This window comes from Chenopodium album, chromosome 18 (genome assembly GCF_948465745.1).
Source record: "Chenopodium album chromosome 18, dcCheAlbu1.1, whole genome shotgun sequence".
NCBI lineage: Eukaryota > Viridiplantae > Streptophyta > Magnoliopsida > Caryophyllales > Amaranthaceae > Chenopodium > Chenopodium album.
The window spans coordinates 18,282,385-18,426,563 of NC_137851.1; the positions used below are offsets into that span (position 1 = coordinate 18,282,385).

A 144,179-nucleotide genomic window follows, 5' to 3' on the forward strand; every position below is an offset into this window, starting at 1 on the left:
AAGCCCTTGACGCAGAAGGGCTTTTGCCACACTTTTCTTTTCATTTTTCATGCTAGGGGTTGGAGGATACCCCGAGATCATAGCGGCTTGCCTAGGGTTGATTTGAACTACAATGTTCCTGCCATGAGTGTTGATGAAGCCGTGGGGGCTATTTGGCTGCAACCCTTTAAGGAAAAAGGATCGAGAGAGAAGCATCCAACCATGTGGATTATGAAGGATAGGCATTTCAAGAAGGAGCGGTTTTTGAGTGTCGTGGGCCTGAGCCATGCTTATGATAGAGGTAGGATTTGTTTTTATTTATTTAAGTTTCAAACTCCTTATGTGTTTCTCCCCGAGCTTGGTCACTGACATGTTTGTATGAATATTTGCTTGCAGGTATTGCATATAGCCAACTGAAAGGCAAGCTTCAACGCAAGATGTCAGGAGTAAACTTCCGAGCTGGGAAGGTCAGATCCTCTTTGAATAGAGTAGACATGAGCATTCCACGTCCTCCCCTAGTATATCCATTTTCCTAGAGCTGGTTCCTTTAAGTGATTGTTTTTCTTGCTAACTTATTCAACTTGTGTTCTGCCTTTTCAGAATCCGAAGTCAATGAAGAAGCTAGCTGAGAGGGGTGAAGAATCTTCCCGAGCGACGACAATGGAGTTGGATGATCAGGGGTCTCACCATGCTTCTCCAGTGGTCTCTCAGCATATTGAGCTTTTGGAAGCTGAAGCCTATGGGCAGCAGGGAAAACGTCCTCGCATTGAGGAAGAGAGTAAAGATGAGAGTGATGAGGATCGGACTGTGAGGCCGAGGACCCCAAGCCACCCTTGTTCTACGAGCCTTTCTTGACTTTTACTAAGCCGGGGCGCAAATCTATGGTGAAGGATCTCATGCCCCGCTTCTCTTCGTAGGGAGACTTTCAGGCGGTGAGGAAAAACCCATTCAAGTTCTTTTACTCTGCTTTTGACAATATCTTGAATGTATATATTCTTACATTTTGCAATGGTTTTCTCTATCCTGGGGGTTAAACTAACCATCTGTTCTCCTTTTTGATTTAGGTCAGCGTGACAATGAGCGTGTTGGCCGAGGAGTACAGGAGGTGTGGCGTGCAGGACATAGAAGGACTGCGGACAAAGTTATTAGAGGCTCGGACTCAGATTCACGATCTGAAACTGGAGCTTAGCTCGGCCAAGGATGCATTAGAAAAAACCAAGCAGGACCTTACTGACGCCAAGGAGGCTGGGAAGACTAGCACGCAGGCCCTTGAGACTAAAGCCGCAGAGGTCAAGGAGGAGAAGAAAAAGCTGACCGAGATGCTTAAGAAGAAGAAAGATGAACTAACGGACTTGAAGGAGGAGTTGACTCGGGCTTGTGAGAGAGTGAAACAGTCCCAGGAGGAGGTGATTGCTAACTTGAAGAAGTCTCCAGCCTTTGCTGATTTTTAGTCTGAGTTGGGATATGAGGCCTTCAAGGCGGGGATTGCAGATGCTCAAGTCCACATGGAAACAACCTTTGCCGCCTTTGGACTATAGGAATCTTATCCCAAGGTGCGGAATAAGGTTAAGGCTCTCATTGCTGCTACCGAGGAGGAGTAACGGAGGAAGATACTAGTTGAGCAGGGTCAGTAGAATGAGACCCATGAGTAGTTATTTTAGCTCGACTTTTGTATTTGAATTGCTTAAGTTGTTTTCCTTGGTTGTACTTAAACTCGTAGCACTTGGTTTCTGATTCAATGAACTTTTAACTTGTCTTTTGATGTACTGAAATTGCATATTCTCCTTTGACTTGGTTTTATTGATGTAATGGGAGTTGTATGTCTCCTTTTGACTTCCTCTTGCCGAGTTTTCACACTTTGTTTGATTCCCTATGGATTATTGAAACATAGGGGCCAAAAATCCCCTAGTACTTGATAAGTAACCCTAGCATGCTATTCTTGCTTTTCCGGGTTAGGCGAGGGCTAAATGAGCCCCATGTTATTGATGCATGAGAACGGGTGTTGTTTTTTAGTTTTTGCATTTTTATTGAACGTCGAGGGCCTAAACGAGCCCTTAGTTATAAATATTAGATTGATAATAAAAATAGGCTAGGGGCTAAAACGAGCCCCAAGTTGGGAGTTGTATGAGAGCTGGGCTATTCCAACTTTTTGGAGTGGGCTGAGGGATAAACGAGCCCTAAGTTATTGAGAGTCTGAGAGTTGAGCTTGTCCCTCTTTTAGGGCAGGCTAGGGGCTTAACGAGCCCTAACTTATGAATAATGACTTGGCCAAGACTCTATCTCAAATGTTTGAGCATAGTTTAGCATCTTGCCCCTAACATTGGAATAAACTTGACATTGCTAACTCAACGAACCGGAATGCCCCAAGGCGGGCATGTAGTGTTGTTTAAACATTTGTTGGCTATGCTAATAAGCGATATAAAAGACAAGAAATTTAAAGTAAGAAAATAACAAAAAATGCAAAACATAGGGGCAAACATCCCTACTGAGGGGGGTTTTTTCATTATATTAACATAAAGCAAAAAAATATTACAATGATGCACTATACAAAATTGATCTCCTCGTATCAGCTCTTATTGCCCCTAGGGCATAATTGTAAGAGAATGATATGTTTACACATAGAACCTTCGTAGGTCGTCCGCATTCCATGGCCGGGGCAGATCCTTGCCATTAGGAGTCTGCAAGCAAAAGGTCCCCAGGCGAATGAATTCCTTGATCTTGTAAGGCCCTTCCCAATTTGGGCTCAGCTTTCCCAATGTGGGGGGCTTGCCAGCAGCTTCACATTTCCTGAGCACCCAATCTCCCTCAGGTAGGGGTTTAGCCTTGACTCCATTGTTGTAATAACGAGTTATCCTTTGCTTGTACGCTATGGAGCAAAGCAAGACATCTCCTCTTATCTCTGGGAGCAGGTTTAAGGCCAAGGGTTTCAATTCATCATTTTGGGCATAGTCATAGAAGGTGACTCGGGGAGATGGAATTCCGACTTCTACCGAGAGCATAGCAACGCTTCCATATACTAAGGCTGTAATACCCCTCATGATTGCTTTAAAAGGATTTGATATACTACTCATATCAACAAGATGCATCTTCCTTTTAGGGAGTTCATATCCTAAAATACTCTATAGTTAAGCGTGCTTGGCTGGGAGTAGTCTTAGGATGGCTGGGAGTAGCGGGGGAGAATTCTGGGGCTATATGGTCGTAGCCAGATGATATGTCTATTTTATATAGTATTTTACCCCCGTCCCTTGGTCATAATTAGTAGTGTTTTTGGCTCTTTAGAGCCACTTTTATTACTAATATGTGTTTTCTAGTGTTTTCGTAGTTTTGGTTGAGTTTTGTAGGGAATTGCACCTTTGGAGCATTTTCCCAGGATTTTATGGAGCAACTACGAGCATTGGAGGAGCACGACCATCTTTCATAGCCCAAGATCGGTTAGAGTAATCAAGCCGGTGAATAAGGGCTCGACTTGTGTGAAGACGAGGCATTTGGACCGAATGATTTAAGCCCCAAAGAGGATATTTGGTTTGGGCCAAGTTACGAGCCCAAACGAGGAGTCCAAGCGGCCCAAAGGTGTCCGCCCGATGGTCCTCCCGATGATCCGCCCGATGGTCCGCCCGATGATCCGCCCGATGATCCGCCCGATAGCGCGCCCGATCGGGCAAAGAAGACTTATATCGCAGCGGCCCTTTTTGCCCGATCGGGCGCGTGTTTCTGGAGGACGTTTTAAGCGTCGTTTAATTTGTTTTAACTTAGGATTTTCTAGCTTAGTATAAATACGCTTTTGTTAAGCGAATTTAGGGGGGAATTCTTTTCTCCCTTCCCTTACTCTCTCTTTTCTCTCTCTAACTTTTTTCTTTCTCTCTTCTCTTAAACTCTTAGTATTATTTTCTCTCTCTACAACTCTTGTTCCTTTTAACTTTGGTAACGATTTCTTCTCTTTTAATCTCAGTTATTTATTTTATTTCTTTACTCTATCATGACTACTTTTATTGCTTCGTTTAGTTTAGATTTAATTATGTCCGAGTAGTTTAATTCTAGGGTTTATGGGGATCCATAATTAATATGAAGGGATAATTTGTTATTGTTGATTATTGATATTGCATGATAATTTCTTATTGAATTGTTTTAATTCTTTACAATTAGATTATGAATCGAGCAGATGTAATTTGATTGTAAAAGTATAGTAATATTGAATTGATGAATCGAGCAGATGTTAATTTGATATTAAAGGCTATTTTCAATAGGAACTTAGATCTAGTAAATTGCGAGAGCCTGTTAGATCTATGTTGATTAATAAATTGCGAGAGCCTGTTAATCATGTTATTTGTGCAATGTTGATTATTGATTGTTATGTTTTATCTCGGAATATTAATTATTGGTGACCCTAGGCCTTCTTATTATTGTTTTTCTCCCTGAACTTGATCTCCGTAGTTTAATTCCTTTTTACAATAACAAAATTGGTTACCTTAATAATTTAGATTATATTAATTAATTAGGAATAGAAAGACCAGTTTCCCTGTGGATTCGACCCTACTTCCCTATCTACTGTAGTTAGAGGACTTAAGTATTACTTTTGATTAGGGGATACGACTTTACCCTGTCACCAGACTGGATGTAACACTTTGGCTACCCAGTTTCCATCATGCGTAATACTGGAGTCCCTAGCTTTCCAGGCACAATGAGGGCGTTGTCGTTTTCAAGTGGAGGTGTATGTAATACCCCTCATGATTACTTTAAAAGGATTTGATATGCTACTCATATCAACAAGATGCATCTTCCTTTTAGGGAGTTCATATGCTAAGATACTCTATAGTTAAGCGTGCTTGGCTGGGAGTAGTCTTGGGATGGGTGACCTCTTGGGAAGTTTTCTCGGGGTGCGCATGAGTGAGAACAAAATGCGCCAGAAGGACTTGTGTTGGTTTGTGGGGACAATTGTTGGCCCTTGATGCGCATTTCATGACAATAGGCCCCTCCCTAATTTGTTTGGGGCCGGAGAGAAACAAAGTAGCAGCAGCAGAGGTCAAAAGTCAAAAGGAGTTTGCCCCGTAGCCTCTTTGGTTGTGGTACGAATGGACCATAAAATTCTAGGTAAGTCATCGACCTAAGAGCCTTTCATACCTTACAGCATTGTTTTTAGCCCTTTCAAGATTGTTTTGTTTGCCGCCTCAGCTTGCCTATTTGTTTGGGGTCTGCATACAGCCGAGAACCTTGTTTGAATTCCAAAACGCCTACAACATCCTCTAGTTGGCCCGCTGTTGAACTAACGGCCATTGTCTGAGATCAGGATGCGGGGTACATCCTGGTCATGGATCTAGATGATTGTTTATGATTGAAAACGAGGAAATAACGCCCCTATTTATAGAGAAAATATTTGGAACGATTAGAAAAGAGTCAGAATTTGACTCGAACTAAAACAGGCCCTATCGCGATGCGATAGAGCTATCGCCACACGACGTACCTTATCGCGATGCGATAGGCTCTTCGCAGCGCGATAGCGCGATTATGATAAAAATCCTGTACGGAGTCCTTTTCCCAATATGATTAGGTGATTAGACTCCGTAATTATCTTAATTAAAATCAGCTTTATCTTTTAAAACACTTGTTTTATTTTAAATTCTTTATCTTTTCTAAATAAAAGTATAATTATTAATCCTAATTCCATTAGAATTTAAAATGACCTTCTAGATTATTCTAGAAGATTAAAGTCAATCCTAATAACTTTAGGAATGATAATTAATGGGCCCTCCACTTGATCCTTGGGCCATATAAAATCATTTTGGGCCCAATTTAGTATTTTGGCCATAACTTCCTCATTCTTCATCGGAATTGGGCTTATAGTATATCGTTGGAAAGCTCTTTTCGAGCCCTATCCAACTACACTATTATTGAACCCATATTATGGACCAAACTAAATTGTACTGGATATTTTCCATAAATATGGTGTGAAAGGAAATATTTTCGAAAACAGAAAGAAATATTTTTATTGAAATGAGCGCATCACCAGACCCTTTCACATTTCACCTTGTCGATAATCAATTATGTGAAAGATATTCATCACTGGGTTTGGTTTTTTGGAGAGACACAATCAGGTGTCTATAGGGGTATTCATCAAGTGTTCTTTTAATTGCTAGAAGGCTTTCTCATCTTCTTAATCCCACATGAACTTAGGCCGCTTGAGGGCCTTGAAAAAGAATAAGCTCTTGTTAGCTGATCGAGATAAAAATCGTCTAAGCGCAGCTAAGCAACCTGTAAGGCGTTGTAATTCTTTCACATTCCTGGGGGATTCCAGTTGAGGATTGCTTGAATTTTGTCCGGGTTGGCATTAATGCCACGCTGATCCACCATAAAGCCGAGGCACTTTCCCCCTACACCTGAAGACACACTTGCTTGGATTGAGCTTTATTTTATATTTTTTAAGGGTGGTGAATGTTTCCCTTAGGTCTGCTATGTGGTCTGAGCTCTCTTTGCTTTTAACCATCATGTCATCAATATGGGCCTCAATGTTTCGGCCCAACTACCCTTCAAAGATTTTGTTCATCAAGCGTTGGCATGTAGCCCCGACATTCTTCAAGCCAAAATGCATAACATTATAACAGTATACCCTTTGGCTGGTGATGAAGGATGTGTGGGCTTGTTCTTTTTCCGACATGGGTATTTGATGGTACGCAGGATTGGCATCCATGAAGCTTAGGAGGGCGTGACCAGCGGTCAAATCCACCAACCTATCAATTTTCGGCAAAGGGTGATCATCCTTTTGGCAGGCTTTGTTCAAATTTGTAAAGTCCACACACATACGCCAAGAGCCATTTGGCTTTCTAACAAGCACAACATTAGATAGCCACTCAATGTATTGGCATTCTTGAATAGAACTAGCTTCGAGGAGCTTTTTAACCTCAGCTGCTGCTGCTTTGTTTCTCTCCGGCCCGGCATGCTTGAGTTTCTGCTTGATAGGCTTGTAGCCTTCCCGGATATTTAGCTCGTGCGTCATGACATCGGTATCTATGCCCGGCATTTCATGTGCTGTAAAAACGAAGATGTCTTTGAATTATCTAAGTACTTGGATGATTTTTTCCTTGAGCTAGGAGTCTAAGTTCTTTCCCACTCTCACAGTCCGAGCAGGGTCATCTCCTAGAGGTATGCTTTCATCCTCCTCAATTGGCTTAGGCCTACCATATTGATTGGGATTCTCGGCCATGTATAAGTTCATAATAGGGAGTTGGGGTTCATCTACGTCCATTGCTTTCCGCTTGACAACCTTATCCTCCTCTTGATTGATCGATGCCTCGAGTTGTTTCAAGCTATCTACATAGCATTTCCTCCCCTCGAACTGATCTCCATATAACTTCCCCACGAAGCCATCATCAGTCCCGAACTGAAGGAGTAGATGGTAAGTTGAGATTGCGGCTATGACCTTGTTGAGTAAGGGCCGACCAATGATCATGTTGTATGGCAGAGGGGTGTCCATAACTAAGAATGTGAATACCAAGCTTCTCCCCTTCTTCTTCTCCCCCAGCCGGATTGGTAGCTTGATCGTTCCCATGGGGTAAACATGTTGCCCTCCGAAGCCGACTAATGGCTTGTCTAAGGGTGTGATGTCTCCTTTGCCGCAATGCATCTGCTTAAGGCATTTCCAAGTAATTATGTCAGCTGAACTCCCACTATCCACCAAGATCTTTTTTATATTGGCATTAGCCACCTTCATGTGGATCACTAGAGGGTCATCATGGGGCCTTTGAATTTTCTTTGCAGCATCATCACTGAAGACCATGAGAGGGTCCTTCGAGGTGGATAAAGGAGTGCCAATATCGTAGATAGGCTCCTTAAGCGACTACAAATGACTTTTGCGTGCTCTATTAGTCAAGCCCTCAGAGGCATATCCTCCGGCTATGACATTGATGCTCATGTTGGTGTCAGCTGAGCTATGAGCTTCTTGCACAACTCTAGAAGCCTTGCTCCTTTGTTTGTCTTTCGGGGAGGCTTTGAGGTATCGGTTAAGCTTGCCTTCTTCTGCTAGCTTATCAAGTGCTCTCTTGAGTTCCCGGCAATTCCAGGTGGTATGGCCACTATAGGCGTCGCTCGAAGTGCGCCTACGTTAGCATGTTGTGAATATGCTTGGCGCTCATAGGAAGTGGGAATTGACGTATACGACTAGGGACAAATAAAGTAGGGAGCCGCCAACAAGTTTTTAAGGAACTTGTAAACCCTTCACGGATCATAAAAGGCAACCACGATTAAGGGACAACTAAAGGCAACAACGATTGACCCATGAAGGTTACACCCCATTCATAATCCATGAGATTACTAACTCCATATGGTTTAGAACCACGAAAGGAGGATCGGGGATGATGGTACGAAGTGAGTCATGAAGTCACATTCACCCGTATTGGCCTCTACTCAATTCTTATAGTGAAAAGTGATTCCTGCGATCTCAAAGGCATGCAAACAAAGATTCAACTCGCTCCAAACTATTATTATGCTAAATTGGTTGAATATTAATGCAACATATAATTCTAAAATATTCGTGATCAGTTTATTTAATAACAAGATTAAAAAGGAACCAAAACTGGTTGTCCAAATTATCTTATTAGGCGTGATTTTCAATTAGATATTCCCTTTAAACATGCAATACGGTGATCATAAAAAATATAATAGAATTAACATTAATATTGGAAGCAATTTAACAATAATAACGTCAAATCAAATAATAACAAACCCTAATCATGATACTAGCAATATAAAAATAAGTAATTAAATTAATTAATTACTCACATTACGCGCGTTCCTTAAAATTGCTACATCATGAATAAATTGTTAGTAACTTCAATAAAATATAAATCAAATTGAAATTAAATTAAATTAAATAAATGTAAAGTTGATTTGATCCAAACCCTTTGTTAATTATACCTTTCACGCCTTGATTTAAGGACGGAACCTCGGGTTAAGTATGGAATCCTTGGAGTTCTTAAGGAAGGAATAATGTAAATAGGAATATAGGTTTAAGGTTTAGAACATGAGAGAGAAGAGAATAATTTTTGGTGTAGGAGAGAGGAAGAGAGAATGATTTTGTGTCCTGAATTGTAGAAAGAAGAGGGGTTTTATAGAGAAAATGAGCTGAGGGAACATACGGAACCCTAAAAAGATAAAAACCCTAAAAAAGGTTGTCGCGACACGGCAAAATATGCCGTGACACGGTATAATTTGGTGTGACGCAGGAAATTAGCAGCCCTAAAAAGATAAAGCACGTCCAGGTGTACGCGGAGAAAACACGGGAAATTCCCATGAAACGGAACATGTACCGTGACACGGCATAGGCACCGCGATGCGGCATTGTCCACCGTGGCACGGTACAATACACCGTGTCACAGTAAAAAAAGCGCGTGAGAAAAATGCGAAAATGACACGGAAAAGAACTGTGTCACGGTATGTGTACCGCGACACGGTACAGATTGCCATGACACGGTACTAGCTGCCGTGCCACGTCAGATATTGCCGCGACGCGGCAATTTTGCTGTTGCGCAGCAATTCCAGTTTTTTACGCGTTTTTAAAACTACGATAACTTTTGATCCATAACTCAGAATAAGGCATATAATATATCATTGGAAATCTTATCAAGTATACTTTCCAACCCAATTAGAATCAGGTAAAAATCATTTTTAGATTTTAAGATATGGCCGTTTTAGTGAAAGGGTGTCGGTTTTGGGTCGAGTTTAGTATTTTGCTCATATCTTCTTCGTTTTAAATCGGAATCAGGCTTATGATATATTGTTGGAAAGATTATTTCAAGGCCTATCCAACCAAATAATAATTGGATTTATAGGTTCACAAAATCAGTTTCTCTCGGTTTTGTGATGTGGACATGAAAAGATGAAAACAAGTTATGGTGTAGGGAAATGAGCTAGGAAATGGATTGGTTTATGAAATGTATTGAATGGAAACACGGATTTAAGCACTCCAAAGATTAAATACTCAACCCGACCAATAATGGCGATGAAAGGTTGTTCATCATCGGGTTTGGTTTTCGGGAGACATTTTTAGGTGTTTACAGCCACACTCTCGATGGTACTCACACCAGAGTTTCTTGTTTCTTTGCTTTACCGGCGTGTTCATTGGATTCGGCTTGGGAATCATAGCCTTGTTCTTTATGTCCAAATAGATCTCATGCCTATTAGCATTGTATTTAAGTCCTTCATCATCACTCTCAGCTTTCCTCGGCTTTCTGTTTCTGTTCTCATGTTAGTTGTCTTCGTGCTTTCTTTTCCCCTTGTCCTTAGCCAAGGGTTCCTTACACACCTCTCTTGCTTCAATGATTCTTTCATCTCTTCCATGGCTTCAGAAAAGGTAGTGACTATCATGCACAAGCTCAAATTTCAGCTTGTTAGACTTGAGCTCGAAAAGAAGGGCTGTGAAAGAAACATTATCTTGGAGGTCAGGGATGAGTTAAGACTCGGTGTTGAACCTCTTGATATAGTATTTAAGACTTTCATTCTCTCCTTGCTTCACAGTCATCAAGTGAACGCTAGTCTTTGTTTGCCTACTCCCAGCGATGAAATGCTTTTTGAATTGGTTGGCTAGCATGTCAAATGTTCTGATGCTTCCTGGGGTAAGGTTGTTGAACCATGTTTGGGCTATGCCCTTGAGTGTGGTGGGGAAGAATCTGCACCAAGAGGCTTCACACCCGGTTTGGACTCCCATTTTTGCCTTGTAAGCGTTCAAATGGTCCGTTGGGTCCGTCTTTCCATCATGTGGATCTAATGTAGGGATTTTGACCTTCGGGGGAATGGGTGTGTTCATTATCTCCTTGTTGAAGGGGGTGGTATTCTTGACAATCCCAAGCCTCCTCGACCCGAGAGAGGGAGGACACTCAGGGCTTCTACTTGCTGAGTGAGCGAGCTGAGGAGAGATCCTTCTTCTTTGTCTTAAAGTAGCTGAGTTAACCAAGCTATCCCGGTATCTTGTTGATCTATGCTGAGAGTGAACTCTAGTTCGACCTCTGTAGGGTGGATCATTTTCTTCCTTTGAGTTCTCCCGCCTAGAGTTGTTTATCTGACGGGCATCCAAAGTTCCTTCCCTCAGCCTTCGGTCATTGATTATCTATCTAGCATCTCTTGGTCGGCTTGACTACCTTGACTCCCGCTGTGAGTTGGGAGATTGATGTGGTTGTGAACGAAGGGACTCCGGGCGCTGAGGGCGGGAGGAGGCTTGATGAAGCTGGGACAAGTGAGGCTGAGGGTTGAGTTGTGGAGCGTTCCCTAACCTACCTTGACCCCGCCCTGATTGACAATTTCCCTTAGGATTTCCTCAAGATTTTTGTTGATTTGGGCTGCCAGCTGATCTAAATCCTGACGGGTGACCACCTGAGGGTTATTCACCTCTTCCGCGGGGTCGCTTCGAGCATTGGGTACTATTTCCTCGACTATATGGGGATGCCTAGCTGAGAGAATCAGAGCCTCTCTAACGGTGTCTTGATATGTGCTATGGGGACGCTTAATGTTCACCATGACTTTTTGTTTGGTATCCCCACAAACAGCGCCACCTGTTTCTGGAAACAGAATTCTCCTCGAGGTATTAGGGTAATAATATCGAAATGTCTTAGAGACTAAGTCCAATGAATGTCCAAATGTCCTTCGGCTCTACCTAGCAAGGGTACATCCGAGGGCTCTACCTTGATGTTCGAGAGCTCGGCCTGCAAAAAAGAGAAGGTTAGCTGCCCCGGGGGTGTAACCCGGGAAAGCCCTCCGATGCTTAAGTCAGCAAACGCACTTTCTAGAGAGAGAAAGTAGAGAGTTTGTACTTTAGAGAGAGAAAGTAGAGAGAGAATTAGGAAAAAGTTACCAACATTAATAATTGGAGAGCTATTTATAGTTGTACTTTCAGGTGGCAGAAGTTGTACTTAATTGGACAGATTAAAGGTAAATATGTACTTTGTAATGATTAATGATGGGCTGGATCATGGAGGGGTATTTTCGTAATTTTAGGTCACTGGGCTTAGGACAATGGACTTGGCCCAAACAAGTAGTATATTAATAAACTAACATAAAGATTTATTCCTACGGCCAAAAAAATAGAGAAAATATAAGTTGATATCCTATATTAACAAAACTTGTTAATATCAATGCTAATTTTGTAAATTTAGCAGCCACTCTAAGGGTAATTTTGTAAATTTAGCAACCACACCCCCTTTCTCTTCCCTCTATCACCACCGTACAGCCTGCTGTACCACCTGCCACTTCACCAACCGACTACCGACGACCTTTAGCTTCACTAGTCAACCCCAGTAGATCACCGCACGACCTCCCTTTACCTTCACCAATCGACCACCGCATATTCTCTAACACCGCCAGCCAACCGAGCACCACCATTCGACCCTCGCAACACCACGAGTATGAACGAATCCCTTTCCCTAAGGGGTTTGTATGGGCCCAATTTTCATAATTTGCTACTAGGGTGTCTATTGTTTGTCTGGCCGGCCGCTTTTGATCCACAAAGGTGGTCGATCTTGGGCATAGCCATGGGAATGGAGGAGAGAAAAGAAAGTAGTGGCCATGGGAATGGAGGAGAGAGAAGGAAATTGGCCATGTGAGGCAAGGAGAGAGAAATACTGATGATTTAACATGTTTTTGTTAATATAGTATATTAACCTGGTTTTCCTAAAAAAAATATATGAAAGCTTGAACAATCAAAATTAAATTGTAATCCTTCATTGAATCATTGTTCAAAATGTCAAATGATATACATCTTTATTCTTATACTTCTTTTGTGCTTAAATTTTGAGACAACTTTACATAGTACAATAGCTACAATAATTTTGTAGTCACTAATCTCATTATGATATTTGATCAAAAGCATTTAATTTTGGTGTTAAATTAAATTACACCATCCATTTAATTAATTAGAATATTTATAATTAATTAATTATATATACTATTTTTATTTTTTTCGAAGGTAATTAATAAATATATATATATATATATGACTTCCTTCTACGATGTGCAATTTGTACATAATTACTCCAACCTTCTTCCTTTATCGATCTTCCAAATGCTTAATCTCATTATCTCATACACATACAAGTCATACATGAAAGCTAGATAGGAGAGTGCGTTCATCACTTAACCGAATGCAAGAAGCTACTAGAGGATGAAGGATGTCTAGTGAAAGCAATGCATGTCTATCGAGAAGGTAATCAAGCAGTTGAATTGCTTGCTAACCAAGGAATTTTGCCAAACAACAAATTAAAGTCGAGTTGGTTCAGTTCCTGGGCTTGGAGCTAGGCCGAATTTTGCAAGAAGATAGTGGGTGTGGCCTTCCCTTGGTTTGTCCCACTGTAGGTTTTTTGTTTTCATTTTTAGTTTGTTTTCAATTTCTTTTGTTTGGGGCCTAGCCCATCGTGAGCACCCAAAAAAAAAAAGCTCAATATAATTGCTTAAATATCAAATTGGTATCTTTAATTTGTGTTAATTTGTAATACTCTCTCCTTCCCAAATAATTGTTATGCTTGACTTTTTCACTATTTTTAATTTTATACTAGTTTTGACCATAGTAATTTTGTTTGTATTTAATCAAATTTTATGTATTTTTATGTGAAATATGTTGTTAATACTCCCTTCGTCCCCTTAATGATAGTCTATTATGGTGAAATTTCATGGGAATTAACAAACTTAAATAAGTAGTAGTATAAGTACATTGAAAAGACTGATTTATATAGGGTATGCAAAAAAGTAGAGAGAGAGAGAGAAAGTAATAAAAGTAGATGAGAATGTAAAATTTATATGGGGAGCTAAATTTGCACCAATATTGTTTTAATTGGAGGAATTTTGGTAAAATTTTAATATTAATGTTTGTTGGAAATAGCAAATGAGGAGAACATTTTGGGACTAAAATTTGGCCAAAAGGGACTATCATTAAGGGATGGGGAGTAGATTTTTTTTAATTAAAGCTTCATAATATCAACTTTTAGGTATTTAATATTTATTTGTGTATAATTATATATATGTAAAGGTCAAATTAATTCATTGGCATGTGTGTCAAATTTAATTGTGTTAATTATTCCGACACGAGAGAGTCCACTGTGGAACAATATTGGGTCAACTTACACCACAACTACAACAATTATTTATGATGGATTTAATTGTCAGAATTGCAAAATTTTTTTTTTTTTTTTTTTTTTTTTTTGACAAACACCAGCAGCATAGCATATTATTATTCAATCAAAGATGTCAAATCCTTACAAATAGCCTCATGAATTTTAAGAGGGTATTCTTCCAACCAAATACGACTTACACTAAAATTACAACTTAGGGTAGCTAAACTGTAAGCGGCGCCATTACTCGGCCGCTTAACAAAGGAGAAAGATACAAGCTGGCAGCTTGACAAAATGAGTTGGAGGATATCCTTCACCATATTCCCCAAACTCATTTGGAGGACAATCATCCTTCTTCAAATGATGAAACAATTTTAAATTATCGGTCTCAAGCACAAGCTTGTTGAAACCTGCTTCTCTAGCAATTACCACACTTTGTCTCATCGCCATAGCCTCCCCAACATCGACCTCAAAGGTCCCTACTGTTACCTCACAACATGCTATCACCACATCTCCAACTGCATCCCTTAGCACCCCACATCTCCAACCACACCTCCAACTGCATCCTCACTACACAAGGGGCATATGTTGTCAACATTCATTCCCCTAGGCACCAGATTTATTCTCAATGGCACCCTATTTTTTATGCACCTCCATGCAAACATCTTCACTTTAAGGGGGATGCAAGCATACCATATGTCTTTACTATTGAATGGATAGATTTCTGCTAATGTAGATGCTTTCCCCCTTTCTTCCTCTTCAACCAACAAATTGTAAGCACTACGCACACTATACATACCATCCTTAGAATAGTGCCAAGTCCATCCATCTTCATCATCATACATTGAAATCAGAATGCTACAGATGTCCCTTACTTCCCTCTGCGTGAACAATTCGCACAAAGAGTCAAGCTTTCATTTTTTGTCCTCCCATAATTCACACACCAGCTGTGGTACATTATCCCCAGTCTCCTTACTCGAAAAAATACGGAAGTCAGGGAGTTTTGGCTCCCAAGGATCATCCCACATATTAATAATGCTGCCCCTCCCAACCATCTTTCTTGCTCCTTTTTCAATCACATTGCGCACACTAAGAATTGACCATCAGGTAAAACTCATATTTGAAACCGGCTTCACATCAAAAAAAGTCGAGTGAGGGAAATATTTACCCTTTAGAACACAGGACATTAAGTACTTCTTCATTATCACAATCATCTAAGCTTGTTTAGCTAGCATAGCTTTTTTTAATAGTGCATATTTCGAAAGCCCAAACCACCTTGATTTTTTGCTCGCTACATTTTGCTCCACGCCACCCAACAAGTCTTTCTCTCTTCACTTTTTTGACCCCAAAAGAAATTCTACACATTTTTTCAACCTCATTAAGGATACTAACAGGGATAGAAAAACATTGCATTGCGTAAGTTGGGATAGCTTGGGCCAATGACTTAATGAGAATTTCACGACCCGCTTGTGACAGAAATTTTTCCTTCCAACCCTTGAGCTTCATCCAAATAGGGGTGGAAAAAGTTGACTTGACCCGAACTGAAAATATTGGGTTAGTGTTGAGATTATCGACCCGAAAATTTAAATAGGTCAACATGTACCGGACCTGAAATTAAATAGGTTAGGTTAAGGTTGAAAAATTCAACCCGAAAATATTTTTTTTTAAAAAAAAAAAAGGAAAAAAAACGGAGGAAACTTACTGAAACCAGCCTAAGCCCATATTTAGGTCCTTATAAAAGCTAAAACCCTAAAATCCTCTCTCACTTTTACTCCTCTCAACCGTTAGAAGCTCTTTCTCTTTGATATTTCATTTTTCATCTCAATTTTTTATATTTCAACTTTTAAGAATTCAAACCCTAAAAATCTAAAATCCTTTGCCTCTCCATGCCTTCCTCTCCTTCACGGACATCACATTCAAGTCATTCAACAACTTGCAAGAGTTCAAACTTCATCAATCTCTAATGTAGATCCCACACTGCAGTTAAATTATGGTAGAATAAGCAGTGTTGCAACACTACTGATGATAGCAAGGGTTGGCCGTATACACACCTAGAAATAATGTCTATGGAACTACCTTGTTCTTTACAAAAACCCATTGGTTATATAAGTCAATAAATCTAGATAGATTAAGTCTTTAGTTTTGTACCCATTTATTGCAAGCTAGTATGCATGATGAATCTGATGATGTTTGTTTTTTTCATGTTTTTGTTAAATACCTTCTAATGTATTATTTTTTTATTTTTATTACTCGCTCATTAATCACAAGCACACTTCATTTGGTTATTTTGGTATCAATAGATTATGTTGTTTATTTTGGTTTCAATTGAAGCATTGAGCCTATGAACTTGAGTGTTTGAAATATCAGAAGATTTGATAATATCAAGCTATTTGAAAAAAAAATCAGGTTAGTTTCAAGTCAAAGTCAAGTTAAGTAACCTGATTTAAACCAAACAAAAAAAAAATCAGGTTAAATAAGGTCAATTTCGGGTTTACCTGAACCCGAAAAAATTAGGTTCAGGTTCGGGTTTACAACCCGAAAAGTTAAATGGATCAGGTTTGGGTTGGGGGGTAGCTGACCCGAACACAAACCCGACCCAACCTGATCTGTTTGCCAACCCTACTTCCAGACCCTATCTTGAATACTTTGAAATACCATTTTTTAAAGCCACCCATGTAAGTTGGAAGCCCTAAATATTTTTCATGTCCTTCGACAGCCTTAAAAGATAACTTCATTGAAGCATATTTTTCTTCTTAAGATCAATGTTTCGGCTAAAAGACACCTCTAATTTCTCCATATTCAGTTTTTGGCCCAACTCCACCTCATAGGTCGAAAGAGTTTCCAGAACCCTATCAGTTTCATCTTCATTAGCCCTGACAAAAAGAAAGCTATCATCTGCAAAAAAATAGATGTGAAATTCGGTCAACATGTCTCCCAATTTTATACCATGGATTAGTTTTCTCCTTTCTGCATCCCGAAGAACATCTGATAATCCCTCTACACACATGATAAACAAAAACGGAGATAGAGGATCTCCTTACCGGAGCCCCCTACTTGGCCTAAATTACCGAGAAGGTTGTCCGTTCACCAAAACATCAAAAGAAGCTGATGACACATAATTCATAATGTTATTCACAATAATCTCCAGGAAGCAAATTGGCTTTTTTACACATACATATGTGATGTAGATATATTTTTTAGAGGACAATTGTGAAGGAGATTATGGACAATTGCAAGTGTGGATTTTTGGAATGATATAAACTCATAATATCATTACGAAAATATATCTCACATAATTAAAATTATTATTATGCATTATTGAAGGATCGATATTAATGTTAGATTATGTATTTCATCCATTTCTTTTTACTTGCAACACTTTAACTTACAGTAAGCTTAAACGATTTATATTTAAAGAAAATAAAGTCATGCAAAATCTTGTAAAAAAATCGTTTCAATTTATATTTTTATAAAATCAAATTTTATAATTTATACTTATTAATATTTAAATATGATTATAAAATATATTTCCGGACCTCAAACTTAACTTTAATTTTTTTTTTCTTTTGTTAAAATGGTATTTTAAAGGTATAAGAGTCGGCACGACAAAGGTCACGAGTTCAAATTTAATTCACCGCTCAATTGAAAGTGGAATAATAAGCGTTGGGTATGGTGGAGTCCATGCTCATCTAGTCATCCACAATATATAGCTATATGAGCTCTCATTTTAGGAAATTAGGGTATAATTGTTTTTTATTAATGCGGAGTAAGTCAATGAAAATTAAGAACGAGAAAAGCAATAAAGAAGATAAACAAGAAACACAAGGATTTACGTGGTTCGGTTAAATTAGACCTACATCCACGGATGGGGGAATTGAGAGCTTCTTCACTATAATGGAGAAAGAACGATACAATAATACAAGGAGTCTTAAATCTAATGGCTCAAAAGGTATGATATAATTGATCAACTAAAGGGTCCTTTTATAACACAAGAAAACCCAAATAAAAACCCTAAATTATTTCCCAAATATACTCAAATAAATAGCCGTCACAGAAGAAATATAATTTAGGAAAATTATCCCTAAAATAATAAAGCTAAAACCAGACCAAAAAAACACCCAAGTCGTCCAGGCACGGACGTGCCCCCTTTAGGCACGGACGTGCTATGTCGAGCACTTCGTGAGCATCGTTCCAGCTTCGTCAGGTCTTCGTAAAACAGCCATAACTTTTTCGTTTCTTATTGAAATTGGGCATATGACCTACCGTTGGAAAGATCTTGAGCCAAACTATAACCTCCAACTTGAATCACCTCAAAATCACTAGTAGTTTGAGAGATATCTGCATTCAAAATCAACCCTACTAGATTTCGAGTCACAATTTAACAAATCTGCACCTTGACTTGAAATCGACCAAAACAAGGCAAATCCACCTTGAACCAAGAAATAATGCTCATAAGAAAACATAGAACCTCCACCTGAAACAAAATTCCATAAGCCTACTCAAATTAGGCAATCAACAAACAGTCATCTTCCAAAACTTGTGAACATGTGCGTCTCCGAACACAAAATTCATACACAAAACCATCACATGGCCTAGATTGAGAGTATAATGTCCTGACGCCAAGCATGCTTATCAAAATTAACCAAACTCTCTTCAAACACTTCTTCATCTCAAAACAAAACTAAAATCTTAAGCAATTCTAGAAAATAAAAATTACATCAATAATTTCTAAATTGCAATTGTACTTAATAAATCATTAAAGTACCAAAATTGTGATAAGAAATAGCATAACTAGAACATAATCTAATGCATAACCAAGATTGCTACTTTATTACAAACGAAAATCAAAAGCAATCTATCATAGACTCCATAAACAAAAAATCCACACTTTTTCTTGTTTCACCAAGAGATCTCAAAACGACCCTTATCATGAAGAGATCGTAGAAACCGCAACCCCGAAGCTCGTAACCCTAAAGTGCATAATCATAATCATTGTCCGTGTTAGAAATATTTGCGGATTTGTCCTCATTGGACTTCTCCTCATTCTTCTTCTTTAATTTCCAACACTCGGCTTTGATATGACCCTTCACATGACAATAGTTACAAACTTTTCCTTTACCAAAATTCTTATTACCACCATGAGCAACTAAAGCTTAATTTTGAGCCGGGTTATTAGATTTATTAACCAATTTATTGTCAATTAAATCTCTCTGAGTTAAGGCATCCTTAACATCCTCCAAACTCAAATTGTCTCTAACATACAACAAATTATCTCGAAAGTGCTTATACGGATGCGGTAAAGAACACAACAACCTAATAGCCATATCCTCATCATCAATCTCAACATCGATGTTTTGCAAATCCATAATAATAGAGAAGAATTCATCTAAATAAGACTTAAGCGGTTTACCTTCGTTTAGACGAAGATCATGAAGTCTAGATTTGAGTAGTAGACTGTTGGTCACGCTCTTTGTCATATAAAGTGACTCCAACTTCAACCACAAACCCGTAGAAGTCGTCTCCTAGGCAAATTCTCTCAAAACATCATCAGAAGGACATAATTGATTGCCGAAAGTGATAGGAATGGTGTCCTTCGAACAAGTGTATTATTCCAATAGAGGGTTCGGATTTATTAGAAAGCTAATTATTCGGTGAGGTCAAGTGATCGGAATGCCTAGTTGGAGGCCACTTCCAATCAGTAATATTAATCCATAATTAATATTACAGCTTAATCTTGACTGAAACCTTCGGGTCACACCCAAACAACTAACGATCCGACACTACGAATTAATTCGGAAGGAATAAATGAGTCGCTCGAGTATTAAATATTTAGACGTCGGAAATCGAGCTAGGAGCGTCAAAACTGAGCGTCGGAAGTCGAGTCGAATTAATAAAAGACGAGACGGTAAAATCAAACTAATTAATCGACAATTACCAAAATACCCCTAACATCGGAATGCCCCGAGAAAATCGAGTGCTAAGGGAAAATGGTGCTAGCATGTGCACCGCACCTAGGCAATGGTGCTAGGTGCACATGGCCAGCATGCACCAGCCGCGCACAAAGCAGCAGTAGCTCGCATATGCGTGCGTGGCTTGTTGTGAATGTGCAGGCAAGTGTGTGAGGCCAGCACTGCTGGTGCGCCAGGCACTACGCACCCAACAACAGCCAGCTAGCAAGCGTGGCATGCTGGGCTGCGTGTGCTATCATAAGCGTAGCAACGAGCCTCGGCCAGCAGCCCGCATATATGCGTGGCTTGCTGGGCCGAGGCAGCACGCATCCCCGCACCAAGTAGCCGCCGGCAGGCCCAGCTAAGCCCAAGGCTGCCAGCTGGGTGCGCCTTGGTGCCCAAGGCAGCTGCCATATGGCGCTCAGGGGTGAAGTCGTGTGCTGAGTGTTGGGCGGCTAAAGGGAAGCTTAGGGAGGAAGGAATGGTCCCCCCCCCCCCTTGTGGTCCTCACCTAACCTCTTCTCCTATGATTGCCACTTGTTGATTAATTAGTTGTTTGATATTTTCTTTTATTTTTGATTTAAAAATAAAATGGGAAAATTTATTTTACCAACTCTCCACATTGATGGGATAGTGAAATTCTCTCATGACATTCTCTATAAATACCCACCTTGGGAATTGGAGAAAGTCACTTGAGTAGGAACTCAATAAGGCATCTCCACTTGAGAGAAAACCTTTTATTTCATATAATACTCGAGTAGTGTTTTGGTCCGACTTGGCTAAACTCCAAGTAAAAGATCGGTCAGGGTCGAGTTGCGGGTGGATACCGTAGGAGGTCTCTGCGCTTGCAAGACTTGGCTTTGAAGTAAGAGTTTCGAGTGAGAGCGAAGCACGCAGCAAGGGTAAGATCGTCTTTTCTCTCCTTGTTATTTATGTCATTTAGTTATATTAATTGTGAGAGGGTCTTGGGGTCGGGTTTTGTTCCGTGATGTGTTGGACTTATTGAAACCCAACAGTTGTATCGGAGCCTTGCTCATTTATTTTTGTAACTACTAATTTTCAAGGGTTTAAAAATGGATTTAATTTCTGGTTATGTTGCTAATTAGATTAGTAGCTCGATTTTATTAATTTTAATCTCATTTTATTAAGAACTTTGGCTCTAAAACCCAGATTTTCGCCCAAGACTAGTGAATTTTGGGTGGAATCGATATTCTAGAAACATTCTGATGCTTTAAGGGTTGCGAAAATGCCAAATTCTGCCCACAATTGCCTGTTTCGAGGGATTTTTCGTTTTGACGAAAAATTTTAAATCTTTTAAACCTTGAATCTTAATGGCATATTAATTGTGATTATGCATTTGGTTCTTTCCTTTATGCTTCTGAAATTTTAGACGATTTTTTGAGCATAATTACTTGGTAGTAATTGGTGCTTAATAGTTGGCTCAAATTTTCACATAATTGTAAATAAATTGCTTTAAGTGTGAAAAGTTTGTTTCTTGAGGCTCATAAGTACTAAAGATTCAATCTTTAATTATTTTAAGTGATTGGAACTTTGTGTTACTAAATTCCATGTATGTTAATTGAACTTTTTGATTTAATCATTTATTAAGTTGATTGGAATCATAAAGTTTCAATCTTGTGATCGAATTTTAATTAATCTTCATATTAGAAGATATAATTTTTCAAGGATTCACAAGTTAAAGTTGGAATCTTTATTTGAATATTTTTGTTCATAATTCCAACTCTCTCTTTAATTTTGTAAAATCTAATAATTAATTTATGTTGGTTAAATTAATAGTGAGAAATAGCCCATTCATTTTGTTGCATCAAAAATAACCAATTTTATTAAAGAATAGTTCTTGGAAATAATTTTGGTTTTGTGCACTTCAATGAATTTATTAAGTTGGACTTGTTATATTTTTCATTTTTTCTCATTAAATTAGTTCTAAAATTAATTTAGAATTAATTACATAAGTCACTCAAAAAATTCGGAATTAATCCCGAGAGTATAGCACGCAAACCAAGGCAAAACCACCCTTGGCCAGCCGGGCTGCACAGCAGCCCGCATATGGCTGCCAAGGGCTGGCCGTGCTTGGTGCGTGCGCCACTCAAATGCGTGGCTGATGTTCGCAGGCGCAGCAGCATGCGTGGCTATGCACGCCATGCGTGCTGCATCTATGCGTGTGTGTGCGCGTTGCTTGGTGTGGTTGGGTGGCTGTGTGTGTGCGGTGTAATGTTGGCTTGCAGCATGGTGCACGCGCAGCTAGTGGTGGGCAAAAAATTCGATCCGATTGATCCGATCCCCGATCCGACTGATCCGACCCGAAAATTTGGATACCCGATTCAATTTTTTACATTTCGGATAATTCGGATTGAATATCCGAAAATTTTCAAATCGGATTCGGGTCATGAATTTTAAAAAATCGAATATCCGATCCGATCCAGTTTTGACTTTTTAATATTTTTATATAAATATATATATTAAAAAAATAAAAAATAAATAAAAAAAAAACTTAAAATGTATTACAACCCTTATTGGTCTCCCTCTCGCGCAGCCACAAACTGTCCACTCTAAACCCGCAAAAGGAGAAAATCTCACTAGAGCCACCAACCTCATCGAGCCACAACCGATCTCACTCGTCACTCTGACAACCACAAGGCCACAATGAGGCAATTCATTTTTCGTTTTTTTAAATTTAATTAATAGGGTTTTTGTTAAATTTAATTTTGGTGTTGATTTTTTGATATTACATGAGTTTCATTTTGTAATTGGGATGTGGGTGTTATTCTGTTCTGGATATGGGTGTTCAGGGGATAAGGGTTGTAAGAAAATATTAATTATATTGCTTTTCGTTCTTAATATGTAGCTTTGGACCTTTGGTGAACTTTTTTTCTTTTTCGGCATTGAATTACTTTTTTTTTTAATGATACTATGTGATTTAGTTTAGCTCTGTATTATTTATTCAACATTGAAGAATCAAAAACTGAGTATAGTACTTCGGATTGGATATCCAATAATCTGATCCGAAAATTTCGGATATCCGAAAAATCAGATATCCCGTTTTTTCGGATCGGATTCGGATCAGTTTTTTACCGATCCGAAATTTTCAAATATCCGATATTTCGGATCGGGTATCCGAAATGGCCAGCCCTATGTGCAGCAGCAAGCTCGAGTGTCCTCCGTGGTCACGTGTCGCAAGCACGCCCCGTAGGGAGCATAACGCATATGTGATGCTTTAGGCTTTGGGTGTGACACTTGGCACGGACCACGACTGTGCGCGTGACCCCTCACTAGGCACCCATGCCCCGGTGCCTAGCACACCAAGCCGAAAGCTTGATGTTAGGCACTTTGGGGTTTTAAGGCTATGTTAATTTTGCGTTTTGCCAATTTTAATTATTTTAATTATATTTAAATTATTTTAATTAAATTTTGGAGGCTAGGCCTCGGTTTTGAGCGGCACTTGCAAAATTTTATTTTGGCAAAATTTTGGGTTTACCGGCTTAATTAATTGGATTAATTAAGATGGATGCGGAATTTAGTGGGAGCTTCAATTTTAGTTGCGCTTAATCACATAATTGGTTAAACAACTTTGACTAGTCTTAATTAGGCGCGTTAATCGGATTAACCACCTAAATTAGTTTCTAGTTTACGCGTGTTTGTGCATTATTACTTGTTTACTGTAGTAAAAATGCACGGGTCATTCACATATAGTGAATGGATGAATGGAATGTATATTCTCTCACAGGTTTATAAAATGGCAACTAGTACGGCCCGATTAGGATAGAAAATACGGACTGCATTCCGTCATATATTTTTGTAAACCTAAATACGGTATGCGAACCATTGAGTATTTTTGTACCTTAATATTTAGATTAGTCCTAATCGTAGATGCTAGTATTTGCATTATTTTGGTTATGTCTTGAAGACGGAGGTTCTTGGAAGACGAAGCCATGAAGTTGCAAAAGAAAAGACCCTTGAAGACTCAAGGGGTTATGCTAGTTGCCAAATGCATCATTTACTTATGTTTTCAATATATATTTATGCTTATATATATGAATGATATGTTAGATGCATGTTTAGGATTTCGAATATTGTGATGATTAATTAAATTCACTTAAATCAACCAACATAGAAACCCTAGGTCCCTAAAATATTGAGTAAATTTTGCCATTCCAAAACAACACTTACCGACCTATTGAGAGTAGTGATGGGCTACGCCAAAGCGAGGCATCACTATTACTCCTAGGAAACGTATGGCATACCGGGTATGCATGTTGGTTTTGGTTATACTCAACGATATGAGTGATGGAGTCCTAACATGTCGTAGCAAAGTGGATAAGTTGTTGAGAGACCATTAGATGCGACGATTTATCTAACTAAGAATGGCTTGTAGCCATTAGCAAAGAGTTGCTTACCTTAGAATATTAAGTGTTAAGACAAGCCAAAGCATACTTAACCACTCATTGATTCTTTGGATCATGGAATCGACTTATTCTCACCAAATGGGGACAATTTTAAATGTGTGAATAAGACATTTAAATAAGTTTAATAAATATGCATGAGTTCAATCTTATTTAAGTATTATGAATGGTTTTTCATTTCAAATTCTTTCCATTGTAGAACCATGTCTGCAAATAACTCAAACAACCAATTCAAATGCATCATGTTGGCCACTATGTCTCCCGACCTTCCGACGACTTTCTTTGAGAATGAGACAACTTTTGAGATCATTTCTGAGCTTCAGAACATGTTCCAAGAGCAGGCCCGAACTGAAAGGTTTGAAACCCTCAGGCAGATCCTTGAGAGTAAGCTCAAGAAAGGAGAGACGGTCAGCCCACATGTACTCAAATTGATAGGATTATTTGAGAACATGGAAAGGCTTGACGCAAGGTATTCAACCGAGATGAAAATTAACATCATTCTCCACTCGCTGCACAAAGGCTATGATCAGTTCAAGATGAACTATAACATACACAGCATGGAGAAAACCCTCACCGAGCTTCATGGTATGTTGAAGCAAGCCGAGCAAACGCTGAAGGATGAGAGGAAGCATGATATGCTCATGATAAAAAAGGGCCAGTCGTTCAAGCGCTTAGGCAAGAAGAAGAAAGGCTTCAAGGGGAAGGGTAAGAAGACCTTTCCGCCTAAACCAAAAGCTACCAAAGATAACAAGGACAAGAAGGTAGCATCTTCTAAATCTGATTCTGAATGCTTCTATTGTAAGAAGAAGGGACATTGGAAGAGAGATTGCCTCAAATTCAAGGAAGATAAGAAGAACGGAACCGTTGCTTCTGGATCAGGTATATTCGTTATAGACTTAAACTTCACTAGCTCAGCATCATGGGTATTAGATACCGAATGTGGCTCACACCTTTGTTCCAATTCTCAGGGACTAAGGAACACTAGGAGGCTAGCGAAAGGAGAGGTTGAACTCCGAGTCGGCAATGCAGCCAAAATTGCGGTCGTATCCGTAAGAACTTGAAAACTGTTATTATGTTCCTAACATTACCAAAAACATCATTTCAATTTCGGCGTTGGACGCTAAAGGTTTTGAATTTCGAGTAAAGGACAATGAATGTTCATTTTATCTCGATAATGTTTTATATTGTATTGCACATTCTGAAAATGGTCTTTATGTGCTTTTGTTAGAAAAACAAGTTTATAATGTTAATAATACCACCAAGAAAGCTAAGACCATTGAGTCAAATGAGACATACTTGTGGCATTGTCGTCTTAGCCACATTAACATCAAACGCATCAAGAAACTTGTACAGGATGGTGTTCTTGACTCATTCGATTTACAATCGTTTGAAAATTGCGAATGATGTTTATTAGGCAAGATGATAAAGCAGCCATTCTCCAAGTTGGGAGAAAGGGCAAGTGACTTGTTAAGCCTAATACACACCGATGTATGTGGACCAATGAGAACAACCATAAGGAATGGCCATCGATATTTTATCACCTTCACACACGACTATAGTAGATAAGGATATGTCTACCTTATGTCGCATAAATCTGAATCGTTTGAAAAGTTCAAAGAATTTAAGAGTGAAGTTGAAAATCAGCTTGGCAAGAAAATCAAAGCCCTTTGATCGGATCGAGGTGGTGAATACTTGAGCCAAGAATTCGATGACCATCTGAAAGAAAAGGGTATACTTTCATAATTGACACCTCCAGGAACTCCACAATGGAACAGAGTATTCGAAAGGAGAAATCGAACCTTGCTAGACATGGTACGATCAACAATGGGTCTTAGTGATCTTCCTATCTCTTTCTAGGGACACGCACTTCTAACCGTGGCACTAATACTGAACCGTGCTCCATCAAAAGTTGTAGAAAAGACTCCATACGAACTGTGGACGAAGAAACTTCCAAGGTTGTCTTTTCTCAAGATATGGGGATGCAAAGCATATGTCAAGAAATTAATTTCTGACAAACTTCACCCCAAATATGACAAGGTTTTCTTTGTGGGCTACCCAAAAGAAACCAAAGGGTATTACTTCTACAACAAATCCGAGAACAAAGTGTTTGTTGCTCGCGATGGTGTCTTTTTGGAGAAGGAACACCTTTCCAAAATGACAAGTGGGAGGAAAATCGAACTCGATGAAGTTTGAGAGGACGAGCAACAAAATCAAATTGACAGTCAAAGTGCTCAGACAACATCTGTTAACGCTGGTCAAAATGTGCAAAGTCAAACCGACAATGCAAATGCTCAGTTCGGTACCCTACGTAGGTTGCAGAGGCCAAGGTCTCAACCTGATAGGTATCTTGGTGTCGTATTAACCGAGAATCGGAACATCCTGGTAGTGGATGGAGACGAATCGGCAACCTACATGCAAGCGATGGCGAGCACCGACTCTGCTAAATGGCAAGAGGCCATGAGATCTGAGATGGATTCCATGTTTGAAAATCAAGTATGGGACTTGGTTGACTTACCCGAAGGTTACACACCTATCAGATGTAAGTGGATTTTCAAATTGAAAACCGACAAAGATGGAAATGTATTCATTTACAAAGCTAGACTGGTAGCAAAAGGTTACAGGAAAATTTATGGTATTGATTATTATGAAACCTTTTCTCCGGTCGCAATGCTTAAATCCGTTCGGATCATCTTAGCGATTGTTGCGTATTACAATTATGAAATATGGCAGATGGACGTCAAAACTGCCTTCCTTAATGGAATTTTGGAAGAAACTGTGTACATGACACAGCCTGAAGATTTTGTCGACCAAAACAATGCTAGGAAGGTGTGCAAGCTTAAAAAGTCCATTTATGGGCTAAAGCAAGCAAGCAGAAGTTGGAATCTGCGATTCGATGAAGCCATCAGTAAGTTTGGTTTTATCAATAATCCAGATGAATCTTATGTTTACAAGAAGGTCAGTGGGAGTGACATCACCTTCCTAGTCTTATATGTCGATGACATATTGTTCATTGGAAATAGCATTCCGATGTTAGAGTCTATAAAGGCCTGGCTTTGAAAATATTTTTCAATGAAAGACTTGGGAGAGGCTCAGTACATATTGAGCATCAAGACCTATAGGGATATATCTAAGAAGATTATTGGATTAAGCCAGAGTACTTACATTGATAAGGTATTGGCTCGATTCAACATGCCGGAGGCCAAGAGAGGTCACCTACCCATGTCACATGGCATAACCCTGAGCAAAAAGCAGTGTCCAAAGACACTTGATGAGCGGGAAAGGATGAATCAGATTCCATATGCTTCGCTTATTGGATCGATCATGTATGCCATGATATGTACTAGGCCGGATGTATCATATGCCTTGAGTGCTACGAGCCGATACCAATCAGACCCAGGAGAGGTGCATTGGACTACGACCAAGAATATGCTAAAGTACCTGAAAAGGAACAAGGATAAATTCCTGGTATATGGTGGCTCAAAAGAATTAGTTATTGAAGGTTATACCGACGCAAGCTTCAAAACAGATAGAGACGATTTCAAATCACAGTTTGGATATGTGTTCTCTCTAAATGGAGGAGCGTTTAGTTGGAAGAGTGCCAAGTAGAGCACAGCTGCAGATTCTACAACTGAAGCCGAATACTTGGCAGCTGCTGAAGCGGCTAAGGAGGCAGTTAGGATTCGTAAGTTCGTTGGTGAACTTGATGTTGTACCCTTCATCAAGGGTCCAATAACCCTCTATTGTGACAACAATGGAGTTATTGCTTAGGCCAGAGAGCCAAGAGAACATCAGAAGGTCAAACATGTCAAGTGGCGATTTCACATGATAAAAGAATGGAAGTCAGAGGGTGAAATCAGAATTTGTAAAGTTGGAACAGACGACAATGTTGCTGATCCACTTTCTAAACCTCTACCTCAAGTGAAGCACAACAAGCACATTGAGGCAATGGGAATCAGGCACGTTGGAGATTGGCTTTGATTTTCTGTTTAGTGTTTTAATTAATTTTGAACATTTTAATGTAAGACACTAAGATGAACCATTAAAGTTTTGGAGAAATTTAATTTCATGCAATTTTATCACTCCGTTTCTATTTAATTGTGGTTTAGAATTAAATATTGAGTCCATTCGATTCTGAGAATATTCAAAATAGGGTATCAAGACCAGTCTTGGATAAAGAAACACCTATTAAGTGAACATTGAATATTATAATCGAAAATTATCCCTAATCGAGGTTATTTAAATGATGGACGATTAATGACCGCTTGAGATTAGTGTGTAGTTTGATTTATAGCACCGTTTCTTGTGCTACAAGGACATGATTGTCATAAATCATTTGCACAGGTATTGGTTTAGAACAATACTGGATCGACCTATGAGATTACTTTAAGAGATTTAAAAATCGTCATAAGTATACATCTCATTATGGCTATCGGAACCTCTTTCCTCGACCATGAGTATTGTGAGTTCTCTTGTTTGAGTACTAGTCCGTTTTGATGTTAGTCAAACATTTGTCGTACATGGAGATTATAACGGCAACACTCGGGCGACTAGGTCCTCTTAGTATGAAAAGATGACAGTACAAGACTGGGAATGTCCCCTACTAATAATAGGGAACATGTCTTTGTTGTTTACAAGGCCTCTCGAAGAGCGAGACTGTAAAATGCATGGTCGTGCTCAGATGGATTTTAGAAATCATCTGTTTATTGACAATCAAAATCGGATTTCGAGAAACACTTCTGTACGTAATAAGGATGATGAATAATCTTACCTTACAGTTCATGAAGAGACATTAAGTGACATAGGAAATAGGCTATACACAAAAACCGCAGTTGTCCCGAAGGACAAGTGGGAGATTGATAGGTATGGTGCTCTTCGAACAAGTGTATTATTCCGATAGAGGGTTCGGAATTATTAGAAAGCTAATTATTCAGTGAGGTCAAGTGATCAGAATGCCTAATTGGTGGCCGCTTCCGATCAGTAATATTAATCCATAATTAATATTACAGCTTAATCTTGACTGAACCCTTCGAGTCACACCCAAGCAACTAACGATCCAACACGACGAATTAATTCGAAAGGAATTAATGAGTCGCTCGAGTATTAAATATTTAGACGTCGGAAATCGAGCTAGGAGCGTCGAAACCGAGCGTCGCAAGTCGAGTCGAATTAATAAAAGACGAGACGGTAAAATCAAACTAATTAATCGACAATTACCAAAATACCCCTATCATCGGAATGCCCCGAGTAAACCGAGTGCTAGGGGCAAATGGTGCTAGCATGTGCATCGCACCTAGGCAATGGTGCTAGGTGCACATGGCCAACATGCACCAGTCGCGCACAAAGCAGCAGCAGCCCGCATATGCATGCGTGGCTTGTTGTGCATGTGCGTGCAAGTGTGCGAGGCTAGCACTGCTGGCGCGCCAGGCACTACGCGCCCAGCAGCAACCAGCTAGCAAGTGTGGCGTGCTGGACTGTGTGTGCTAGCATAAGCGCAGCAACGAGCCTCGGCCAGCAGCCCGCATATATGTGTGGCTTGCTAGGCCGAGGTAGCGCACATCCCCGCACCAAGCAGCCACGGGCAGGCCCAGCCAAGGCCCAAGGCCGCCAGCTGGGCGCGCCTTGGTACCCAAGGCAGCTTCCACGTGGCGCGCAGGGGTGAAGCCATGTGGTAAGTGTTGGGCGGCTAAGGGGAATCTTGGGGAGGAAGGAATGGTCCCCTCTCCTTGTGGTCCTCACCTAACCTCTCCTCCTATGATTGCCACTTGTTGATTAATTAGTTGTTTGATATTTCTTTTATTTTTGATTTAAAAATAAAATGGGAAAATTGATTTTACCAACTCTCCCACATTGATGGGAGAGTGGAATTCTCTCATGACATTCTCTATAAATACCCACCTTGGGAATTGGAGAAAGTCACTTAAGTAGGAACTTAATAAGGCATCTCCACTTGAGAGAAATTCTTTAAGTTCATATAATACTCGAGTAGTGTTTTGGTTCGACTTGGCTAAACTCCAAGTAAAACCGGTCGAGGTCGAGTTGCGGGTGGATACCGTAGGAGGTCTCTGCGCTTGCAAGACTTGGCTTTGAAGAGCTCCTAGTGAGAGCGAAGCACGCGGCAAGGATAAGATCGTCTTTTCTCTCCTTCTTGTTATTTATGTCATTTAGTTATATTAATTGTGAGCGGGTCTTGGGGTTGGGTTTTGTTCCGCGATGAGTTGGACTCATCGAAACCCAACTTAAAGAGCCTTCAAATCGATCTCCTCCCACGTATCCTTTGTCATGCCCGAAGACTTTTTGGATACAACTTCAAGAGCCTTGTGACAACCACTTTGAACAAATATGTCTTTCATCTTCAATTGCCATATGCCAAAATTCACTTGCCTATCGAATTTCTCAATGTCGAATTCATTGGCATAATTTAATCAAATTAATCTATAAACACCTAAAACCTAAGACCTTAAAAAACCTTGGCTCTAGATACCACTTGTTAGGAAATTAGGGTGTAATTGTGTTTGGTTAATGCGGAACAAGTCAATGAAAATTAAGAACGAGAAAAGCAATACAGTAGATAAACAAGGAACACAAGGATTTACGTGGTTCGGTTAAATTAGACCTACATCCATGGGTGGGGGAATCGAGAACTTCTTCACTATAATGGAGAAAGAACGAGAGAATAATACAAGGAATCTTAAATCTAATGGCTCAAAAGGTATAATCTAATTGATCAGCTAAAGGGTCCTTTTATAACACAAGGAAACCCAAATAAAAACCCTAAATTGTTCTCCAAGTATACTCAAATAGCCATCATAGAAGAAGTATAATTTTAGGAAAATTATTCCTAAAATTATTAAGCTAAAACCGGACCAAAAAAGACGCCCAACTCGTCCAGGCACGGACGTGCTATGTCGAGCACTTCGTCAGCATCATTCCAGTTTGTCAGGTCTTCGTAAAACGGTCATAACTTTCTCGTTTCTTATTCGAATTGGACATATGACCTACCATTGGAAAGCTCTTGAACCAAGCTATCACCTCGACACCTCCAACTCGAATCACCTCAAAAGCACTTGTAATTTGAGAGATATCTACATTCAAAATCAACCCTACTAGATTTCGAGTCATAATTTAACACTTAATGTGGGGGACATGGCAGAGAGTAAAATATATTCTTGATTTTTAACCATCACCTTTTGGTAGAATCGGTCCTTTAACAAAATATACTAGTTGTGATAGCGCGCGATAGCCCAATTTTATGATTAATATTTATGGAATTTGCGTTAATAATGATTATTTAGTTCGTGATGTTAACTTTGCTAAATACTTGTAATAAATTTACTATGAAAATGTATACATAATGAATAGATATATTTGTTAGTATTATATATACTTGTACCATGTTGCTTACGCTAGATATGTATGCACATATGGATGATACCCTTTGTTGGAGTTTAGAGACTAATGGTTCGTTCGCTATTCGAAGTATGTAGCAATTTTTCTACTCACCTCTCCTTTCCTTCTGTCAAATGGAAGCAAATATGGTGCTTGCAAGTCCCTTACAAGTATGAAATGCTTGTATGGAATGCTGCGCATCATATTCTCCCAGTGGCGACTGTTCTTGCTCATACTATCCCCAACTTTGACCCTTCGTGTACTAGATGCAACTTAGATATGGAAACCCATTTGCACTTATTTAGAGACTGTATCAATTCTAGGGTGTTATGGTCAAGAATCTTTGGAGGAAATAAAATGGATAATAATTTTAATTATCACACCTTTTTAACATGGATTGGGAGGATTGGATTAATTATAATTTGTCTCTTGGTGAGAGTTGGAGAATCGTGTTTTCAGTGGCTATATGGCATCTTTGGAAAGCTCGAAACCTCACGGTTTTCCAGCTTGCCATGTCACACCCCATTTCTATGTTTAATAGGTACGTGGTGGATTTGGTTGCAAACATTAGTACTTTTCAGGGGAAGACGAAAACTCCAGCCGGGTGTCAGGAAGAGGTGAAATGGAGAAGACCTACTGGTAAGACAGTCAAGATCAACACTGACGGAGCTTGGAAGGGTGAAGGTGTTGCCGCGGCTGGGGCTATGATCAGAGACGCGGGAGGCCTTTGGATGATGGGCAAGGCGTGGAAAACCAGAGCTAGAAACCCGGCAGAAGCAGAATTGTTGGCTATGGTTGGAGGAATGCAGATGGCAATAGATGCCAGCTTCAAGGAGGCTATAGTCGAAACTGATGCACAAACTCTAGAGAATACAATAGTTGATGTGGGAAAGCATGGTACCAGCGAACTGGCTGCCATTCATAAAGACATGGGAAGCTTGCTTAACAAGGGCTGCAATTTCGAGTTCAACTACATTCCTAGGGAAGCTAATGGAGTTGCACATTGCCTTGCAAAATTGGTTATGGACAAGAATGGAATTGATGGAATGGGAAAGCTTTATGACTCCCCTCCAGTAAGTGCAAGACTGCTAGGGACATATATGTGAAGGAAGCAAATAAAAGTGCTATGTGAAAAGTCTTGCTGTTCGAACCTCTGGCTTGTTTTCTCAGTTGTGGGTTGTTTTGTAATGCATATTTCGGATGTTGATGCGGCTAGTTTAGTGGTTGTTCATTTGTGTTCTTTTGATCTTGATAGGAGCCTGTATTATCTTTGCTGTGAACATGCTCCTGTCTTAGCTTCGTTCCTTTGCTGTACTTTGACAATTATTTAATTTAATTAAGCTTAAAAAAAAAAAAAAAAAAAAAAAACCGTATGCACATAATCCATTTGGTCAACTCATAAGAGAATTTTCAAATAAAATTATGTACAGAAAGAAATAAATGAGACGATAAGTATTAATTTAAAATTAAATATTTTTATAATAGTGAGAGAACAGAGTGAGGAAAATATTGAAAATTGGAATGGTGGGATCAATAGTGAGAGGACCAATGTATTAAAACGTTTTTAAAACTTTCCAAAATTAGTAATAAATCACTTATTAAAAAAACAAAGGGCATGTTTTTTTTCCTTTTTTTTTCTGAAAGAGATCACTTAGCTTGTATTCGTATTACATACTTAATGATACAATTATGTAGCACTTTAGCACCCTCCGTTTAGACATCAGCTCGGCAGAAAATACTGCTGCCATAGGAGATGAGACACCTCCAGGGCATCCTGACACATTTCAACTCCCTGCAAGGAATTTCTATTTAACTCTAGACGACAAATTAGAAGACACTTCAGCAAATAAGCTGAATAAATACAGCAAGATAGGCCATCAGCTTTATTAGCACATTGTCGAACTATTTGATGATATTTCACACGCAGAGTTTGCATATACTACTGTTCCTTGTAATTAGTAAGATATAAGGCTTCTCACCCACCTCCTAGCATGTAGGCGAGTTGTATGATGGTTGTTCTAAACACAATATCTAGTCATCATCAGTCAAACAGTTTGATGCAATGCGAGTTAATCATATACATTGAGAGAACAAAGTCCTGATACATAGAATTCGGGTATAGCATATACACATTGAACCAAAATAATCATTAACTGGATAAGAAGCTAAATACAACAATTTTGAAGGGTTACAGAGCATATAACTTTCCTATAAATATTAACCTTGACTCCCTATGCATTTAGAAATCCCACAGCTTCACAGCTCAGAGTTCAACTCATTCTACTCATTTACTTCCAAAGTTCTGATGATGATAGAATGAAGATCATATCATAATGGTTCTGGTATTGTAGAATGCTCACCCAATTCCCATTTCAAAATATCATATACGGCTCTGTTCAGTCAATTCTTCCTTTCAATAGTCAGATAACTTACTATCCAAATCTCACATTCGAACTTCCGTCATCAAGCATATCCAGCATAAATAAAGGATAAAATCCAGCAGAAAATGATTCCTTCACCTGTGGACATTCATAGATGGGCTTGAGCATGCTCAGGTTTGTGAGTGTATTCATAATCGAGGTGAACAAAAGCACGTTCAATCTCAGGTAAGAGTTCAAGTTTCTCTTGCAAAGTTTCCCCAATGTCATGCGCTTCTTGCAGAGCCATGCTTGCAGGCAGTACTATGTCAACCTCGACAAAGTAGTGGGATCCAAAAGTGTATGCTCGAACTGTATCAATATGCCGGATTGCCTTGTGGTGGTTCCAACACAGGTATGTTAATTTCTGCAGGAAGTCTGGTGTAGCAGATTTTCCAACCAATGAGTTGACATTTTCCAACACTGTCATTGACCAAGTACGTATTGTGTACAGAGCAAGCTACAAGAAGAGAAATGTCTATGAGCATTCAAGGATTTTCAATAAGAAGTAATGAGTTTAAAGGGAGGAAAATAAGCATGTATTCATTATCAAAATTGGAAAATATACTGAAGAAAGCTCTGAATTAAGAGAGTTGTAAGAACTTCATACCAATACAGAACCTTTTTGACAAAGAATTAACCAGGTAACAATGTAACATGGGCTTGCTGACAGTAATACTAATCATTTATGGTTCGCTCAATAAGAAATAGAAAGTTTGAGTTTGGGTATGTCCAAAGAAACAAAGACCCTAGCCCCAATACCAAGATCAAGTATCTGCTGGAGATTAGTACAGAAAACAGAGTAATTCAAGCAGAGAAGAGAAATAATAGCCAAACAAAGATAGATTGTATTGCAAGTCAGAGAAACCACAATACAACTCCCTTCTTTCGAGAGGAAAGGATGCTCTCCAAGGAATATTTTCCACAATAATTTTCTAGATGATTTTCCCCCATTAAAATTCCCTCCTTAAATACCCAAAACTAACTACCAACTGTGATAACAAACTCAGCACACAAAACAAGGACTAACAAACTTATTTCCCAAAATACCAAAATACCCCTCCCTGTAACTAACTTCCAGCTCACTGTCCAGCTCCTATTTCCCTATCTGGCTTCTGTTTGGGCCTTCTCCGAGCATATGTGAAATGCACTACTGGCCTGGGCTGATCTCTTGCAGTATCATGTGTTTTTTGAACATGTTGACCTCATCCCTGCTACTAGACAGCTACATCATATTCACAATGCCAAGGATATCAAAACTTCAAGAGACCCCTAATACATGTTCAAGGGGTCATGCACACATTCCAATACACAAGAATCCTTAAAAATCTGTTAAACATTGACATGCCAGCTTCTCAAACATTAGCTGGCAAACCACACTACTAAATATGAATAAGATGATAAGAGGATCTTTAACATTTTCCTTTATATAGACCACCATTCCATCCCATCCAAGACCTAACACTAGTTGAAAACAAAGTAATAGATGAAGTATAGCATATGGTTACATAAAAGTTTGAATTCAATATTAGAAAGTGACGAGCAGTTTTATCATATTACGTACTCATTTCACAGTATATTCGAGATTCATAAAGGTTAAGAAGTTGACCCCAACTATCTTAATGTATACATATAATTACACTGCCAAGATATTGTTATTATAATCTGGGAAGAAAAAAAAAAGCGATTTGATACGAGTGTAGTTTATAAACATAGCTAATATATGGCTGTCTTCCCACTTTTTATTCCATTATGTGACCTTATTTGCCTCTTTAGCTCTAAATTGAACATATTGGCCCTTACAAGTTTACATCTTATTGATCCTTGTTTCAACTGACTGACCCCTATCTAAACTATGACCCTTGCGCGGTTATGCCTTATGCAAAATTAATTTTCTTGAAACCTATCTTTTAAGGTGGAATGAATCAAAGAGCAAGGCCATAATGGTGATAAACAATGGTCAAAAGTTTAGCCAACAAGACTGAAAATCCGCTACAACAGTACAATATGGAATTGAGGAATTAATCCAGAAAACTGTTTTGAAGCATTGGAAAGATTAAATGTTCATTTGGTTTGGAGGTACAAAGCTACTTTTCTAAAATGATAGGCACTTTTGGAAAATTACTACTCCGTATTCTTGTGAAGTTTAAAAACACGTTTGGTTTGACGTAGGATATAGAGGCTCTAGTAGTTATGAGAACAACTACATATGTAGGGAGAGTAAGTCAACAACTTGATTTTGAAGGTAGAAAATATACCAAAAGTACTGGCAGACTGTTATGAAACAAACAACTTCATTAGTCCCAACTCCCAATACTAGTTCGTTATAACTTCATAACAAATTTTGATTTTGAAACTTACATGTGATATAATTCAAAAAAAAAATCCAACTTATTAGAATCGTCATGATTTTGAATTCCGACAACAAAAAGTGGAAACCACTTTTTTGGGGCTTGTTTGGCATCGTTTTTTGTTTTTAGTTTTTTTTTTATTTAAAAAAAAAAAAAAAAAAAAAAAAAAAAAAAAAAAAAAAAAAAAACCAACCAACCAACCAAAAATAGGAAATAAGAAAAAGGTGTTTCTACTTTTTTGTTGTCATTTTTCAAAATTATCATGATTTTTAATAAGTTTGACTATTTTTTTATTATTTACATGACAGATCATATGATGCTGAAAAACAAAAAACCTAACCGATGCCAAATGAACCCTTGGTTTCTTATTTTTTGTTTTAAGATTTCAAAAAAACAAAAAAAAAAAGGACAGACAACTAGATGATCCTTAATATCATTCCAACTTTTATTACCAACATCAACACATGATCTAAACTACATCACTAACACAACTCAATGTACTTAAACTAGAATGTAAATAGTAAATAATTTGAGAGTTATGGTTTTCAAGGAAAATATCATAAGACCATAAAAATAAAAAATTATGTTTATCGAATAATTATCAAGTACCCATTACTTTAAAATGATACTCATAATAGTATCTAATCAAAATTGAGTTCTCAATCTGAAAACCCATATTGGTTTATGTATCCAAAATTTTTAATCGAATATTAGATCCAGATTTTCAGTTAATTTCACTTGAAATGGGGGTGTTTGTTGTGAGGCAAGGGGAGTTTGTTTTTTTATTCCCTAGTACTCAACAAAACAATGGGAGTGTTTGTTGTGGGACAAGGGGGGTAACTAATAATAACAGTACATAGTATACAAAGGCACTACTTGAAGTCGCAAATACCTTTTGACCCTTTATAAATACTTTCAGCCCTTCATGAGATTTTCCTATAAGTTTCTACTTAGAAGAGATATAAAAAAGCAAAGCCTAAAAAGGCATTGCTTGAAGTCACCAGAAACCTCCAATCTAACCTGGTTATGGCATTAAATTACAGCTAAAACTACTGTCTTACTGCAAAGCAAAATATGGAAGAAAGAAATTATTGATTGCACTTACAATGATAGCTCCAACAGGATCCATCCAGTCACTAACATAATTAGCCAGGAGAGCAGCAATTAGACCAATTATATTTGTAATAACATCAAAGAAGTGGTCCTGGGCATAAGCTTTGACTATCTCATTAGTGAAAGAGCGGCAGTAAAGGACTAACAGAAGTTTAACAACAGTAACTGACAGCATGATGCCCACAAGCCAGCTTTCTTGTTCCTTATTCAAGCTAAAATCACTTTCCTGAAACAAACAATTAAACAGTACATCATTTGCAAAGCAGATAGAATTGTGAGAATTTAATAGACAAAAGCAATGATGATTCAGATGAATAAAAACCCAACCAGTGCCTACATATCTACATTACGACAAATACTTCTTAAACTATGACTTACATCAGATAAAAGCTGCCGAGTAGACTCCAAGATAATCTGCAATCCTAGCGTAGCCATGACAGAAGCAAAAACAAGAATGCCCTGCCCAAAACATTTCCAATATACTTGATATTAGCAATTCTGTCACAAAAGTTGACATTGAGTAAATTAGAAGAAAACAAAATGAGCCAGTACAGGCAGCTCAAGCTATTACCATAGTTCAGGCACGAATGTAATTACCAGCATCACAATAAAAGAAAATATTAAATTAACAAATAAAATTAATAAAAAGCATGCTATGAAGTCAACATTATTAGTGTTGGATAAGTATACACAGTTATGATATTAGTTAAAGAATGGGAAAAATAAATAAATAAATAAATAATTAAGCTTCTTGCTAAACAAACTTGGGCAAGCAGGGATAATTATGCCCCTTTATTTCCACTATATTTCATATGCATCTCCAGCTAAATTATCTAGAAGTAGATTTCAAAGGCATACATACAATAGAACTGCATGGTGCTCCCCCTGGTCCATTTTATTTGTTACGCATTCCAATTTGGGTATTCCCCTTTGCTAAAATTTGGAATCATTTTAGTTATATCATAAATCTAGTCTTTTCTTTTCCTTCTAAATTTACCTCTATTTTTCCACTAAAATCGGTGTCCCTCTAACAATTTATTCATCAAATCAGCCTTTTTTTTTTACCTTTTGCCTAAGATTCATATTTCAAATCTCCCATATCTACTACTTTTATCCATTACAACCATATCTCTCAATTCATATCCACTCCTTTCCGTGTATTATGATGCTATTAAAAGGAGAAAAAATAAAAACAAGTGTTAATGGCTGGTTGATGAAAATCAGTTGACTACAATTCTTTTTTTATTTAACTATTTGGCTGTAAATGCCAGCTTGTTTCTCATGACAATAAGTATCTAATTGCTAATACCATGAGCAGTAATCAATACGTTAAAATCTTTATATTTCAATAAAAAATTTATAAAAAAAAAAAAAAATCTAACCCCACTTGGTTTTGCCTTATAGTTAGAGATTCATATTGAACATCACTCAACCTAGACTTTAGAGTTTTCTAGCAACAAAAACTAACATGAACTATCCATAGTATATGTAAACAATAAAAAATCATAACAATTACCACACACTAATAATCTAATCAACAAATATTAATGTTTCAAATTATAATATACAATTGTAGGGTTCATAATGTGCATCCAGTTGGTGCAGTATCACAAATTCATGACACACTGAGTCATTTCAATGAGCCAATGAGGTGGTCCATTACAAGAGGGAAGCCTTACTGGAAAGGGAAAAAATATGAGGAAGACTGCTATTGTTATATGGAGTAAACAATATAAGGAACCAGCTTCTATACATGTTCTGCATACAAAGCTAATATTTTTTTTTTTTTTGAAGGGCATACAAGGATAATGGAGAGGATATTACATTATCAATTTATCAGGGCCTGTATTCCTACCTTAACTAATCAACCAAGTGAGACTAAGCATAAATCATATTGTATGATTTGTATCTCATCAATAACAAAACATTATAGGCTGATCAACCACAATTACAGAAAATTGTTTGGAATTAGTAAAGTCCAAAATAGTAATAGAACCAATCTGATGTCCCCACGAGCTCTTGGGTCCATTACAGTTTGTAGTAATAACTTTTAACTTTTAAGACCAAAGTTAATCAAAGACGGAAAAAGTAAGCATCTTTTGGGTGGCCATGAATGAAGTCAAAATTTTAAATATACTACATGCTACTCCCTGGTCTCCCTCTGTCCTTGTTCATTGAAATTTCTTTATTCGTCAACCAATATCATCTTTAATGCATGAAGGAAGATCAAGATTCCTTGTCAAATCTTAAGATATGGAGAAATTGCATTACTCCATTCAACAGTAGAAGATTATACAGACTACATCGATTCTTACCATAGCCTACATGGATTTAGGAAGAAAGTCAAAAGCTTTCCACTCTAAGCACAGCCCTTACTAACCCACTAGGTACAAAGGAGCACAATTTAATGCTTTTGGAATAAACAACTTTAGTTACCTCAACCATCAAAGATACTTTACAATTGAGTTTGTATTCCTATCACTTAAGACCCTATTTAATTAGAAATGTCCAAAATGCCGATATCTATGTTTATCAGCTTCAGATAATGTTTGGCAGCTCATTTCTACAACCTCTATACTCACTTAGTCACTCCATCCTTAAACGTAGATGGATCTAGGGATACTTTGACATGCACAAAATAACACATGGTGCACATAAGATAATTAAGTTAAATCAAGAACTCACCAGTGGCTGCATACGTTTCTTTCCGATGGGGTATTGATATGGATTAGGTGTTGACATAGAAAATGCAGTGAACCACAGTATAAAACCCGATAGAAGATCAAGAAGTGAATCCAACGTGGACGCAATGATTGCTAAAGAACCACTTTTAACAGATGCATAAACCTTTGCAATAAAAAGAATCATATTGGCAATATTTGAAATCCTAATAGCAAACGTTTCGCTTCTAGCCAAGCTTTCCCGTTCTTCCTGCAGTAGGGGAACAGTGACCTTAGACACAAATCTGGAGGACATTTCACTTCAAAAAAGCAGAAACTAGCATAAATCATGCTAAGGTAGAGACAGCCAAACTGTTGGCATACACACCTGTGACATCCCAGGAACAAACCCACGCTCAGCCAAGGCATCCATTTCACTAAAACCCTCCAGCATTTCTACCTGCTGCTGATAGTATTCGGCTATATCATCTTCTGGCCCTTAACATATCAAAATAAATAGATATAAATAAGTATGAGTAAGAAATAAGTAAATACATATTACATAAGAATAATTCACCTAGAGTAGCTCAACAACAATTCAACCTTCAAGGTAAACAATTACCAAAATGCTCACTCGGCATTTACTAAACTTTCAACGCAAAGAAATTTTAAAATACAAGCCAATAAGAGAAGCAAACTGCTAAATTCTAGTATACAAACATTAAACAACCAGAAAACATATGACCAAAGAAGTAGTCCTTACAAAACGATTGCTTCCATCATCAAATCATATAGCTTCAGCTTGACCGCTTTCAGACACACTTCTTTTAACCATAAACTACAAAGCTCTACACAGTAGCCAACTAGAAGCAAGAAGCAACAACACAACTAACAAATAAATTGAAATTACTAATAATCAACCTAACTAACTTACTGTTACCATTCTTCAGAGCTGTATCTAGCCTCTCCATCACAACCTGAGCTGCCCGCGATTGTTATCATACAAGTGAAACTCAAGATAGCTAAACCAAGACTACCAAAAATTTCAACAGGTACCACAAAGCAGTCTTATGCTAAACCTTTTATACTGATTAAACAGCATCTAATACCTCTACATAGGTCTAATAATTAACCTACAAAGGCTATAATGCTATATATTTATCAGAATCAGACATGACCGGAATCGAACCAGAAAAGTCAAATTCCCTGTCGACCACTCGAAATTCCATAATTCAATTACCACTTATATCAATTTACTACATATAAAAGCACACAATATACTCAAAACTATAAACCAAAAGGACACCAAAAGGCATAATCACTAACTATATAAGATAATTTCACATGCTAATAATACACTCAGAATCTATTCCAATGCTAAAATAACATTATTAGAAAATCCAAAAATACAAGAATCTCACCAAAAAAAAATACTCAAAAACAATCAAAATAAAGAATTATAACCAAAATAGTAAACGAATCATTCAAAACATTCAATTCCACCAAAATTCACTCCAATTAACTAAATTCAACCAAAAAAACTTTAAAATCATAACAAAACCAAAAGTAGATTTTCAAATTACCACTAATAATCAAACTTTTTCAAAATATTCAAAAATTATGCAGTGAAATTACCTGAAACTCCAAGACAATCATGAAGTTTACGAGGTGGTTTTTCCTTATGCTCAGTAGACACTTGATAATCATCAAAGTTCAACCGCCATGAACGGTCACCGGTTGCGCCGCCATTGTCGTAGCTAGTGACGCCAGCATCGTTAAGCAAGCGTTCATCAGAAGCGTCATCGTTACGTAAGTCTAGTCTCACCATTTCCCCCATTTTTTCTCTCTCCTGTTTTTCTTCTTCACTGAGAAAGAGGTAGAAAGTGAAAATTTAACCACAATGCAGGGGCATTTTGGGAAATTGGAGGGTATTTTTGGAGGTTGGGCGGAAGTTTGGTGAGTGAAATTGTGAATATCGTGGGAGGCGGAAAGTTTTGAGGAGGAGAGAGAAAGTGGTGGGGAAGAGTTAAAAGAGGGGGTTAGTCACGCGCTTTGTGATTGGTTGAGAGTGTGACGTGGCGAGATGTGGTTGATGGGAATGTGAGAGAGAGAGTGGGGAAGAATTGAGAAGATACGAAGGATTTTGTTTTGTTTTGTTTCTTTATTTGGAGTGTATCAAAAGAGAGTGAAAGGAGTGAAGGTGGAGACATTCACGAAGTGGGAAAAAGGGTACGTGGAAAGAGGTGAGTGGTTGATTAAGATGTGAGGGGTTTGAAGAGTGATTTAGTTTTTGATGCAAATTGTAAGTTTATGTTATTTATGTGTGGAGATGATCAACTAATTTTGCACTAGAATAATAAATTTTTGTGTTGTTGTTTGTTGAATTTTTGATGATAGTGGTAGTGGTGTATGAATGTTTTGGATAATGTGAGATGTGACAAAGATACAGAAGTAAAGAGCAAAACGTATGTTATGGATAAAGAAGTGGGGTATTTTCAATGAGATTAGGTTTTTTTATTATGTTTTTAAAATTTTGTTTTCATTGATAATTACCTTTTTCGATTAACTAGCTTAAGTCTAAAGGTGATCATTGGTCAGATTAGGTCGGGCTGAGGCCAAAAAAATCAGCTCACTTCTCAGGTCGGCCCAAGCTTCGAGCCAGATTTTTTTGTGCCCAAACCCACCCAAATGGTCGGCCCATACAGGCTTTTCAGGCCATTTGTGGGCCAAGGCAAAAAAATCAACTAAAAACGCAAATTTTTAACTGAGGTTGCTACAAAATGACATCGTTTTGCTTTGTGGATAGCCCAGATGTATTTTTTCCTCCTCTAAACGACGCCGTTCTTCTTAGTTCTTAAATTTCACTTTCTTTCGCAATTTTGTTCCCGTAACTGAGTATACATGTTATTTAATTTGTTTCCAATTAAAGCATTTAAATACTTTCCATTTAATTCAGACTTTTTCTCTCTTCTCAATTTTACCATATTTTTTCTTCATTGTTCAAATTCGATTTTCGAGTTTCAATTCTTTTTGAATGAATTCAGATTTTCCCTTTCTTTTCGATTCTACGATAAATCAAGATTTTCGATTCCTTTGGTTGTGCATAACAATGGAGCTTGCTGTTGAGTTTTCATCTAGAATTCTTCCTACCTTAATGAATGAATGTAAGTTTAATTTAATTCTTCTATTTGATTTTTGATTGAATAATTTAGTGCTTTTTTATGGAATAATTTTTTCCTTTTTGATTCAATGAAGTTTATAATGTATTTAATTGATGAATTTGAGTGTCTTATTGTTTCATGCATGATTATATTGTTTAATTTTGTCGATTGATTATTTCATAGTTGAATAGTTGCTTGTTTAATTTTTATTTTTAATTGTATAATTTTAACTTTGATTTTTTTTTTTACTGTATTTTGTATGTTTTTTATTTGATTATACATGTTTTTGGCATTATAATAACATTATAATGTTTTTAATTGAATTTACTATTTTGATTATGAACAATTTTCTAATAATGACTCGGTTTTTTTTTTGTCATTTTCAATTTTTTCTAAAATAAATGAACATTTGATGTGTTTTGATATGAACATTTTTATTAGACACAGTATGAGTTGATTATAATTGAACATTATGTGACTATATTATGTTCATTTCTTTCAGTGAGTAAAGATCCAATAATTGAACAGTATGTGACTATATTATGTTCATTTCTTTCAATGAGTAAAGATCCAATAATTGTTCAAGAGTCAGACAAGTCTGAATTAATGTTGAAGACTTTTAAGGGTGTTGTAGAGGCTTACGATTTATATAATGAGTATGCATTTCAAAAAGGTTTTAGTATTAGGAAGGGATCGTCAAGGAGTAGTAAGAGCACTGGGAAATGGACTATGAGGCAGTTTTATTGCTCAAAAGCTGGGGCTAAAGACAATAAGAAACAAAACACTAGAAAGTATGAAAGATTGGATGAACGTACAAATTGTACATCATTTGTTCAGTTTTCCATTGGGGTTGATGGTGTTTGGAAAGTTGTTAAACATAATATGATACATAATCATGAAATGATACCTCTTGAGAAAAAACATTTACTTAGATCCCAAAGAATAGTTGTTGATTGTAGATACCTGATTGTGTCTCCCTAAAAACCAAACCCGCTGATAAGTACCTTTCACGTCCTTGATTATCAAGTTAGGTGAAGAGTTGAAGAGTATCGTGAATTTCCTTTAGAACTAAATCATTTCTAGCCTTTCCCTATAAAAAATAATTCATTACGTGTCCTTTTTACAAAAGCGTCCAATCTAGTTTATTTTGGTCTATAATTTTGGTACACTAATTGTGTAGTTGGATGGGTCATGAAAAGAGCTTATTATAAGCCCAAATCCGAGTTATAACAAGGAAGTTATGTACAAATTTTTACCTGCACCCCTGGCAGGGAACACTGCCTGCACGGCTGCACACCCCCCCACCCTCCGCGGGTGTCCTGCCCCTTCTTTTTTCATTTATGTCTTTCTGGTAAATTTTTTTCATTTTTGTATTATTTGATGTTCATTTTTTTAACAAGGAGTTTTTTTCAAATAAATATATTTTCTGAATTATTGTATTTTTAGAATTTTCTATATAAAAAAAAGAGCAAATATAAGAAATACTGCATTCAAATCATTTTAATTGGAAGTATTGTATCATCAAACGTTCATTTTTGTTTATTCATGTTTCAACAAATGTTCATTTTTGTATCATCAAATGTTCATTTCAAGAGCTATGTGTAAATAATATAGTAAGATGTATGCAAATACATACATCTAAGAATTCTATTTTTAGTTAAATAAAATGTTGGTAAAAATAATTGTTAACATAAAATAAATTTAATTTAATTACAATAATAATACATTTCTATACTATTACATGTAAATGTTTCATAAACATGAAAGTGAACCATTAAATCTTAAATGTAAATATGTGTCTTGTAAAATGAACATTTTTTGTTACATTTGGTGTCTATAGATATCTTGTTCCACCTCTAATCATGTGATATTTATGTATTTTCCATGAACAATATAATTTGAGCACAATATATTATATTATATTATATATATATTCAACTTCCTGTGGTATCTGATTTTTAGTGGACAAAGATTAGCCTATAAAGGTTCCACTTAAGTGTCTGATAAGACTTATAAACAAAATTTAGAGTTGCCACCTTATTTTTATCCGAATAAGGATGGATTTTAAAACAGTCAATTTTAAGGAATAAAACTAAAAGAAATAAACTGTTAACTCCATAAAAATAAATAAGGCACAGGGTCGGGGTTTAGGTTAAGAGAATCGAAAGTCTGAAACTCGTCTTCCCTTCCATTCTAAAGAACGGGCTCTTACTATTGCATAGTTAAAAATCAAGTTTTAAGACATGTTAATCACAAAAAAATAATATAATAAAAGGTAAGTTTGAGCACCAAAGTTACACAACGTACCGATCATAGTGAGATTTTGAATTCACTCACGGATCAAAACCTTCGTAGTTCGGACTTGATGCCATGTTTTAAGTAACCAATTCCATTGGGTTTTTAATTTGGGTAGTTGACATAAATGTCATTTTTTGTAAGTGGGATTTTTGTGATCTTTGACGGATTCACTCATAAAAGTAGAATGAACCACCTTGGTTGAGGAAAATCACCCCTGTAACACCCCCGATTTACTATTAATAATAAACAATAAATAAAAGAAAAATAGACAACTTTTGAATAAAATTGCGGAAGCATACACCTAAATCAGAGGTATCATCGCCACACTTAACAACTTGTCAAGTGTTAAGGCTTACAAAATCCCAACAATACAACCCAATAAATCTAAGTGAGCTATTTATACAACTTTACAAACTTGTTATAACAGACTAATCATAACACTTGAGCTCCTTTAGCTACGATCACATGATTAACCTGCTTAGAAAATCTTGACTGCTCACCATTAAGGACAAATTTCAAAATAGATCATCGCAGGGCCACCATAAGAAAAAGACATGGCCGCAAACACAAGTAGCACAATAAAACAACACACACGTCGGCAAAAAGCTGAGTAAACACCACATATCAGAATATAGAGTATAATAGGATAATCAACATTACTAGATCAATTAAACAATGTAGTTCGAAACTACATTACACATTGTACTCTGAAAATAACCTTTATCAACTCAACCTCGAATAATAATACAATCCTTCACTCAATTAACTCATAACCAATAAGTGTGTCATGCTCTTGTTTTATACCTAGCCTTGGACATGGGTAATTTGAATAACAAACCAACAAGTATAGAAACTTGAATACTCTCAATAACCAGAAAACACCTTGAACCAGACCACATACGGGCCAATTCCCACTGTAGGGGACCATAGAAAAATAAATAATAAAGATTGTACCTCATTCTTAACTCATGATTGTCATCCGCTTACCAACATGCCAAGTACTAAGGTATATAACGCCGAGCCTCAAACCAAGAACTAAATAATAATGTTCACCCTTTTGATCTCATAGATCAAATAATCATTAACTTGATAATAAATAGTATCTCAATAATGGCACGAGTTCCCAAATTACATGACAATTCGATTCACAATATCTCAACTCTTAAAAAAATACTAATAACCCAAATATAATCAATTCTCAACCCAATATTATATTAGTAACCCTAAACCTCGACAACAATACTCCCTAGAGCAACAACATTAAAACCCTAGCATAGTTGTATAATCAATTATGTACAACAAAAATAATACAATACTCAAATCTAATCAAATCATATAATACCATAATAATTAATCATATATACAAAGAGTACAAATAATAAATCATATCACACATAACAATACGAAAATACAAATATCTCAAAAATATAGTGTGATTACATATAATAAATAATAATTAAACATGAAGTTTGTGTGATTACCTTCCGAAAATAATTAAGCAAATATAAGAACAAGATACTCCACGATTAACAACAACTCACGCAAGGTACTCCAACAATCCACAATTCACAAATCACAAAACTTGTAATTTTGGGGAAAAGTAATGATAATGGGTTTGATCAAGAGTTTTATGAAGATAAATACTTATCATATGAATTCATGGCAATATGGCTGCTGCTAGCTATAACCCACGAGAAAGGAATTTTAATATCAAAACTTACGGCCGCACAAATACTAATAGGGTTAAAATAGTTTATATACGCTTAGAAAAATAAAGAGTCATATTTAAATTAAAATAGGGTTTTAAACCTTTCCAAACTCTAAAATAAAAATATGAGATTAGAAAAGTTATATAATAAATAAAAATAAACTATATTTTTATAAAATATATTATATAAAATCATAAAATATTCGGATATTACAACCCCGATTAGTGATCACTAAAAATGTCTTTTGAACAAGACAATTCAACAAATGCGTCCCAATTGACGACTTTTTAGTGGGTCAAGGTATTTTTTTGGAGTGAACCTGTAAGGGTTCACTGTATAATCTCACTTTGGGTTTAAAAATACTCAAGGGTAATTTTTGTAAGGTTTTAAGGGTTATGTGTTTAGCCTTAATGGAATTGACCAAATAAAACACGACACCTGTCAAGGCCTTACTTCCAAATAAAAGGGAACAATAAACTATTTAATCATATTCGATTGTCAATTAATCCATCGGGTAATTATAATGGGATATAAGCTTATTTTTATGGAGATGGATAATTGTTACAACCTTATACAACTAAATAATTAATCTTAACCTCATGTTTGGAAATTAGGCCAAAACCTTATATTAACTATCATTAATTATTAAAAAAAACAAGCAAAGTTACGATTCATTCTTGTGTCGCGAAAGGGTTTGAAATAAGAAGGTTCACAAAATTATAAAAGATTTTAAAGTTTGTTAAAACTCTTATTTCTGAAGTCGTCTTAAAATAAAATTAAAGTCCTTAAGACATCACTTATTTCAAAAGTTTAAATAATATTAAAGATTTTTTTAAAACAACAACATTTTGAATTAAAGTTGGTTAATAACTCTTATTTCTAAAGTCATCTTTAAAATAAGATTAAAGGTTTTAAAACATTTTTTAGAATTAAAGATGTCATCTCTAGATAAAATTAAAATTACTTAAAACTCTTAATAATTAAAGTTCTACAAATATAAATACATGATATAGTGAAATATAGGTTCCATGACACCATTAGTTTCTTGAAAATAAATTAATACAATTTTTTTAAAAAAAAATTAAGAGAAAAACGTGCATATTTCATCTCTTTGATAGCTTAAACTAAAAAAAATCATAGAAAAATCGAAAAAATTATTGTGAGATACGGTTGGAAAGCTCTTGAAAAGTTTTATCACTTGAGCTAAAGAAATAGAATTGCTTTTGGACGTAAGGGTTGTTTTATAGGCCATCTTTGGGACGTAGTAAGTAACTCTTCACTCTTGAACATCCTTTACATAAACTCTTAATTCCTTAGGTCTTTAAGCTCACTTTAAGAAGGAAATTATTTTTAAAAATATATCTTACACAAACACATGAATGAATTAACCTTTCATGTTTAAAATGCATTAGAAAGAGATGCAATGCAAAATGCAATTAACCCCCATCTTTGTAACCTATCACCTCACCAAATAGGCTTGGCTTTTTAATTTGGAGTAATGAAAGATTTAGGGCTAATTTAGCACCTAATATCGTCATTACCCCTATTGGTATCATCACATGGAAATAAACACATTAGTTAGCATAATAATAATAATTAAGGAAATTAAGAAAGGAATAAAGATAATACCTTGAGCTAGATGTAGCAATTTTTGGATAACCTCTTTTGTTTATCAAGGATGAAAAGGTGATAACTCCTTAATTAAAATGCAATGAAAGAGACTAAGTGATATTTTTTGGAATTTTGAGATATTAAAAGAAATTAGTGCAAAATAAAGCTAATGAACTTTTTTTTTATTTTTTTATTTTTGATTATAGAAAATAAACTTGAAAAATAAAACTAAATCTTAAGAAATAAACTTTTTTTTTGTTTTAATATAGAATAGGAATACTTAAATAATTAACTAAATTTTTAACAAAGATGAAAATAACAACAATACTTGAACTTGAAATATTTTTTTTTTATAGGAATTGAAGATAATAACAATACTTAAATAAAAATAAAAATAACAACTTAATTATATGATGCTTTTTATAAGCTAATAACTTAAAAATAAAGCTAAATTAGAGAGATTTTAACTAAAGCAAAATATTAGAGGAGAATTTTTTAGAGAGAATTTTTAGAGAGAGAATTTGTAGGAAATTTTTGGTGTCCTAAAATGAGAAAATTAGGGGGTTATTTATAGGAAAATAAAGGGGTTAATTTATAAATAAAAAAAGTAAATAAAATATAATTTAAGGATTATTTTGGTAAATATCAAGATTTTGGTAATAATGAGAATCTTGATATTAAATTCTCTCGTTTTATATGTAACAAACTACTTAATCTGTTTTGCAACACTTAAACTGATGAAATAAAGAAAACCAATAAAATCAACTCTAATATTCATATAATAAAAAGGTTCTAAAATGCCATGGTATTACAAAAATGAAAATATATGACCAAGTCATGTCACAACTCAAAAATAATACTCACATGGTATACGATAACAGAATGCCTAAATTTATTTAGTGACTATTATACTCATCAAGGTACTAAAACAACACTTATAAAATAAATGTCAGCTCTGAGATGTCAGGTTTGAAAGTTACACAAATACATTAGGTTACAATACTAGTAGGGTTGGACATAATATTTCAGAGTTTATATAAAAAGTAAAAAAAAAAAAAAAAAAAAAAAAAAAAAAAAAAAAAAAACCCTGCCCTTATTAGACAGTACATATAAATTTACCCAAGAACATCTAACCATACGACAAAACCTTATAAATACGAGCATTACAAATAATACTCTTACTAAAAGTATAAAGTAAGGTAAATCATATAAAATCATAATATTGACATTATCAAAGTGAAAATACACCATGTAAAATCACACAATATTAAGTCATATGACATAAATTTAAGGCAGTCTAGAGTAACATATATTCCCTTAATCGAATGACCTTAAAAAAAGGGTAAACTCTTATCTTACCTCACTCTACTAAAACACAAATTTATATTTATCATAGTCGTAAGGGAAAAAAAAGATAAAAGGTACAAAACTAGATCAAAACAACAGGCAAACGAATAAAACAGAAGACCAAATTCACGTCGGCAACGTAACGGAAAATACTATTTGAATAGTGTCAAATAGTGTTTGAATAGTGTCAAATAGTATTTTGAATAGTGATATGCAATATATGACGTGAATGAAATCTAGCTGTCCCAATTAACGTAAGATAAATATTGATACAATTGATCCAAATTGAAATTTATTGGATACAATATTAACCGCGGGGGATAAAAAAAAGGTAACGTTAATTCACTATTGACGATTGTTTATCAAAATTGACGAAAGAATACACAAACTAGACTGAATAAACAAATCATTAAAAAAAAGATAAAAGATAAAAAAGAAGAAGGAAAAAAAAAGTAATACAAAACAACAAAACGAAATGGCCAAAACAATATGTCAGAAAGCCATGCATTTAATCAGCGAAGAGAAAGAATGAAAAAGCTCGATCCTAAAATAATGCTGAAAATATACTATTCATCTAAAGCTACGCGTAACAAACATACACAATTATACATACGTATCCCTCTTTTACTCTCGTCCATACAACGCCTAGATAAATATCAACGGGTTTGGTCCGAAATTGTATTTATCGGAACAAGTATTAACTGTGGAATAAAAAAACAATGACATTTTAACAAGCGTATATAAAAGGAGGTCCCTTTTAGCACTACAACATGTAGTACCTATTTAGGTGTGGATGTTTGTCATTTCCCTACATTGGTTGGGCATGAGTCTTTAAAGTAGCGGACTTTATAGGTAAACTGGTCATATGATAGGGTATTGCACAAATCGCAAAAATCACTAGATAAAATAATAAAAAAAAATAAAAAATACTCTAACAATCTAAGTGAACATACGAATATACTTATTATACTCTAAAGGAGTAAACAATGCTTGTTTATAAAGAAAATGACATATTCCCCTGGCGAGACAAAAAATATTGTACTTTATACTTATACGATTATTATACATATACATGTATAAAAATACAGTATAAATTGCCTACTTTTTATTATAAAAAGAAAATTACCCTTATCCAAAATCTCCACTCACCACTTAATTCTTATCTTCTTCCATCTCCCTCCTTACCCGAAAAAACCAAACAAAAACCACCATTAATTTTGGCCACCATGTTTCAAGATAATCAAGAAGATCAGCCTGTCTTTACTTTTGAGGAAGACATGAGGATGATACGAGTGTACTTCATGTACATTGTGGGGCTAATGGTCCGCTTAATGGCTGCATTAATTTACTTGCTAATTCACAAGTAAAGCCCGAAAATTATTTCGGTAGAGCAGGGTAAAAATGCATGTGGTGTTAGCTGTACTTCAATATTTTGTAATTTAGTAGCTTAGAAGTACAAATTATAACATGTATTTTGGAAATTATGAATAAAAATCATTATTAGTGCTCGTTTTCTTTGTTTTAAATAATAAAAAAAACGTCATTAAGTTTATAAAAATATTTAGAAAAATAATAATAATTACTTACAAAAACAATAAAGATAATAATAGTAATGATTACAAAAGTAGGATCAAAATTTGGTGTCTACAGGGACCAAACCCTCAGAAATTAACAATCTTTCACGTCTAGGGAGAAGGCAACTTCGAGCTTGATTAGGGGCGTCTAAGACTCGTGAATGCTGTATTTAATTTTGAAAAGTGAAGGCTTAGAAAGAGGGAGAAAGAATAAGCTTCCAGCTTTGAGAGAGAGAAAGAATAGCATTAAATGATTGTTGATGATTGAAAACGGGGAAATAACGCCCCTATTTATAGAGAAAAAGTCAGAATTTAACTCGAAGTAAAACAGCCTCTGTCGCATCACTCTTCGCAGCGCGATGGCGCGATCAAGATAAAAATCCTGTACGGAGTCCTTTTCTCAATATAATTAGGTAACTAGACTCCGTAATTATCTTAATTAAAATTAGCTTTATCTTTTAAAACACTAGTTTTATTTCAAATTAAATTCTTTATCTTTTCTAAATAATATAAAAATATAATTGTTAATCCTAACTCTATTAGAATTTAAAATAACTTTCTAGATTATTCTAGAAAATTAAAGTAATTCCTAATAACTTTAGGAATAATAATTAATGGGCCCTCTACTTGATCATTGGGCCATGTAAAATAATTTTGGGCCCAATTTAGTATTTTGGCCATAACTTCCTCATTATTTATCGGAATTGGGCTTATAATATATCGTTGGAAAGCTCTTTTCAAGCCTTATCCAACTACACTATTATTGGACCTATATCACGGACCAAACTAAATTGGACTGGACATTTTCAATAAATAAGGTGTGAAAAAGGATATTTTTGAAAACAGAAAAAAGTATTTTTTTTTAAAAACAGATGCATCACGAGACTCTTTCACATTTCACCTCGTTCAATAATCAATGATGTGAAAGATATTCATCAAGGGGTTTGGTTTTTGGGGAGACACAATCAGGTGTCTACAGGTACTTTAAATCCTTTCAAAAAAGAGTTAGTTTTTATGACTTAAATAAAATTCCAAGATACTTATTTAATATAAAACATCAATTTTAGACTAGGAAACCATATTTAAATCATTAAAACCTTTTTCCGTTTTATGGGTAATCAAACCCTAACTCAATAATTAAAGAGTAGTGTGTATAATTAAATTCCAGCCTTAAATTGAGGGTTTTTAACTCATTAAAAACATATTTAGACCATGAGTTAATCAATAACAACAACCTAGCATCAATCCCTAACCAATTATACAAAATCCCCAATTTATAGGGATTTGAGGTTTTTGATTAAATAAAAATCTAAAATTTATATTAATAATTTAACAACATTAAATTCCCAAAATCAATACTTAAACATAATAAAAATCATGCCTTTAAAACAATAAATCAATAGAATTAATTTAGGAAGAGAAAGAGTTTTTTTTTTATATTTTTTATTTATGTATATAACAAACCGAAAAGAGGAGAGAAGGAGGAGAGAGGGACGGCCGGCGGTGGTGCGCCGGTGCTGCTGCTGCTGTCGGTGGTGGTGGTGGTGGCGCCGGTGATTGCCGCTGCCGTGAGGGAGGAAGAAGAAGGAGAGAAAAGAGTGGCGTGGGAAGGAGCAAAAAGAAGAAGAAAAATAAGGAGAAAAAGGAGAGAAAAAATAAAGAGAAAACTTTGAAACTTTTTGTGAAATATGACAATTATGAATCTTGAGTGGAAATATTGAGGTTTTAAGGTATTTATACACCCCTTTATAAAACAAAACTCATAATTACAACATTGCCATTTTTAATTCTTACTCCCCTTCAATTTTTCACTTGGGCCAACTTATTAGGCCTTTAAATTCTCAATAAGTTGGTCCACTTATTTAAATACGATTGAATCAATTGAAAATACTTTTGTTGCCTTAATTCATGATTAATTTAATTTATACACACTTACAATTTATTTAAATAATTAATTTCCTTTTTAAAATGAAACAAATCATTTTAATGAATAAAATAAATAAAATAATTAATTTATATATATAAAAATACGGAGTATTACAGAGAGGGTCAGATTGAGGGGATTGCCGGCGCCGGCATGGTGAAGAGGCGATCTAGGCGTCGGTGATGGGGAAGCTGTGTTGGGTGGCGGCTATGGATATGTGGCTGGGCTAAGGTGGCTTGCTGGTAGGGGTTCAGAGGTGGTTTTTGTTTTTTTTTTTAAAAAAAAAAATTTCTTAAGTTTTTTTTTTAAAAAAATAATTAAATTAATTTAAAAGATAACTAATAACATGTTGTCATGTGGCATAATTAACTCTAATGACAAACAAAATTAACTGTCGTTAGTCATTAAGAGCATTTAGTGACATTTTTGTGGAACTCAAGTGCATATGGTGAATTTGAAAATTTTTATGGGTATATGGTGAATTAAAAAATAACTTAGGGACGTTTGGTGAAACATCCGATCTTTCTATCATCTTTTTTCAACTTCTAATAAAACAAACAATCCTATCTTCCCTACCTAATAAAAAGTAGAAGATGATTCTTATTGTGTACGGAATATTATGCCCTTCAAAATGTTTGTTTACATGAGGAGAGAGATAGAGAGAAATGACAACCTAAAAAGGAAAGAAAACATTAGTTGCAAATAATGTGTAGCATCCATTTTTGACAAAAGTTGCAAAAAAAAATGAAACGGAGGTAATATATTTCTTTAAATTTTACTACTGCTACTCCGTGTTTGAAAGTAAAATGACCCAAAATTAAAGGCATAATATTCATATATGTATCAAGGATTGAAGTAGAATTAATAGAGATGTGTTGCTTGATTTTCTGCAATTGGTATTGCATAATGATTTTGATTTGTTATTCTAGCATCTTGATTTTTGTTTAAAATGTTTAACTTGGGACTGTGAGTAGTTATTGGCTTTGTCCTAATTGTCATAGTTTTATCGGATTCAGTTTTTCATTATGCAATAACTATGTATTTATGGGTTAATTTGCTCTGTGATATTTCAGAAATAGTTTAATTAGTTATTACTATATCTTGTATGCTATGGATTGCATTTGACATGGCTGCATTTCACTTATTTCATCTGCTAAAGTACTTGGCTTATGTCCTTGAATTAGATTCAATTTTTGGACTCTTTCAAAAAAAAAAAAAAAAAGGATTCATTCTTTAGACGTATTTTTACTGCTCCTGGGTTTATTGTTTGCAGATTCCCCACTCAAGGCCTACCGACTTACCGAGTAAAAGAGAAGCCGAGTGACTTATCAATTAATTAAAAAAATTAAATGGAGAATGGAATAATTTTGATATTTAATGAGGGTTATGGTATAATTACATGACAACATTAGTCTCTAGACAAGGAAAAGATTATTTCTTTATGTGGGCAATTTTTTTCCCTATATTTTGTGAAGGCCAAAATTCATGACTTACACATAATTGTGATTAAATAACATTTAGACCAATGAAATTAATCTGATAACTGTGCCGGAGTAGATGTTCTACGAAGAAAAGAAACCAAACTGACTACGGTGTAAAGGGGAAGGAAGTAAGAAGGGATTAAAGGGAATTATCGAGGGAGGACAAATCGGTTATTCTATACCGTGCATAGTGACTAGATTTCTTGAAAGGGGTGTTTTTCATAATTAGTGATCTCATTCACACTTTCCATTGTATCGATTTGTTAGAGACAACACCTATCTATAACCCTGCTACTGTAGGTTTGTAGTCATGAAATGGTATACGTATGTTGTTCCAAAGTTAAGAGGAAATATTAGCTTTGATTTTTTAAATAATGGGTGAATTATAATAAATCGTTTTAAAAAAATCATTGTTACACAAAACGTGTTTCTACAATAACATATATATGATGATATAATATGTGTCTATGATCAACTTAATATAAGCGTAATTCAACATCAACTACAAGTTTGTAAACTCTGAACTTCGAATATACAACTTTCCCGTAATGACTAATCATGTCGCGCGCATCCACTTGAGCTCTCCCAGTGAACTAAAAAGTCAAACAAACAAAAACCATTGAAGTATCTTACACTCTTCAAATTCACAACAATCCAGTTGTACAATTATACTCACACATACAGTCACACCAATCATTATCCAAAAAAACATCGGAGTACCAGACACAGAAAAAACCGCCATTAACGATGCTTCTTCCGTCAACCTCCGCCGCCATTTTCTCTCTCCTCCTTACAACCACCACACTACTTTCTCTTTCGTCATCTTCTCCACTTTCCGACGATGTTGACTCTCTCACCTACATTTGGCCATTGCCGGCAAATTTCACTTCCGGCGCCGATACTCTCATCGTCGATCCCGACCTTTCTCTGTCCTTCTCCGGCAATTCTCCGATCATCTCCGCCGCATTTCTTCGCTACAAACGCATCATCTTCTCACATGCAACGACTGTTCCTGCCGGATTTCGATCACTTCGGACGCCGGTTTTTGATATCAGTGTTGTTCAGATCGTTGTTCGTTCTTCTGATGAAGAGGTTTTGAATTTTTTTTTTAGGGTTTTGAGTTTTGATTGGTTGGAATTTTGGTTGATGTTGTTGAATTTTGATGTTGTTAGCTTCAATTTGGAGTGGATGAGAGCTATGTTTTGAGGATTTCTGGGAGAGATAATCACTCAATTGTTGGATTTGCTGAAATCGAGGTAAGTTTTCCTGTGATTTTTACTTCAACGATTGAGGATTTTCGGAGTGATTATTAAGGTAGAAGTAGAAGGGCTGATTGCATTTCTTGCTTGTAGGCCAATACTGTGTATGGTGGATTGCGGGCGTTGGAGGTATGGATTTTTAGTACTTTTGTGGCTATGAATTTGCTTTTAAGTGCTAATGATTAGGCCGTTTTCGCTCCTTCAGTCGTTCGTATGCCAAACTGTAATTGTTATGCCATGACTGTAAAATGTCATGGAATGTCAAACTTCTCTGTGTTTGTGAGCTTAAAAGGTTGCTTGGGAAGTGGAGTTTTTTAAAATGCCAAAGCAATGTTTAATTGGTGTAGTTGTTTCACAGTAAACATTGTAGTATGCTGCAACTATGGATCAATAAGCGCCTGTGAGAGTACGCATTTAGGATTGTAGGCAATGTCATTTTCGACTACTACGTAGTATATTTTTTGCTAGGGTGTGATTGTGCGGGCTGAAATTGATTATTGCATTATGTGAATATGTCTTTTTTGTTGAGCTATGTCATATGCTCAAAACTGCATTTCACATTGCTTGTGTACCATATTATAAAATATTCGTTGATGTTACTGTATGAGTGTATGGTCTGTATCTGTATGTGTGTCTTGGCTAGACCCGTCAATTTGGGTCAACGGTTTGGGTTAGATTTCGGGTCGTTTGGATCGGGTGTAGTCTCGGCTGCTCTCACAAAGGAGAGTTCGACAATTTACAAATTGAAAGTCTAAGTGAGGTTCCATCAAAGCCATTTGTCAACGGGAGTTACTCCTTCATAAGGTGGTAGTTTTATTGCATCTTCTCCAATTTGGAATAACTCACATGCATACTCACATTTTAAGGGCATGCTTGGATTGAGAGTGATGCATTACTAGGGTAATGAAAGTCAAAGTTAAGAAAATGAATGTGAATATAAGGAAAAGGAGAGATTAATGGTGTGATTGTAAGGGGATTATGTAGTGACGGTGTGGTGAGAGGTAAAGAAAAGGGAACTATTGCCCTCATTTTGGTGGTAATAGTTACATTAGGGTATGAGGGTAATGATTCCTTCATCTCTCTCTTTTTCTCATGTCACAACAACTTTATTTCATTTGTACGCTTTATCTCCCACAACGCCACCTCTAGTCATTTATGTTTTTCGTAGTTTGACTTTTATTACCCCTTAATTCATTTTCCCTAATCCAAGCATGACCTAAATGAAGACTTGAGCCACTCAACGAACACAGCTTCCTTTGGTTGACTTGGATTTGATGGCTCTTTTTATGTACTTAGTGTGTTGTCATTGGGTGTTTCACACAATATAAAACAATCTAATGATTAAATGGAAGCGGGATATATTTTTCCTTTTGTTGGTATCTTTTCTACTTAAAATGAGAAAGATGGAACTAGAAAAAGTTTAGGAAGTACTTTTCTCCCATAATTTGATGAAAGTACATCCAGAACACTTTCTTCTTATTTCCTTTACATTAATCAGATTTCATTATTCCCCTCTTTAGTATCATGTTGGTACTTTAAACATCCCTCCCACTCTCTCTCCTTCTATTTAAATTCATGAACCTTCCTTTTAATATTGTCATGCAGACTTTCAGCCAGTTGTGCACATTTCATTATGAATCAAAGACTGTAAAAGTAATGAAGGCTCCTTGGTATGTTCAAGATGAACCGAGGTTTGCATACCGAGGACTTCTTATAGGTAAGCCTAAGCCATATCTAAAGGAATCTGTAAGATTTCAATTGGGTATTTTTGGGCCTTAGATTCAGTTTGCTATCCCAATAATGTCTAATGTTCTTCGAGCTACCACTAATGTAAATTGGAAAAGGAAAGCAATTAAATAAGTAATTGGCTTGGTTGAATCTGTTATCTATCACTATCTCTTTCTTACAGTTGTTGCTTTCTTGCAGATACTTCTCGGCATTATTTACCAATAGATGTTATTAAGCAAATTATTGATTCCATGTCATATGCTAAACTTGTAAGCTTTGCTTCTTGTCAACTTTTCTTTTGTTGTTGGTTCTTTTTTATTTTTCTTTATTTTTTGGTGTATTTGACAAAAGCTGTCTTGTCTTGCTGCTTCATTTGGTTCCTAATGTTTAAAATTTTATTCAGTAGAATGTTCTTCATTGGCATATCGTGGATGAGGAGTCTTTTCCTCTTGAAACTCCTTCATATCCAAATTTGTGGAAGGGTTCATACTCAAGGTGGGAGCGGTACACAGTTGAGGATGCTTATGAAATTGTCAAGTAAGCTCTCACTTCTGCCTTCATTATAAATTGTTAAGTTCAAATAATGACAACCTTTCTTGTTTAGTTTGGAAAACACCGAGGAACTTTAGTCTCTTAATGTTAGTCATTTGCCCTGACAACATTTGTCAAATGTTTTTAAATATATCTTTTCCTACATGTTGTTGAAATTGCATTGGATTTTATGTAAAATCAAGACGTATGTAGTACTCCCTCCGTCCCATAATACTTGGGACATTGGAGTGGACATGTAGTTTAAGAAAACTACAAGTGGGTCTATTTAAAACATTTGTTTATCTTTTGTATTTTTATATTGCAAGAAAACAACAAGTGGGGTGGGAGTGGGGAGAGAAAATGTGGGAAAATATTATTTTATTAGTGGTCACATTCCATACTTAGTAACGTGTCAAGTATTCTAGGACGGATGAAAATGGAAACTGTGTCAAGTATTATGTGATGGAGGGAGTAATATGTAATGGTAAGCAATGCAAGAAACTATTTATTTTCCCATTCCAAAGTAAGACATCTTACAGAAAGGGAGGAGGGTGTTAAGGAAATGAGAGTTATAGAAATCCAATACTTTGGAGTTAAGTATAAAATACCTTTTCCCCTGTCCAATAAATGCCCTATTGCATTAACCTTACACCCATTGGTTACTTTGTCCAATAACCACCCCTTAGCGTAAATATGTGTTCTTCATAATTTTATTTTATTTATTTTATTTTTTTTAAAAATATATGTCATTTTGGCACTAGTGTGAATTGCTTAATTGTGGATTCTATCTCATCATGTTCAACACACATCTATCTCAAAATAAGCATTTGTACCATGTTAATCTCTCTTGACTATTTGTTCAAATAAAAAAAAAAAAAAAAACCTCCTCTTGACTATGATCTTTTAAAATCCCAGCATTCTTATTTCAAAAAAAAAAAAAAAAAAAAAAAAATCCCAGCATTCGGATGAGTATTGTAAAGCCACCATGCCCACCAAACAGAAATCCTAGAAGAATTCTTTGTCCTTTTTAGAGAAAGATTCACACTCTATTTCTAGGGGCTTGCTCTGGATTTGAGCTAGTCAAACTTGAATATGTGCAGAACATCTGGGTCGACATTGCCTTTTTTCCCTAAATATAGATCCCAAATATATGAAGTACTCACTGATTTCTAGCTTTACAACACCTTGATTGGTGTCTTCCATGCCAAATTGCACACCAAATGCTCTGTTTCATTTTTAACTGTGCCTCCTCAAAGCTTCTGTCTGTTACCATAGTTGTGTGCACCGTGCAAACGTACTCTTAGCACATGTTCAAGGCACATCCACCTAAACAAAATATGATCTGCAACAAGGCCAACAACATACATGAGTCTATGACACTTTTTTTTTTGTGTGTAATTTCTTCTTGTTTATAAGACCATAATTGTTACCAAGAGAAAAGAATTTTGTAGATCCTTTTGTATTCTGGTCTTAATCGGAAAATCATTGGACCCTTTTGAACCAATTCTAACATTTGTCCTCATTCCACCGCACATATGTTTAATAATGTTGATATTCCTGTATGTGATACACCCTTATTTGTCAATTCCCACCAAAGTACATCCTTTGGTACCTTCACTACCTTGGCATAAGCCATCTTTTTATCGATAAAAATCATGAGCAGTTTATTATTATTATTTTTTTCTTACGCACCATTGCTACATGAGTTGACTTAAGACTTAGGAGGTAAATAGTATTTTAGGCCTGTGCGCCAAGTCCAGACTGGAAATTGGAATCGATGATTTTATGGGACTGAAGTGGAACAAATTAAACCTACATTTTCAGGTGCGGTTCCAAGTTTAGACCGGATTGGATCGGTAAATGTGCATTTGACATATTCCTGGGATAAACCGGTCCTCTTTTTGGGATCTTGGTAAAGGAAATCCTTCTATAGCTACCAATATACCCTGTAAAACACGTCAATAATGTCATTCATAATTTAATCTGACTAGTATGTTTGGTACAGGATTTATGCATTTGATATATTTCCTGGGATAAACTAGTCCTCTTTTTGGGATCTTGGTAAACGAAATCCAGGAAAACCTACTATATCTTCCAATATACCCTATAAAATACATGTCAGTAATGTCATTCATAAGTTGATCTGAGTAGTATGTATTATATGGTATTGGTTTATCCTTAATTTATGCATTTGATATATTCCTGGGATAAACTGGTCCTCTTTTTGGGATCTTGTTAAACGAAATCCAGGAAAACCTACTATATCTTCCAATATACCCTATAAAATACATGTCAGTAATGTCGTTCATGATTTGATCTGAGTACTATGTATTATATGTTTATCCTTAATTTACAAACTAGATCTGATTACTTTTCCCTAGTAGGTTTGATCTACGGGGCATGCTGTATTGCTGATGTTTTGATTGTCCTTATTCATTTGCTGCTATTGTTCATTGTAATCACCTATCTATTTGGCATCATTATGATCTACCTGTCCGACATTCTTCTTCCCTCCTCACCCCCTCCCTGTTTGGTTATAGACTTTGTGAAAGCTTGATTCTACATTCACTAACTGAAATTTTCTCCTTCAACCTTTGCATCTATGTGATGGCTCACATGCAGCTTTGCAAAAACAAGAGGTATGCTATATCTTTTGCTATATATCTTGTGTTATCCTCGAAGTATCACTTTTCTTTTTCTTTTATGGGCTGCCTTAAAATTGTTTCATTTTGTTCTGAACAATATAATTAGATGCCAGATTTTAGTGTGTGTCTACTTCTTGCATGTGGATGATCTTCTTGGCCCTTGGCTTTTTTTGAAAAAAGCTCCTGTAGCTTGCCTTAGCCTAATTGACAGTGAGGTACCACCCTCGTTATCTTGAGCAATGCTGGGTGCTATGAGGAAAATGGAGCACCCTTCCCTTTATTCTTTATCCCTTCGTTTATTACTTTGATTATTCTCTCTCCCTCCTATTTCTGTTGCTACAACATTTTTAAAGAGTTGCGTACCTTGTCATACCTCGCACCTCTGAATCCTTTTGTTTCCTGTAGCGCCTAGCACCTCTTAAGCAAAGGGCATTTGCATGTGCTGTATGTCTGTATATATGCATATTTTTTAATTTTTTGTATGGCTTTGCCTTATGATACTTGCACTTGTGTCAGGCATCCATGTCATGCCAGAGATAGATGTTCCTGGTCATGCGGAATCATGGTATGTAATCTCCTGTGCGCCCCTTTAATTTCTGTTTATGAAAAAGCTTAAGAATCTGTAGAATCAGCTAGCTCAAAAGGGCGAATCCCTTTTCTGTTAAAGTTATCCAAGATATTAATTTACTCGCAAAAAATTTGTTTTTATTTATAATCTCTATTCTTATGGAAAATTAAATCTTAGCTCTGCCTGTGTTCATCCCATGCTTGGTTTTTAAAATTTTTTGATTGAAAAAATGGCCCCTGGATATTTTTTTCTCTCAATGTGACCATTAGAGAAAGATAGTATTCTGTAGTATATTGTTTATTTGCTCAAAACTGCTTCTATGCACGTCAATTTCTGAATTTCTTGAAGCTGCCCCTTTTGTTTAGTTATTAAAGCTGTAATAAACTGATATGATTATATCTTTTCAAAAAAAAAAAAAAAAGTTGATATGATTAGTATTTGTTCTTCCCTTCTTCCACACCATGTATTATATTGTGATTTGTGAGTAAATGTTTGCTCATGTTTTTCGTCTGACTGTCTGTGGCTCTGTGCTGATAGCTCAAAGTTTTTCATTAGGGACAAGTAATATTTTGCAGTATATTTGCATTTTCTCTAAACTACTTTTGATGCATGTCGATTTCTGATTATCTTGAAGCTGTTCCTTTCGTGAGTTTTGTTTGCTCATGTTTCGTGAATCTTATTATATTTACTTCTACAGGTTAGCTCCAATCTTAATCTCATAGGGATAATTTCTTTATGCAGGGGTGTTGGATATCCTGATCTTTGGCCTTCTTCTTCCTGTAAAGAGCCACTTGATGTCTCCAAAAACTTTACTTTTGATGTGGTTTCTGGTATTTTGACAGGTCAGATCTTCGTATCACAGAATAAACCTTTTTTTTGAAGAGTATCACAGAGTAAACCTTTATCAAAACTAAACTGATCAAATAGACCCTCAAACCTCATTAAAATTTCCCGGTAAAAAAAGAAAAAGAAAATTATTATAATTCCAATAAAAAAAACATTATTACATGTACAATTCACTTTTTTTTTTTTGAAGGAGTACAATTCCCTTCTTTAGTTCCACTGTAATTCTAAAATACTCGTAAGTGGTGAGCCAGCATTTATCCATACTTATAGTTATTATAGATTTAGTGATATAGTAAAAAAAAAAAAAAACGACCTTGTAGAAAGTTTAGAATTACATGTTATTGTTATCTATCTTCCATACTAAAGAAATTGTTGCTACATTAGCCTATAGCTGGTCCCTTTTTTGTTTTTTTTTTTTGTTTTTTGCGATATGTTGAACGACTACTATTTGCAATATGCAGATATGGGAAAAATCTTTCCGTTTGAGCTATTCCACTTGGGAGGCGATGAGGTTAATACAGGTATACTTTTAAAGCATCCTATAATACATTATGCCATAGATAAGAATCCTTGATTGATCAAGTAAAGGATTTTCAAGACAAAATGTACTTCTATTTCTTTTTTAATGTCTTTCAAAAAATAAATTGGAAGGAAAGGTGTCTATCTTCACAAAATTGATTCGGTTAATTTAATTTACTATCACTGTAGCACTAAATCTCTATGCTCGTTTTCGTATCATGCCTTTTCTTTCTCACCAGGTGATGCAAAAATTCACTCATTTTCACTATAATTTTTTAATTTCTTCATGGAAGATGGTGTTTAAATATCTTGTATTTTTGTTATAATTTGAAGCTAAGTTAAGTGGTAGATTGGGATAAAATTACCACTCTTAGTTTCACCAAAAAATTGAAAGGCCAAACGTGGGTAAGATTCTACGAAAATTTGCTGAAATCCATCTTTTGTTATTGAAATCTTGAAAACAACCGGCTTATTTAATTTTATATTCTTTTCGTCTAAAACCACCTTATTATAAAAAAAAATCTTTAACATCACCTTTCAGGATGTCTTAGATTCTGTTCAATTATCCATCAAAAGGGTCCTTTTGTTTTCTTCCATCCATTTTTTTGTCTTTCAATTTCGAAATTATTAAGAAATAATTAAGAAGAAATCCAATCATCATCAAATATTAATCAGATACAACTCGACTTTTAAAAGTTTCAAAGGTGAACGGACTGAGAAGTATTAAAGAAAGAAAAAGTTTTGCCTTAATATTATGTACCCAAGAAAGTAAAAGCCCTAGTACACAAAATTATTAAGTCTCACATGTTGTTAAAAGTTGTTTGTAGTTCAAAGGTCATGAATTCTATGCTCACAATTTTGAACTATATGTTCATAATTTTTGAGCTATTTTACTCTTGGAGATATAGGTAGGGTTTTTTTTTTTTTTTTTTTTTTTTTTTTTTGATTTTTCTGGTTCGTAGTTAATGTATACAAAGGGTGAATTTTAGATGGACGGAGATAACTTTTATATCTGTTACATAACTGCAAGTCTGAGATCTAATACTATTGATCTCTATTATTATGATCCATTAGCAATTATTATTAAAGTAGGACCACAAGAACCACAACAAAACCATGTGGATTTGGCTTTTACGCTAGGGATGTATGCTGCCATATCCTTAACTAGTGTAGATTAGTGGAAATATGATACAAGGAACCAAGAATCTTTATTTACTTAAATAGGATATGAATTTGGATAAGGGTTAAGAGCTACCAAGTGCTTTTTAGAATCAATTTCGCTTTACTGGATATGACTATACTGCTGCCAACCTTCTGATCCATACCTCAGCCTGGCTCAGTCACTATGGATGTAAATTTCTTAATACTAATTTACACTACCCATAAGAGTAAAAAGTCTGCTCTGTTTACAGTGCATTCCCCAACACTAATAGAAAGATAGTGTGTGACTTTTGTGGAGTACAGAAAAGCAGCCAAACTATATGGGGTTTGAGGTGGACTTTTAAAGAGTAGGAAAACAGAGTACATGCCAGCCCTCAGATTTGCGTTTGATGGTGATGAATCTGATGGGGTGGGTAGCCCTTGCTGCTAGTTGTATATGGGATTTGTAAATTGTCTTGTTGAAGCTGCTGGTATCATAGAAAGAACTCAAAGAAGTCGGCCTTGGGGTTCCTAGTGCTATAACATTAAAGGATTTTGTGGAAGCAGTATCTCGCAAGTGTTATGTCACACTTTACTACCATTGTGGCTAAATTCTGAAGTTGAAAAGCTTCAATTCATCATTATAGAATGTAGATCCAAGAGTTCTGGGACATTGTTTAGAGTGTACATGGAGATATGCATTTAAACTTGTCATTCTGAGAGAGACTTTATACCTAAAAGTGATTACATATGACTTTAAGTTAAAACTTTTAAGGTTTTCTTATATGTGAATATGTGATATGTTTGTATTCATATGAATATGACTTTAACAATGGACATAACTGCTGATGGGGTAATAAAATAGTATATAACACATGATATGGATAGCTTTCAACTGAACAAGGCAAGAAATGGAACAACCTTTAAGTAACATAACAACCTTGAGCTTTGTAGTTGGATAAATAGAGAGTTTTGAGAGAAATTAAGAGGAAAGGGAAGATGAGTGCAGAGAGGGACAGGTTCTTAGGTAAATAGCAAGTTTTTATCATTGAGGGATAGCTCAGTAAAATTGTTAAACCGAGTCCTGCAAAACAACGAAAGTCAACTACCTGGGGGGGTGTTCCCGAGAAAGCCCCTCTGACGGTCAAGTCAGTCAACTGTGTTTAGAGAAAGAATTTTTAGAGAAAGAGAGATTGGAGAAAATTAATTACCTTGCTAATCTGTGTAGATTAGTATTTATAGGAGAAGATTAACTAACTTGATTAGGGTGAGGCTTAGGGTTTCTGGCCGTTCTGGGCCGTTTTAGGCCTTGTTGGGCCACATTAGGGTTTCTTGAGATGCGTGCTGTGCATGATTATGGAATTTTTTGTTTAGGGTTTAAGTAAGGGCATTTTGGTAATTTCCGCATTTAATGAACGTGGGCCCACAGGGGTCAAAACATTAGCACCACGACAAAGTCGTAAAGTGCACTCTGCGGTTTGGGAGTTTGTCGGAAAGACATCGATTGAATGAAATCAACCGGCTCGGTGACATGGACTGTGCTCGAGTAGCATCCTCATAACAATAATTTAATAATAATATTTTTTTTTTAGTCGAGCCTGACCCTTGTGTTGGGCGAAGGTGCCTAGCAGGCTGCTGGGCCATGTTGCCAGGCTCCGATGTTGCTGCCCGGCAGGCTGCTGGGCGATGGCTGCTGGGCGATGTTGCAGCGCGCACCAGCACGCACCAGCCTTTGATCCTCGGCCTGGGCGATGGTCTGCTGCGTGCCAGCAAGCACCTAAGCCTGGTGGGCGATGACTTGTGGCGCACCAATGAGCATCTAGGCCTTGGCGATGATTCAATGTGCACCAGACATTTGAGCTAGGCCAACCCATGGTGGGCGATGATCTTGTTGTGCATTGCAGCCCCTTGTCTTCATGGGCGTTTGCACGTCTTTCCGGCATGAAAATAGGGATGTTTTTGGCATTCGTGTGTCTTGTGGGCGATGAAGTGTCTTGGGAACTTTCTATCATTATTAAGAATGCTTAAAAGTGACCCATCTTGTCATTTGCTGAAAGCAATGTTGCCCGTTACTTAGTAAATTTTGACAAAAACTTCGGGAGGTCATAACTTGGTCCTTGGGTGTCCGAATCAAACAAATTTTTTTTTCAACTTGTGTATTTTTCGAGGTCTTCGCAGCTACAAAGTCCGCAGGAGCTTTGGCCCAACGAAATTGCGAAAAAAGGCCTCTAGCATGGTGAAAATGCCATTTTTCTAATTACGGTCTCACTTTGAGGCATGGCTTGGAATGGTGTCGTGCTCGGATCACCCTATAATGAGCCCCTAGGATGGGCGATGATGTAATTGACGCTTTCTAAGAGCCCCTTGGGTGGGCGATGATAAGAGAGATTCTTTTGTATACGATTTCGTATAATTATATGTATTCTTTGTACTCTTCTGCATGAGTAACAAGTGTCTATGACATCCTCCTTCCGCATGAGTGACAAGTGTCTGTGACACCCTTCTTTTGCACGAGTGAAAAGTGTCTTTTAGCTCATTTTGAGGCAAATATTTCTCTTTATATAGCCAAATTCTCATACATTTCTCATCCACATTTACTCAAAAGATTTCTAGTGAGAGAAAGTAGTGAGAGAAAGTAGTGGAGGAAGGCGTTTGTAACGTAAGTCGGTAGAAGGAGGCTTGTACGCTCTTGTTCGGAGGTAGACAAGGCAGTATTCATGGTTCAACATTGGCAGGAGCTCCATTTAGTTAAAAGACGCTTTCTTTTAAGATACGCCCTTGTTCTTTTATACTTTCTTTCTTTAATGGCTTCATCGTCAAGTTCCTCTAGCATTAGACTGCCATGGTGGGTTGAGTAAGGTGAGCCTGTCATGGAAGCAGCAAAAGATTATTCTGCTACCTTCGGCATCCCTTATGCCGATGTGTCGTCGGATTTTCCTAGCGGGTCTCCATACTCATCATATGAGGAGGACTATGGCCCAAGTGAGGTGAATGTGGCCTTCTCAGAGGGAGACAGTTTATTTAATAGGCACCTTGTAAATGGTGTAGTTACAATAATGGAGGCTGTGGAAGACCAAGCAATGAAGATCGCAATCACCAGGGCGACATACAACGATATCAGCTGATTGGGGGAGGCCTGCAGGATTATGGGTTGAGGGCGGTGTTTAGACACCACCTAGACCAATATTCACGGTCAATGGCTGAGAAATATGGTGTAACTGTGGGGTACGCTCCTGTTGATGGGGACACCCCTGTGACTCCACCTCTGTGGTGCACTGCCGTGTATTTGGAATTATTGAAGCAGGGAATGCGCTTTCCCTCCACCTCTTTGTGAGGACTCTGTTACGGGAGTACAACATAGCCATTTGCAATTTAACGCCCAACTCTTGGCTAAAAGTGTACTCCTTTTTGGTGGTGTGTTCCATGATAGGTTGATCTCCGACTTTAAGGCTTTGGAGAAACTTGTTCACGTTGATCCCTTCCAAAGATAATTTTGGTACTGGTTGGTGGACATTTCGCATCCGCAATGGTTTCAAAGTGGTGTGAGATCAAAGGTCAAACGTCAAAAACTGGCGTGGTCAGTTTATGTTTGTTTACTGTCGTAGTTAGGACATCCCATTGGTTCCAAATTTAGGGGAGCCTAACTTGAGTTTGAATTACGACATTCCTCCAATGACGAAGAAGGAGGTTGTAGTTGCGCTTTGTCTAGAAACTAGGGTTTCATGATCATGATCAAAGGCGACCTTGTTCAGTTACCCATGACCTGGAGGCCTTTCTAGAGGATGAGAGGAAGCTTTGTACAGTAGGCCTTGGCTTCCGCTCGCAGGGTATGATGGGAGGGGGTCTTTCGCACGTATTATAATTATAGATGCCTTTGCGTTATTGACTCCTAAATCTCTTCCAACTTTTGTGCAGCTCTCGGATTCATGGATTCAGAGGCGTTGAAGAACCAGAAAGTCCTGGCGTGCAAGCTGCCGCCGCGGTGAGGAAGCAGCTAAAAAAGGGAAATAGGGAGATACCTCCCCCACCTTCGGTAAGTTTTCTTGGTTGACTTTGAATGCATTTGGTGGTTTGAATCTCACTAATCTGCAATTTTTGCAGAGGACTCAGGGAAGAGTTACTTCAGCCGCGGTCGAGGTAATAGGGAAAAGTTCCACTATGGCTCCTGAGAGCCTTCAATAATGCAAGAAGGCAATGATCAGATGGTCCCATCCCCTCAGCGTCCGTCAAGCCCCAAAAGGAAGAGGCGCGATGATGGCAGTAGTTCATCTAGTAGGGCCTCTTTTTAGGACCTCGATAATTCGAGTAAGGAGGCGCATGCCAAGTCAGCCTTAAGTCACCTTTATTCGAGCGTTGACACGGACCACTTTAAGGGCTTGGATCACCAAAGTGAATTTAAGATCATGCAGTAGTCGTGGGACGAGGTTAGTGACCCTTTTTCCTTATTATTTTTTTTTTTGGCGTTGTGACTAACATGCCTTCACTATAGTATTCGGTACGGGCCGCCGCGTTTGCCAAGCATGGGCTTAATGTGGAATGCCTAACCCAAGAGAGGGACCAAGCCATTCAAGAAGTCACCTCGTTGAAGCAGCAAGTTGGCGACCTAGAATCGCAGCTTAAAGAGATGACACACCTTAAGCATCTGGCTCTCTGGAGGGTGACCCGGATCAGAAGAGAGCGAAAGGAGGCTAGAGATAAGTTGAAGACGGCTCTGGCGGATTTGGAGTCGACAAAGGAAAAGTTGGCCAGTGTTGAGGGGTAGTTGAAGACAGCTAGCACTCAGCAAGAGATGGCGAAGGCTTGGCTCTTAACAACAGACGAGCAGGCCCACATTGCAGAGTGTGTTGAAGCCAATGAGTTGGGCAAGAAACGGGCGTTCGTCGTTTTCAGGCTGCCTTTGAACTTGTTCACCCAACTCTCCAGTTTGGGCCTCTCTATGACAAGTACCAAGAAAAGATGATGAAGAATTTCTCGGTTTGTGATGAAGAATAAGGTAGTCAAGTCCAAGAGCACCCACCGACTAGTGACCAATACCAAGTGGACAATGATCAATACCACGTGCTAAAAGCAAACTGTTCTGAGGAGGGTGCCTCCAACTCTTATTCACACCATGACTAGTTTCCTCGTTTTATTGCTTTTCCTTGTGTTCTTGTATTTCTTTATTTCCATGTAGACTTGCATTTGAAGTAATATCAATGAGAAAACAAACTGTGTTATGGCTAACTTATGTTTATTGTTATTCATGGTTGTAAATTGCTTATAGGAATGTTGTGCTTTGAAAACTTTTCCATTTGTGGTGTCTGCTTATTATCAAATAATTTGTGTGTTTTTATCTTTGGCAGAGTGTTGGAATTCTACAGCACACATAAAGCAATGGTATTTTTTCGTTATAGTACTTTTCTTTTCCTTTTTGTCACAATTTCCTGTTCTGTAGTGTAAAACTTTGAATTATACCATTACTTCAGGTTTTTTACTGGTGTCAATATCTAGAATTTTCTGTACATTTTCATGACTAACAATAAAAGATACAAAAATAATACCATAAAGGTACTACCCATATACAAAAAGGATGGCCAGGTTAGTTATACATCACAGAAGCATACGTCATTGTGGTGTGTAATGGATTGTGGTCCAGGTCTTATGAATGTTATACTGTGCTGTATTGGCCTATAATTGCCTGTAGCAGCCATTTAAGCTATCTATGTTGGCACATATTAGCTTTCTAAAACTTTGGATATTCAGGTTTTGCAAGTTAAATATTTGATAAGTACCTGCTGAGGTTCAAAACTATGCCAAGGTCAAAATCATGTTACACTTAATCACGACATAATTAAATAAAAAAATAAATCAAGTGCATAGGGAACCTAAAACTTGACTCGAGCTATACAACCTAGCCCGAAAAAAGGAACTTGAGCTCTTGACGCTTGTAACTTTTTAAGCTCTCACCATCACAATATTGCTGACTTCTTTCTTTCCAAGTGCATAAATTTCTGTCAGTTCATCCTCTACGCTTGATAGTCCAATTTAAGCTTTTGTGGCATTATGATTGGATAGTGGGACCTTAATAGAAGAGATAGTAAATTAAGAACAAAGTTTAATAACTTACGAAGTGTTGATCTTTATTGAAGACAAAATGTGAGAGAGGAGGCTTAGATGCTAGGACTTGTTCAGAGGGGGGAGTAGGATACATTCACATGCTTCAATTAGAAGAATTTAAGGAATTTTAAGTGAAAGAAGTAGACCCAAGAAGATTTGAAAAAGGGGGGTAAAAAAAGCGGCTCTCGCTCAACTTATTAAGGATATGACCCTTGGTTTGAAGTTTTTGTTGCTGATCCCAAGTTAGGTGGAGGGGATCTCCTGCTCTTACATGTAGGGCCCTTGAGCATGACCCTTTCTTCCAAGGGACCTTTTGTTAATTGATGTAAAAATACAATTTTGCGGAAAAATATCAAAAGATTTATGCACATGTTGATTATGAACTTAATGAATAATAACAATATAGTTCTTCCTCTCCAATCCGTTCAATCACAGTGTGAGGGTGTCCACACAACAAATATTGAATCTCCAATGAGTTTGTTCGCATAGATTAAGGTAGAAGTAAGATTTAATATCCCCACTCACACTCGTGACTAGATGTTTAGGATTAGGGCTTTTGCTTTGATAGGAAAATAGAAAACATATGTACTTCCTCCCTTTTTTTTTTTTTAATTTTTTATTATTATTATTATTATTATTATTATTATTATTATTATTATTATTATTATTATTACACCATATAAGATTGGGCGATAGGGGTTAAGCGCTTATTTTGGCATGGGCGAGGCGTTAATCGCGCATCGGAGGCGCACCTGAAGCAAATTTCTGCCAATTTTGTTTAACAGTTTATATATTGCGCCTCACTTCAAAGAGGCTCACTGAGGTGGGCGCACCTAGGTGCTGCATAACCCTTATCGCTTCAGCGTGCCTTTGAGCTTTTTTGTACATTGTTCTAGCCAAACGTTTCCAATCACTGAATATAATTGAATATTTGAATCAACTAATACTCTATGATTGAATTTTTAGACTACTTATCTAGAGAAATGCCTCTTGATTAAATGACACTATTCCAACACTTTTCTCTCCCATCATGTGTATATATAAGTTTTCATGACTTGCTTGCCGTTATATATTATTCTTCCGTAAAGTGTGTTTTCTCTTCTTGTTCAAGTGTTCTCACCCTCACCCTCACCCTCTATTATATTACAATATAGTGTTGTTGGTAGTTGTGGTGGTGTTAATGTATTGTTTTTCTCTATAACGGTCCTGTTGTTTGGAAACATGAGTTACATACTACTATACTACAGAGTGTTTGGAAAAAAGATACATGGACAAAGTTAGTATAGGAATAATTTTTTATTGGATTTTCTAATGTATATGTTGTGGATAAATAAAAATTGGAAAAGTACAACTAATATGAAGGGTTTTTTTTGGTAAAATCTTTGTGAATTCTTAATTTTGATGAGTTGGAACAATATAACAATTATTTTCAGAGGTAAGAAGCCATTGACTACTAAGAAATTCTCTTACTCTTTAGCCATTCTTTCCAGGAGTTGAAACATTCTCTACCCTTTAACAAGTTCTCTGGAATTAGGCTAAGTTAGATATAAGAGTGCAAGCAGATGTACCTTCTAGACTGTATTATTCTCAGGATATTGTGGGGTTGTCCAGAAGTTTGGAAACTGAATGAGAAACTCATCATTGTAACTGTACCCAGATTGACCACCCTTGTTATTTACATTGTACTCGTAAGTTTTGTGGTGAATTCTTGAGACTAATGATATTCATGTAAAGAGTCACAGACCTGTTAATGTTTTGTGAACTTGGAACCCAGTTTGCTTCTTGAAACAGTGTAGGATTGTCTTTCATTATTGTTGAAAATATCTGTACAAAGATTCTGATAGTAGTTGTTGAGAAACCCGGAACTATCTGATGGGTTGATATATTTGAATAATATAAAGGCAAGGCTATGGAAACACTTATACCAGAAGGGCTGTAGTACTTGTAAGCTTGAGGAATAAATTTCCAGGAAAATTAGATCTATGATGAACTTCTTACGTCTTGATCAACATTTCATTCTTGGCTAAAGCTGTCTGGATACCAATACTTTGTCTGTGGTCATTTGTCGAGGGAAATGAAGTTTTAAACTTTATTAAGTCAAGCAGTGCCTTCTTTTTAAACTTTATTAAGTCAAGCAGTGCCTTCTTTCTCTCCCCTTCCCCTCCCTTTATCCCACTCTCTTTCTTTCTCCCTCTTCCTATATTTATTTGTGGAATATATACTTTTCTACCATGGCATTAGACTATTTTTCCCATGGTGATCATAATTTTTACAACTTTTATTTATTTATTTATTTTTTTTAAATGCAGGTTAATAGACCATAACATGACTCATAATGACGCCTACCAATATTTTGTGCTAAGAGCTCAGGAAATAGCTATTTCAAACAATCGGACACCTGTCAACTGGTAAGCCTCTTTGTATGTCTAGTATGTGTATATCTAGTATTTGTATATCTAGTTATTGTGATGGACTCCGATCAGCCTATGCGAGAGTCTACACTAGGAGGGTCAAACACGGGCATTAACACGCAGCAGCAAAGGGGGGCAATTCCAATTAACTAGAAGACAAGTTTAATTAAGAAGAAGAGAGGGAAGGAAAGCAAGCAACTTTTAGTATGTTCTAATATGGTTTTTCCATTTTTGTTAATGTAATCACATGTAAACCTTAAGGTCATCCTTGACCATTAGTATAAGTAATTTAGTATGTGTAATGAGGGTATTCAGAAAATTGTGGGGAAACACTTGGAGAGTAGCAACCTAAAGTTGCTTGGAGATTGGCAGCCTAAAGTTGCTACTTGTATCCGTCCATTATCCTGTTAATGAAGAAGCAGTCCTTCTCTATGCTTGAGTGTGTTAAATTGTGCTTGCATTACATTGAATTAGTTAGTCTATAACAAACTTGGTATCAGAGCGGTGCTCTTGGCCGACCGGTGCCGAAAACCACCACCCCGACACTAATTTAAAAAAAAAAAATGGAGGCTAACACGTCACAGAGGCTGGACACCATGGAAGAGACACTTACCGATTTGAAAACTCAGACGACTATAGCAGAGAAACTACAAACGCCAGACGACAACCTTACCCGGGCTGTAACAGCGGCTGTGAGCCATGGAGGAAGAACGGCGGAAGATAGAGGAAGAGCGAAAGAAAACAAAGGAGGCAGTCGCAGCCAATGTCAACAAATTGGAGGATCGCATCGATCACTTCCGAGTCACCGTGGATACACAAGCCGCAATTGACCGAGGAAAAATCACCAAGCTACAAGAAGAGTTAGAAAAGGCGAAGCAAACTCGTCCTCAACCCATTCCACAACCCATCAACCAACCGATTCCGTTGACGGGGGAAAATAGTCCACGGCCTGAGATGGACAGAATCCGCACACTAATCGGGGACTGGCTGCACGATGAACAAGAATGGCCACCACCTGACCAAGGTGGATAGCGCGGCGGCGGCGGAGGAGGTGGCTGCAGCAGCCTGTGGAAGCACAGGAAATTAGAAATGCCGATCTTTGAAGGAACTGACCCCGACAACTGGACCACGAGAGCTGAGATGTTTTTTGAATTTTACCATTTGTCGGAGAGAGAGAAAATGGAGGCCACGGTGGTCGCAATGGATGGCGCAACCCTTAAGTGGTTCCAGTGGGAGCAGAAACGGCGGCCATTTTATGGGTGGCCGGATATCAAGCAAAGAATCTTGAACGAGTTCCGACCGTCGCACTCAGGGAGCTTGCACGAGCAATGACTGGCGGTGTCTCACGAAGGGGGCTCGGTGGCGGAATTTCGCCGGTGTTACATCGAATTGGCGGCCCCACTAGAAGACATCCCCGAGAGTCTCATGCTTGATCAATTTATCAACGGCTTAAGAAGGGATATTAAAACCGAGTCGAGGTTGCTCAACCCAACAAGCTTGGAGAAGGCCATGGAAATGGCAGGAAGAATTGAGGAAAAGTGTAGAGTGCAGCAGAGTAAGAAGGTTGGGGTGGCTGGAAAGGGGGCTTGAGTTTTGGGCCTTCCAATTCAAGCCCAACTCAAAACACCCAACCCTTCAACGAGGGTGGGTTAGTTAAGACATATGGGTTACCTAGTGGAGGTGGGCCATCCAAACCTTGGCCTAAGGCCCCACAATCACAAGGCTCCATCAATACGGGCCGATCCACTTCGTATCACACCCCTCAAAAGACAGGAAGTGGAACAAGACGTCTCACCGAGAGTGAGTTGCAAGAGAAGAGAGCCTAAGGGCTTTGTTTTCGGTGCGATGAACGGTGGGGGATTGGTCATCGGTGTAAACAGAAGGAATTAAGTGTCTTGTTGGCGGGGGCCGATGATGAGGTGGAGGAGATAGACGTGGGAAATAATGGGGGACTCGAAATTGATGAACCCGAACCACCCGTAGAGGTGTCTCTTTGTTCGGTTGTGGGAATATCAAACCCAAAAACCATGAGATTGAAGGGGGAGATAAAAGGGAGAACCGTAGTGGTAATGATAGACCCGGGAGCCACGCACAATTTTATCTCGACGGCGGTAGTAAAAGCGATTAAGCTTCCCTTAACGGAGGGAGGCGAGTTTGGGGTGTCACTAGGGAATGGAAAAATGGTGCGGGGAAAAGGAGTGTGTCAAGGTGTGAAGGTGAAGTTAGGTGGAGGGATAACAGTCGTGGAGGATTTCTTACCACTTGGGCTAGGGAACACCGATCTTATCCTTGGAGTCCAATGGTTGGAGAAGTTGGGAACCGTATCCACCAATTGGAAGACACACGAAATGAAGTTTACGGTGGCCGGAGTGCCGATCACGTTGACCGGTGATGCGTCCTTGGATATGGCAAAAATATCCCTCAAGGCAATGCTTAGAACCATCAGTAAGCAAAGAGGAGGAGTTTGGGTTGAGATTAATCAAATGGGGCAACAAGAGGTTGGGCCAGAAATGCAATCTGGGCCCAATAAAGAGGATGAGCCACTAGAATTTTTGAAGGGGATATTGGAGGAGTTTGCCACTGTCTTTCATCTACCTCACGGACTGCCACCATCTCGAGGACGCGAGCACACCATCACTTTGAGGGAAGGCAGCGACCCGGTGAGCGTAAGGCCATGCCGCTACCCGCAAATACAAAAAGACGAGATTGAGAAATTAATTAGGGAGATGTTGGAGGCCGGAATTATTAAGCCTTCGATGAGCCCCTTCTTAAGTCTGGTGTTGCTAGTTAAAAAGAAAGATGGTTCATGGCGGTTTTGTGTGGACTATAGGGCTCTCAATAAAGAAACGGTGCCGGATAAATACCCCATTTCGGTGATCGATGAATTATTGGATGAGCTACATGGGTCGGCAATTTTCTCAAAATTGGACTCAAAGTCCAGTTACCACCAAATCCGCGTGAAGGCCGAAGACACTCATAAGACGGCTTTTCGTACTCACGAGGGCCACTATGAGTTTTTGGTGATGCCATTCGTGTTGACCAACGCCCCAGCAACATTTCAATCACTTATGAACGACATTTTTAGGCCATTTCTAAGGAAGTTTGTACTAGTGTTCTTTGGCGACATACTAGTGTATAGCAAGTATGAAGAAGGTCATTGTGATCATGTACGACAAGTCCTCAAGAAATTGGCAGACCATGAAATATATGCCAACTATAAAAAGTGTGAGTTTGGCAAATATGAAGTAGCTATGGACAATGAGAAGGTGAAAGCCATCCTTGACTAGCCAGCCAGGAAATTTGAGGGAGTTAAGAGGCTTCTTAGGCTTAACGGGCTACTACAGAAAATTTGTAGCCCATTATGCCCAAGTTGTTGGGCCATTAACTTCTCAGCTTAAAAAAGATGCGTTCGGGTGGACGAATGAAGCGGCACTTGCGTTCGAGAAATTGAAGGTGGCCATGACTACCGCTCCGGTTTTGGCAATGCCCGACTTCCACAAAATGTTTGTTGTTGAGACCGACGCCTCTAGGTATGGCCTTGGAGCCGTACTAATGCAAGAGAATCGACCCGTTGCATATTATAGCAAGCTCCTCGGGGTCCGAGCCTAAGCTAAGTCAATATATGAGAAAGAACTAATGGCCATATGCTTGGCTATTGTCAAGTGGTGGCATTATCTTTTGGGGAGGCGGTTCATAGTTCGAACCGACCAACAAAGCTTACGTTACATAACTCAACAACGTGAGGTGGGTAATGAATATCAAAAGTGGATGTGCAAGCTTGTGGGTTTCGACTTTGAGGTTCAATATCGGCCGAGAGCTTCGAACCGCGTGGCGGATGCGCTCTCAAGGATGGGTTGTGAGTTAAAATCATGTGTTCCACCCAAGGAATTAAGTGGGACGAATTGGACAGGAGCTGTCAAGAGATGCTTGGTTGGCTGAATTAAGAAGGGCCTTGAGTCCACAAATTCCAGGCCCAATGGATTCTTCTTGGAGGATGGACGGGTATTATAGAAAGGCAGGATTGTGCTGCCTAAGTCTGCCAGTGTTATTCCCAAATTACTTCATGAATACCACGATTCTCCGACCGGTGGGCAGACGGTGAAGTGAAGACGTACCTCCGCGCGGCGGCCGGGTAGTATTGGCCGGGGATGAGGAAAGCGACTGGGGAATATGTGGGTCAATGTGATGTTTGCCAACGCAACAAGGGGTCACAAAAGCAACCGGCCGGCCTCCTGCAACCGCTTCCAGTGCTGGCGGCGATCTGGGAGGAGATCCCGATGGATTTCATCGAGGGCTTACCGCTTTTTCAAGGTACGGACACCATAATGGTGGTGGTGGATAGGTTTTCGAAATATGGGCATTTCATCGGACTTAAACACCCCTTCACCGCCAAGAAAGTGGCCGATCAATTCATAACGGGGATTGTGAGACTGCACGGATTTCCGTCTTCGATCGTCTCCGATCAAGATCGAATTTTCATCTGTAATTTCTGGAAGGAATTGTTCCGAATTCAGGGCACGCAATTGAAGAGAAGTATGGCTTATCATCCCCAAACCGACGGTCAATCGGAGATTGTGAACAAAGGTTTGGAGATTTATTTGCGGTGTTTTGCCTCTACTCAGCCGCGGCGGTGGGCTCAGTGGTTGTCGTGTGCCGAATATGCCTACAATACCTCCACGCATTCAGCCACCAAAACCACCCTTTTTAAGGTGGTCTATGGTCGCGATCCACCTAGGCTATGGCGGGTTAGCCGGGGTCAAACTCCGGTAGGGTCCTTGGAAGAGCATGTGCTGGAGCGTGATTGTATGCTTGACGAGTTGAGGTTGAATTTGCTCAAAGTCCAACAAGTTATGAATGGAAATGCTGATAAAAGCCGACGAGATGAACAATTCACGATAGGAGAGGAGGTATATCTAAAGTTGCAACCGTATCGACAAAAGTCCTTGGCTCGACGGCCATTTGAGAAGCTGGCAGCCCGCTTCTATGGGCCTTTTAAGATCGTCCAACGCATTGGTGAGGTAGCCTACAAGCTCGACTTACCGGCCGAATGTAAGCTGCATCCGACCTTCCATGTGTCCCAATTAAAGAAGGCAGTGGGAGACCGCCACACTAGCCCGACCATCCCAACTCAGATAACAGAGGAATTCGAGTTCGTGGCGGAACCAGAGGCGGTTTTGGATGTTCGCAAGAAACGAGAAGGGAATGTGGTGCTTTTGGAAGTCCTAATTAAGTGGTTTTCGAAGCAACATGGGAGGAATTCTATGCCATGAATGATCGTTTCCCGTCCTTCCACCTTGAGGACAAGGTGAAACTCGTGGCGGGGAGTAATGTGATGGACTCCGGTCAGCCTATGCGAGTCTACACTAGGAGGGTCAAACACGGGCATCAACAGGCAGCAGCAAAGGGGGGCAATTCCAATTAAGAAGAAGAGAAGTTTAATTAAGAAGAGAGGGAAGGAAAGCAAGCAACTTTTAGTATGTTCTAATATGGTTTTTCCATTTTCGTTAATGTAATCACATGTAAACCTTAAGGTCATCCTTGACCATTAGTATAAGTAATTTAGTATGTGTAATGAGGAGGGTATTCAGAAAATTGTGGGGAAACACTTGGAGAGTAGCAACCTAAAGTTGCTTGGGGATTGGCAGCCTAAAGTTGCTACTTGTATCCGTCCATTATCCTGTTAATGAAGAAGCAGTCCTTCTCTAGCTTGAGTGTGTTAAATTGTGCTTGCATTACATTGAATTAGTTAGTCTATAACAGTTATCTACACATAAATGTTTGTCCATGGGTGTCAAACAAAACATCAGCATTCCTATTCACAAGTATATGACACAACCTATGTGGTTACCTCTGATGCCGAGAGGCATATTTAGAAAGATAAGAATGAGGCAGCTTCCCTTTAACAAGTTTAAAAATAATAAAATAAAATAAAATAAAACAAATGTTCTTTAATATGCTTTGTTTGTTGGTTTGGCTGACGAAGTAAAGCTTTTCTTAGTGTGATCATATTCCCTACGTGTGTTGTTTACTATGTCAAACCTTTTGTGTTAGATTCATCCTTTCAAAATGCTTGTCTTTTTATTGAAGAACAAGATCATTGTTTTTTTTTTTTCTTTGTAATTATAAAGTAATGGTCTAAGACCAAACTTCTGTTTTCAACCCCACAGCATGACAAAAGGTGCTGTGAAAAAAGGAAATAAGGTTGCATATGTGTGAAGTGTCATGACATAAGTTAACATCAGTTATTAAGCATGGAAGTTCGTCTTTGTAGTGAAAAACAATATTACACAAGTTGCCGACAAATTCTGTTTCATTTGTGTGCTTCCACAACTTGTTTTTTAGAGTCTTGTGATGAGATTGCATGTGTCACTCTTTGCTTTCATATTGAATGAGAAACACTTGATTTGGATCGATAATATTTTCTTTTCAGGGAAGAAACGTTCAGATCATTCCCCTCGAAGCTGAATCCAAGAACAGTTGTGCATAACTGGTAAGTTGCATCTCAGTTAAATCTTGAGTTTTATGTCTTGTTACTTTATAAGATTCTTTGATTGACTATAATTATGTAACAAGTGCAAATTGGTGGTAGGCTGGTTTCTGGAATCTGTCCCAAGGCTGTGGCTAAAGGGTTTAGATGTATATTTAGCAATCAAGGTGTTTGGTACCTTGATCATTTAGACGTCCCTTGGCAACCTGTTTATGAGGCAGATCCCTTGGAGGGAATTACTAATGTTACTCAGCAAAAGATGATTCTTGGAGGAGAAGTATGCATGTGGGGTGAGACAGCTGATACTTCAGATATTCAGCAAACAATATGGCCACGAGCTGCTGCTGCTGCAGGTACATTTAGTGATCACATCTTTTGAAGAAAAAAAAATTGCTGTGTGTTGATCATACTGACCAGTTTGGAATTCCCCTCTCTTACTCCTTGTGAATTATTTGGCAACAAAGTACTCGGCATTGACCTTTGACGTGATTTGAGTTGATGGCATTTATGCCAATAATAAATTAATAATTGTGATGTGGTGCTGGACAGCCCCCCTACTATCATTAGAGCGTGAGCTAGCTAGTTTTAAACTTGAGGCGCTCTTTGTGATCTGAAGGTCATAGATTAAACTATGGCAAGTCTCCTAGAATTGCCAAAGGTGAAGATGATGGTGATGGTGAACTTGTCTTTCTAAGGACTTAACCCTAAAACCAGACCAAAAGAAAGTAGTTTTGTTAAGTTCCTTTACTACCGTGTAGCTTATAGCGCCTTAAATTAACATGGATTAATATTTTAAATCAAACCAAACCCTGTTACTTGGGTTGGTTGGATCTCAGCCTTCTCAGGTCATCCCACCTGCTAGTCTACTTTTTCACATGTACTGTAACTTTGATATTAACTGTTTTTAATCTGTCTTACTCAAGCTTCAAGATGTCCTACGTCACCATTCAATCTTGCCACACCTGTAGCTAGATATAAATTCTCATCTGTGTTGCTAGCATTGAGGCATCCTACTTCGCAGAAACCCATCTCCAAATATATTGGATCACTTTACATAATTTATGGCTTTATCATGGGATTTTGAAGTTTGAGGGACCACCAATAGATTTTGTACTTGCAGTTGAAAGTAGTTCACTTACAAGCCTGGGTCAATAAATTGTATCATGGCTACTCAAGGATCATTCAAATTATACCCGGTCCTAGTCTCATTTGTTTGTTTCAGTGGTTTTTGTGCAGTAAGTAAATTAACTGTTTTAACTTTGATTTGTTTCTTCTGTTCTTCCAAAAGGTAACGACGTATAGGTTTCTAACTTAGTCTTGTCTCTGTTCATTGCCTTAGCTGTCATAATCTGTGTATAAAGCAATCTGCTTGCTAGATTGCTCATCCATTGTCTCAATATCATAAATTCTGCCCCGCTTGACAGGGTAGTGGCTGCAGTTTGAATTATACGTGTATATGCTTCTGCCTAATTTTCTCCTGATTGTCAACCAACCTTTTTATTTAGAACGCTTATGGAGTATGAGAGAAGCTACAACAGTAGAAAACATTAACAAAACAGCACTACCCCGATTGCATTACTTCAGATGCCTCCTGAACATGCGTGGTGTTCAAGCTGCTCCTCTTACTAACTTCTATGCTCGACGTCCACCTACAGGTCCAGGCTCATGTTATGAGCAATGATGTACTTATGCTTTTATTATTTATCAGATGTGATCTGAACTCATAGAAAGTTCATACATATTCAATTGGTTACAATATGAAATGTATTTTACAGGGAATAAAAAGGTTTGCAATCTGTATGATTTTACACTCTTGACGTTATGCAAGCTGTTTGAAGTCATTTTGTTTGCTTTGTCATGTTTGGCGAATAACAATTGGCCATGGCTATGTAAATCATCTCTAATCTGATTGTATGATGCAATTGTTCATGTAGACTGCCTGGTACTGTGAATCTTGCATCTTAAGCAAAATATTTTATACATGTAAGGGCATTGATCTTTGAACGATCTTTGTTTAGTTTCCTTCGTTACTTTGGAACAGAAAATCGGAAGTGTAGAATTAAGGATGAAGAGAATCTAAGTAAAAGTTGATACCCTGAATTAGGGCCTGTTCTGATACGATTATTTTCAGTTCAGTTCAACTCTTAATTTCCTTCTCCTATAAATATTCAGTTTAGCTCTAATCAGTTCAACTCTAATAAGTTCAGTTTAGTTCAGCTCAGCTCAGCTCAGTTCAGTCAATGAAAACAGGCCCTTAGAAAAAATTGTGAAGAATAATATGACCTTTTATCAATCTTCCAAAAATAAAACACCTTTTGATTATTCCAAACAAAATAAGTACAATAATTTTTTCCTCACAAAATTATAAGGTTTTTTTTAAGACAATATAAATATTGATATTTTAATAAGTATTTATTGGTTTAATTAAGATAATTAGCTCAATCAAAAATAAGTCGAATAAATCAAAACTTGAAAGATGAAATTTATTTTACTACGTAACTAATTCCAAAAAGCACCAAAATATTGATAAAAGTCTTGTAGATACATGGGTTGTATAAATTTTACATTGGAAGTTCAATCATGACCCAACCTATATAATAAGTGGGTCTTGTCGGATCAACCTACATAAATGGGATGAAAACTTTGACCTTAGACCGACCGATAATCTCTTGTGAAGCTTGAGATGTATTTTTGGGTAGTGTCAATTTAACTTCTCTATAGAGCTATCAATTCCATTAGGTTTTTTTTAATAATGACCTAAAATAAATTCCTAAGTATATACCTATTAATCTGATTGTTTCACTCATTTGATGTATATAATTGAATAGCTAGCTACTAATAACTACACATATACAATTGGTTGTTTACTTTGATCTATTACTTATTTTAAACTTTTCAACAAATTGGACCATATTTATTTTTAACCCATAATATAAGATCTTGGTGTTTAAATATTGTTTGAAACTATTGATATAAATTATTTTAATTAATGTGTAATGCACCCATCATGTGCATAGAAAAACTAAATGAATATATGATACTCCCTTCGTCCCCTATTGATAGTCCCTTATGGGTATTGAAAAAGTACATTGAAAAAGTAAATTGACATTAGATATGCAAAAAAGTAAAGAGAAAGTAATAAAATTACATGGGAAAACAAAATTTATATGGGAAAGTTAAATTTACACAAATATTGTTACAAATTGGAGGGAATTTTAGTAAAAATTAATATTAATGGTTGTTGGAAAAATCAAATGGGGTGAACATTTTGGGACTAAAATTTGCCCATAAAGGACTGTCATTTGGGGACGGAGGGAGTATGTGGTTGTATTGTACAACCAATTTAATGATAATTATTGCCCACATTCATTGTCTTTATTACTCCCTCCATTTCTTAAAAATGTCTCACTTTGACATTTTGCAATAATTATATAATCTACTTTCACCAATGTTAGTGATTAATCATACTCATGTGAAAACTTGTTGGAATCATCTCAATGTATAAGGGCCTGTTCTGATTTACTGAGCTGAATTGAACCGAACTAAACTGAACGGAATATTTTATGAGAGGAGGATATTAGGAACTGAGCTGAGCCGAGCTGAATTGAACTGAACTGAACTTAAGCTGAAGAGAACAGGCCCTAAGTTCGAATATAAACTTAAAACTTGTATTCCTTATACCTATTGAGAACTAAAGATATTATTGGTCTTTATTATAAGTAAAAGGGAATAGTTTGTATATTCCCACCAACTATATCTTGACTTATATTTCCACCTTATATTTTTAAATGCATCACTTCTCATTTTCGGCTTTTTATTAAATGCATCATTTATTATTTTGGCCATCTTCTTATTTTTTTTTATTGATTCTCTCTTCAGATGGTCCCCACTTCTACTTTTTTGTAAGAAAAAATATTTCTCTCCTCTCATGTACTTTATAATTTTTAATTAACTATTACACAAAAAACCCCACTTAGCCAATAATTTAATCCACTTAGCCAATAAAACTCTATGATAATTAGAGCGACGCATTCTTAAAAAATATTGTAAACGAAGGTAGTACTCAAAAGTCAGTGCCAAACACACTTTTAAAATACCCCTTGTTCCTAAATTACCGTTTTCTTTTTTAGGTGTTTCAAATTGTTGTTATACTTCATATTTAGACACTATGGAAAGACCTAATTGTCTTCATTTGTTTTATAAACTCAACTGTCTAAAATACACTCACATTTCTAAATATTTGTGCCCTATTCATGTGCTTGTGCATTATTTATTTTTAATGTACTTATTATCTAGGACCCACTCACATCTCTTGTACTTTTCACTTTATTTATTGATATAATACCCGTAATTTTATGTTATTATTTTCTTAAAGGGGGAATTTTCCGATTTAAAATATTATTTTAATTTTCAAAGGGAAAAAAAAAAGTTTGGAGATGAAATTTTTGGTACGATGCAAAATTTCTAATAGAATGACAAACAGTTTTGATAAGGATGAAATGGTTTTAGTATCTTAGTTAAACTGATTTTATTAATATTATACCTTTTATGATTTTATTAATCTTAAAAAAAAAAAAAAAAAATGAAAGAATAATGGAGACGAGAAACTGGATATGTTCACCAGTTCATGTATACCATGGATTAATCAAAACTCCTCATCTTCCCCATCAATGAAATTTCAGTTGTTCATCCTAATTGAATGTGTAATTGTCGTTTTATCATCCCCAACCTTTCATTCTCCCTCCCGGCAAGTATATAAACTCACCATCCACCAATTTTAATTTTTCATGAATCACCGTCTTCTCAAAATTATACACTTATTGGTGAGTTCTGATATATTTTCCTTGCTAGAGTATCTGATTATCTTGTTTCTTATCCTTTAATTACCTTGATCGCCACCATGGTTACCGACGCAAGCAAGGTTGCCATTTCCAATTTATCGTCTAATCATACCGGCTGTTTTCCACACTCTTGCTCTCAAGTTCATTTTTTGTTTTTCCTTGTAATGGTGTTTTAATCTCATGGGATGATGAGATTTCTTGAAAAAAAAAAAAAACTCTGTAGTTCGTGAGAGCTTAACAGAGGAAAAGTATGAGTTTTTTTTTTTTTTTTTTTTTAGAAAGCAAGTGTTTCTTTTCCTCTTTTATGATATTTGGTTGTTTTACAAAAGATTTTCTTTTAGTTTTTTTTTTTAAAAATTAAAATCGGATTGTTGTAATTTTGGTTTTAACTTGATTATTTTTATTTTTATTAATCTTGTCATTCTTAGCTTTGTTAGATACAAGGGTACAGTTTATTTACATGTATGTTATATGTACTAACTTATATATATATATATATATATATATATATATATATATATATATATATATATGTATATATATATATATATATATATATATATATATATGTATGTATGTATGTATATATATATATATATATATATATATATATATATATATATGTATTTTACCCGCTTATTTATAGACAGACGCTATATAGGAGATCTCTCAGGAAATTAGTAGGACGAAATTATTCTTTCGCGCAATCAAAGTAATTTTCAATGTCCATCAAACAACTTAGAACCTCGTTAGGAAACCGTTTTGATGAGACTATACATGTAGTAGACATGTTATAAGAATAAATTATGAGTATGTAGTTTATTCTATAAACTTTATAAACGATTTTTATTAAAGTGAATGATAATACATTTACTACTACTAGTATCTACATATACGATAATATTGATTTATCTTTGGTATTGATACTTTGGATATGTTGTTTCGAATATGATGTTTTGATACGACGATTTTATACAATATACTATGATACTTGATTTCTTTTAAAAAGTGCCTTGGGTACTATCATTTTTATAAGTATAATCTTGGATTATATGTGAATTTTATGACTAAGTGTTTATTTGCAAATAATTTAAAATATAATACTTTTAAGAAGGAAAATGAAACCCCCAAAAGGGTGAAGAACAGGTTGCCCTACTACATGTTGTTCTATTGGTGCACATATGTGGATACCCAATAGGCTTCTAGTAGGTTTGATACTACACTTTCTATCGATTACCTTTCATGAGTCTTCCTTCAAATACTTTGGTGCGCGGTAAATTGCGGTTACCCATTAGATTAGTGAGGGGTGTGCACACTAGGGACATTATGTTGACATATACTTGGCCAACACAGGGTGATGCGCAACCCTTGTAAATAGGTGGTTACTTTGGGATTAGTCCCGGCCTACTAGCGTTCTCTTTCCCTTTCTTAAATATAAGTTATAAGTAAATTTGTCTGGTTATGTCATTTGTTACTTGTGTGAGTGCTTAACTTATATTCATTTATTTTATTATTTCACATATAAAAAATGTTTTCAAAATAAATTATTTATTTTACGGGATGGAGTCGTAATTACTCAGTTTATCTGATTTTGGAGTTTCTCCTTGTGTTTCCTATTTACTTTTGCAGGTTGGTAAGACGGGTTGGTTCGAGTGAGGACGTATCATAGAATAAGACTATTTGTCTTTGTTGTCACTTAATATACTTTTGGTTTAAGTTTTATACTAAGTTTAGGTTGTAATAAGTTATACTTGTTTTAGACCACCTAGCTATGGTATAATAGTTTAATGGTTTGTTTTTATCGAACTTTCCTATGCCTCTTAATAACACTTCCAGGATCTGAATGACGATTTTCAATAAAAATATGATTTTAGTTATTATAAAAAGAGTTCAAATTTTGGGGGTGTTACAATTGATGTAATTTATTCTCCCATTTCTTAATTCCGGTGAAATTTGACAAATAAAAACATTATTTAAGGGCCTGTTCTGATTAATTGAACTGAACTAAATTTAGCTAAACTGAGCTGAGCTGAGCTGAACTGAATTGTTTATGAGAGAAAGAAATTAGGAAATGAACTGAAATTAAGCTGAATATAGAACAGGCCCTAAGAACGGAGGGAGCTTTACTCATCCTAATAAGACAGAAGGATAATATCCCATAAAACTTTATCAGTCCGTCTTGTGTGTGGCCAGCCAAACCATGTGGCCACTTATAAAAAAACAAATAACCCATATAAATCTGACAAAGTAACCCCTATAATACTAACTGAGTAATCCCTATAACACCAACCGAGTAACCCTATAACATTGACGAAGTAACCCCTTTAACATCAACCAAGTAACCCTTATTACATTAACGAAATAACCCCTATCACATGGTGTGGCCAGCTACATATAAGATTTTGTGAAATTTTATTATTTTAAAAATAAAAAACATAGGGACCCTATGAAGCAAGGGTTACTTTCAATTAATAAGTGTTGATTGTTGAACTATGAAGCATCACAAAACTTGCAATTAAATAATAATACAGTCCCCCCTCTTTGAAAAAGACTTGTACTCTCTTCACTTTCGCTGTTGTTCTTCTTCTTCTCTCTCTCCTCTTTCTCTCGTGAACCCAAGTATACTATCACACACTCTGCACTATTCTTCTCCTTTTCATGGATGCTTTCGTTCTTCATCATTGTAAGTTCTAAATCTCTTACTGTACTCGAACTCACTCTCGCTGTTTTTGATTTTTTTGGGAAACCCTAGAAATGTATTTGTTGCTATGATTTGTTGTCTTTTCTTGGTTTTTAATTCGTAGATTTTCTGTTTTAGTGCTTGATTTTTGTGGGTTTGTTTTGTTTTTTCATTTTTGTTAGATGGGTATTTCAATTTTTGTTTTTTTGTTCACTAGAATGAGTGGGTTTTTGCAGGTTCTCAAAGGTATGTACAACTTGTTTGAGCTGATTTGGGTTTGATATTATAATTTTTAGATAATTAGTTGTCAGATTTTCAATTAGGCTTAGGAGAAGTATATAAATATTGGGAATTGTTGAATTTGGGTTAATAAATTGTGGAGGGAAGTGGGCATGGTAGGTAAAGAGGATGAAGCTAGTTCATGGGGTCAGTATCAAGTTTGCAATAATGCCCCCAAAAAATTTTGGAGGTCGGCTTCATGGTCAGCATCTAGAACCGCTGGCCATAACCCCGAAATTAATGATAATGATAATGTAGATCCAAATGGGAACTCTGGGGGTAACGGTATACAAGCACGAAGGTTCCCTGCTCCGTTAACTCCTCGTTCCCAACAAAATTGTAAAGCTAGATCGTGTTTGCCCCCACTGCAGCCACTCGCCATTGCTCGGAGGAGCTTGGATGAGTGGCCAAAGGCTGGCTCAGATGATATAGGAGAGTGGCCTGGACCACCCACTCCCAGTGGTAGGGATGTGAATAAAGGTTCAGAAAGGTTGAAGCTTGATATGTCTGCTATTCAGACGAATTCGGAGAGGAACGGGGGTTATGTTAAGAAAGACAAGATTGCATTCTTTGACAAAGAATGTTCTAAGGTGGCAGATCACATTTATCTTGGAGGCGATGCTGTTGCTAAGGATAGGAATATTTTGAAAGAGAATGAAATTACCCATGTGCTCAACTGTGTGGGTTTTGTTTGCCCTGAGTATTTTAAAGCTGACTTTGTTTATAGAACACTGTGGCTTCAGGATAGTCCTTCAGAAGATATTACTAGCATACTCTATGATGTCTTTGATTATTTTGAAGATGTCCGGGAGCAGAAAGGGAAGGTCTTCGTTCATTGTTGTCAAGGTGTATCTCGATCTACTTCACTAGTGATTGCATATCTTATGTGGAGGGAGGGGCAGAGCTTTGATGATGCATTTCAGTATGTGAAAGAAGCTAGGGGTATTGCTGATCCAAATATGGGGTTTGCTTGCCAACTGCTGCAATGCCAGAAAAGAGTCCATGCTTTTCCTCTCAGTCCAAGTTCATTATTAAGAGTATACAGGATTGCTCCCCATTCTCCATATGACCCTTTACATCTTGTTCCAAAAATGTTAAACAATCTGTCTCCTTCAGCCCTTGATTCCCGAGGTGCCTTTATTGTACAAGTGTCTTCTGCAATTTATGTTTGGCTGGGCAAGAATTGTGAAGTTATAATGGAGAGGGAGGCAAGAGGTGCCGTGACTCAAATTGTGCGGTATGAAAGGGTGCAGGTGCCTGTCCTTGTAATTAAGGAAGGTGAGGAGCCATCCTTTTTTTGGGATATCTTCTCTGATTTTGGGATGGACAAATCTGCTAGTGAAGTAAAGCATGGAGAGGCTAAAATTCAGCCTGGTGAGAGGAAAGTAGCTTCTTATGATGTGGATTTTGAGATCTTTCAAAAGGCAATTAAAGGGGGGTTTGTGCCACCCGTCACGTCATCAGAGACTGAATATGAAACACATCTGCCTGCACGAGAGAATAGCTGGAGTGTGTTGAGACGCAAGTTTGCCTCAGGACATATGAAAGAGTTTGTCTTAGCTCCAAAACTGGTTCTCAATAAACTTCATTCCGATTCTAAGCTCAATAATTATGGTGAAAGCATTGTTTCCAGTAACTCACGTAAGTCTGATGCTACATTGGTGCCCTCGATGTCCTCATCTCCTTCCTCCTTGTCATCACCATCTTTATCATCTTTGTCATCATCACCTTATCTATCTCCAGAATCTATCTCCTCTGATTCAAGTAATAACTCAAAGTGTTCCTCTGAGTCTCCTTTAGAGTCACCCTTATCACTATCATCAGCTATGTCTGCATTTTCTAACATGTCTCTCCTCTCTTCTAAAACTTCTACAAATGTATCTAACCATCCAGGCTATATTGAGGTTAACTTTGGTTCAAATCCTTTAAGGTCCACTAACTTACCTTCCAGAAGGTCACCTCTGTCAATTGCAGAGCGTAGGGGTAGCTTAACCAGGTGCCTGACTTTGCCAAATGTAGTTGGTGATGGAAGGATGCAAGAATCTCCCCAAGAGTTTTTTGCCAACAAACAAGATGATTGCGTAAATGATAATACCTGCATATCATTTGAGCTGGATAAGGGAGGAATGATTGCAGCTAGCAAGAACAAGTCTTTTGAAAAAGATCTTGATTCTGATAAAGTAGCAAGCCAGAGTAGCTCACATGTAAAGGAATTTGCTTTAGCAAGTGTTTGTAATAACATTAGAGAAAACTCTACCCCATGTGCTACTGCAGAAGTTGTGGCGGTGGTTTCCACAAAGTGTGATATCAAGCTGCCTTCTTTTTACCGCTTACCAGATCTAGAGAAAGTATCAGTTTCAGAAATATGTGAACTTGATTCTAGTTCAGCGTTTATTGTCATTGCTCCAGAGAGAGTTTCATGCCCCATCAATGATTTAAATATCTATCTTTGGGTTGGCAAGTCTTCCAAATTTGGTCAAAGTCAAGTTCATGCACATAGGAAAGTAGGTGGTGTAGATTTAACTGACTTGGAGCAAGCTGGTTCTGATGTTCTATCTCGCATGGGTCTCCCCGAAACCACCAACATTAAGGTATGTTTCCCGTGCTCATACTTTCTGTTCTTGGCTATGCAATTTATGGATTCCTAATCAATATAAATATCTAATAGTTGCAAATATCACAGTGACCTAGAGTAGAGTCTACATGTAAATAGCTGATTCTCTGAAATTTAAGATTTCATGCTTTCTTCACTTGAAATCTGTTGTTTGCAATTAGATTGAAGTTAGAAATAAATAGTTGCTTATCGATACAGTTGATCTATAATTTTATTTCTTCTTCTATTAATTTCTGCCATAGAAAAAAAGGATTAGACCAATTCCATGTCTTTACTTTTCTTTTTTTTTTTTTTTTTTTTTTTTTTTTGAGATGTTAGCAGCGGTAGATTAGAAACTAACTGGGATGTTAGCACTCTTAGCAGTGGTGGACTAGAAGCTAACTAGGGATGCAATATAAAAGTTGGCTTATTCTTATATACAATTTAAATTTATTTTGTTGCTTTGTCTATAAAATATTAAAAGCTTACAAGTTATAGGAAACTTCTATGCCTATTAAAAGTTTTAAATTTAGTCCACCTTTTTAATTAATGGTGATGCAACTTAATGTTAGTCAACCTTTTTAACAAATTGAGATCACCTTCGAGGCTTAAAAGGTACTCCACTGCTGTATTGATCCATAGGTCTATGAATATATACTCATGGGAATGATAATGTGCAAAAGCTCTATTTATCCCCGCTATTTATGAGTGCTTTCCTTTATGTATGGCATTACCAATTCCTTTTTGGTAGCATCCACTATTTTGGCCCCGATGCTTTTTTTTTTTTCCCTGCCCTTGATTACCAATGAAGGACAAGTTCTTTTTTTTTTTTTATTATTATTTTTTTACGAAGTATTATTTATTGTATTTCAATGATGATAAGAGCTACTGATTTGTTACCGTGAGATTCACTTAGCTATTATATATTTCTTCCCTTCAATTTCGCACAATGTAATAGGTCAATTGGAGCAGAGGGCAGAGGTCAATTGGTCAAAACTTACTTAATCCTTGATAAATACACAATTCTGTTTTAAATCATGCATATAGAGGGTTTATTAATTATGAAAGCATGCTAAAGAGTTTTATAATGGTACGTATAGTTTATTAAAGGCCAATTCACTACTTACATTGTTTATTAAAATATGTTTAAATTCACTGCTAGTAAAATTTACTTGCTACATGTAGTTAGTTATTTTCTTCGCAAGTACTAAGATAAGATGTGGGAAAGTATATTTTCAATTATAATATTAATAGATAAAAAAAAAAAAAAACATTAGAACTGCCATGGTAAAATGGATTAAATTTCTGTATGTCAATTTAAGTCTCCAATGTGCGACATCAGAGAACTGGTGCTTCTGCGACTTCATGATCATTACTATAATCAGAAGTGTCTAATACACTGTTAGGTTCTCAAACCCGTGCTTCAACTTATTCTATTTCTTAGTTCTGGGATAGTCAACAGTTGACCATGAAAACATGTTTAGTTCTCTTGGTTGGGCTGGCCTTTGTGGAATTTACTGCTGTGTCGTTTCATGTGTTTCACTTGTTATTTCCGTCTTCAAGCTTGGTAATTGCCATATGACTTGCTAGGCATTGCGCTATGTGATTCCCAAAAAATGCGACAGTTTCCGGACAATCCATTTAGCATAGTGTTTACATCAAATTATATACTAAATTCTTTTTGCTTGACTAATAGCTCCTTGGCACACAATTTGAGCAGGAGATTAGAGAGATAAAGACGTGTTATATAAAAATAAAGTAATACCATAAAACTCCAATTTATTTATTAGTGTTATCCATTTATCTTCTCTAATCTCTTTCTCAAATTGCGTCAAGCAAAAAATAATGGAGGATATATCTCTTTATCACCAGAATGTTTTTTTTCTGTAAGTATTTACCATGAGATGGCTGTAAACATGATCACAAATTTTTAGCAGTGCGCTGATTATTATATAACTTAATAGTACTTCCTTTGTTTTTTTCAATTGCACCATTTTCCTTTAAGGAAGTTGCATGTTAGTTGCACCATTTCTATAATGGTTTTACTTTCATACACTTTTTGTTTGTGTTCACACACCAAATACCTATTTTACCCTTATTTACATTTGATATTTACCCTTGTTACCTCACTTTTACTCTCTCTCTCCTTTGTTTGTAGTCACATGGGCATTTATATTATTTCATTCCTTTCTTAAACTTTGTGCCCAACCCAAATGGTGCAATTATGTATTAAAAAAAAAAACAAAAAACGGAGGAAGTATATATTGACCCCTTTGTGCTACTCTTGCTGAGATGATTTCTCATTGTGCACCCCAATGTGGGGGGAAATCTCATCGTGTAGTGTTGGGTTCCCTTTAGCATGTGTGTGAATATAAGATTGAATATAATGAGGTATGATGCAATTTTATGAATTGTTTACCTTGAGATTATTGAAAAACTCATTATCCTTGCTAGAGTTGTTTGATTTGGTTATCGACACATTTGATACATATTTTTGGAAAATAGACTTGTCAAACTACTTTCCCCATCTTTCATGCAATTTTTTGGTTGGGTGGGCGGAGTATAGTAATTGTACTATAACTGGCCGATGTAGAAATTGAATCCAAAGTGAAATGTTTTTTGGATATATCTGAAAATGTTGTCGTCTTTTACATGAGCAAGCAACTAACCAGTGCTATAAGCTCTAATTACTTGATTATAATCTGAAAATATGTAGAAGTGATCAGAACCAAAGGCTCAAAGAAGAACATTTAAGCTTTGTTTGGTTCAATATTAGTAAAGGAAGGTAAAGTTGTGGAATCTATTATTTGGTGTAATGATGAAGGAAGGGAAAATGAATTTTAAGCTTAATATATTTGATTTCTTTCTTTCCTACCAACTTCCTCTCATTTTGGGAGAATTGGAAAGGGAAGATTTTGTTAAGGGAGTTTTGCTTCCATTTCCCTTCATTTGCTATCATATCCCATTAAATTTTAAGAACCAAACAAAGGATTCTGCCTTACTTATCTTTTTCTCCCGGTTCCTCCCAACCAAAAAGTGCCTTAGGCAACCAGTTTTTTATATTAAAATTTATGTCATTTATAACTTATAATTTGTTCTAACATGAATTTGTACATTGATTTTTTTTTTTTCTTTCTAAAGTTTGAATCCATGTGAATGCTAGAGCATGTTTTTGCTGTGGGTTTCACATGTGTCTCGACCTTTCTTGAGCCAATTTTTTCTGTTGAGGGAGGTCCCTTTTGCATCTGTTTTGACAACCTTAGAACACTTACTTTTATGAGGTGATGATGTTGCTTTATTAGTGCCATATTTGTTTTTTCCAGGCTACTCCTTTTGAAAGTGAATACAGAAAAAGTCAAGTTAAAGTTAATAATTTGGAGCTGATAAAACGAGAATGCATCTCTAACACAAAGGCCCGAATAAGGTGGCATAAAAAAATATATTGAAACCCCTGCAAGAGCTCACCAATGGAAATGGTCTTACGCTGTCACTTATCATTCTTGTACCCGCTTCTAATCAGTGTGCACAAACATACAAAGATTATAAGGTAGAATGAATTAAGGGGAAATAGTTCATTGTGCATAAACTACATATTGTAAAATTGCCACACCCAAATGAATCAAAGAGGAAAGTGTAAATATGACAGGATAGATTAATTGCTTTATTTTTACTTGTGTGATATTGATTTTAATTATTTTAATCTATGAAGTTGACATGTTTCAGATTATCAGAGAAGGAGAAGAACCAGCAGGATTCCTTGAAAGTTTGAGTACATTGTAGCAGACTAGCAGTACACTAACTAGGGAAGATTCTTCTTGTCCGTTGTATGGAGTAACTTCGTTAAACAGATTATAATTGAAGAAAGAACTATTGCCTCACAAAGCTTTTGAGGTAATGAAAATTCAGCCTGTCTATTTTATTTTTGAAATCCTAAATTTTTTTACTTGAACATTACTTTTGATGGTTGTGAATGAGAGACCTTTGTGTGAGATAGGGGTCTATTATTTTCCTGTGTCTTTCATTAGTTTTGAAATATGTAGTTATGTGTGACACATAACAGACGTGCTTCTGCTTGTGCAATGTATTTGTTAGTTGTTAGGTGGCTCTGTATCAAAGAAATGTAGAAATGAATGAATACCGTCATTTAGAAAAGTACCAGTACTGTCTTTTGGGTGCACTTTGTGAGTCCCTCCTTAAGCCAAGTGTGGATGAACCAAACTTGGCCAAGAAAGAATCATCTTGTTGGTGTTCTATACACTCTTGAAATGGAAGATCATGTTTATTGTTGGTTCGACATAGACGTGGTTGTTGTTAACTTTGATGGCTTGTGCTATATGCTGTGTTTTAACTGCCTATCGTTAATTGGATACATTTCTGACAGCGTTGGTTTCCTTTGAATCACAGCCTGCAGTGGCCAGTGTGGGTGCATGTACAGACTACAGTCATTTGACGACATTCAAAACTGCCATTAAGAATTTCTTCAGATACCGATGTAATAGAACTACCTTGTATATTCAGAATTACTTAGTAAGGTGCTAAATGCAAAAAGTTATTTATGCCAAAACGTTTCCATCATTTTTTGTCATTGCATTACTCTTTGGTCTTTCATTATGTCTGGCACACATCAGCAAATTTAAAAAATGGCGATTGGGTGTTAAAGTGTAAAAGTTTAAATGTGTAGGAAATCCAATGTTATTACTAGAATTGCAGTGTTTTATAAAAGGGATCCCCAACATCAAGATCTAGCACATAGATTGATATTAATGAATTGCAGTACTTTATACTAAAACAAGCACCAGGATAGACACATGTTAGCCCTTAACTTTATTTTAATTTTATGATTCATGCTAAATCAAATTATGATATATATAGATTGGTCTCAATATGCTTAATAAATATAAGTAGCTAAGTTTTGATGTTCATCAATAATCATAGTTTGACTGTAAATTGATTTTATTTATTTATTTATTTATTTATTTTTGACAAGTACTAATAAGAATAAAACGCACAAAGCTAAAAAGACCAAAAAGAAAACGACGCTGACGAACCTTCACTACCAGCCAGTGAGTAGGGGCAACTCAACGTCGAGGAACCTTTAGAATTTGCCAAGCAGAAAATTAATTGATCATAAGTAAGAAAAATTTGGTGTTAGCTAAAAGTAATCAACCTAGATACTGCTAATTAACCACAAAGTACAACACTTTAAAAGACACTCAACTAGAGGAACAAAGCTAACATCGAAGAAGCTAGCATCCAGATGAGCTCAAACCTATTTCATCCTCATAGATCTTCTTAATGCAGTCTGGAACGACGATGTGATGGGTTATATGCACAACTGTAATTTTGATACCCAAAGTTGCTAACTCATGAGCCGTCACATTATTAGCCCTTCTGATATGCTTGAAATCAACCATAGTAAAATAAATAATTAGCTAAGCTACATTATTGATAACTGAAGCCAACTCGTGATGGATCTTGTTTCCAATCGTATCAAGCATGATCTTAATCGGAAGATCATTAGTTTTGACATCTTCGAGCGAGAAGTTTATCATGCAGCAAGGGGACTTATGTCAGTATATTTTCTTGAAAATCCTATGAGCCAAGAACTATCTTCCATTCTTATAACTCAACCTCTAGCAGCTAATCGATTGTTTTCCACGTTCCATCTGTATTAGTCTTCTCATAGTTAATGTACATCTTGATCATGGTAATAGTTAATCAAATCATTACAATTTAGACTAATCAAAGCTTGAAAATTAAGGAAGTAGGATAACTAGTTTTTTTTTTCTTTCTTTTTTTTGAAAATTTCATTCCACAAGTAAAACAATTATCACTAAAAAGATGCAAAATGGGATTTACTAAATTATAGGCCACATGGAGAACAAATAAGGAAAATGATAGGGATGAAAGTAACTAGTTTATTAGCTATTGGAAGCATGGAATGGATACAATCCCATAGTAACATCTTGAAGTAAGAAGAAGGCATGTTGAATAATAGACCTCCCAATTATCACCACATGTAAGTGTCCCATATTGGTTAAACAATAGAGAGTTAATCACTTTATAAGGCTAAGGGGCTACTTTTCTTATTGCCATTTGATTTTGGGATGGAACTTCCTTTGGACATGTGAATTGAACTTCCTTTGGAAACCAACAACGATTCCTAATTATATTCGAGACAAATCAATGAGCCTTAGAATTAGGAACATCCCCATTAATAAGTAAATATAGAGGAGAGGAACTCACCTTATGATGAACCAAAGGGACGTTGAATTTCTCATTTCATAAATCTACTTTCATTCTGAAAACTAAAAGATTTCTACCAAAAGTTGCTTTGTTTAATTTTTTTATTATTATTATTTTTTAATTAATTATTATTATTGATGATTTTAACCAAGTTAAAGTTTAGTTGGATTGTTCAAGATAGTCCATCCAAGCTTATCTATGAAAGTGAGGTTCCACTCTTTTAGTCTTCTAACTCCCCAAATCACCAATTTTTATAGGCTTCATAACATGCCTCTAACTAACTCTAGCAGAATAATGGGATATTATTCATCTATTCCACAAAAACTTCTAACACTTTGTTAAAGATTATCTAGCACTGATAAAAAATCTAACACTGATAAAAAAGGGTTAGTTCAGTTGGCATATAATTGACTGAATAGGGTTTTAACATATCCCTTATCATAGTACATCTCCCCCAAAAAGATTCAACAACTTTGATTGCCACCCTCTAATTTCAACTCCTAAACATTTCCTAAGTGAGATGGTAAATTGAATTGATCTATCCAAATTATTTCTTCTAATAACATGACACATTTTTGCATGAAAACTCATGTAAGAATTTTGATGTGTATATATTATATAGTATTTTACCCCGTCCTTCGGTCATAATTAAGAGTTTTTTTTTTCTCTTCAGAGCTATTTTTATTATTAATATGCATTTTCAAGTATTTTCATTGATTTGGTATTATTTTATAGAAAATTGTGAATTTTTTGAGGCATTTCCCGGGATTACTTAGCCACTGCGAGCATTGGACATGGAGTGCACACATATGACCGGTGTCCGAAGCCCGTTACCGAGCTAGAAGTTATAAACCCAATGATTAAGGGCTCGGCAAAGAAGGAGAACCCGGGACTTGTGGTCATCTTTACCAAGTCGGGTTAGCTTTAGAAGCATTGGACCAAAATTCGAAGTCCAAGGAAGAGATTTGAGAATGGGCCAAGCAAGGATTACGGGCCATTGAGCAAAGAAGAGAGAAGAAGGTCCAAAATGTGGGCAAAGTCATATGCCCGGTGCACTTGCCCTGTCGGTTTTTATTTGTTTAATCTATTTTACTTTTTGCACAGCTTTTTTTTTTTTTTTTTTTTTGAGGGGAAACGTTAGTAGGATTATTATTCCAAATCAAGCTCCGACAAGGCTAAGATACCTTGTAGGATAGAGTCAATACAAATAAGCTCTGAATAATCACGAGTATCCCCATCTTGCTACAAGGTGGGCTACTGTATTTCATGCTCTACGAATATGAGAAATGTTAAAAACATGAAACTTGCTAGCTAACAACCGAATACCATCATAAATCAGCCACAAAGGAGAAACACCATGTTCAGCCTTGCCAATTTTGCTGGTCACTGACAAAGCATCACTTTTAATCCATACCATCGAGTGACCCATTCTCCTAACCATCTTGCATCCAAACCATACTGCTGCAACCTCCGCCACTTCAACGGGCCAGCTTACAGGGATTTTCTTCGTTGCAGCCCACAAGATCTTACCTGTATCACCCTGGCAACCGCTCCAAGGCCCCCTGCAACACCAACACCAATATGAGCATCAACGTTGGTTTTCACAGTGCCTGGCTGAGGACATTTCCACTAAGACACACAGCTTTGCCTCGCACAAGCAGGGGGTTGATCACTTTCTTGGTATAAGAACAGTATTCATGCACCATTCGAAGAAAACCTGTAGCAACATAACGCACATCGAGCTGTTCCCTCGCATACACTCGCTTATTTCTACAAAACCAGACAGCCTACGCAATGGTTAAGATGCTTCTCAATTCATCCCTCCCTACTCTGGTATTCATCCATAACAACCATTCAGTGAAAGGAGCATGTCGTGGGGAGTCGGCAATAATGTCATTCAAATCAAAAGAGTTCCACACATGTTACACAATTAAGAACTCAAATAACGCATGGGTAATAGACTCCACCTCAATACCACACCCACCACAACAATCATCCAATGCAATGTGACGTTAATGTAGCTCTTTTTTGACCCCCCATACTACCTCTGCAGGCTTTCCACACAAAGTGGCTGAGCTTCGAGGGACCACCAAGACCCCATACCACACTCCAAACCTTCCTCTTATCCTCATTTATTACATGAGCAACCCCTAATTTACCAAGCTAATAAGCAGATTTTACACTAAAATCGCCATTACTCGTTGGCCACCAATAATGCGTATCCTTTGGTAAATTATTAGATAGAGGGATTTGGAGAATAAGCTCACATACCTCGTTCGGAAAATATTGGTGAAGCACAAGTTCATTCCATTCGCCACATTGTAGATCAATAAGCTCAGACATGCGTAGCTCTGGATCGAAAGAACTATCATGCGAAGGGATCACATTTCCAGGCAGCCAAGTATTTAGCCAAACTTTGATGTCTGCACCACACCCAACTCTCCACTTAAGGCCTTCAAGCAGCAAGGACTTCAAATTCCATAAACTTCTCCAAGAGTAACTCGGGTTGTAGCCCCATAAGCCTCCAAAATCGAACTATTTTTAAAATACCTTGCTTTCAAAATAGCAAAGAGTAGAGGGTTTGGATTATTATATAATCTCCACATTTGCTTGGCTAAGAGAGCTTGATTGAATACTCTTAAGTCTCTAAAACCCATGCCCCCCATAGATTTCGGTTTGCACAACGAGTCCCAACTATGCTAATGCATTTTCCTCGTTGTATCCGTCGAGCCCTACCAAAACCGAGCCAAAAGAGCATGAATTTTATCAATCAGACCATGCGGGATCCTAAATATGCTCATCATATAAGTCGTGATCGCTTGAGCCACCGCCTTGATCAAGATTTCTTTTCCAGGTCTAGATAAGAGCTTTTCTTTCCAACCTTGAATTTTCCACCAAATTCTCTCCTTTATACTTGCAAAAATGGCTTTTTTCAATTTTCCAATGATAGTCGGTAACCCCAAATATTTTTCATGTTTTTCCACTTCTCTCATCCCCAAAATATCAACAATTTCTCTTCTTCGATCATCCTCTACTCCCTTGCTAAAAACATCTGTTTTTGTCAAATTGACACTTTGTCCGGATGCTCTTTCATATTTGCTGATGATGTAAGCTATAACCAAGCATTCACTAACAGTAGCTCTAGCAAAGAGAAGGCTATCGTCTGCAAAAAATAAATGAGATACTTTGGGGGCACCCCTGCAATTCCTCGCACCATGAATCAAATTCTCTGAAGCAGCTTTTGATAACAGAGTAGAAAAAGCATCAACAATGATAAGAAAAAGATACGGTAACGTTGGATCTCCCTGTCTTAACCCTCTAGTAGGAAGAACAGAGCCCAAAATTGTCCCATTAATTTTAAAAGTAAAGGAGACACTCAATAAGCAATCCTAAATCCTTCGAACCCAACCATCACAGAAGCCCATTTTATACATAACTCATTCCAGAAAACCCCACTCAACCCTATCATATTCTTTACTCATATCTAAATTCAAAGCAATTGATCCCACATTCCCCTCCCTACCTTTCTTCATAGCATGGAAAGTCTCGAAAGCAACCAAGGCATTGTCCGTAATCAGTTTCTTCGGAATAAACGCACTTTGATTAATAGAGATAATTTTTTCCAGAAAAGGTTTCAGTTTATTTGCTAACATCTTTGAGATGATCTTATACACTACATTACAACAGCTTATGGGTCTAAATTCAAAAACACGTTTCGGGTCTTCACATTTTGGAATAGGAACCACACAAGTTTTATTTATTGCATTAAGATTCACCTAACCTCTCCACCAACACTTCACAAGATCAATAATGCCATTACCAATAATATGCCAAACTTTCTGATAAACGGGAGCATTCATACCATTCGGCCCCGGGACTTTGTTAGGGTGCATTTGAAAGAGAGCTGATTTGATTTCTTTTGATGAAGGCTCCACGCAAAGCTGGCTATTCATGTCATCAGACACCACGGCTTTAATGCCTTCCAACGTAGGGTCAAAATCATTAGGGGAACAAGAGCTAAAAAGTGCCTCAAAATATTTAGCTACTGTCCCCTCAATGTCCACCTTCGACGACCTCCACACATTATTATCATAAAAAAGGCCCATAATGCTATTAATACGGCGTCGGTTTCCAGCTTTTTCATGAAAATATGCTATATTTTTATCACCGTCTTTAAATTCATTCGCCCTTGCTCGTGCATGCTAATACGACTCTTCAAGGCGGTGGAGTTCATCAAGTTTGGTTGAGAGTGCCTCACATTGCTCCAACATCGTTGCGTCCGGCATCCGACCTTGTATCTCCTTGAGAGCATCTTCAGTACTTTGGATTTTCTTCTTTATGTCACCGAACTGTTTTGCTGCCCACGAAAATAGATGTTCCCCACACATTGCAATTCTACTCGCTGCGTCCTTTCCCACAATACTTACCCATGCTTCTTCCACAACTTTGCCACACTCCTCATTAGAAAGCCACCAAGACTCAAACTTGAAAGCTTTCTTTGCACCTCCCCTTTCATAATAGTTGCTAGTGCTCAATATGATTGGAGCATGATCCGATCTATAAATCGGGAAGTGGCGGACTACAAAAGATGGGAACAAACCGCACCACCCACCACCATCTACTAGAAAGCAATCGAGCCTTTCTCTTTTAAAAGTAGTCGGTGACGTACCCCTCTTCCATGTAAAAATACTACCTCTATACCCTAAATTATTCAAACCACAATCATAAATAGCACATTGGAAGACATCCATAAGACTCTCACTTCGTGGGACACCTCCCTCCTCCTCATCATGACTCACTATCTCATTAAAATCACCAAACATCACACACAGAAGATTGCTACTATCTTTAATTCTTCGTAACATTGCCCATATAAGATGCTTGTTTTCTTGATCCGGGCATCCATAAATCCCTAGCGCTCTCCAAATAGGGTTATTATTATGGTCATGTACATCCACCACAAAGTGATGAATAGAGTATGTACTCACTTTAGCATTTAAGTCCTTCCACCAAGAACCCATCCCACCCGAGTTGCCCTTACTACTAACACAAATACCATCAACAAAACCACACCTATTTTTAATTCTCGAAAAACTAACATCATCAATCATTCTCTCCATGAGAAAGACAATATTTGGCCTCTCTCTCCAAAACCAATTCCAGAGAGCTTTAATTGACCGAGGGTTGGCCATCCCTCGGCAGTTCCAGCTTTTCGAGGGGTTGGATTTTACCACACCCCTCTACTTGATTTACCCCGTCTCTGGCTAAAATATCACCCACCTTCTGTTTTTTAATTGCAGAAAAATCAATACTACTATCTGACATAGTATTAGAGCTTGAGAGAGCTCTCTTCACGACCCCACTGTCATGCTGCACCAACCCCTCACCATCAGTAAAGTGAAGATCTTCCCCAACCACTCTCACTTTTCTTTTCCATTTCCCACTCACCCCACGATCATAACTACATTTATTTGATGTCCCTTTACTACCAGCATACAAACTTATATTCCCACCAAATAATTGCCCAGCCCCCTTATCCACACCCTCACTTGGTACGTTTGCACTATTAAATATATCCTTATTAGCTTCCATCTCTATTTCATCATCAACTCTCACATTACCCCCCTTATTTCCCCCCTTCCTTCACTTATTATACCTTTTGGCCTCAAAACCAACTTATTTGTGTGTTCATCACTCACCAACATTAGCCGAGCTTCTCTCTCCCGAGGACTTGACTTCCTAGATGGCGATGTTAGGGAGTTAAAAAGAAGCTTTATAGCAGCCCTCACTAGACCTAATTTGATAGCCTCCGGATCATTATAGGACAAGGTGTGACTCCCTTTACAAGAGCCCAACCTACTCAGCAACTTCTTTTCCTTCTCACGGTTCCCCAAGGACACTTGAGAATTTTTAAAGGGGAAGCTCTCATCCATGGCCTATACTGGTAAACAACTTCCTTACATTGCTCATCACCTTCCTCCTTCTTAGTGCACATTTTATCAGTATGATCAAGGAAACCACAATAAAAACAGAATTCATCAAGACGCTCATATTTGATATCGATCCATTTCGAGGAATCACCCCCCGCAGCTAAAAAAAGACCTCTCCTCAACGGTTTTTTAACATCAATAAGAACTTTGAGTAGCATGAACTCACCCCAGCCAAGCGGATCAGTCTTGTTCAGTTCCACAAAACCCCCCAAGACATCCCCTATCTCGCGCATAACACTTGGTATGCGCTTATTAAACGGGACATCAAGCAGGCCTTACCCACATAGAAGTATGGTGGAAATCAACCTCTGACGGTTGCTCCTCCCCTCTTATCTCTCCAAGGAGCATTAGCTTACCATCAAAGAACCATCGCTTACTGTAGGGAATATTTTAAGCATCCCACACTTGAGCCCCACTGTGATCATACACTTAAGCATGGTGGCGTCCAAAGGGAAGGAAACTAGAGCAAAAGAGTCGCCAAAAAGTTTTAGGAACTTGTAAACCGTTCATAGGGTGAAGGTTACACCCCTTCATGATCCAAGAGATCGCTAACTCCATAGTGGTCCGGAACCATGACTGGATATTCGGGGATGAAGGTACAAATCCAACCTAAAAGAGATTGAACCTGCCTTAAATAGGCCTCTACTTTATTTTTCTCATATTCATGTGCGCTTTTCGATTTTTTACCTCGTATCTCTTTATATCAAAACAATACACACGTTAATAACTTTAATAAAAGTATTCAACAGTAAATCTAATTAAAGAATTTAAATGAGATTTGGGACCAAACCTTTCACGTCGAGGTCTAAGGTAACTTCGAGCTTGGCTATGTGTGTCTAAGTCTCGTGATGGACGAATGTTGTTTTTTGAAAAAGGCAAGGTTTAGAAATCAAGAGAGAGAAAGAACAAGCTTCTAGATTTTGAGAGAGAAGAGAATAGAAAGATGATTGTTGATGATTTGAAAACGGGGAAATACGACCCTATTTATAGAGAAAAACGTCCAAAAATGATTAGAGAAGATCGAATTCCAATCGAAATAAAACTGCTCCCATTGCGACGCGACAAGGCTGTCGTGGCGCGACAGGCCTATCGCAGAGCGATGGACTTTTCGCAGCGCGATGGTGCTGTAGGATAACATTTGCTGTACGGAGTCCTTTTTCCAATATAATTGAATAATTAGAGTCCGTACTTTATCATTTAAAATAAGATTGAATCTCTTTAAAACACTTATTCTAAAATTCTTTATCTTTTCTAAAAATATATTAAAAATATAATTATTAATCCTAATCCCTTTAGAATTTAAAATAACCTTATAGATTATTCTAGAAAATTAAAGTAATTCCTAAATACTTTAGGAATGATAATAACGGACCCTCCACTTGATCATTGGTTCACCCATAAAACTCATTTAATATCCAATTTAATATTTGGGCCATAACTTCCTCATTATTCATTGGAATTGGGCTTATAATATATCATTAGAAAGCTCTTTCGAGCCCCATCCAACTACACTATTATTGGACCCATATCATGGACCAAATTAAATTGGATTGGACATTTTCATAAATAAGGTACGAAAAGAAATATTTTCGAAAACAGAAAGAAATACTTTTATTAAAAACAAGGGAATCACGAGACTTTTCAACATTTCACCTCATTTGATATTCAAATGATGTGAAAAGTACTGATCACTGGGTTTGGTTTTTGGGGACACACAATTTGGTGTCTACAGAAGCCCCCACTTTCACTGAGTTTGGAGAAACATAAGTTTTGAAAACAAAAGTCAAAGTAGTGATAGGGACGGAGAATGATTTAGAACATTCTGCGATCCTAAATCATTCTTGCAATGCCAATACCTTCAAACTAGCATTAGTTAAACAGATAAGAGAGTTAGAAATGCGTATCTTGCACCGTCGAGCACACGTCTATGAAGCAACCGATTTTGTTGCTGAATTTTCGTTGTGAAGACCTTCCACAAGCTAGGGAATATCGTCGTCGCCGAAGGTGACTGCTTGTAGCCATCTTCAATTGTTGCTGTGACAATCTTCCTCAAGCCAGGGAACACCGTCGAAGGTGACTACTTGTAGCCATCTTCAGTTTGTTTGTGACAATCCTCCACAAGCTAGGGAACATCGTCAAAGATTGCTGCTTGTAGCTCTCTTCCATTGTTGTGGCAACACCTTGCCACGACAGTACCTCGCCGCTATAGACAATCTCCTCTGTATCTCGGGACATCGTCGAAGATCGCTGCTTGTAGCTATCTCCAATTTTGTGGCAGTACCTCGCTGCTATAGAAGACCACTGCTTGTAGCTGTCTCCAAAATCCCGTCTATACCTTGACTTGATAATTTTGATTGACAACTTTTACACCTAAGTGAAAGTAGTCGAAAACCATTGCTTGTAATGATCCTTAATTTGCTAATGCTTTGCTTGAATGCTTGCTGTGTTGATGCTTTACTGTGATTTTGCGGTGCTAGTACCTCGGCGCGTATTTGTAGATGTAACGAGTCACTACTTTAGTTCTTGCATCTGCTTGTGAACTAATACGTCGGTGCTTGTGATGAGCCAATACTTAGGCACTTAAGTAAAGTGAGATGACCATCGTCAGGTCAATCACTTATTGCGATTGTAATCGAGCCGATTACTAATCATGTCAATTTGCTTATAGGGGCTAACTGGCGTACCGAGGAACCCAAAATGCTGATCAAAGTCCATATAAGCTATTTATGGGGCCCAAGAATTGCATTGCTGAAGGAAGGAGAGCCAACGCGTGGTGCCACGTGCCATCGCGATGCGTTAGTCCTGTCGCGGCGCGATAATTTTATCGCGGCGCGATGGAGTCGCGTTTTCCGGAATAAAACCCCTTCTTTTTCCTCATTTCGGCTGTTCCTCATTTCTTGCTTGGTTTCGCCCAAAATTTCACTTTGGTCGTTCTTGCTCGTTTCTCAACCAAATTCGCTCAAACTTCTTGCAAATCGAAGCTCTCGATCTCTAGTTTGCCAATCTATGTAAGTTTTTCTCTAACTCCTCTCAATTTGGAAGAATGTCGTGCATGTTTATTTGCGAATTTTCGAAAAATCCGAAAATGTTCTTGCTTGTTTTGCTTTGTTTATCAAATTTCTTGCTGTGAAATTGCTTGTTTATGTTTGTATATCACCTTAGGAGTGTTTTGAGACTTGTTTGGCTCAATTTGGTGAAGAAACGAACGATTTTCCATTGTTGGGCACCTTGAGTTCGTGATTAAAATGTAGCTTGTTCTTCACGTTTTTGCTTGCCTTTTGCGCTCAATTTGTCACAATACTTGCTATATTATTGTAAGAAATTGTTTGGTTGCTTTGAAATGTTGTTATTGCTTGAACCAAAAACATGCTCTGTTTTAGTACTACGTACTTAGTTTTTTTTTTTTTTGTTTTTTTTGGCGAACAAAGTATCATCTGGCTAGGTGAACCTTAGATACTATAGAATTGTAGGGAATATTTCAAGAATCCCACACTTGAGCCCCACAGTGATCATACACTTTAGTATAGTGGCGTCCAAAGGGAAAGAAGCTAGAGCAAAAGAGTGGTTACACCCCTTCACGATCCATGAGATCGCTAACTCCATAGTGGTCTGGAACCATGATTGGATATTCAGGGATGAAGGTACAAATTCAACCTAAAAGAGATTGAACCTGCCCTAAATAGGCCTCTACTTCATTCTTCTCATATTCATGCGCTTTCTGACTAACATACAATCAATATATTAATCCTAAACCTGTTTATTCTATGTTGGTTGATTATTAATGCATAAACAAATCTATTATTGGCGATCACTTGAATTAAAATCACATTAGCCTAAACAAAATTATTAATTATCTTATTAAGTGTGATTTCAAGTGCAAATTCCCTTTAAACCTGCAAGAGAGGGCGTGATCAAGCAATAATAATAATATCAAGCAACATAATAATATTGATACAACAAATCATCATCATCATCATCTCAATTTTATCAAAGCATAATAATATTAGCAAGATCCTAGGCATGGTACTAACAAGATTAATAACAAATCCTAACATGTCACTAAACATAAAAGATTAAAGCTTTAGCCTTAACATGATACTAACATGATATAAGAAATAAGGAAGCAACCTAAGCATGATACTAGAAAGATATAAATAACAACCTAACATGATACTAGGAATTAAAATAATCTAAGCATGCTTTCTAAAGATATAACAATAAAACAACTTACTTTGCTTCCTCATATCTCTTTCTATCAAAACAATACACATGTTAGTAACTTCAAGGAAAATATTAAACAGTAAATCTAATAAAAATATTGAAATAAGATTTGGGAGCAAACCCTCAGAAATTATTAACCTTTCACGTTTAGGGAAAAGGCAACTTCAAGCTTGGTTCGGTGCGTCTAAGACTCGTGAATGCGGTATTGTATTTTGAAAAGGGAAGGCTTAGAAAAAGGGACAAAGAACAAGCTTCTAGCTTTGAGAGAGAAGAGAATGGAATTAGATGATTGTTGATGACTGAAAACGGGGAAATAGCCCCCCTATTTATAGAGAAAACATCCGAAACGTTTAGAAAAGAGTCAGAATTTGACTCGAAGTAAAACAACCCATATCGCGACTCGATAGGGCTATCGTGACGCGATAGGCTCTTCGCAGCGCGATGACGCGATTATTATAAAAATTCTGTACGGAGTCCTTTTCCCAATATAATTAGGTAATTAGACTCCGTAATTATCTTAATTAAAACCAGTTTTATCTTTTAAAACACTTGTTTTATTTCAAATTAAATTCGTTATCTTTTCTAAATAAAATAAAAGTACAATTATTAATCCTAATTCCATTAGAATTTAAAATAAGCTTTTAGATTACTCTAGAAATTAAAGTAATTCCTAATAACTTTAGGAATAATAATTAATGGGCCCTCCACTTGATCATTGGGCCATATAAAATGATTTTGAGCCTAATTTAGTATTTTGGCCATAACTTCCTCACTATTCATCGGAATTGGGCTTATAATATATCGTTGGAAAGCCCTTTTCAAACTCCATCCAACTACACTATTAATGGACCCATATCATGGACCAAACTAAATTGGATTGGACGTTTTCCATAAATAAGGTATGAAAAGAAATATTTTTGAAAATAGAAAGGAATATTTTATTAAAAACAGACGCATCACGAGACTCTTTCACATTTCACCTCGTTCGATTATCAAATGACGTGAAAGTAATTCATCACTGGGTTTTGTTTTTGGGGAGACACAATCAGGTGTCTATAGAAGCCCCCACTTTGACTGAGTTTAGAGAAACGCAAGTTTCGAAAACAAAAGTCAAAGTAGCGATAGGGACGGAGAATGATTCAGAATGTTCTGCGATCTTAAATCACTCTTGCAACGCTGATACTTGCAAATTAGCATTAGTTTAAACAGATAAGAGAGTTAAGAAACGCGTATCTTGCACCGCCGAGTACACGTCTTTGGAGTAACCCATTTTATTGCTGCATTCGTGACGACCTTCCTCAAGCTAGGGAATATCGCCAAAGACTGTTCCACTTGTAGCTGTCTTCACTTTTTTTTGCTGTGATAGTCCTCCGCAAGCTAGGGAACACCATTGAAGATTTCTCCGCTTGTAGCGATCTTCTGCTGTTCTGTGACTATCTTCCGCAAGCTAAGGAACATAGTCGGAGATAACTCCGCTTGTAGCCATCTCCCGTTTTTTGTGACAATTCTTTACAAGCTAGGGAACATTGTCGAAGATGACTCTGCTTGTAGTCATCTTCAGTTGTTTGTGACAACTCTTCTCATCCTAGGAAATGCTGTTGAAGACCATTCTACTTGTAACGATCGTCAGTTTGCCTATGCTTTACTTGAATGTCTGCTTTGCTGTTGCTTTGCTACGATTTTGCTATGAACCAATATTTTTGGTGCTTGCGATGAGCCAATGTTAGGCGCTTAACCTAAGTGAGACGATCATCATTAGGTCGATCACTTACTGCAATTGTAATTGAGCCAACTGCTAATCATGTCAACTTTCTTATAGGGGCTAACTGGCGTACCAGGAAACCCAATTTGCTGAATAAGGTCCGCATAAACCAATATGGGGCCTAAGGAGTTGCATCACTGAGGAAAGGAGGCCATCGCCTGCTGCCAAGTGCCATCGCGACGCGCCAGGCTTATCGCGATGCGATTGGCCTATCGCGGCATGATAAGCTTATCGCGTCGCGATGGAATCGGGATTTCAGAATAAAACCCCTTTTCTTCTCCATTTCGCCGCTGCACTTCATTTTTTTCCGTTTTCGCTCGAAAACTTCATTTTGGACGTTCTCCTTTGTTTCTCAACAAAATTCGCTCAAGTTTTTTGCAAATCAAAGCTTGTGATCTCTAGTTTGCCGATATATGTAATTTTTTCTCAAAATCACTCTATTTTTGGCGAATTTGGTGCGTTTTTGCTCGCGGATTTTTGAAAATTTCGAAATCAATTTTGCTTATTTTGTTTTGTTTGTTGAATTTTTTGCCATGAAACCACTTGTTTATGTTTGTATATTGCCTTGGGAGTATTTTGAAACTTCTTTGGCTCAATTTGGTGAAGAAACGAGCAAGTTACCATTGTTGAACACCTTGAGTTCGTGAATATAATGCGGCTTGTTCTTCATGTTTCTGCTTTCTTTTCATGCTTAATTTGTCACAATATTATTTGTCATAATATTGAAAGAAATTGTTTGATTGCTCAAAAATACTTGTTATTGTTGAATCAAAAACATGCTCTATTTTAATACTACGTACTCTGTTTTTTACGAACATAGTATCATGCGGCTAGGCAAACTTTAGATACTATAAAACCATCAATTTATTGTTTTTTATGTTCTTGAACATGATTAGCATGACTCGTCATCGAGGTTCTGACTCTCGTTCACGCGGGGCTCACCGGGAGGACGAGCCTGTCGACGCAGGCGAGGGGACTTCCACTAGCCTTGGGGAGTTCCCTGAGTGGGATAGGCATAATCTGTACTTCGTGCCCAGATTCCATATTTCAGAGCGCGTTCGGCGTGGTATGACTGATGAGCGGGTTCGTTGCCACGGTTTGGGCAACGATACCATCGATCATTTGTACGATACTTATTTCATCAACAACGCGGTGCTGCGTGTGTTGTGGGAGTCATGCTGCTTGACTCCTTTTCTGCAGGACACTTGGCTCTCTATTCTTTACGGTTGAGCCGTTCATCATACAACGTTTGGTGGAGTTCTTTTGGGACACCACCAACACGTTCCATTTTCCATGGGGTGAGATGATAGTCACTCCCCTCGACTTCTCTGTCATCACTGGACTGGAGTTCCAGTCGACCGTGGTTCCTTTGGGTAGGGATATTACCCTTACGTCACTAGAGGTGGACGAGCTACTGGGTCCTATTGTCGTTCGGGCCCGTGTTCAGTCGAGGTCAGTGTAGATGAGCGGCCGGTCCATCTATCAGGCTCTGCTTGTAGAGGCCTTTCGAGATGATGTGACCACCCCTGAGCAACGGGTGCGAATTTTTGTTCTGATTCTGCTGTCAGGGTCCTTTTCTCCTGACAAGGGTAGTCGAGCGCTACTCTACTATTTGCCTGCTCTTCGCGACCTACGAGGCGTCAGGACTTTTGACTGGGCCAGTTTGGCCTATGCTGATTTCCTGCTTGGATTGCGGCTCGCTTGTCGCCATCGCGACTTTAAGAAGGAGGTCACACTTTCTAGCTTTTGGAGGATCGTAGAGGTATATTCTACTTAAAGAAGTTTACTTTTAATGCTCGTTAGCTTTCGCTGACCCTTCGCCGTTGTTACACGTGTGGTTCTACGAGTATCTTCCATCTTTGGCGCCTACCAGGCCTTCACCACGAGGGCTCCCCATTGCTGCTAGTTGGGAAGGTTGTTATCCTGGCCTAACCACTACCAGACTCGTTCGAGAGGCACTTCTCTTGGTATGCATTGCTGTTGTCTTTTCTGTTTGTTTTGTTCAATATGATTCTGACTCATCGATATCTCTTTTATAGGAGCTTGAGCCTCTTTTCCGTCCATGGGATGAGTTGGAAATTCCTGCATGAGCTGCCACGTATACAACTCAACGTCGTTATTTCTAAGGGACATACAACGTCGTGGTGTAATTGGGTGAGAGAGTTGCGATTCAGCACTCTACGGAGTTTTTTGTAGTTTTGCAACGTCCTCCACCACATATGATGGATTTGGAGGCTCTTCGGACTCACATGGAGAGATCTGCGGCTGGTGATGGTGGCAGAGGCATAGCCATCCGTTCTAGTACTATGATAGGAAACTCTTGCCGCGATTGGCTCCACCGCCTTGTATATTGGAGGAGGAGGAGTGTAGAGAATACTTCAAGTATCCCAAACTTGAGCTCCACTGTGATCATACACTTAAGTATGGTGGCGTCCAAAGGGAAGGAAGCTAGAGTAAAAGAGTCGCCAACAAGTTTTAGGAACTTGTAAACCGTTCACAGGGTGAAGGTTACCCCCCTTCACGATCCATGAGATCGCTAACTCCATAGTGGTCTGGAACCATGACTGGATATTCGGGGATGAAGGTACAAATCCAACCTAAAAGAGATTGAACCTGCCCTAATAATAGGCCTCTACTTTATTCTTCTCATATTCATGTGCGCTTTATGACTAACATATAATCATTAGATTAACCCTAAACCTGTTTAATCTATGTTGGTTGGACTTCTGGCGACAGACACTGTCGTCTGGCGACACGGTTGTCGTTTGGCGCTGAGATAGTTTTTTACGGATTTTGTTTTTATCATATCTTTTGATCCAAAATTCCAAATAAGTCATATAATATGTCTTTGGAAATCTGTTGAAGTCTTCTATCCAACCCAATTAGAATTAGATTAAAATATTTTGTAGATAAAATGATATGGCCGAAATAGTGGAAGGGTATCAGTTTTGGATAGAGTTTCGTATTTCTTTCATATCTTTTTCGTTATAGCTTGGAATTAATATTATAATATATCATTGGAAATATAATTTCAATATCTATCCAACCATATAAGACTTGGATAAATATTATGAGGCACGAAAATAATATCTGAACAAATTCCATTTCGCACAGAACAAGGACTCTCAAAAAGAGAAGTTTTATTCAATTTCGAATTCTTTGATCTTATCTTTTTAAAAAAGGATAATTAAGATATTTTAGAAACTTATAGAAGCTTCTAATTAATTCCTAATTATTTTAGGAATGGGATTAAACCTTTGGATCCTCCACATGATCATTGGGTCGTAGGTAAAATCCAGTTTGGGCCCAGTTTAGTATTTTGGCCATAACTTCCTCATTATTCATCAGAATTTTGCTTATAATATATCTTTAGAAAGGTATTTTCAAGCCCCATCCAACTACACCATTATTGGACCCTTATCATGGACCAAAATAAATAGGATTGGATGTTTTCCATAAGTAGAGTAAGAAAATGAATGTTTTCGAAAACAGAAAGAAGTATTTTATTAAAACGACCACATCTCAAGACTTTTCACACTTTCACTTCATTCGATAATCATTGACGTGAAAGATATTCATCACTGGGTTTGATTTTGGAGAGACACATTTGGGTGTTTACAAGGAGGTATGCTTTATTTCTTTCGGTTTGTCCCTCTTTTGGTAGCTGTTGACGACTTTAAGCATTAGAATTTATTTTTACAAGAGGCAGCTGCTGCAGAGTTTGTACCTCCGCCTATGTCTATGACCTACCATGGGTCGTTTGGGCCCATAGAGGAGATGATACCTCTAGCCCCTAAGGAGTGGTGTCTGGTGGAGAGATCGATTCCTCGCCGTCAGACTTCGGTAAGGTATCTCTGATACTTTGTTATATGCATTTTCGACTGCTTTTAACCTCGTTTACTTTACAGTTTTCTCGCAAGGTGGTGACGAGGATGGCGAGGGCGATGGACGCCTTCCGTTACCAGCTCGTGCCGTTGAGCCACCAGGTGTTGTGTCGTTGTGATGGCGATGTGGTGGAGGTATGTCTCTTTGCTTGTATTTGATTACTTTAGTTTTTCCTCTGTATTTATCTTGGATTACTTTTCTGTTTCAGCCCGTCCCTCCGACGCGTACTCGCACGAGACCTGAGAGTAGGAGAGAGAGGTCTGGGTCTTGATCGAGACATCGCCGCACTTCGGTTGAGAGTCAGGGCGGGCGAGAGGGGTTGGACCGCACTGTTGTCATAGAGGGTTCTGGTTCCTCTACTGAGGAGGAGGTGAGGCAGCCCCCTGGTCAGGATGCTTCGGTGCAGATTCCTTTCATGGCTGGTGGGATGTACGAGGTTGGCTCGTCATCGCAGCAGCCACCTCGTCAGGAACCTCAGTCGGGTGAGCCTGGATGGACTGGTCCTACTCTTTCTTTTCCTCCGACTGGAGAGGATGATGTTGGGTAGGAGGTGACTCCCCGGACTTTGCGATTTTACGTCACCTTCGGGATTTGTCCTCCGAGATCATAGATGTACTTTTGTTTTATTTATTTTAACTATATAGGACTTTGCTTTTTGCGTTGTATTATTAACACTTAGACATATTGTATATACATACTTTTATTATGTCTATTCTATTTTTTTTTGCATTTTTTATTTTATTTTGTGTGCATGTGAGTGTGTGAAAAAATTATGAAAAATTTTTGCGCAAAAATTTCTGTCATTTTTATTACTAATGGAAGTCCGACTTTCTCCCCCAAAAGAAAAAAATGAAAAATAAAATGAAGTTTGATTAACAATAAGCTTAATTAATTAAACTTAAAATATTCAATATGGGATATGTATTTGAAGGAAAGTTGCCAAAAATAGAATTGGATGAGGCTTCGAAAGGATCAACAACCATAAAGTCAAAGTACAAATCTGAGTCAAATATGGAAAAACGTGGCCAGCATAACGCGTGACACTGTCGCAGGCAAGAGCAGGCTATCGCAGCACGATAGTTTTATTTTCCCGAATCCGTTCAGGATTTGGTTGGCGTCAATCCCTGTTTATAAATAGCCCCTAAATCTGTCGATTTCAGCATAATTTGAGCAGATTAAAATACTTAGGTTATTAATTTTCAATCAAGTAGTCATGTCTAAGACTTTAAGTGATTTTACCTGTGAGTGGTGCCGGTCTTTAACCGCTAAGGAGAGGAAAGAGCTTGACTTTTTTCACTTGGGGGATTTATATGGTATTAAGGGGGTAGATCTTGATATAGACTTTATTCATACAACATTAGAATATTGGGATTCAAATACCCATTGCTTTAGACTAGGTTATGATGAAATTTGCCCTTTACCGGAAGAATTTGGTGCCATTCTTGGCTTTTCTTCTTTAGATCTTGCGGTAATTCCTAAGGTGAGCGAATATTATTTTAAAGATTTTGAGCGTTTCCTTAACCTTAGGGATAGGGACTTGAAGGATATAAAGCATGGTAATGTGATCAATTTGAAAGAATTTGCACATTTTTATTTTGATAGACCACGATCTGAGTCTTTTCATGTTTATAAGAGGAGGGCTTTCCTCTTTTGCATGTTTAGCTAATATCTCCTCACTAGTGGAAATATTCATGAAGGTCAAGCAATTTTGGTATCTGTCATGGAGCAAGTTGACTCAGGGAGAAATCTAATGCCATTAATTGTTGGAGAAACTATGCTTTATTTTGGATGAGTTAAAGAGGGATCCAAAAGCACCTCTTTGAGGTTCTCCAATTTTATTACAGGTATAAAACCAATACTTTTAATTATAGAAATAAAAAATATTTAATTTTGTATAGTAATACTAATTATTTGCATTGAATTTTTGCAGATATGGCTAATGGAAAGGCTTGAATTAATTAGCCCTCCTGACAACATTGAAAAGTATACACCAAATTATCTTGTAAGAAGAAAGAAACGTTTTTCCATAAAGATGGGCCGGCGGGAGTGGAGTAGAGTCTTTGAAACTCGTGACTTCTCCATTAAATGAGTTGTTCCTTGGTGGAAAATTGAGAAGATGATCGGTGTCAATACTCAACCCTCTTGCCGTCTTCCAAGCTTGTCCTAGATAACTTTTTACTATCCTTTTAGAGTAAAGAGTTAATATGGCCTTGCTCAAACTATTCATTCCAAGGATCTTCATCGTCCTTATGAATTTCCTGTTTCACAAGATGTAGAAATTTTTGACAATTATTGGTGTTCTAGGCCTTTGTGGGAAGTTGTTACCCATAAAGTTCCTCCTCCTTTGTCTAAGATGTGAAGTAGTGGCTACTTGGTAGATCTCAAAAGGACAAGAACAAGGTTCGAAACATGTACAAAACTAGTGTTAAAGAATGCCTAGGAGATAAGAAAATTCCTCCTAAAGATCGCCTAGGTGCAAGAGTTGAATTCAAGACTCCTATTATGCCTAAGAAAAAGAGTGTTGCAAAAAGCAAAGAGAAAAGGAAAGTTGACTCTACAGAAAAGAAAGTATGGGTGTAAACACCTGATTGTGTCTCCCCAAAAAACCAAACCCAGTGATGAATATCTTTCACGTCATTGATTGTCGAACAAGGTGAAATGTGGAAGGTCTTGTGGTGCAGTCGTTTTAATAAAAATACTTCTTTCTGTTTTCGAAAATATTTCTTTTCGTACTATATTTATAAAAAAGTCTAGTCCAGTTTAGTTTGGTCCATAATAAGGGTCCAATAATAGTGTAGTTGGATTGGGCTCAAAAAGATCTTTCCAACGATATATTATAAGCCCAATTCTGATGAATAATGAGGAATTTATGGCCAAAATACTAAATTGGGCCTGAAATAAGTTTTATATACGGCCCAATGATCAAGTGGAGGACCCATTAATTAATATTCTTAAAATCATTAGGATTGACTTTAATTTTCTAGAATAATCTAGAAGGTCATTTTGAGTTCTAGTGGGATTAGGATTAATAATTATGTTTTAGAAAATAAAGAATTATATTTGGAACAAAACAAATGCTTTGAAAGATTAAATCTGATTTTAAAAAGATAAGTACGGACGTTAATTAGTCTAATTAATTAGATTAAGGACTCCGTATGGTTTTGCATTGACGCGTTGACCATTGCGAAACGACAGCTCCATCGCGCCGCGATGGAACCATTGCGCTGCGATAGACACCGTCGTGCCGCGATGGAAGTAGTTTTACTCCGAATCAAATTCGATCTTTTTCTGATCGTTTCAGGACTTTTTTCTATATAAATAGGGTCTTTATTCCCCGTTTTCAATCATCAACAATCATCTAATTCTATTCTCTTCTCTCTCTTAAGCAATAGGTTGTTCTTTCTCCCTTTTTCTAGCCTAGCCTTTTTACAAACACAATGCCGCATTCACGAGTTCTAGACACACCTTGCCAAGTTCGAAGTTGCCTTCACCCTAGACGTGAAAGGTTGATAATTTCTGAGGGTTTGATCCCAAATTCCTATTTCAATTATTTAAATTAATTGTTTGATTTAACATTTTCCTTGAAGTTACTAACGTGTGTATTGTTTTGATAGAAAGAGATACGAGGCAACAAAGTGAGTAATTTAATTGCTCTATATCTTTAGAAAGCATGCTTAGATTATATTAATTCCTAGTATCATGTTAGGATGTTATTTATTACTTTCTAGTATCATGATTAGGTTGCTTCCTACTTCTTCTATCATGTTAGTATCATGTTAGGGCTAAAGCTTTGATCTTTATTGTTTAGTGACATGCTAGGATTTGTTATTAATCATGTTAGTATCATGCCTAGGATCTTGCTAATATTATGCTTTGATGAGATTGAGATTTTTATGATGATAATTTGTTCTATTAATTATTATTATGTTGCTTGATATTATATATTATTGTTATTGCTTGATCAATTTCCCTCTCTTGCAGGTGTAAAGGGAATTTGTACTTGTAATCACGCTTAATAAGATAATTAATAATTTTATTTAGGCTAATATGATTTTAATTCAAGTGATCGCCAATAATAGATTTGTTTGTGCATTAATATTCAACCAACATAGATTAAACAGGTTTTAGGATTAATCTAATGATTGTATGTTAGTCAGAAAGCGCACATGAATATGAGAAGAATAAAGTAGAGGCCTATTTAGGGCAGGTTCAATCTCTTTTAGGTTGGATTTGTACCTTCATCCCCGAATATCCAGTCATGGTTCCAGACCACTATGGAGTTAGCGATCTCATGGATCGTGAAGGGGTGTAACCTTCACCCTGTGAACGGTTTACAAGTTCCTAAAACTTGTTGGCGACTCTTTTGCTCTAGCTTCCTTCCCTTTGGACGCCACCATACTTAAGTATATGATCACAGTGGGGCTCAAGTGTGGGATGCTTGAAATATTCCCTACAGTTTTTGGCGACTCCACTGGGGAGGATTTCTATTTTAATTCCTAAAATTTATTTTGGCAATAATTTAGAATGAGTGGATGAGACTCGAAACGTTCTAAGTATTCATGTGCGTAAAACTTATTGACATTATTGGCATAAGCATAAAAAAGGTTCGTATTGGATAGACCATCCGTAAGGCGTCAAAAACATAGGCTTCTTACACGTAGGAAACTTGGAAAATATCTTTCACAACTAGAATTGAAAAAACGCTGCGAAAACTGGAAAATTCTAAGAACACAGAGAGCTGCTGAGGCATGTAGGAACTGGCGCTGAGAAAATAGTTCCCATTGTAGTGTGATGGCTCTGTCGCGACGTGATAGCGATATCGTGGTGCGATAGGGCTATCGTCTTAGAATGGTCCCTGTTATCACGCGCCAAGTTCTTTCAATAACGAGCCAGAAATCTGCCTTCTTGCTTTGACCGGTTCTAGTACTGTTTGCTCGGTTTTACTTCTTGATTGAGTTTTTCTCATTTTTCTGAACTCATATATGTTCTAAATATGGCCATAACCCTCTGGTGAACTCACGCTCCATCTACCCAATCGAACGCTCACTGCAACGAAGGGTACATCCGAGTTTGTGAATTCACCAAACCATGGAAGCAAGTTTAACTTGCAGGGTCCCATCCATTCGCACCAACCCTTCCAAAGGTAAGGCTTCCGCGCGACGCATCCATACTCATAACCATGGACCCTCTTTTACTAACCTTTATCCTTTAACTTTAGAGAACTAGAGCCGTAGTTAGGTTGCAAACTCATTGCATCACATTTTGCTTACTTGACTACTTGTACATCTTTGCTTGTGCATATTTACACTAACCGTTTGTTTGACTATTTTAAAAGTTTAAATAAACTAATTAAGGACTATATAGGGCTTTTTGCTTAATTAATTAATTAATTAATTAATATGAATAATTAAAGTCTAATAAATTGACTAAATCCGACTTAGTATGACTTTAGGTTTGTCCTTTTAACGTAGAACACTAGAAATAGGCCCAGACCGACGCATCAGTAATGACGCGAAGGTTAGACCTATGGCGCAACACGAAAGTCTCCATTGCGACGCGATACCATCATCGTGCCGCGATGGCCACTAGCATTTCGCGACAGTGCTGTTGCTTCGGCGACAGTCCAGTTCTCTGCTTGAGTCTTCACGCCGAGTCTAATTAACCAATTTATTAACGGCAGAAGCTATATTTAATCCTTGTTTTAGTCTAGGCACATAGTCTCATGGTCTTACACAAGTGTCAAAGCATACAACTTTCACTCACTTTCTTAAGCACACACTTTGTAAATATGTACACCATGACCATGTCTAGAGAGTCTTATATGCGCGTGTTTTCCATCATTTTTTTAGGGGGGTAAGTCGGATATTAATCCTCTAAATTAAAACCATGTTGCTTAAACCCCATACTTGATTCCCAAAAAAATAAACCCTATTTTTGCATTTTTGCCTTTAAAACCAATAAAGTCAAAGTCAATTTTAGCCAAGTCATTAAGTCAAATATGGTTTAATTTACAGCTCTTGAGCAATAAAAGAAGGGCGACTAATCAAGGACAATGCTTTCGTCCAAGTTTTTCTCTTTGATAAACCGATCCAACAAAAGAGAAAAGCTAAGAAGAAAATGGCAACTCAAGAAGAAGTCAATGAGCTTAGGCAAAACCTTGCTAATTTAACTGAGATGATGAAAACTATTGCTCTTCAAGTCAATGACCATGCGAAACAACAACTGATGGAGCGAATGGAAGAAAGCTTGAGCAAGCTCTCCAATGACTATAAGTTCTAGGGGATTAGCTCACAAGGGGTCTCGGTAGACAAGGAATTTCTTCCACAGAAATTCAATGCCAATGATATCCCAAGATTCAAGCCAACTGACAATCCCTACTTCCACTTAAGAGCTTTTGAAACAATAATGAACATTAAGGGGATTGATAGGAAGGATTTCCATTCATTGTTTTCACTATCTTTAGAAACCGTTTGTCAACAATGGTTCTTTTCCCTTGATATAGAGAAAATCTCTTCTTGGGATTCAATAACAAACGCTTTCATAGATAGATACAAATGCAACATTCAAGTTGAAACCGACCATAGGGAACTTGAGAAGTTGAAACAAAAAGAGAATGAAGGATTCACTTCCTTCTTTAACAAGTGGAGGGAAAATTCTACCAAAATGATTGAGGTTCCAGATGTTCATCACGAACCTCGAAGAATGTTTCAAAGGGAAGGAATCTGTAAGGATGTTCACCAAAGCAATTTGAGTACTTTTAAGGCCGTCTATGACATATTGTAGGGAATATTTCAAGCATCCCACACCTGAGCCCCACTGTGATCATACACTTAAGCATGGTGGCGTCCAAAGGGAAGGAAGCTAGAGTAAAAGAGTCGCCAACAAGTTTTAGGAACTTGTAAACCGTTCACAGGGTGAAGGTTACACCCCTTCACGATCCATGAGATCGCTAAATCCATAGTGGTCTGGAACCATGATTGGATATTCGGGGATGAAGGTACAAATCCAACCTAAAAGAGATTGAACCTGCCCTAAAAATAGGCCTCTATTTTATTCTTCTCATATTCATGTGCGCTTTCTGACTAACATACAATCAATATATTAATCTTAAACCTGTTTATCTATGTTGGTTGAATATTATTGCACAAACAAAACTATTATTGGCGATTACTTGAATTATAATCATATTAGCCTAAACAAAATTATTAATTATCTTATTAAGCGTGATTACCAGTACAAATTCCCTTTAAACTCGCAAGAGAGGGCGTGATCAAGCAATAACTATAATAATATATCAAGAAACATAATAACAAAAATTATCATAACAATATTCTCATCAAAGCATAATAATAATAGCAAGATCCTAGGAATGTCACTAAACATTAAAAATCAAAGCTTTATCCCTAACATGATACTAACATGATAGAAGATATAGAAAGCAACCTAAGCATGATACTAGAAAACAAGAAAAGCATCCTAACATCTAGGAATTATAAATACATCCTAACATGATACTAGGAATTAATACAATTTAAACATGATTTTTAAAGAAATAGAGCAATTAAAACAACTTAGTTGGTTGCCTCGTATCTCTTTCTAATAACAAAATACACACGTTAGTAACTTTAAGGAAAATATTAAATAGTAAATCTAATCAAAGAATTGAAATTGAGACCAAACCCTCAGAAATTATCAACCTTTCACGTCTAGGGAGAAGGCAACTTCAAACTTGGCTAGGTGTGTCTAGAACTCGTAAATGAGGAATTGTGTATTTGGGAAAGGTTTAGAAAAAGAGAGAAGAATAAGCTATTACCTGAGAGAATTAAGGATGGTTGTGAATCTTAATGATTCTGAATGAATGAAAAATGGGGAAATACGACCCTATTTATAAAGAAAATAGTCCGAAAACGGTAGAAAAGAATCAGAATTTGAATCAGAATAAAACTGACCCCTGTCGCCAGCGACAGAGCCCAGCATGAAACGACAAGAATCATGCATGGCGACATGTTCTGTCGTTTGGCGCTAGTTAAAAGATAAAATGCGCTTTTGTACGGAATCCTTTTCTTAATATAATTAAATAATTAAACTATGTGTTTATCAATTTTAAATCAGATTTTATCAAAATAAAACACTTGTTTTATCTCAAATCAAATTCATTATTTTTCAAAAGATAATTATTAATCCTGACGCCATTAGAATTCAAAATAACCTTCTACACTACTCTAGAAAATTAGAATCAATCCTAATAATTTAGGAATAATAATTAATGGGCCCTCCACTAGATCATTGGGCCATAAAACCATTTCAGACCCAATTTAGTACTTTGGCCATAACTTCCTCATTATTCATCGGAATTGGGCTTATAATATACCATTGGAAAGCTCTTTGTGAGCTCGACCCAACTACACTATTATTGGACCCCTATCATGGGCCAAACTAAATTGGACTAGCTATTTTCATAAAATAGAGTAGATTTTCGAAAATAGAAAGAAAGATTTTATTAAAAATAACCGCAGCACAAGACTTTCACACTTTCACCTTATTCGATAATCAAGCGACGTGAAAAGTACTCATTACTGGGTTTGGTTTTTGGGGAGACACAATTGGGTGTTTACACATAGGAATCAACATTGAAGACGACCTTGCAAAACAAAAAACTGCTAACACTTCCAACAGTGGCTGGAAAGGAAAGAAGAACGATAATCCTTCTTCTTCCATAACTACCCACTCAAACAACGTTAGCACCTTTAATCTGAATGAGGTCCTAGCTATGAATAATCAAGGAAAAATGAAGCCATTTAAGAGAAACTTCACACCTATTGGCATGAGTTATGGCGCAGCATTTGATCGTCTTCATGCAAAAGGTCTCATAACTCCTATTGGACCATTTGGAGATCCACCAGTCGAAAGGAGAACGGCTAATTGAAATCCAAATGCACATTGCAAATACCATCAAGGCAGGGATCACCCTACTGAAAACTGCTGGAAGTTAAAGGAAGAAATGTAGGATCTAATTGATAACAATAAACTTCCATTGCCTCCTGCAAGCAAGAAGCCAAGCATCAATAATGCTCCACTTTTGGATTCCTTGGCCATTTCTGATGAGGAAGGTCACGCTGACCTATCACTCCTCATCAAACCAATTAAAGAAACTCATGCCAGTAAAGAAGAAGAGGACATCTTTTTCGATGCCATGAGTGATTTTCCTCCAAATAAAGAACCAGCTTCTAAAGAAGATACATGGGTACTCATAAACATAATGAGGGCAGCGATGACCCAACTTCACTATGCCCTCCAAGAAGCAAAGAAGATGGAGAAAAGGCGCATGGCTGAAAAGATGACACCCACTAAGACTACCGAAAGAAAACTCTTTTCTCTCAAAGTAATCGAAACACCCAAAAGGAGTAACAAGTCATATACACCTATTGGGACCTCTTATGCGAACATGTTTTAAATGCTCTTCAAGAATGGGAAGTTCAAACCTCTCGAGCCAAGACCATTTGAATCACTCAAAAGGACATATAGGTTCTACTGTTCCTATCATCAATCAGGAGGACATACCATAGAACACTGTTTTAAATTCAAGGACCTAGTCCAAGGATTAATTGACAGTAAGAAATTGGTTCAAATTCAACCAGACAAAGAGGTATTTTCAGAATTGGTTAATGGAGTGTGGGACAGTGATGATGAGGATGTTTACCTCAAAGATATAGAAAACACTCCACTTTCCTTAATATATCCGGACAATGACATTTGGGATGAAGAGGATTCTCCTATCGATGTCCTCACAAGATAAGGGAGAATGCAACCTCCTATCACAACACAACCCATTCCTACTACTCAAAAAGTACCCATACCAATCATAGAAGACAATGATGTTGTCAAACAACTTAAGAAGACTAAGGTCGAGATGAACGTATGGAAACTACTAGCCACATCCCGTGAGCATAGAGTCGCGGTAATGGATGCCTGGGCTAAGGTAAGAATAGACTCAGAAACCACTCTTAAGGGGTTGGCTAACTTCCTCACGAGTGATCTCCCTAGCCCCATTAATCTAATCACCTTTTCTGACAAGGACTTACCTCCAGAAGGTGATAAACACAATAAAGCTTTAAACCTCACCGTAATCTGCAAGAGAATGAATGTTCCAATGACTCTTGTAGATAATGGGTCAGCGATTAATGTTTTCCCACTTTGAACTGCGAGGATGCTAGGAATAAGAGACGAAGACTTGTCTCCATCTACACAAGGCATAAGAGCTTATGACAATATTCGCCGCCAAGCTCTTGGAACCATAACAATGAATGTCACAGCAGGAGTTATTGAGCATGCTACTACTTTTCAAGTGGTAGATATCAAAGCCTCCTTCAACCTATTATTGGGACGCCCTTGGCTTCACGACCTTAAGGCCGTCCCTCCATCCCTTCTTCAATAAGTTAACGCAATAGTTGGAGGAATTCCTGTCACCATTGACGCCTCTTCTATGAGGATCAAGGTAATTGATAAGCCTCTTATAAATGTGGAGTATGATGAGAATGATGAAGATTTGTGGGGCTTCAATGTTGAAGAGCTCTCTTTCGTCGAGGAAGATGAGAAGACCCCTCTTCACTCGACCTCCATTCAAATATGACAGTCAATGGAATTCTCCGATAGCAAGAACACTTTCCTAGAATGACTCTAGGAATGAATAAGGGAGTAGCAACACAAATGGGATTGCTTAGCCTTCCTAAATTAGATACTTTTGGACTTGGTTTCGAACCGACTCCGAAAGACTTTAAGCAAGCCCGGGAGAAAATTAATGCACGGAGGAATGCTCGTACCCAAAAGAAAGCAATCCCAATGGACCAATATCCTCTCACTCTAAATGGTTAATTCATAACAGAGGGCAAGGACTATCCATGTTACAAATTTCCTGAGCCCTTCGTCAAAGATGGGGTAAGACAACTAGGATTCGAAATCTTCTTGGATTGCAATTTCTTAGATGAGATTCCAACCCCTATTCTCAAAGAGAAAGCACCCCCATGTTTTGACTTTAATGTCATGGGGTTACTCTTTGGCTATGAGAAAAATGAGCCTAAGTCCATCAACGATAATTCTACGCTTATCCAAACGGCCTTGCAAAGCAAAGATTTTGATCCCACGAAGCTCATCACTCCGGTAGAGGGATTAGTTCAAAGATGGAAAAAGACTGTGAAGGTGACTACACCAAGTGGAAGAAAGATCTCCATAACAACAGGACAAGGACCAATGTTCGATGAGTCTGAATCGTCTGAGTCTGAATTCAAGTCTTTTGTAGTCGAGTCCTCTAAACCCTCTATAGTAGCATCTCCTTCTCTCCCTTCTACTTCAAAATCTACTCCTAGGATAGTTAGTAGTCAAGTCCCAACGGACATATTTTTATTTGATGTAATGGTTTCTGAATTCAATAACATGTCTTCATTTGCTTACTCCTCGTGTCATTCTTTTACTCAAGATGACGAGCATTGCTTAACTAATAATGAAAGTGATAAAGAAATAATTAAGGCAATGGAAACACTTGAAAACAAAACACCCGTAATTGAAGACACCGAAACAGTTGATATCTCAAAAAATCCAACCATTAAAAGAGAAGTTAAAATTGGTCTGACCCTTAGCAAAGAAGAAAGAACCGATTTAATTAATCTACTAAAAGAATTTATTGACGTGTTTGCTTGGTCATACTAAGGTATGCTAGGAATAAATAGAGAAATAGCTCAACACATAATACCACTAATTCTAGGAATGAAACCTGTAAAACAAAAGTTACGTCGAATGAAACTCGACGTAGCTCTTAAAATAAAAGAAGAAGTTCAAAAACAAATAACTGCAGGTTTTATTAGGGTATCCAAATACCCCGAGTGGGTCGCAAATGTAGTGCCAGTTCCCAAGAAAGATGGAAGGGTAAGAATGTGTGTCGACTATAGAGATCTAATAAGGCGAGTCCAAAGGACGACTTCCCTTTACCACACATCGACATTTTAGTAGATAATACAGCAAATCACGCACTTCTCTCGTTTATGGATGGGTACGCAGGGTATAACCAGATTCTCATGGCTGAAGAAGACGTGGAAAAAACTACATTCATAACACCTTGGGGCACTTACTGTTACACGGTAATGCCATTCGGGTTAAAAATTGTGGGTGCCACTTACTAAAGAGCAACGACTGCCTTACTCCATGATATGATTCATAAAGAAGTTGAGATCTATGTGGATGATATGATTGTGAAATCAAAAGACCGTCCAGGACACCAAGTAGCCTTAAGAAAATTCTTCGAAAGGCTAAGGAAATACAACATGAGGCTAAACCCGGTCAAGTGTGCTTTTGGAGTCACCTCAGGAAAACTCTTAGGATATGTCATTAGCTCTAGAAGAATAAAGATGGATCCAACAAAGATCAAAGCAATCATGTCAATACCGTTTCCCAAGACTGAGAAGCAGATTCGAGGATTTATTGGCCGGTTGTAATACATAAGTAGGTTCATATCCAAGCTAACCACAATATGTGAACCAATATTCGAAAAGCTTAAAAAGAATGTGCCAGTGATATGGGATGAAGAGTGTTAAAAAGCCTTTGAAAAGATCAAAGCCTATCTCGCTAATCCTCCTGTATTAGCACCAGCGCTTCCAGGAATCCCTCTTCGATTGTACCTAACAGTCACTAAAGAGACGATGGGAGCTATGCTTGCACAAGAAGTAGAAGGAAAAGAAAATGCCATCTACTACTTAAGTAAGAAAATGCTCGAGTATGAAGTACGCTACACACCACTTGAAAAATTATGCCTCGCACTAGTGTGGGCCACAACCAAGCTAAGACATTGCATGCTTGTTCATACGGTTTATGTAGTATCTTTAATGGACCCCCTTAAATATCTCTTCGAGAAATCTACACTTAACGGGCGAATATCGAGATGGATAGTAAACTTAGCACAATTTGATGTAAGGTTTATGCCTCATAAAGCTATTAAAGGATCAGTGGTCTCGGACTTCTTAGCATATTTCCGAATAGAAGATTCGACACCAATACATGAGAATGATTTTCCGGACGAAAACTTAATGGTTACAGAAGATGATACTTGGACATTATACTTCGACGGAGCCTCAAACCAAAAAGGATGTGGCGTAGGAGTATTATTAGTATCACCTAAAGAAGAACACATCCCAATCTCCATAAAGTTAGATTTCGACGTTACCAATAATGCTACGGAGTATGAAGCGGTGTGTGGTAGGCCTCGAAACAGCTTTGGCATTGGGAGTAAAGAAACTTTGAATATTCAAAGATTCTTCGTTAATCATTAATCAGATTTCCAAAAGATGGAAAGTGAGGAGTGAAAGCTTAGCTCCTTATCAAACATACCTGGAAATTCTTACTAATCAACTCGAAAAGGTAGAATACACATATCTACCTAGGGAAGAAAATCAATTTGCCGATTCCTTGGCAAGACTAGCCTCAATGGTTAAAGTTCCTAAGGAAATTGAGCAAATGCCTCTAACAATAGAGAAAAGGCATAAACCAGCTTTTATCCAAGCCATAGAAGATGATGAAGCAGTTCAAGGAGAAGAAGAAGAGGAGGAAGAACCTTGGTATACCGACATTCTCAAATATGTCACCAAAGGAGAATATCCACTTCACGCTGACAAGAGAGCAAAGCGAGCACTAAGACTTTTGGCTTCCCAATATGAACTTATAAATGACGAGCTACATAAAAGGGTACCTAAAGGTAGAGCTCTTCTATGTGTAGGCAAAAAGGAAGCTCAAAAAGCAATGAGAATAATCCACGAAGGAGTATGTGGAACTCACATGAATGACAAAATACTAACCCAAAAAGTAATGCGCCAAGGATACTATTGGACTACCATGAATAGGGATTGCCATAAATATGTAAAAAGATGCCCTAAATGTCAAATATACGCTAACCTACAACACGTTCCTCCATCACTTCTTTACACCTATACATCAACATGAATACATCCTAGTAGCAATTGATTACTTCACAAAATGGGTTGAAGCAGCATCATATGCAAAACTCACTGCAAAACATGTAGCACTCTTTATCGAAAGGAACATCATATGTCAATATGGAGTCCCATATGAAATGATAAGTAAAAATAGAACTTACTTTCAAGCGGAATGTGAAGAATTGCTTCAGAAATATGGCATTCAATATCATCACTCTTCCCCATACAGACCTCAAGCAAATGGTGCAGTAGAGGCGACTAATAAGAATTTAAAGACTATCATTGAAAAAATGACAGAAAAATACAAGGATTGGCTTGAAAAACTCCATTTCTCTCTTTAGGGTTATCGCACGTCAATTCGTTCATCCAATGGAAATACACCATTTTCTTTAGTCTATGGAATGGATGCCGTACAACCTGTAGAATTAGAAATACCTTTCCTACGCATCGCGTTGGAGAGTAAACTCGATGAGGTCGAATGGACTAGAGCAAGATATGAAGAGCTAATTCTACTCGATGAAAAACGACTAGAGGCTCTACATCATACTCAATGCTACCAAACTCGCATGGCTAGACACTTCAATAAAAAGGTCAAGACAAGAAACATCAAAGTAGGAGACTTGGTGTTAAAAGCATTAAGGAAAAATGTTCTAGACCCAAGAGGCAAATTTAGGCCTAATTGGTCCAGACCATACATTGTCAAAACTACCCTATCAGGAGGTGCCGCAAAACTAACTAATATGGATGGTAATGAATTCTCAAATATGACGAATCTTGACCAACTTAAGAAATTCTACCCATGATGATTTGAGTAACATACTCAAGAGAGCTACATTTGGCCTGATTCCTAAGGAAAGGATACGTAGGCAACCCTTTACGGGGCGCGACCACTTTAATTTTTACAAACCTCGCACTCTTGCATTGACATGTCAACACAGAGCAAACGTCGCGCAAAATTCAAGTCTAGCGCGCCGTGACAGGATCTGTCGCACAGTGACAGGGGTATCGCGCTGCGACAGGTTTGTCGCGCTGCGATGAATTCAAATTTCCAACGCCAGTTTGTTTTCGTCAATCTGGGCAAATTCCGGTGTATTTCGAGAAATTTTCGACTTCCTTACTCGAACAATTTTCAAAATTAATTCAAGTCGTTTTCATTGCTTTAATAAATAATTCAATGTAAAAAAGTCAATTTAATTTAAAAAGCCGAAAATTGCATTAATAAAAGTAAAATTACATTATTGATGGAATTAAAATAAAGGCTTAAAAATAAAATTGGCTTGAAAATAAAAATTGACTCATAAATTGAAAGTAAAAGCAACGCTCTAATTTGTCTTCTCTTTTCTAGCTCTTTTCCAATTCTTGTTTGCCTCTTCTTCATTATCCATCTCTTTCACCAATAGGGATCCCTTAGAAGATCTGCACACAGTCTTAGTATCAATAGTTTCTCCTTTAGCCATCACACCATGTTTCTTTTCAACCCATACTTTCTTTTCTGTGGAGTCAGCTTTTCTTTTCTCCTTGCCCTTAGTAGCACTCTTCTTCTTAAGCATAATAGGAGTCTTAAATTCAACTCTTACACCTAGACGATCCTTGGGAGGAATTTTCTTATCTCCTAGGCGATCTTTAACATTGGTCTTATGCATGTTTTGGACTTTGTTCTTGTCCTTTTGAGATCTACCAAGTAACCATTGCTTTACATCTCTAGACAAAGAAGGAGGAACTTTTTGCATAACAAAGTCCCACAAAGGTCTAGCACACCAATAATCATCAAATTGTTCTACATCTTGTGAAACGGGAAATTCATAAGGGCAACACAGATCCCTGGAAGGAATGGTTTGAGCAAGGCCATATTGTCTCTTTACTCTAGAAGGGTAGTAAAAGGTTAACTTGGACAAACTTGGAAGACGGCAAAAAGGTTGTTTATTGACACCAAACATCTTCTCAATCTTCCACCAAGGAACAACCCATTTGATGGAAAAGTCGCAAGTTTCAAATATTCTACTCCACTTCCGGCGACCCATCTTTATGGAGAATCGCTTCTTCCTTCTCACAAGGAAATTTGGTGTATACTTTTCAACATTGTCAGGAGGGCTAATTAATTCAAGCCTTTTCACTAGCCAAATCTGCAAAAATTCAATGTAAATAATTAGGATTACTATACAAGATTAAATATTTTTGATTTCTGTAATTAAAAGTATTGATTTTCTACCTGTAATAAAATTGGAGAACCTCTAAGAGGTGCTTTCGGATCTCTTTTTAGTTCATCTAAAATAAGCATAGTTTCTCTAATAATTAATGGCATTGGATTTCTCTCAGATTCAATTTGCTCCATGATAGATGCTAAATTGCTTGACCCTCATGAATGTTTCCACTAGTGAGAAGATATTGGCTAAACATGTAAAAGAGGAAAGCCCTCCTCCTATAAACATGAAAAGACTCAGAGCGTGGTCTATCAAAATAAAAATGTGCAAATTCCTTCAAATTTACCACATTCCCATGATGTCTTTTAAGTCCCTATCCCTAAGGTTAACGAAACGCTCAAAATCTTTATAATGATATTCGCTCAATTTAGGAATTACCGCAAGATCTTAAAAGGGAAAGCCAAGTATGGCACCAAATTCTTCCGGTAAAGGGAAAATTTCATCATAGCCAAATTTAAAGAAATGGGTATTTGAATCCCAATATTCTAAGGACGTATGAATAAAATCTATGTCAAGATCTACCCCCTTAATACCATATAAATCCCCCAAGTGAAAAAAGTCAAGCTCTTTCCTCTCTTTGGTAGTCAAAGACCAGCACCACTCACGAGTAAAATTGCTAAAAGTCTTAGACATAGCTATTTGAGTGAAAATTAATAAGCCAGATACTTTCAATCTTCTCGAATTATGTTGTAATCGACAGATTTGGGGGCTTTTTATAAATAAAAACTGACGCAAACCGAATCCTAAAAGAATTCGGAGAAATAAGACCATCGCGCCGCGACAGAAGCGTCGCGTCGCGATGGTCTGGTTTTTACCGCGTCAGAATAACGCGGTCAGCTGACCGTATATTATCCAACTTTGACTCAGATTTGTACTTTGACTTTACGGTTAATTTTTTTCAAGCCTTATCCAACCTTATTTTTTGACAAATTTTCTTTCAAACACTTATCCCCTTTTGATTATTTTAAGTTTAATTAATTTTAAGCTTATTTTTAGTCAAACTCAATTTTATTTTTCATTTTTTTCTTTTGGGGGAGGAAGTCGGATACCCTCCATTTAGTAATAAAAATGACGGAATTTTTTGCGCAAAAATTAGTCACAATTTTTTCACACACTCACATGCACATAAAATCAAAAATAAAAATATAAAAAGATAAATACAGACATAGTAATCATAGGATGTATATACAACATGTCTAACATAGTTGTCAAATAACATAAAGCAAAGTCCTACAAAGTCAAATAAAAAAGCACAGGTACAACTACAGTGCCGGAGGACACAAATGTGGAGGAACCCCAAATGTATCCAATAACTGCACAGTCCGCAGAGTCAATCTCTCACCAACCTCAGGATCACTAGTGGTCGGGAGCAAAAGAGTAGGGCCAGCCGCATGATACTATGTTCGTTAAAACAGAGTACGTAGTACTAAAATAGAGCATGATTTTGATTCAAGCAAAAATAGCATTCTTAAGAAATGAAACAATTTCTTGCAATACTATAACAAATTTTGTGACAAATTAAGCATGAATAGCTAGCAAAAACACGAAGAACGAGTCACATTGTTCTCACGAACTCAAAGTGCCCAACAATGGCAAAAAGTTCGTTTCTTCACCAAATTGAGTCAAACAAGTCTCAAAACACTCCTAAGGTGATATACAAGCATAAACAAGTAATTTCTTGGCAAGAGATTAAATAAAAAGGCAAAACAAGCAAGATAAATTTCGAATTTTTTCAAAAATATGCAAATGAACACGTACGAAATTCTTCCAAATTAAGAGGAGCTTGAGCAAAACTTACATAGATCGAAAAACTAGAGATCGAGAGCTTTGATTTGCAACAAATTTGAGCGAATTTGGTTGAGAAACGAGCAAGAATGAACGACTTGAAGTTTCAGGTGAAAACCCAGCAAGAAATGAGCAGCAGCCGAAATGAGGAAGATGAAGGGGTTTTATTTCGGAAAATGCGACTCCATCGCGCCATGATGAAACCATCGCGCTGCGACGGAGCTGTCGCACCGCGACATGCCTGGCACGACGCGATGACATGTGGCAGCGTGCGCTGGCTCTCTTTTCCTCAGCGATGCAATCCTTGGCCCCTTAATTGGTTATGAGGACCATATTCAGCAAATTGGGTTTCTTGGTACGCCAGTTATCCTCTATAAGCAAATTGACATGATTAGTAGTCGGCTCGATTATAATCACAATAAGTGATCGGCCTGACGAAGGTCATTTCACTTTACTTAAGCACCTAAGTACTGGCTCATCACAAACACCGAGGTATTGGTTTACAAGCAAGCTCGAGCGCCAAAGAATTGGCTCATTACAAAATGCGCCAAGGTTTCGGCACAGCAAAATATCAACAAATATTTAAGCGAAGCACTAGCAAAATGAGGATCAACAAGCGGTGGTCTTCGATAATCTTCCCTAGGAAGATTGTCACTACAAAACTGAAGATGGCTACAAGCAGCGGTCTTCGACGATGTCCCGAAGCATAGAGGAGATTGTCTATAGCGACGATGTACTGCCGTGGCGAGGTACTGCCACAACACTGGAGATGGCGAAGCATAATCACCTTCGACGATGTTCCTGAGGCACTATGGAGGATTGTAAAAAACAAATGAAGATAACGAGGCACTGTTACCTTCAGATGGCGTTCATGAGGCACTATGGAGGTCGTCACCAACGAATACAGCAACACAATTCGGTTACTCCAGAGATGTGTGCTCGACGGTGAAAGATACACGTTTCTAAACCCTTTTATCTGTTTAAACTAATGCTAGTTTGTAGGTACCGGCGTTACAAGAATGATTTAGGATCGCAAAACGTTCTGAATCATTCTCCGTCCCTATTGCTACTTTGACTTTTGTTTTCGAAACTTATGTTTTTCCAAATTCAGTCAAAGTGGGGGCTTCTATAGACACCTGATTGCGTCTCCCCAAAAAACCAAACCCAGTGATGAATATTTTTCACATCATTGATTTTTGAACAAGGTGAAATGTGGAAGGTCTTGTGGTGCGGTCGTTTTAATAAAAATACTTCTTTCTGTTTTCTAAAATATTTCTTTTCGTACTCTATTTGTGAAAAAGTCTAGTCCAGTTTAATTTGGTCCATGATAAGGGTCCAATAATACTGTAGTTAGATTGGGCTCGAAAAGAGCTTTCCAACGATATATTATAAGCTCAATTCCGATAAATAATGAGGAAGTTATGGCTAAAATACTAAATTGGGCCTGGAATAAGTTTTATATACGGCCCAATGATCAAGTGGAAGACTCATTAATTAATATTCCTAAAATCATTAGGACTGACTTCAATTTTCTAGAATAATTTTGAGTTCTAGTGCGATTAGGATTAATAATTATGTTATTAGAAAATAAAGAATTATATTTGGAAAAGAACAAGTGTTTTAAAAGATTAAATCTGATTTTTAAAAGATAAGTATGGACGTTAATTAGTCTAATTTAATTAGATTAAGGACTCCGTACAGTTTTGAGTTGACGCGTTGAACATCGAGAAACGACAGCTCCATCGCGCCGCGATGGAAGTAGTTTTACTCCGAATCAAATTCGATCTTTTTCTGATCGTTTCAGGACTTTTTTCTTTATAAATAGGGTCTTTATTCCTCGTTTTCAATCATCAACAATCCTCTAATTCTATTCTCTTCTCTCTCTTAAGCAATAGCTTGTTCTTTCTCCCTCTTTCTAGTTTAGTGTAGGCGTCGTTTGAAGCGCGCCAACGTTAATCATGTGTGAATATGCTTGGCACTCATAGGAAGTAGGAACTGACATATACGATTAGGGACAAGGAAAGTAGGAAGCCGCCAACAAGTTTTTAAGGAACTTGTAAACCGTTCATGGATCATAAAAGGCAACCACGATAAAGGGACAACGATAGGCAACAACGATTGACCCATGAAGGTTACACCCCATTCATAATCCATGAGATTACTAACTCCATATGGTTCATAACTACGAAAGGAGGATCAGGGATGATGGTACGAAGTGAGTCATGTAGTCACATTCACCCGTATTGGCCTCTACTCGATTCTTATAGTGAAAAGTGATTCCTGCAATCTCAAAGGCATTCAAACAAAGATTCAATTTGCTCCAAACTATAGTTATGCTAACTTGGTTGAATATTAATGCCACACATAATTCTAATATATTAGTGATTTCTTAATTAAAAAACAAGATTAAAAAGGAACCTAAACCGGTCGTCCAAATTATCTTATTAGGCGTGATTTTCGATTACATATTCCCTTGAAAAATGTAATATAGTGATCAACAAATATAGTAAAAATAAAAATTAATATTGGAAGAAATTCAACAATAAATTGTTAGTCAAATCAAATCATAATAAACCTAATCATGATACTATTAACAAGAATAAAAATAAGAGTAATTAAGTGATTAAATCCTTGAATTGCTACATTTTGAATAAACTGTTAGTAACTTCAATAAATATATAAATCAAATTGAAATAATTATATTAAATAAAAATTAGAGTTGATTTGGTCCACACCCTCAGTTAATTATACCTTTCACCCCTTGGTTTAAGTATAGAACTTCGGGTATTGTATGGACTCCTTGGAGTGCTTAGCGGAAGTATTATGGAAGAATAGGAAGGCTAGTGTTTAGGCTAAAGAGGGAGAAGAGAATGATTTTGTGATTAAACTTGTTGATGACTTAAAAAGGGGTGATATAACTTCTATTTATAAAGAAAAAAAGAAGGGTTGAAGAATTAAGATAAAAAATAGGAATAAAACTCTTGCGATAGGCAGTAGTTTTTACGGTTTTTGATTTTATCATATCTTTTGATCCAGAAATCGGAATAAGATAAATAATATGTCGTTGGAAATCTTTTGAAGTCTACTTTATAAAAAATTTAAATCAGATAAAAATATTTTTTAGAATAAAAGATATATCCGAAATAGTGGGACGGTGTCAGTTTTGGATAGAGTTTCGTATTTCTTTTATATCTTTTTCGTTATAGCTCGGAATTAATATTATAATATATTATTGAAAAGATAATTTCAAGGTCTATCCAACCATCTAAGAGTTAGATAAAAAATATGAGGCACGAAAATCATAGCTGTCTATCTTTGAACATCTTTCAATTCGAATAGAATTAGGACTTTCAAAAAGAGGAGTTTTATTCAATTTCAAAATCTTTAATCTTATCTTTTCATAAAGGATAATTAATATCTTTTAGAAACTTAAAGAAGCTTCTATAATCCTAATTGTTTTAGGAATGAGATTAAATCCTTTGGACCCTCCACATGATCATTGGGTCGTAGGTAAGGTGGGCTTAGGTTCGGTTTAGGCTCAGTTTAGTATTTTGACCATAACTTATTCGTTATAACTCGGATTTGGGCTTATAATATATCTCTGGAAAGATCTTTTCAAACCATATCCAACTATTTAATCATTGGACCGAGATTATGGACCCAAAGAAATTGGTCTAAACGTTTTTATAAAAAGGACACGGAATGAATGATTTTAAGGGACACAAAATGAATTATTTTGGGTTTAAAGGCACGAAAAGAGGAAAGTAAGTTATGGTTTGGGGAAATGGGCTAGGAATTGGGCTGGTTCATGAAATGTATTGGGATTGAATATGGATTTAAGCACTCCTAGATTAACTACTCAACCCGACCAATAACGGCGGTGAAAGGTTGTTCATCATCCGGTTTGGTTTTGGGGAGGCATTTTTAGGTGTCTACAGAAGCCCCCACTTTGACTGAGTTTGTAGAAATGTCTATTTTGAAAACGATAGTCAAAGTAGTCGATAGGGACGGAGAATGATTTAAGACGTTCGGTGATCCTAAATCACTCTGTATACGCCAATACTTGAAGAAAAATGTCAGTTCCACAGATAAAAGAGTAAAGGGATAGAATGCGTATCTGACACTTGTGTATCGGTGGCAAACGAGTTTGGTAGTTTTCTATGCTTGAAGAAATCCATCGGATGATGTTTGTTGAGATACTTTCCATGCTTGAGGAAAGTCGACAGATGATATAATCGCAGACTTCTTCACCTTGAGAGGTGGCAACGACCGACAATTTTCCATGGTTGAGGAAAAACTTGTCTGAGGATGAGATTGCAAGTCTCTGTGTATTGAGAACCTTGCACCGTGAATCGTCTTGGCTTGGGAGAGGATCACTAAAATGATGATGGTTCGATTATCCCCGAACGTGGGCTGTAGATGGTTCGATTATCCCCGAACATGGGTTGTAGATCGTTCGATTGTCCCCGGACGTGGGCTGTAGATGGTTCGCTTGTCCCTGAACGTGGGCTGTAAATGGTTCTCTTGTCCCTGAACGTGGGCTGTAAATGGTTCGCTTGTCCCCGAACGTGAGCTGTAAATGAGACCTGCAAAATGAAAATTGTCAAGGGGCTTTTATATACTGCGATTGACTTGACCAACTGACTTGACCAAGCTTGACTTGACATGACATGACGTGTGTATGACTTGTGATTGTGTGTATATGTGTATGAGTGAGTGTGTGCACAGACACAAGCAACCAAAAATGCAAAAGCAAAAAATTTTTGTCATGAGATGAGTAGAGGGTACTGACTTTATCCCGAAAAAGAAAGACGTGAAAAATGAAGTTTTGATTTCAACTTCCCTCGATGAGATAATTTTAAAAAAGTTTTTGAACTTCCCCAAAAGAAAAATATGAAAAAAGAAAAAAAGTTTAAAACTTCCTTGTCAAGCAAATAGAGAAAAGCGAGGTAAATCGCATAGATATTCTGTTCGTCAAATTGAATTGCTCGTCTTGAAAGTAATGTATGCGTAACGAATGTTCGTAGGCCAGGAGGCTAAGGACAATTACATCATGGCATGATTAATGAATGCATTTAGGTCATGGAGCTAAGCATCATATATAGTGTAAAGAAACGATCTTGAACGTCACTTAGGTCTGAAAGCTAAGCACGTATATAGATGAAGTGATTACTGGGTATTGCGTAGCTTAGGTCAAGGAGCTAAGCACGATATGCTTTGTATGATCACAGATCATTGATATATAAATGTTGCTAAGCGCATTATGCGATGCGTGAAACAATGAACATTGCTTAGGTTAGGAAGCTAAGCAAGTATACAATGTTTCTTTTAATGAATGTTGTCTTGAAAGATGATGAAGCATGCGTGGTGGGGGAGCAAGATTTCATGATAAAGGGTTCCTAAGGGAAGGATGATATGGCTATGTATGTGTGAAAGAAGTGTGTGAATGTGATACTAAGGCTGGCTGCAAAGGCTGTGGTGATGGAAATAGATGTGAGAAGAGTCAAAGATGGTGACTCTTTAGGCTGGGTAAGCTAAGTGATGTGGGTTCAACCCCCCAATTCTAGCTCTATATGGGTAGGGATAAGCATTGGAAATGACTCGATCATGTGTGGATATGAATATGAATGTGGCTGCACCTCGATGTGAGGTTGCCTACGTATTCGTTAGGAATCAGGCCGAATGTAGCTCTAACCGAACTTTGCACAGGTGTATGCACACCTCAAAGTGGTCTTTCAAGGGTTGTAATATGGTTAAATTGATGGTTTAAAGAAGAAAAAGGGTAAAAGGCTCAAGACCCGAGAGAATCCCCAAGATGTGTAGTTGTGAATTTCAAAATTTTGAATTTTGCAAGTTTACTTTTAACATTTTTTTTTTTTGCTTTGATTTTTTTTTCATTCTTTTAAATCAATGTGGGCAATCTCAGATCATGCGGTCCATCACTCACTTAGCATTCATGTTTCTCAGGCACGGTACCAAGCACTCGATGAGAGATGCAATTTGAGACGTGTTCATATCAAAGACATTGGAACACTTGCCCTTAGACATTGTTTTATTGTTGCTTTGCTGCTTTTTTTTTACTTGCTTTTTGAATGTTACACAAATTTCACACTTTCCCATCCCAGGGCTAGGTGAATGTGGGTTGAATAAATAAGGCCAATCGTTAGATGAGGCTCAAAGTGGTTTGATGAAGAAATGGATATGTGATTGAATGGTTAATGGGGAATGAATGGGTTGCAAATGTACCTCAAATCATTGGTATACCTTGTGTTCGGTTCGACAATTGCTTTTTTTTTTCTAATCACATGATCGAATGTAAGAAAGAGATGCTCATTTTTGAAGAAGGTAAGAAACGTGACACATAGACGCATGGATTAGGAGAACCTATGCTAGACTTTTTAGGGGGAAGGGTTTGAAACAAAAGAAGAAGAAAACATGAAATCTTGATGAGAAGCTTGCATCGTGCGTTGTCTTCGTGGCTTTTTATGAGTTACTTCTTGCCGCTTGGTGAGGAAAAAAGTTTGTTGTTGTTAATGTTTTGATTGGAAGGAAAGAAGGAAAGAGTGACGTTCCCCTTATTCTTCCAACTATTGCCTAGTGATTTTAGACTCAAGTACTGTGTAAGGATGAACTCATTTAATGCATTCACTCAATACACGGATTGGAAAGGAAGAGTGTACGAAATAATTTTGAAAACTGATGGGAAATACTCCACTCATTCCTATTACGACGGAAAACGACGCATGCATGGTCCAAATATACGATCATAAACAATATGGTGCATGACTCGGAGACAAAGTGTGTGCAACTATTCAACAAATGTGATTTGGTGAGTTTATAAGACTCGTCGTATGATCATATGGCTAGACATGTAAACAGTGTAAAAACAACTGACGCAAGGACCAAAAATAGCACAAAAGAATAAAAAGACAAACTAACTTGATTAATTTTTTCCAATTTTAATATTTATGCTATTTACTAGGTGAAAACGGTCAATTGGCAATCGTTAGTCATAAATAAGATCAACCACAATCAAAGACAAAGAACACATGTTAAGGTTAGCACAAAAATCACAAGAAATAAGGAAGAGAACTAGAATTCTAGAAGAGTTAGGACTCATGTGTATAAATAAATAAATAAAGAAATAAAAATAAAAATCTATAATCCTATGTTATACGAGTTGACACGGATTAAAGGACTTGGCTAAGACTAGCTTGACACGAAAAGATATAATTTTTTTTTTTTTAAAAAAAAGAAGTTGACGCTAAAAAGACACCTAAACTGGATAGGCTGTAGTATATCGGTGATAACTTTTGATCTGTGAGTCTGATTGGGACGAAACCAATTCCAACTGAAAGATAAAACTCAACTCTACAGATTCACAGGTGGCACGACACGTAACTTTTTCTAGAACTCCGGATATGACTAAAACAAGTTGACGCTTGTGAAGGATACGGGATAAAAATCCATGTTGACTCAAAAATAAATAAAAAAAACGAGTATGACTCGACTTAAATAAAAAAAAGGATTTGAAAAGAGAAAAAATAAAAATAAAAATAAAAAGTCAATAAAAAAATGCACATATAAGCACATTGTCACGCATGATGCAATGAATTTCGCAACCTAAAGTCAAGTTCTATGTTCCTCTATGGTCAAGCTTTTTGGTGTCAAAGGGTAACATGGTTAAGAGTTTGGACGCGTTAGCAAGGCAGCCTCCCTTGAGGGTGTATGCCAACGGGCGGCTATGCGAGTTCGTGATGAAACCGAACTCGACTCCATGGTTTGGGTGGAATTAAAAACTCGGATGAACCCTTATTGCCATGAGCGTTTTCGGGTTGATAAAGCTTAAATCCCCGGACTAGCCACATACGTAGAACGCGTACTATTGTGGAAAAATAGGTAAGCTAAAATGCATATGCATATGTGACAATACCAATTAAATCGCAGGAATACAATTCAAGAATCTTTCAAGTCTCATCCACTCATCTCAATTAAATACCGATCACTCAAAACGATAAATAACCAAGAATCCTTCCCAGTGAAGTCGTCAAATTGTAGTCGTCGTTTGAAGTGCGTCTACGTTAAAGCATGTGTGAATATGCTTGGCACTCATAGGAAGTAGGAATTGACATATACGATTAGGGACAAGGAAAGTAGGGAGCCACCAACAAGTTTTTAAGGAACTTGTAAACCGTTCACGGATCATAAAAGGCAACTACGATAAAGGGACAACGATAGGGAACAACGATTGACCCGTGAAGGTTACACCCAATTCATAATCCATGAGATTACGAACTCCATATGGTTCGGAACCACAAAAGGAGGATCGGGGATGATGGTGCAAAGTGAGTCATGGAGTCACATCCGCCCGTATTGGCCTCTACTCGATTCTTATAGTGAAAAGTGATTCCTGCAATCTCAAAGACATGCAAACAAAGATTCAATTTTCTCCAAACTATAATTATGCTAACTTGGTTGAATATTAATGCAACACATAATTCTAAAATATTAGTGACCTCTTGATTAAACAACAAGATTAAAAAGGAACCTAACCTGGTCATCCAAACTATCTTATTAGGCGTGATTTTCGATTACATATTCCCTTAAAACACGCTATATGGTGATCAACAAATATATTAAAAATAAATATTAATATTGGAAGCAATTCAACAATAAATTGTTAACACCTCTCAACCCTTTCTTTCTCTAACCCCCATCTTTATCCACCACCGCCTCCACTGCCCTTCCCTTTCTCACCCCCTACTCGCCGGCGACTGACGCGCTCCGCCTAGTCGTCGCCGGCGAGCTTAGCCCTGCTATTACTTTGTTTCCCAGCTTTTAGTTTTCGGTTTTTTAGGCTAGTTGGTGTAGAATTTCGGGGTCCCTCTCGGTCGTGGTTTCGTTTAGGTTGATCGTCGAGTGTTTAGCGGCCTACTTCAACGAATCAAGAACCAAAGGCTAGTCTAAACGCCGCCATCGAACGGAATTTCGTTAATTAATTCCCGACGGTAAAGGTGAAGTTAGGGTTAGGGTTTCCTCGCCTACCCAAGGGAAGGTTAAGTGAGGGGTTCTTTTTGTTGCCGTGGACGATTTCTCTGAGTGGTGGGTTGGGTTGCTGCCGTTGAGGTTTCCCTTTTCGTTTCTCTGTTTTTCTCGCCAGTTTACTTCTTTATTTATTTTTGCTGTTGTTTTTTTTATTTTTTATTTTTTATTTTGCTTTAGTCTTTATGTTGTGATTGTTTAAGTTGTGTGTTTGGTTGCTTGGTTTTTTGTTTTTAAAAAATTCTCTTCCGCTGCTTATTCATGAGTTAGAGTATCATAGGGTACTTCTAGTTTTGGAAGTTATCGAAGTGTTGTTGTGGTTTTTGGAGCCTAGTTTGTGGATTTTGTGGGTTGTAAGTTTAAACAACCCCTTTTTCATTGGGTGGGTGGTCCTTCTTGGAGCCTTATCGAGGTGTAAAGGTGTTCCCCTGGTAGTTAATACAGTTCTCCGGGGGGGGGGGGAAGTTAATTGCGCAGCTGGATGGTTTTCCCTGCATATGGAGTTTGCAAGAGAAGTGTGGTTTTGGGGGAAGAGTTTGGTTTGCCGTTCTTGTTGCTAGGTTGTGGGATGATATGGGCATTCAGGAAATTGCTATCATCCCGCTGTTATTTTGGGTTATGAAAAGATCAATCATCGCTGTTAACCAATATCTTGAAGGAGGCTACCCATCTTTAATGTTTGGGTTGAGCAAAATCCTCCATTTTCTTGCATTATCTGTTGGTACAGTTGCAAGAGGAGATCCTGCATTTGGATGCACGATTCTCATAGAGTCATTAGAGTATATGACTCTACAGGTTTTGTTTCGAGACTCCTAGGATGCAGTTATGTTGTTCGATCCCTAGGAGTGGAATGGTGTCATAGGTTAGTTCTTCAGCAACAGGGTGCATATTTCAGGTTCTTTTGTCTCCCAACAATTTCCATTACGAGTTCCCGTCGCTTTCAATGCCAGTTCGGGTTCTCTTCAAGGTTCATGCCCTGCGTTCTTGGTCCATCTCGACTATTTCAGTTCATTCGGCTTTTCTTGGTCCATAGTTTGGATGTGGTTTTGGTCTTCTGGGTTGTCTGGGCTCCGCAGGTCGTGGTTTGCTGCACGATATTTTCAGTATTTTATTATCTTCGATCTTCCTGTACTAGTTCTTAGTGTGTGTAGGTTTTTGTGTTCATGTATTAGTCTGTTTAGGTTGTAATCCTGTTTTTCCTTAATAGTATCTTTTGTCAAAAAAAAAAGAAAACAATAAATTGTTAGTCAAATCAAATCATAATAAACCTAATCATTATACTATCAACAAGAATAAAAATAAGAGTTATTAAGTGATTAATTACTCACTTTTGGCGTTTCCTTGAATTGCTACATCATGAATAAACTCTTAGTAACTTCAATAAATATATAAATCAATTTGAAACAATTAAATTAAATAAAAAGTAGAGTTAATTTCGTCCACACCCTTAGTTAATTATACCTTTCATGCCTTGGTTTAAGTATAGAACTTCGGGTATTATATGGACACCTTGGAGTACTTAGGGGAAGTATTATGGAAGAATAAGGAGGCTAGTGTTTAGGCTAAAGAGGGAGAAGAGAATGATTTTGTGATCAAGCTTGTTGATGATTGAAAAAGGGGTGATATGTCTTCTATTTATAAAGAAAAAAAGAAGGGTCGAAGAATTAAGATAAAATTCGAATTCGAATAGAAATAAAACTCTTGCGATAGGCAGTAGTTTTTGCGGTTTTTGTTTTTATAATATCTTTTGATCCAGAAATTGGAATAAGATAAATAATATGTCGTTGGAAAGCTCTTGAAGTCTAATTTCTAACCAATTTGAATCAGATTAAAATAGTTTGTAGAATAAAAGATATGGCCGAAATAGTGGGACGGTGTCAGTTTTGGATAAAGTTTCGTATTTCTTTTATATCTTTTTCGTTATAGCTTGGAATTAATATTATAATATATCATTGAAAAGATAATTTCAAGGTCTATCCAACCATCTAAGATTTATATAAAACTATGAGGCACGAAAATCATAGCTGACTATCTTTGAACGTCTTTCAATTCGAATAGAATTAGGACTTTCAAAAAGAGGAGTTTTATTCAATTTCGAAATCTTTAATCTTATCTTTTCATAAAGGATAATTAAGGTCTTTTAGAAACTTATAGAAGCTTCTAATTAATCCTAATTTTTTTAGGAATGGGATTAAATCCTTTGGACCCTCCACATGATCATTGGATCGTAGGTAAGGTGGGCTTAGGTTCGGTTTAGGCTCAGTTTAGTATTTTGACCATAACTTATTCGTTATAACTCGGATTTGGGCTTATAATATATCGTTGGAAAGATATTTTCAAAACCTATCCAACTATTCAATCATTGGACCCAGATTATAGACCCAAATAAACTGGTCTAAATGTTTTTATAAAAGGGACACGAAATGAATGATTTTAAGGGACACGAAATGAATTATTTTGGGTTTAAAGGCACGAAAAGAGAAAATTAAGTTATGGTTTGGGAAAATGGGCAAGGAATTGGGTTGTTTTATGAAATCTATTGGATTGAATATGGATTTAAGCACTCCAAGGTTAAATACTCAACCCGACCAATAATGGCGGTGAAAGGTTATTCATCATCGGGTTTGGTTTTGGGGAGACATTTTAGGTGTCTACACCTAGCTTTTTTACAAACACAATACTGCATTCATGAGTTCTAGAAACACTTAGCCAAGTTCGAAGTTGCCTTTGCCTTTGAAGTAAAAGGTTGATAATTTCTGAGGGTTTGGTCCCAAATCCCTATTTCAATTAATTGTTTGATTTAATATTTTCCTTGAAGTTACTAACTTGTGTATTGTTTTGATAGAAAGAGAAACGAGGCAACAAAGTGAGTAATTTAATTGCTCTAGATATTTAGGAAGCATGCTTAGATTATATTCCTAGTATCATGTTAAGATGTTATTTATTACTTTCTAGTATCATGATTAGGTTGCTTCCTATTTCTTCTATCATGTTAGTATCATGTTAGGGCTAAAGCTTTGATATTTATTGTTCAGTGACATGCTAAGATTTGTTATTAATCATGTTAGTATCATGCTTAGGATCTTGCTAATATTATGCTTTGATGAGATTGAGAATTTTATGATGATGATTTGTTGTATCAATTATTATTATGTTGCTTAATATTATATATTATTGTTATTGCTTGATCACGCCATCTCTTGCAGGTTTAAAGGGAATTTGTACTTGTAATCATGCTTAATAAAAAATTAATAATTTTATTTAGGCTAATGTGATTTTAATTCAAGTGATCGCCAATAATAGATTTGTTTGTGCATTAATATTCAACCAACATAGATTAAACAGGTTTTAGGATTAATCTAATGATTGTATGTTAGTCAGAAAGCGCACATGAGTATGGGAAGAATAAAGTAGAGGCCTATTTTTAGGCAGGTTCAATCTCTTTTAGGTTGGATTTGTACCTTCATCCTCGAATATCCAGTCATGGTTCCAGACCACAATGGAGTTAGTGATCTCATGGATTGTGAAGGGGTGTAACCTTCACGCTGTGAACGGTTTACAAGTTCCTAAAACTTGGTGGCGACTCTTTTGCTCTAGCTTCCTTCCCTTTGGACGCCACCATGCTTAAGTGTATGATCACAGTGGGGCTCAAGTGTGGGATGCTTGAAATATTCCCTATAGTTTTTGGCGACTTCACTGGGGAGGAAGACTCAAAAAAATGTAGGGAATATTTCAAGCATCCCACAAGCCCCACTATGATCATACACTTAAGCATGGTGGCGTCCAAAGGGAAGGAAGCTAGAACAAAAGAGTCGCCAACAAGTTTTAGGAACTTGTTAACCGTTCACAAGGTGAAAGTTACACCCCTTCACGATCCATGAGATCGCTAACTCCATAGTGGTCTGGAACCATGACTGGATATTCGGGGATGAAGGTAAAATTCCAACCTAAAAGAGATTGAACCTGCCCTAAAAATAGGCCTCTACTTATTCTTCTCATATTCATGTGCGCTTTCTGACTAACATACAATCAATATATTAATCTTAAACCTGTTTAATCTATGTTGGTTGAATATTAATGCACAAACAAATCTATTATTGGCGATCACTTGAATTAAAATCATATTAGCCTAAACAAGATTATTAATTATCTTATTAAGCGTGATTACAAGTACAAATTCCCTTTAAACCTGCAAGAGAGGGCGTGATCAAGCAATAACTATAATAATATATCAAGCAACATTATAACAAAAATCATCATCATCATAATCTCAATAAAGCACAATAATAGCAAGATCCTAGGCATGATACTAAAAAGATATAAGAAAATAGGAAGCAACCTAAGCATGATACTAGAAAAGCAATAAAAGCATCCTAACATGATACTAGGAATCATAAAGACATCCTAACATGATACTAGGAATTAATACAATCTAAACATGATTTCTATATCAAAAGAGCAATTAAACTACTTACATCGATGCCTCGTATCTCTTTCTATCAACAAAATACACACGTTAGTAACTTCAAGGAAAATATTAAATCAAACAATTGAAATAGAGATTTGGGACCAAACCCTCAGAAATTATCAACCTTTCATGTTTAGGGCGAATGTAACCTCGAACTCGACTAGGTGTGTCTAGAACTTGTGAATGCGGAATTTTGTAAAAGGGAAAGGTTGAAAGAGGGAGAATAAGCTATTGCTTGAGAGAATTAAGGATGATTGATGATTGTTGATGTACGAAAAAATAGGCTCTATTTATAAAAAAAAATAGTCCGAAAACGATAGAAAAGAATCAGAATTTGAATCGGAATAAAACTGACCCATGTCGCTAACGACAAAGCCTAGCGCGAAACGACAAACATCACCCATGGCGACAGGCTCTGTTGTTTGGCGACAAACTTGTCGTTTAGCGCTAGTTAAAAGATAAAATGCGCTTTTCGTACGAAATCCTTTCTTTAATATAATTAAATAATTAAACTCCGTG

General features: G+C 37.1%; 5 protein-coding genes across 6 annotated transcripts; 3 read left to right on the forward strand and 2 right to left on the reverse strand.

Moving 5' to 3' along the window:
• Window positions 1-2,591: 2,591 nt before the first annotated feature.
• On the reverse strand, window positions 2,592-3,017 carry LOC145591954 (uncharacterized). The gene has a single exon (XM_081648432.1). It carries the CDS (start codon window positions 3,015-3,017, stop codon window positions 2,592-2,594), a length of 426 nt encoding a protein of 141 aa, XP_081504558.1.
• Window positions 3,018-33,868: 30,851 nt separating this feature from the next.
• LOC145591595 (metal tolerance protein 11-like) lies at window positions 33,869-42,642 on the reverse strand. The gene is made up of 6 exons (XM_081648102.1): window positions 41,992-42,642; window positions 40,745-40,854; window positions 40,382-40,627; window positions 38,075-38,155; window positions 37,689-37,922; window positions 33,869-34,692 (listed from the first exon to the last, which is right to left on the reverse strand). Exons 1-6 carry the CDS (start codon window positions 42,191-42,193, stop codon window positions 34,345-34,347), a joined length of 1,221 nt encoding a protein of 406 aa, XP_081504228.1. The 5' UTR covers window positions 42,194-42,642; the 3' UTR covers window positions 33,869-34,344.
• An 823-nt stretch (window positions 42,643-43,465) lies between these two features.
• Window positions 43,466-44,498, forward strand: LOC145591955 (protein FAR1-RELATED SEQUENCE 5-like). Its single transcript, XM_081648433.1, has 2 exons — window positions 43,466-43,520; window positions 44,020-44,498. Exons 1-2 carry the CDS (start codon window positions 43,466-43,468, stop codon window positions 44,496-44,498), a joined length of 534 nt encoding a protein of 177 aa, XP_081504559.1.
• An 11,499-nt stretch (window positions 44,499-55,997) lies between these two features.
• On the forward strand, window positions 55,998-81,675 carry LOC145591596 (beta-hexosaminidase 1-like). The gene is made up of 15 exons (XM_081648103.1): window positions 55,998-56,553; window positions 56,634-56,717; window positions 56,814-56,849; window positions 58,326-58,437; window positions 58,647-58,717; window positions 58,855-58,985; window positions 61,602-61,618; window positions 62,141-62,189; window positions 62,934-63,034; window positions 63,500-63,559; window positions 70,040-70,073; window positions 73,103-73,201; window positions 79,635-79,694; window positions 79,794-80,044; window positions 81,197-81,675. Exons 1-15 carry the CDS (start codon window positions 56,209-56,211, stop codon window positions 81,370-81,372), a joined length of 1,626 nt encoding a protein of 541 aa, XP_081504229.1. The 5' UTR covers window positions 55,998-56,208; the 3' UTR covers window positions 81,373-81,675.
• Window positions 81,676-87,058: 5,383 nt separating this feature from the next.
• On the forward strand, window positions 87,059-94,669 carry LOC145591597 (protein-tyrosine-phosphatase MKP1-like). 2 transcript variants are annotated; one of them, XM_081648104.1, is made up of 4 exons: window positions 87,059-87,215; window positions 87,449-90,082; window positions 93,794-93,975; window positions 94,489-94,669. In XM_081648104.1, the coding sequence occupies exons 2-3, from the start codon at window positions 87,605-87,607 to the stop codon at window positions 93,851-93,853; spliced, it is 2,538 nt and encodes an 845-aa protein (XP_081504230.1). In that variant the 5' UTR covers window positions 87,059-87,215; window positions 87,449-87,604; the 3' UTR covers window positions 93,854-93,975; window positions 94,489-94,669. The 2 variants fall into 2 exon arrangements, with proteins under 2 accessions (XP_081504230.1, XP_081504231.1); XM_081648105.1 differs by having other exon boundaries at window positions 93,808-93,975.
• The last annotated feature ends 49,510 nt before the right edge of the window (window positions 94,670-144,179 follow it).

Excerpts from the sequence above, each read along its gene's own strand:
- LOC145591954 (XM_081648432.1), bottom strand. The coding sequence starts at position 3,017 with ATGAGGGGTATTACAGCCTTAGTATATGGAAGCGTTGCTATGCTCTCG.
- LOC145591595 (XM_081648102.1), bottom strand. The coding sequence starts at position 42,193 with ATGGGGGAAATGGTGAGACTAGACTTACGTAACGATGACGCTTCTGAT. Across the intron at positions 38,156-40,381 it reads AGAAACGTATGCAGCCACTG|GGCATTCTTGTTTTTGCTTC; the intron begins GTGAGTTCTTGA and ends TGTTTTGGGCAG. Across the intron at positions 34,693-37,688 it reads ATCCTGTTGGAGCTATCATT|CTTGCTCTGTACACAATACG; the intron begins GTAAGTGCAATC and ends CTCTTCTTGTAG.
- LOC145591955 (XM_081648433.1), top strand. The coding sequence starts at position 43,466 with ATGGAGCTTGCTGTTGAGTTTTCATCTAGAATTCTTCCTACCTTAATG. Across the intron at positions 43,521-44,019 it reads TCCTACCTTAATGAATGAAT|TGAGTAAAGATCCAATAATT; the intron begins GTAAGTTTAATT and ends CATTTCTTTCAG.
- LOC145591596 (XM_081648103.1), top strand. The coding sequence starts at position 56,209 with ATGCTTCTTCCGTCAACCTCCGCCGCCATTTTCTCTCTCCTCCTTACA. Across the intron at positions 73,202-79,634 it reads AATCGGACACCTGTCAACTG|GGAAGAAACGTTCAGATCAT; the intron begins GTAAGCCTCTTT and ends TTTTCTTTTCAG. Across the intron at positions 80,045-81,196 it reads ACGAGCTGCTGCTGCTGCAG|AACGCTTATGGAGTATGAGA; the intron begins GTACATTTAGTG and ends CTTTTTATTTAG.
- LOC145591597 (XM_081648104.1), top strand. The coding sequence starts at position 87,605 with ATGGTAGGTAAAGAGGATGAAGCTAGTTCATGGGGTCAGTATCAAGTT. Across the intron at positions 90,083-93,793 it reads CCGAAACCACCAACATTAAG|TTGACATGTTTCAGATTATC; the intron begins GTATGTTTCCCG and ends TAATCTATGAAG.